We start from the raw sequence: 130,456 nt of genomic DNA, 5'->3' as shown, positions 1-130,456 counted from the left end.
CTCCCCTGGCGCAACTTGAGGCTGTTTCCTCTCATCCTATCGCTGATGAAGCTTCTTTTGTTCGTTATTTATAAACCTAATAATATATGTCCTTTCCAGTGAAAATGCATAGCCATACACGGACCCACAGAACTATTAGACATTATGTGCTGCATAAATGAAATTATTTTCTTAAAATATTGTACAGGTATTTTGCAGAAGTTTAAAAGACAACAGTTTAAAAGACAGACAGGGTAGACTTTTGTCTTAGATTGCTAAAGTCATCTCACCTTACTGACAGATGGCTTAATTTGAAATGGCTTGCTGATCTATTATCAAGACATGAGCACAGCTTCTGAAACAAAATATTTCAGGAGCCTTATAATGCACGGGCCAGGTGTGCCTACAGTGAGCTTTAAAGAATGAAGAATGGAACTGATATTGAACTGATTTATTTTTGTCACAAAAATACTTAGAACAATGTATACTACTGGCAGTTTTAAATACAGCGGCTCCAGAGGTGGAGAAGCAGTTATTTCTGTAAATCCATCTGCGTGTTTGGCCCTGTGGCCCTGCAGTCACATCAAATATGGTAAGATGGAATGGTGTCAAGCACTTCCGAAACCTGTATGCTCATTTCAGAGCAATTAAAATATCTACTCCAGCAAGAAGAGGAGGAGAAAAGAGGGCAAAAATCAGACTTTGCACATCCCAAAGTGCTGTCTCAATTTGAAACACACAAATGAAGTCAGCTTTGAATGAACGATGGAGGAATTTGTGGGGGTGGCCCCTGAGCTTCTGGATCCTTCAGGACAACTTCAGTACTTCAGAGTTCTGCCCAGATGTTTTTACTTACGGCTTCTGCCTGATGCCTTCATGTCAGAGGGTTATTTCTTAGGGAGCAAATCTGGTGACTACGTTATCTTTGAGATCACCTAGTACTCCTCTAAAATCTGGGCAGCACCAGCTGCTTCTGTGAAGTGCTAAGTCCTCTTTTCCTCACGTGCAATGGTGAAGTTGTCCTTTTCCCTTTTTTTCAGCATCATGAGATCAGAATATTCACTGAAAAATGTCTTACTTTTCCTCGTCTTTGAAAGAAGGAGGCGGGAAGAATATTTAGTAAACATGGATTAGGGAGGTATTTTAAATAAGTGGAAATTATTTTTCATAATACAGAGTGCTTTCAATAATCCCATACAGCCTGTCCTAAAGGGTGGAAACACTGTATACTTTCTTATTACTCACCCTAATGATTTTCCACACAATTAGCTGTTACTGAAGTATCCTTTTTTTTCTGTAGATGATTCTAATTCAGTTCATAACTCCCTTTTTCCCTGTCTGCAGCTAACTGATGCCATCTAATAGCTGACCCTGTGGAAATAATAGCGAATTTTCCTGCAGGATTCAGACACCTGCTAACAGACGCTTATGAAAGAGGATTCCTTTATTTGTGAAGGGACTTGTAGCACACTGTCTGTTTAAACAGAGTAAGATGATTGGTTTCATTTCCACTGGAGAATAATAATTTTAATGTATAAATAGCCTGAACATTCTGCAGCTTGCAGAAATTACTCAGATATTACTTGCTCTTCTAGTCAATGAGAAACAGGCTCTTCAGCAGCAAATAGAAAACCAGTTCAAATGCAAAGGAAACAGAATTTAATAAGAACACATTATTTTGAATAATATATATACATACATTTTTAAACTGTTAACTGCCTGACAGATCAGTTTCTATGTTTGTAAATTAAAAGATAATGTTACATTACAAGAGTTAAAAGAATGACTTTATTTTAAACCCCAAATGTATTTTGCAGTCTGACATATTGCATTTATTACTTTTCATGCCAATATGGAGACCTTCTCTTGTAAAAGTCAACGCCAGTGAAAAACTCCCATGCACATTTTTTTTGCCATTTTTTTAACAAAACAAGCGTGGGAGGCATCTTGGGCCTGATTCCTCCCTGTGCCTCCCACCCATTATTTTAATAAAATATATAGGTTTCATAGTGCAATTCTTAAGCTGTCCCTTTGTCTTTTGTATTCACAAATAAGGGAAAAAAAAAGTAAGGAATGAAAAAAATCTTCATATTTTTAAAGAAACTATTAATTAAAAAAAGAAAAAAAAAAATTTAAAAATGGGCAATTTGGAGCACCTGAAGGAAAGGGACTGTCAGTTTGAAGAGAAATTGCTATTTCAAGAAAAGCTGGCATAAGCCTTTGCCATTCTTGGAGTTGTTGGTGTTTCTTTTCAATATATAATAAAGAAAAAGAAGTCACTTTTGTATGTTCAGATGCTTTGATTTCATGTTCCCATGTGGTCATATACATCTAGAAAAAAACAGATATGATAACAGTTGTCTACAATGCTGCCTTTCTTTTCTTTAAAAAACAGTGGTGCAAACACATAAACAAACCAGAGGTTCTAAACACAGAAGTAAAATGGTTCTTCAGCTTGAATGAGCTCTGGGGACATTTGTAACATTTGGGGACATATTTGTAACACACTGATATTTGACTGAATTTTTAGTATCCATAAGATCACGAGTTTTGAAGAGATAGGACTAGTGGCAAGACAGGTCTGAACCATAATTAATATAATGGCTAATGTAGCACCCCACATATTGCTGCTTTTTCAGTACAGGTATTTCAAGTTGCTCATACATTATCAACAGTAATGCACTTGAGCCCTGCCATAGGGTAGTAGTAGCGGTGGGCTGAGTCAGTGTAGCCCGCGGTACAAACCCTGTGCTGAAATGCCTGGCAAGGGTTCGCATCCTCATTGCTCCTCAGCAGCTGGCAGGGCAGAAATTTGTGAATGGTTAATGCTTGACCTGAGAGAAACAGTGTGTATGAGAGGAGAGGGGGATGGTGTAAATTTATCTCCATTTGAAGTGAAAATGAAACCTAAGTTACCAACAGTTTCAGAAGAGTTGTGAGCTGTCAGTGCTTATGTATAAAAGCTGGCTAAACTTCTTGCTCATTAGCTTTTGCAGCCGTTTTTGGATTTCTTTCATATGTGGAAGAGAGTCTGTTGTCCAGTTTGTCACAGGATTTATATTTAGTTTAAAAAATGTGCAGGGGTCATAAAAAAAAAAAGACCCACAAAAATGGCTTAAAAGAGTGTGTTTAATGAAATAGTTGTGTGTGTGACAGTCACGTAACACCCGGTGACTGTGGAGCCCAGAGATGGAGCAGAACAGTTTCCTCAAAAACTGATTTCATCTTTTCCCTTTGATTCTTTAGGGGAGCAGGGGAGGGAAATCTGCAAAAGACTGTTGTGAACAGTGACTAATATCACCATGTGAACATAAAAGTGCAAAGCCAGCTATCATCTCAGGTAATTTTTTGACTGCAATTAGGTTATGAGTCCGTCAGACCAAACCCAAGAGAGTTTAAGAGTGTAATTACTTTCCAGCAGTATTCTTATTTTTTAAGAGCTGGGGCGCATCTAAAATTTTGTAACTATTTAGAGTGTCAGAGGCATATGTACATCTGTGGACGAATGGATAAAAAGGCTGATAAAAGCATAAGGAAAAGTGGAAGGAAAAAGCTGTTCCCAGGGTGTTAGGCATTGGCTAGTCTGCAAATTTGCTGGTACTGTCACGGGGATTTCTAATAGCAAGAGAGAGAATATCAGCTAACACTGTAGAAGTTAGATTCAAAGAGGATTTGAAAGATTCTCAGGCTGTAAATCTGAAAATGAAACAGTGTTTTTGACTATTTTTCTGTGCACATTAATTCTAATAAATTTATGAAATTACAGCAGTTCCAGTCAGAACCACTGGGAATAAGAGTAAAATGATCAGTTTGCCAACAAACCTGTTTGGCTCCCATAGCGTCCGTTCTTTTGTTTTGCACAAAGAGAAATTCCTGCCATAAGCAGAGTGCAGGCAAGTTCTGTATCATTTTTCCCATGAACATTGCTGATTACTGTACAGATGGCTGTATACCAAGTCCGTGGGATCCTTCCATAAGCAATCATTACTTTGCACTACAGGAGTCTGGAATTACTTTCCTAGTTCCGTTCCCTGTTCTGTGGTGTTTTGCTTTTTCCTTGAATGGTGAAGCATCCTGGTGCAAGTACCAGTACTGACTTAGCTGTCCTTATTTATTTACCACTCAGAGCGCTCCTTCGCGGCAGGCCAGGAATTGGAAAATTCATGAAAGTGGTCTTTCTAATCTGAGTAGTTTACCCATTATCACGTTTAACAGATTTTGTTTTATTAGTGAAAATTTTGTTCCTACGTTTCTTTTTTAAAATCTCAATATATGAAAAGAACAGCAACTGGGTTTATGCAAATGAGTCCTTTACAATTACAGAATATGTTTTGCGAAGTTTGAGTTGAAATCTGAGCTGTCACAAAGTTCAAGTTACCTTTACTTTGAATTTATTCCTGTTTTAGAGGGGTCGCGTATCAGTGAGAAAGTTGAGAAGGAAGACATGTAGGAGGAAGAATAAGAAAAGATGTACTTTATGAATGCTATTTTTTACATCTGGTTTAAAAAATCATCTTAAGGTTCAAAGTGAGTAAGTCCAAGCAGAACAAAAATGTCATTAGTAATTCATTATTGCTTTCTCACTGATCAGCTTGCTTTTACAAGCATACCTGCATGTTTGCATACATAATTTGGCCACACAGTTAAAAATGTAACCTGCACAAAATTTTTAAAAGTGTAAGTACTGAATGCTAATGCAGTCACATAAACATTGTGATTACACAGCCAACTGAGTAGTATATTGGTAAAAGTATGTATTTTCCTTTTCAACCATAAAAGCAACAGAACACATCATAGAAACACGGAAAATGTGATATAATAAGCTTGTTACCAAATGAAGTCTTGTGTGCTGTTCTTAATTTGTAAGAAAGATTGTCGATATTCACAACAGATTTATGGCAGCTATACCACAATTACAGAAACTTTACAGCGTATTCACTCTTCTTATGCCAAGAAGCACTATGAAGTAGGTGATTTGAACAAAACCAGGACTACCAGACACTAACTGCATCAGCACAAAGTGCTGTGGTCTTTCTGGTATTTAACTAACTCAGCAAAAGCGTTTCTGTGGAGTTCCCAGCCAGGGTACCGCAGAACAAGAATTCTTTTGCTCTAAATCATTAGTTAAGATACAAATTAAGACATTGCTTACTCAGGTAACTAAGCATTGTCCGTTAATATTTCAGTGACCATTTTAACAACCACTGGTTATTGATCAGCTGACCAGTTTCAACATTGCAAAAAAAAAAACCCCTAACTCTACGTGGCACATGGCCGGCAGGTCTGGAAGCCATGCTACCGATTAAACGTCTTTGATTGAAGATTTAACCTGCTCAGTGGGAAGTGCTGATGTCTCAGTGCTGTGAAACTATAGCCACCCTCTTAAAAAATTTGGGAATTTTCATTTGAAATTGTGTTTGAGGATCTTACCTTTTGTTTTTCACACTTAGACAAAACTGGCATGATGAAACAGCGGACTGGAGTCAAGGACAAGTGAGGGACTGGATAAGAAACGGTGGAGGAACTGATGTAGCTTATGCCTGTTTTCCTTCCTTACCCCTCTCACCGGCATCAAACACCAGCTACCAAAATGTAAATTGTTCTGGATGCAAAAGTATTTGTCTTTGAGCTACCACATGAGCGCACACAGGCTTTAACTTACTGTTGATGGTCTTGTTGGAGCTGCTCAGGAATATGCTGAATAACTTCATAAACCGTACTAAGCATATCCTGGCCTGGGACAAAGTCAGAGCCAGGAACAGATTGACTTGAAACCTAGAAGTAGCAAAGAGTATTCCTACTGTAAGTACAAATGGGAAAAGATTCAACAGAAATTAAATAAATGATAATGTAAGTTCTCTTTAACTTTTCCCTATCAATGGTTTGTGTGTGGATTTAACAGTTCATCTCTACTAGTTTACATTTCATTTGAGTAAGTTTTCATCACATTTATAGTAAGGCAAGCAATAGTTTTAAATTCAGTTAGGATCTTAGAAGATTTAGGATGCAGCTCCTGTGTTTAATATAGCAAGTATTTTATATTAGTGTACCACAAGTCAAGGAAGGAACATTTAATAAAGAGAGAAGCAGGAGAACAGATAGTAAAAAAGGAGAAAATATTCAGGGAAAGGGTTCAGCATAAAACTCCCAGCAGCATATCAAAGAGAGGAAACTGCAAGGAATTTCCATAAATGAAGTAATAATGAATTTGTTCAATACGTTAAGTACACAAATCTGCTCTTATGTCAACTCAACACCCAGACTCCCCATCCATGAGGAATTCTCAGTCTTCCTGCCTCTAACCAACCTCCAGTTCTTCATTATCTCCACTTTCTTATTTTTCCCTTTTTCTGCTATCTACAATGAATTAGTGGATCAAATGCTGACTTTATCTGCAATGCCATAAATCTGAGTAACTGAACATGAACCAGTGGAGTTTCTCCTGTTTCTTGAAATTTTACTGGAAATGAGAATAGATTTCATTGCTCGTACATCCATTTTGTTGTCCTTGTCACCTCTCTCTCCCTCATGACCTACTAAGGCCCCAATTCTGCACGAATGTCACTTTGTGATATGATCATCCTAAAGGATATCATAGTGTGCCTACGGCTGTGATTATTTAGGGCCTGATCTCTGTACTTAATAAGCCTCCTATGGTCACAAACTTTCACAGATACAGTTCTGCTCCTCTGTTTTCTAAAAGCCTATTATCTCTGCTGTTGTAAAAGCCTGTCCTCTCCGCTAACTTTTATGATAGCACTCTAGCCCTAGAAATGTCTATTTCAATCATCTGACCCCAGCAGAGAAAAGGGTTTATTAATCTATGACTGGTTTTTGCTAATATATTAGGTATTATGAGAACTACTCATAATAACAAAATAGGTGTGACTGTTGATGGGACCCTGTGTGATCATGTTTTAAGAGCTCTCCCCTACCTGACCATATGGATGCTCTCCAAGGGTACCAGACTATATTGCCAGAAATTTTCCCTAGCAAAGGGAAAGTGCTTCGTCTACTTCCTCCCAGTTTCAGTCTGTTGTCCCTAAATTTTGTGGCCCTCTTTCTCACTTTTCCTTTGTCCTTTTGCACCACATCAGAATGATCTCCAACTGCTATACAGTAATGTCAGCAAAGCCACAATCCAGAGAAGTAGCATATGTAGTAGGATTTTTTCTGCTAGCAAAATTCATGTGCTTAAGTCTTCCCCCTGCAATACACAAAGCTAACAAAATAATTCTTATGAAATACAGGTGAGATTTAGTTTGCATATTTTTACAATCTGAATCTGAATCTGAATTCTCTCAGTGCCAGGAGGCACACAGGGTGCGAACATCGTTCTTCCACTTCGATCGGTCCGCGGCTGCGTGCTCTGGAGTCCCAAGGGCCACAGCGCAGTCTTCTGTTGTTTTTTTCCTCAAGACATGACCGATCCAGTTCCATCTCCTCCTCCTCACTTCATTACTGATTTTCTCCATCTCCGCCATTTCGGTTTTTTTGAAAGTTGATGCTCGTCGTTTCTGCAACTTTTTTTTTTTTTCCGGGAGGAGGTAGTTGGCCTCCTGCCCAACCCCCATGACTTGGAGGGCCAGTGGTTTTTCTGTCAGGGTGGCCTTCCCTTAGGCTGCGTTGGTTCGCGGCACCTTCTTCAATTTTATCCGGTGCACCCCCCAGAGAGGGATCCCCTATCCACCACCCAGGGGATGCGCCTTCTAGCTGTGCAGCCCCAGCCGAAGGATATTTTTACAATGAAAACTTTAAATACCCTCCTGAGGCTTTTCTGCACTGCTGAAGTTGTATGTTGCGTGAGCAGCAATATTAGGGCCAAGGGAGAAAATGGCATCACAAGAATTTGCTTGTGTGACAGAAGGGGTTCAGTGCTACCCATCTACCCAATACTACTAATATTCTTTTAATATAGGATAACTGAACTGAGATTGTTCCCTTTAGAACTTGGTTAGTTCCTTACTGCACCATGTTAATACAAGTACTGAACTAGTAACATAGTAAAGAAAGAGTAAGCACTGGGTAAACAACAGCGATGAATATTGTGTCATAGAGACATCTGTGAAAAGCAACAGGAGCAAACTGACAGAAGGATTCTAGTACAGATATTTAGTACACCTTAAGAAATAATAGAAAAGAAACAATCAGATGATGATGTAAATCACATACCCTAGAACCACTGGCAAGATCAGGAATAGCGACAAATTCATATATCCCAAAATCATCCAAAGCGCTTTCATGTCCTAAAGTTAGAACAAACAAATGGAAAAAGGTATCGAGATGTAGTATGAATCTGGAAAAGACAGCTTACATAACGATGGGCAAAGTCATTTGGCCTAATTTTTAAACCATCTGAATATTGGTTGTTTGATCTGCTTTAAACCACTTCCCTGCCAAGCTCCTAAGCTGGCGTGGAGCGAGGCAGGGCAGCTGCGCAGCCGGTGTGCACAGTGCTTGGCTATCTCCAACACCTCGGACCAAGTGAGGAGCCTCTTGCTAACCTCAGTAACAGTTTTGGTAGAGCCATTGGGACTCCTCGCTGGAAAGCTAAACAGACTGATTTACTTTCATTTCCCTTAGAAAAGAGGCCCAGTCTATAAGCTCAGCACATCTACACTGTAATGAAGCAGTTCCACCTGAATCTTTTATAATGCTGAGAATAAAAAAAGGAAATATGAAAGCAATAGGTGCCACATTATTAAACCAGTTGACAGATTGTATCTGGGACTTGAGATACAACTTGTAGTTAGGGTGGGAGTCTCTTTCTCTATTGTTCAGGAGATTTGAGACTCTTGGTTGTCTCTCGGGCATCACTCCACAGCAAAGGCTGCAGCACTGGAGACAGTGCTGAGATTCTCTCCTCTGATACCACTTGCTGGGGTGAATGACCATCTATGCTCAAGTGAATTTCTTACCTTCCTAAGCTTCATGTACTTCTCTGTCCTCTCGCATGTAACAGCTTAGGGCCTGCTCATATGCTTTGGTAGAAAGGGATGGGAACAAAAGTGCTACCCTTCCAAAGGATGGCCGGTCTCCAGCCTTTCCTGCCCAGGATGACGTGGGAAGGATTGTGGAGGGAAAAGAGGCAGTGACAAAACCACATTGGGTCCTGATGACACAGAGAAAGGTAGTACAGAATGCGGTAGAGGCTAAAATATATATACTGTAATGTCACGTTAACGTCTCACGATTTTGGTACTGATTGGTGCCATGAACATTTAGAAGTGTGATCCTCCCGTGGCACATCCCCTTGCACTCCTATCCTGTAAGAACACTAAGTTATTTCATATTGGTGAGAACAGCAGAATACAGGTAATTCTAACCAGGATTAACAGCTAGAATTCAAGCCAACAGGTACCTACTGCTGTGAACGCCAGGCGTGAGCTAAACCCATGCTGACCTGTTGCCATTTTGGTTTCATCTTAAGTCAGCTAACATAGAGGTAGGTGTGCAACCCAAGTTAAAAACACACTTCCCTTCCTTTCCTTCTTTCTTTTTGTACGTGGAGATGGTAATTTTTTGCAGGAATGGATTTTGACCTTATGCTCACATTTCTTTCATTAGCATTACCTGAAAATGTCTGTGCCTTCCTGTAATCAGCCTCTGGCCTAGAAAACATAACCATGTTTTTCAGTTTGATGTGTTAAGCCAAGGAAAGAAAATTAATATGATAAAATGCAAGTATCTTGATGGAAAGGACTTCAAGACCTAAGAATGATTTATTTTGTACCTGCTCTGCAGCTTCTGCTGTATCACTGAAAAGAAGAAAAAAAGAAAAATCATTCTTTTTGCTCTGATGGTCTAAAAGAAGAGCTGGAGTGTGCTTAACTTTTACATACCTTTATGTGGCTGATATCTTTTCCATATGAATAAAAAGGCCATAGCTAGGATCAAAAATAATGAAATTCCCGTTATTACTGCAAGAGATGACAAAGATTTTCCTTTCTGGGCCAGCTTTTCCAATCCTGTGACAAAGAAGATGAGTACTGTAATTTAGTCTCTTGTTCTGTATCGTGTGCTATTATGAAACTGAAAAAATGCATCTTTTGAAATTCATCTGAAGCTAGTAAACCTGCATAGAGATATAAACTAGATATAGAAAATTTGGATTCTTGGGAATTGGTAATATTTTTTTTTCCCCAAAAATCTCCTGAACTGGAAAAGCAATGATACACATAAGAGAAATGAGTCCAGAACAGATTGGTACCTAGAGCTAAATGAAGGTCAGTAAACGTAATCCATGAATTACGGCATCACAAAAAGTAGATGAATATTCTAATTTTAGGCATAGAGACACCAAACTACCAAGAAATTAGGTGACAATTAGGTGAGCAGTTCGTGCTAGATGGCAGGGAAATCCTCCTAGCTGTAGGTCCTGTAGAGTAGGAGGGGATAACTGAACTGTTGTATTTTTTCTAAAGATTTTCAGATCACTGACAGTCTGGTTGTTTATCAAATCCCATCAGAAGCCAATAAATCATGTTTGTTTGTATTCATGTCTAAATATCCAAATTATATCCAAAGTATTTCTTTCCTTTGCTCAGATCTTGTGCTGAGATATGTAATACTGATTTACTGATAAAACACAAATACAATATGTATATAATTACATACACAAAACCATGTTGAAAACATTTGCATAGAATTTGCAAAGACAGCAATGTGAAAGTTAGGAAATGCCAGACATAGTTGCTTGTGCACCCTTAATTTCCTCCTTTCGCTCTGAATTGTGCAGAATTCATGTAATTAAAGGCTGTGTCACAATCCATAGAGGTAAATTAATGCTGCATATTTATCAGTGCCAGCTTTATGAGTACAATTCAAATGTGTATTATTTAGCTGGATGTGTTTCCAGTACATCTATGAACTCCTGTGCAGACTGACAGAGTTACTTACATCTACTTACACCTGCATGTAATTCACTGGCATTGTGCTGGCTGTGCGTGCAGCGGTTATCACAAAAATGAAATATGTAGATTTCAAATCAGATGAATCCTGAACATACGGGAAAATAAATCACTGCCATTTCACCAAATTTCTTTCATACTCCTTCAATGTACTACTCTCCTCAGAAAAAAAAAAAAAAACAAATGAAATGCTGGAGAATCAGCTGAGTCTTTAAAAATGTTCTTTAAAATGAAGAATTTCAAATTTAGACTCCATAAATCTTATCTCCACAGGCATACCGGTGCAGAAAACAAAGATGTGCTCTTTAAGTGCACTTAACACACTCAAGTTGACTCAACTTGAGCACTGAGCAATGACTTGTGTACATAATGAGATACATCCTCTTATTTTAAAATCCAACTACTCTTGGCTAAAACTGGGTAACAGCTTAGTGCAATGATTAATATAATTGTAACTTATTGATATAATTGTTTTCTTGATTAATTTTAGCATTAATTAGGCAGCTGTTTATAGCGCCATATAGGTGAGTTTCAGTCCCTTAGAGGGGGAAGTTGTCTAAGGTCTTCTGAAACATCGAAGTTCCTGTTGCTGCTGAAAACGGGGTTTCCAGTATCTTGAGATGCACGGTCCAGGCTCTGTATTTAGGATTATGGGGACAGGGAGAAGGGATATGGAATAATATGGATAGTCTTTGCTTAGTGTGCTTAATCAGTTCCAACCAGAATCTAGCCTGAGCAGGATCTGCGAGGTTTAGCATTGTGTGTGAATTCATACCTCTTCGAGTCAATCAGTGCTGCACTGCAAAGTGTAGGCTTGACATCTGGATTTATTGCTATCTGAATAAATACTCATCAAGAAGAAAATGGCAATATGGGGGGAAACTGATATTTTTAAATTTGCAAATACACAGGACAAAATGTTTTAAAAAGCTTTATTTAGGCAAAATATTTGTAATTAGGAAATGTATGCTTTTAAGTGCAACTAAACATGAAGCTGTGGAGTTTTCCCTTCTTTTCAGCCTTTGAAAGGAAATCTCAGCTGTATTTCTTAACACTTATTGATAAATGCTCACATATATATCATAGCCTACATGAACTTCCTGGAGAAACGTCATGTTTTTTGTTACTGACACAGAGCTCTGGTTGCATTTTCTTTCACCACTAACCACAATGTTTAGTTTTAAAGTGCAGTATTAGCTTTGTAAAATTGCAATCCATCTTCCTCTCAGCATACTGAAAGCCATGGATTTGTGATGAATCCGTAAGTCAGCCTGAATGATGGACATCTGCTCTCCTCGTTTATCTGACTAACAAATGGCTGAGCTCTTTGTTCTGCACAACCAATATTGCTTTGTTAAATTTTCTAAAAGGCAATCTATTCTATCTTGTTGAACACTAATAGCATACACTTCTTATCTGAAAATACTTATATCAATCTGTATCAATAAGAGATAACAGACTTCCTCAATATCTTGGTCTTCGCTGCGTGCTTCTGGAGGTTTTCTCAAAAAACTGCTTTGTTGCTGTTTAACGCAATCTGATACAGGAACTGAGGTTATAATGTATGAGGAATTAAGGTGTGCCTTCAGCAGAACCTAGCAGTCAATCCATAGACTCATAAATATGACAGTGAAATAATTTTTATGAACAAATTGTAATAAAGCCATTCATCATTACAGCTTGCATTATTATCATACACTAAACTAAGGTTCTTATAATACCTAACCACACTGGAAAAATATCAAAAAGACTTTCATTGCTGTGAGTCTGTGCCTGGTTATTTTAGTCACTGATGTATGCTTGAAATTTTCCCATGTACTGGTCAGCTGGTGGCCTCCGGGCTCACAGCTCCTCAAAGCTGTGGGACAGTGAGCCTTGGACAAAATCTGCCCTTGTGAGGAAAGGCCTGCCTTGGCATTCAGCAGATTTCTGCTTCATTCTCTCCATTTGTCTTTATCATTTTTAGAGGCAAAAAGAAAGAAACAGAGTAAGAGACATATAATTCTGCCACGTTACTTGGTCCTGATGAGGTTTGTCTACCAAGGAAGTTTTTCTACTCAAGGGATAAAGTTCCAAATGGCCAAATATATTGTAGTGTCAAACCCACAAAACTTCAGCATCTTAGTGGGTCTTGTCCCAAGCCGTGTCACGCTGCGAGTAGAACCCGGATCCCGCTGAATGGCCAAAATCCCCTTTACTACATTGTTAGCAAGACCTCACTTCTGATATATATTCTCTCTCTAAGAATTATTTCCTTTTTCTGGGGTTGACACAGCTCAGACATTACAGTTACAGCAATGAATTAATGTTCTTACCTACAGAAGTAACGACGACTGTGAAGTGAGTTTCATCTCGTTTTCCAGTCACGTTGTTGAAAGCACGGCACATGTAATCTATTGTCTTCTGGGCCACTTTATCAGATACAACTTCCAGGTGGGGTCCATATTTGATTACATGAGTGGTATTGTCAGCCCTTTGAATCCACGAATAAGTATTTGGTGGATTTGAATCTGCTGAGCAGTCGAACAGTATAACTTCCCCCATGTCAATTGTAAACACCGCCCCTATATTCAGACCTTTATCTGATTTAACTCTAAGTCCATAAGGTCCATCTGCATTGAAAAAAAAAGAAAACACAGTGGAAAAATTAAAATCAAAGTATATAATTAAACTTTAAATAGAAGCATATCTCTAAACTTAGAATTTTTAAGTTAGACTAGCCTTTAGAGTGGCTGGCATTGGATTCAATCATTTCAATTAAAAGGCTTTCAGTTCAATAATTTGATCCGTACTAAGTTTACTTCAGACTACACCCACTTAATACTGATCTAATCACTGTTTAGGGAAAGCACAGGTCTATGCATCATTCAGTATGATAAAAAGAATGAAAACTGAAAACAGCTGGAAAAGCCATGAAGTAAAGGAGCAGGACTTCTTCAGGGGCATATTTGACCCTTTCTACTTAAATGCCAAACTTACTGGCGTAAGTAATTAATTTCTCTGCACATTTAAAAGTGAACGAATTAGCCTTAATATATATAAACATTCACTGTAATACTTTGCTGTATAATAATTTTTTGGGGAACTGTCCTACAGGTATAACATAGAGTGGGCTGTGCCTTAGATAACTTCAGAAAAAGTTTTACATAAATGACTGCTGAAATAAACTTTAACCTTCCCCCCACTTTAGTAGGCTTCGACAATTTCAACATTTATGTTTCTTTCAAGAGTAAGTCCTTGTGCTGAAAGAAAGCTGTGTTTCTGAATATAATTAGAAGAGGCATATATGGTCCAATAGTCATGTGTTCATTATTCAGAAAATTGAGCAGCGAAGTATTTTTAGGGTAATCTTCATAGGAAAATGGGAAGGGAAACAATATATTTAAATATGATAAGAGTATTTCCCATGCTATTTTTAATAGATCATTTCAGATCACGGGGTTTTTATGTCTTTACATGTTAAAATCTATTTTTACAGGGATCTAAGTATAGAAATTAATGTAGAGAATATAATAATCAAAATGTGCCCTATTACATTACTTTTTCCAGTGAAAAGAACTAATCATTTTAATGTTGCTAATTCCCTAAGGGCTTACATGCATAATCAAAAATGCACAGACCTAATATGGAAAGAAGCCAAAAGAAGAAAATATGCAGAATGAGCGGGAGACCTCTTTTTGGTAGGATCCCTGAAGTTCAGTAAAGCTGCTGACAAGTGCCTCACACAGAATGGCATAGCAAAAAGACAGGTAAGTCAATATTATGCCCATTATAGACAGTGCAATCAAGTAATATTTCCACCTTCCTATGGTTGTCTGGAAGCATTAAGATAACGTATAAGATAATGTTTGAATGTGAAATTCCCTGCTACATAAAGTGGCACAGTGGCACGTTCCAGACTCTTATTTCTCATCAGGAAATTCAGGCTGACATTAGACCTTCCTCTAACATGCACACTTCTTTTTATCGTCTGTCTTTTTTATGAGACTGATTTATTCTTCAAGAACACATAGGCACGCAGCACAAAACAGGCCATTTTGTATGTGGCTCCGGGTTTTCTTCTCTATTTGTGAAGGCTTAGACAAGAGAATGTAGACTATCACACCATGGCCTCTGTTTAGTCCACTTTTAACCAAATGTCCATATTTCACAATGTAAACTTGTCAAACTTTTTATTTTCTCTACTTATTTCTTAGTGGTAAGCTTCTTGCAGTCTCATTTTAAGGAAGGCCCAACATCACGCATAGTATTTACTTCCTTTTTTTCAGATGGGAAAGGAGAGGAATATATATATATTATACTGAACTTTAATTTTTTTATAAATGAAAGTAAAACCCCTCACACACTATTTATGGGCAGGAATACACTTTTTTACTTTTCAGAGCAATTCAGTGGTTCCTCCTATCCAATCCTTCTTTCTTAGAATAATTAGCTTTTATTTTCACTGATAATATAACCTTTGACATATGTAAACAGAGATTAATGGTAGGAATAGCTGACTGGTCTCTGTGCCCCCTCACTATAGTGGGAGATTTGCCACAGTCTGCAAAAGACTCAGAATTGAGTTCTGCTGTTTTATCAGTATCATAACAGTGCAGCATAGATAGGTAACACTAACAATATTACTACACTTTTGTATGAAAGCTGCAAATCGAAAGAAACCATTATAAAAACACTGACACACACTGGCTGGGGAAGTATGTTTGAAAAAAACCAAAGAAAGGTTTTCTGAAGGAACAGTCAAATCTTGGCAAGGTCTGAAAAATGGCATTCTTTGACGAAGTCAACACAAGCATCGGGTAACCCTTCTGCTTCGCCTGGATCAGTCTGTTGCCTCTCCTGGGCATCGCGTACAGCATCAAGATCCCTAAACACTGGGTAGCTGAGGCATAGACACAGCTTCAAGGATGATTCTGAAAAGCAGGTAATTAACCCTTTCCTCTCTAGGACTAAATATATGCTAGCTTTGGGAAGTCCCAAGGAAGGAAATCCCACTTTGTTAAATTCAACTCCAGCAGCACAGTACAACAGTTTCTGCTGCAGCCTCCATGACAGCAGCTTCTTCCAGTCTTGAAATAATTTGTTTCTGGGTCACACTACTGCAATGGCCATGTTCTGGGGTGCATTATCATCATAGCTAATGGAGAAGCAGCATAATATTAATGAGAAATGAAGAACAAAACACTTTTGGTTCTCAGTAAAAACCACAGTGACAGCCTTCATTGATCCCTCAGCTCTACTTCTCCTTTCCAGTATCGTTCTCAACTGAAATCTGCCTCTTGTCTCAGTAAAGCCAGTTAACTAAATGACTTGTAAAATAATAAATCATCTGTTCTGAGTAACAATTTACTGCTCTGTGGGAATATTTCCAATTGCTCCTATCACCACGAGACTGTTACAGTTTCCAAGCAGATGGCAGGTATTTACTGTGAGTGACCTTTTTTTTATCACCCCCCGTAACTCCCCCGCAGCAATGACATATGGCACATAGAGATCCCGGGGCCTGTTCCGGATTGTTATTGACAACTGGGAGCTGGGAGACAAACTGCCCCTCCAGGCAGAGGTTGGACCGAATTATGTAACTATTCATATAGCTCAGGAAGTAAGATCCCAACTCCCATCACTAACTTGGATACAGATAGTAGCGCAACAATTGCAGTCTTTCAGCATTGCATTCTTTTCTCTTAATATTTTTTTTCAAATTTGAAATTACGCATGAAGCAAAACCTCAGTTCTGATGAAATAAAAAGTACATTCCGAAAATGAAAATATTTATAACAATATTTCCACATGTGGAGAAAAACTGAATCTCAAAGTTTTTCATATATACAGATCTTTCGAGCTGTATATCGCAATCACTCAAACAACAAAAGGTTCCAGAAATGTGGACACCGAAGTAACTTTGAGATTTTAAAGTTCTGCTAAACAATGGGTCAAAAATAGGTTGCCAGTTTAGAACTTGGAAAGATTTTTCAAATTTGCTGGAAAATACGTGTAGCTGAGTGCGGGAGAAGGGAGGAAGCAGTACCAGAACTGGGACTGGAGGGCACACACCGTGTCAGTGCAAGTGTCCCAGACACCCCTCAGTGCGAGAAGTGCTCCGGAGCCAGTCCTGTGCGCAACAGGTCGGGAGCGTGAATGCCGAAGGGGCTGTGCCACAAGCGAACAGAGCAGTCTGAAAGGTAGCAAGAGTGGCAGATATTTTTCTAGCCTGACCTGATTTTATTGCATTGTAAGAAGGCTGTCAGGTTGTGCTGGATACAGCATCCCCAGGTTTTGTGTAGGTATTCTTTGAAGAGAGAGGTGTATAAGGTCCATTCATAGCTCATTAAAGTGAGAAAAGCAGTAGAGACAGCGCAGTCATACACGTGCAGCTCTCATTCTTACTACTTTAAGCGCTTAAGTGAGCTGAGATTGTGACTGTACAAAAGCAGGCACTTAAAAATGTGCTACCTTGAGGAAAGAATATGATGATTTTTTTGTTATTACGGTAACGATAAGTTAAAAATCCACCAGTGCTGGTTATTTCCTTGTAGAGCATTTTATCATGATTCTTCTGTCTAATGTGAATGGAAGCTCAGTTCACATCTGCCCTGTTTAGGACTCTTTGCAGCAGCTCCTTCATCTTCATGTCTGCATTGCTGTAAATTTGATAAGCTGCACCTAAGGGATCAGCTCTCGTCTAACAATGTCCTTGTTAGTCTTCACTAATTTAGGCAGTCTTTTTCTCTTCTCCTGGTGCAGTTCAGCGACCCCCACACACGCTTTACATGCAAGACACCCCCTCATCCGATTCTTCCAAGTTATAATTAAAAATAAATAAGTAGCAGAATGGATAATCAGAGAAGAAAGGAGGAGGAGGAAAATAGGACATAGTAAGAGGTGTAGGTTCTGAATATGCTGGTAGTGCAATCATAACAAGTCTAGGGCATGGGCTGTCTACCAGCTGCCAGATTACAGAGCCCAGCAAAAGCAAGAGCGAGCACCAGCCCTTGGCTGGACAGGAATCCAGTTCCAGTGCTTGCACTGTGCCATTCACACAGTGCCATTGGGTAAACTGGTTATATCTGAACAGGGCTGGTGGTAAGGTAGGTACTGACCCGTCTGATTTCAGCTCTCCTCTGAGAAGGACAGTTCAATCCCTGAGGACATGAGGGTTAGAGCCTAGCAAAACTCTTTCCAGCCAGATCATTTATACAAAGGTAATTATGAATATTTCATATACTCACAATATATGGTTGGTGCAATTATCTCACTTTCCATTGCACTGACAGGGTTAGATACCAGACAGCTGTAATTCCCAATGTCTTCTTTTACAACAGGAACGATTAGAAGCGTTGCATTGTTTGAAGAAAAGGTGTAATTAGGGCCGGCAGGGAGAGGCTTCCCATTTTTCATCCACTGGTAAACTACCCTTGTACCTTTTTCCACAGTACATTTTAATGTAATATTCCCTACATACTCCACTACCCCTGAAGATGGTTCAGTATGTACAATTGGCTTTGTGACAGTAACTGTAAAATAAAGAGATATGGAGAGTTATAAAAGTGACGAGCCAGTATATTACAGTCTTCATTGTCAAGAAGATACAAATAGCAGTCATCATCCTCTCTGGAAAGTACTCGGTTTTCAAATTTTATTTATTAAATGTGGTTAAAGGTTGAAAAAAGAAGTCCATATTCTCAGCTGGTGACTGTAAGAATCATTCTAGTACTTAAATAAAACTAGACTGTTTATATTACTGGTAATACGACAAAGGCTGCAGTCAGGTACACCATAGCCTCCAGCTCCTGCCTCATAAGCAATCCCACAGAAATGAAAAGAGTGCAAAGCACGACATTGCCCACAGTGTGCGACTTCCCCAGTATGGCTGCCTGCGGCTTTGCTGACACTGGGCACCACTGAAATATGCTGTCAACTCAGTCGTGAGGATGACTGCAAACTGGGATGGGTGTGGGAGTTAAATGGCAGCTACAACCTTATCATGCTCCTACGTCATTCATTTCTTTATTCCAAGCCCAAGAGTTACAGGGCTCCCTCCATAAAATCCATAAATTACAGTTGCTTCTTGTCATTCTTTCAGATCATTATTTTCTAATTCCCTTTTTTTCTATCCCCGCTACAAGGAGTAAAGAACAAAGAGGGAACTTCGGTATTTTAGGAGTTCAGATCTGGGCTTCTTTTACAGACACAAGGTCACCGGCAAAAGTCAATGACTCCTCTTTGATAGTGACAGAAGGTAAAAGATGGTAGGCCCAAGTAGACAGCTCATCTACCAAAAGAGAGAATAAAGGGTCAGTCAGCTCTTCTCTGTGTGACTGGCTGTACAGCATAGGCAATGTGAACAACAACTAAATCTTCCAATAAAAAAACTGGAAACAGTGGGATAAGACACTGGAATAAGATTCTACAGGTGGGGTCGAATTTTGCCCCCTCAAATCCCATTGTGGTCTTTCCTTTTTTAGGGACACCTTGCCACAGTCCTCTAGCTTGCAGGCAGAATAAAATCCTGAGTTGGCAAATGGTTGCAGATTTCCTCGGGGAAGAGTTTCTCAGGGAAAAATACTATTTGAAAGTTAATGCATCCTCATGACTGACAGCACAGCAGAACCTTATGAAACATTATTTCATAGAAGTTGGTCTAATTTAATATTAATTATTGGTTTCTATAGTCCTTCAATTTTTTACTTATGATCCTGAAACATTAGTCAATATATTAATTTTGTTTAAAGATGACATGTTGCAGCGTTCCCTCCAGCAGCAGTAGAAAATAACATAACTTAGTTGTTAGTATTTCTTCATGTATGGTTAGATTAAATTATATTTTATTGTAACTGGATACTAAGAACCAGTACTTCAAAACTACTGTAATTTTGTTTTTCAAAATGAAGATACTATATTTTACTAACTTACCATCAACAGCTACTTGAATCTTTTGGCTGGCAGCTATTGTCCCATTTCCACGGACGTTGACTTTTACAATATAATTGCCCTCATCACTGATATGCAATGGATTGATCATCAAAGATGCATTCGGTGGTATTAGGGTAAACTTGTGCTGGTATTCCAAGTCTGGAACTACTGTTTGATTTACAGAGCCAAGCAAGTATTTTGGATTACTTTGAGGCCTCTCAAAAAGCCAAATTATCTGGATTTCAGAAGCTGTAGCATTGAAATTGTAGTCAACAGTAAGATGGAGTGGTTGCCCCTCAATACCATGGATGGTATGAGACGGTACTGTCAACTTTAAGGCAGAACAAATACCTGCATAAAAATAAAAGAACAAATAAACAAACCCAAAACACAAATGGAAACCCTGGAAAACTCAAATGAGAAATTCTGACAGAGAAAAAACTCCCAAGGTTAGAGCTTACACTTTTTTGTATGGTTATAACTCAGATTTCAGGTAAGAGAGGGGCAAACACTCATTGACCTTGGTGAAGCTGGATCTAGCTACAGAGCTCCAGCTTTAAAATATATGAAAAGCCAAAGGAAGGATATTTGTGATTTCTGGGCAGAGGATCTTGTATTGTTGAAAGTTAGACAAAAATGAGAAAATATGCATTTACCTTAATATTTTAAGTATTTTCCCTTTAAAATATACCCAATTTCTAGGTCTTATACTGTCCAACAGTCTTGGATTGCAAACTAAATTTTTAGGATTTTTTTTTCTGGGTTGGTTTAGGTAGGGAGAAATTTCTTAGTGTTACTTTGCCAGTTATACTGAGAAACTAACTGAAAATCTAACAAGCAGCACTTCCATGAATTTGTCTGATTAAAATTATATATCGCTATTATCGCTGACTGCTCTGTACACGTAAGACTAAATTCAAGAAACATTACTAAGCTTCCAAAAGTCAAGTATTCCAATTTTAGGAAAGAGCAGAATTAAGGTTCGTTGTTGGTATGCACAAAAGCAAAATTTTCAGCCACATGATTAATCCTGTTCTCCAAGAATCCTGCCTCCGCTAGGTACAAAAAGGCCACTCCTCAGTTAATCATTGGCTTTCCCATATATTATTCTTGAATAATTTTTCATTATGTCAGCCTGAGACAGATTTATAGAACATTATTCAAACTTTACTCTTAGGACCGTTTCCACGTGAACTTTTCCACAGCGCTCACAAGTACAGCAATGGTGTAAAGTGTTGACATTAATGAATTGATTTCACAGCACCGTTATAACTGATACAAGTTTACAGATGAGGAATTTAAGCCCAGAGAAAATTAACAGCAAAAATAACCACTCATTTTGGATGATCAATTTGAAATATTAAGGACTGTATTTTTCAATATATATATGTATACACAGATTTTAGTGTGTTCAAGATGCAACTCCTATTGACTTGAGTTGCAGGTTTAATTGCTCAGCTTTGAGTGCTCAATATTGCTGAAAAGCACACTGCAAGTGCTAGGTCAAAACCCTAGGAAAAAAGCAACCTCTTATTAGTAAGAATATGTAAAAAACGTGATTTGAGTAATCTGTCTACCACTGCTGAAGAGCACACTGGAAACTGAGAGAGACAATGCACGGCCCAGGGCAACATGCAATGCTTTCACCAGGCACCATCTATTCTTCTCCTGCTACTGAACATCTTCAGTTGGACCAGATGATCCTCGAGGTCCTTTCCAACCTGGTATTCTGTGATTCTGTGATTCCTGACACGCTTCCCAATACCTGTAACAAAAAAGTAACTCCCCAGCTGAAGTACATATACCCTCTACCTGGAAAGGGGGGACAGAGGGAGCTATGTGTGAAAAATATGTGACTGTGCTATTAAAGATTAATATAATGTAGAGATAACCTTGTTTCTTAAATTTCCTACCTTCATAGCATTTGTCTTTATGACAAAAAGAAATTGTTAAAGGTTCATTTGTGTCTAATTTCCTAGGTTATATAGCAGGAAAAGATAAAAATATCAATTCGGGAGCATAATATAGTATCTGTATCTGTCTTTGGGGTTAGAATCTTCAAATTCCACTGCACAGCTGTTTGCCACTTGAGCTAATTGCAAAGAAGACTGTTGCTGGGGATGAGGGTAGGGACACAAAAAGGGGGTGAGGGTAACAGATGCAGCATGGCAGTATGTAATGCCAGTAATTAACGTTAGAGGTACTCCGGAAGGGCGTGAAAAGTGGCAGAGCAGAGGTGGTGTGGGAGGGGACTGGCTCATGGGTAGCCAGCACTGTTGTCCATGCTGCTGAAGGCGCCCACAAAACCATCTGTGAGATGCTAACTGTATTTCAGGAAAAACCCCTATTGCTACGAAATCTCTGGTCGTATTCTGTCCATTCAGGAACTAGTGAGTTTCATAGTCAATACAAAGCCAGCTACAAAGTATACCCAAAAAAACGTAATTTTGTGGCTGGCTTCACTTTTCATAAAGCTGAGCAATACTATACTCAACTAGAGAAGCCAGCTTGCAGTGTTTCTGAAGGTATGGCAGGGAAACCAAAGGAAAACATGGCAGAACACTATAGGGGCAATGTGTATAAAGACTGCGAAATCCTTTGACAGAAAGACTGGCAAAGCCACCTTTCTTAGGGGCTAAAGAGGAAGCGGGCAGAGGACTTCAGGTTGCATGGACGCTGATGTGGAAAGGACGGCTGGGGGACAGCTGAGGTGGGAGGAGAATGGGACAAAAAAGGAGGAAGAGTGTAGAAACATATGGAGAGGCTTAAGTGGAGGATACACAGGACAGAGATGTTCACATGCTTAACTTTTTCTAGATCAAAACCCTGAAATGGCTGAAGCACATCAAAGTGAAGCCTCCTCCCCTACCTCTTTTTAATAATATTTGTGGCATGTTGTTCTTTCACTGTTTGTTCTTCCACTGTTCTAATGCTGCACAACTCTTAGAGACTTGCTAGACTCTGGTTAATGGGAGATTAGTTTTGTTGGTTGTTGTAACATTTCTCAGAGGCGAATTTCCTCCCTGCAAACCTTACAATACAAATCGGATTTAAACTGCTGTTGCCCATTTGAAAAAAAGAGCGTAATTCCTCAGTAAAATCCTTCACAAAATATGTAATGTTGGAAATATAGTTCATATAACCCATCAAATACATTTCAATTTTTAAACCTTGAATGAAATCAAAACCATCTGTCAAACACTGGGAGATAATGTGAATGATCAATTAGAAGATATGTCCATATCCTTCCTCATTCTTTAGGCATGACATTGCTCAATTTTTGAGTTTATTTAGCTGTCAATAAGTGATTGTGCTGTAGGACAAGAAGCCTGTAACAGCTGCAGTGTAATCATAAAACACGTATAACAAATAATATTTCTCAAAGATCTGTTTGTGCAGAAAATTACCAAAAACCAAGCAGGCCTAGTGAGCACTAGGATAACTGGGACCACCAGCGTAGAAGGTACCACCATAACACAGCAAGATCTAGAGAATTGTGGCTGGAAAACTTAATTTCTTCTCAGTTACAAAATGTGGGAATAGAAACTGTAAAGTAACTTTGTTCCATTTGATTCATGGGGAAAAGTGGCTGCATGTAACAGGTGGGAAAGACATTTTGATCTGCAGTTAAAGAAATTCTTTTAGCAAAGACCAGAGGTGGTGAGGGCAGAAACCTGCTTTTCCCCTGGAGTCTGTTCAGGAGTGACTTTGGGCGACTGCAATTTTTGCTGCTCCCTCCGGGTCTGCTGGGCTGATTTCGTGGAGTGCCATCAGCATGCGGGAGCTCTTCCGTGGCCGGCAGGGCGACGGGCAAGGCAGGCTGAGGCTCAGAGAAGTTACTAGATAATGGTGCTCTCCTGAAGGCAAGGGTTTTACAGGCGCAAGGCTAGGAGACTTCTGGCTTTAAGAGAGATCAAACTTTTTGCAGCCTGCAATATTCTTCATCAAAACGGTTATCTTATCTTCTTCACCAAAAGGGTTATTTCTTCACCAAAAGGGCAGTCAAGCACTGGAACAGGCTGCCCAGGGAAGTGGTTGAGTCCCCATCCCTGGATGTATTTAAAAGACGAGTAGACGTGGCACTTAGGGACACAGTTTAGTGGTGGATTTGGCAGTGCTAGGTTAACGGTTGGACTCAATGATCTTAAGGGTCTTTTCCAACCTAAGTGGTTCTATGATTCTATTCTATTAAACTAATTTTGATTTTTAATTAAAACTGAAGACTGTTATGACTAAATTAATTAATTTAATTAATTAATGTTAATAGTGAAATCAAGCCAACGTGCCAAACTCTTAACTTCATTCTCATCGGGCACAAATTCCATACAATTTAAGGCTATCTCTATAGGTTTCTAAATATAATACACATTTTTCCAAGACAATGGAATTCCAAAAACTAGTTTTTGTATCATGATCATAAGGGTTGTACCAAAATGACCTCCATTTGGAGCTCAGTGATCTGTGCTTTGCTTCCATCTCACTTTGCTATCGCCAGTATTAGCAAGCACAACAGTATCATTGTTGACATAAAACACGGGCTGCAGCTTTAGTTGAAATAAAAAACTATGACATAACTTTTGAGTTTACGGCATAAACTGAAACCTGCTTAGCAAGGTTTTATCATTCTCTGAATTTAACATGCACATCTCCTAGTCCCAGTGAGTTTGGATTCTCAACTGCTTTTCACCAGAGTGTTCATTTAGCTCTTCAGCTCTCCCAAAACCCCAAACTTGGTGTAAAATGTCACTAGATCAGTGATAATAGTTTTTACACTTTTTGTAAATATGTCCATTTATGAAAAAGAAAAAACCAAGCAGATATAATGGACCAGGGAATCTGCAACTCCGATACCCCCATTTATATGAGGAGAGACTCGGGCATACTCTTCCCCAGTTTGGGATTTTTGCCCAAGAACAAGTGCCACTGAGCTTCGTTATTAGACTCAAATTTAGCTTCTGAGGTCAATGTCTTTGGTGGGCTTTGGGTCATGTGCCCAATGCAGCCGATTCTTGTCGTGATACAACGTACAAGCTGCACGTTTCCCGCACTAGGAAATGTGTATGTCTGAGTAAGGGTATACGATCAGGCTTCCTGGTGAACAACCGCGTACGCTAAAGCACTCTGCTTGCGTACCGGTATCTCTTGCAGGATTTTAATAAAAAATGTCCAATAAAGTTGTAATGTAGATAAAGTTTATATTCACTGTGGTTTTTATCAACAAGGGTTTTCATTTTTAAAGCAGAAATCCAATAATCTTCATATAAAACTGCAATTGTTATGAAGCCAAAACCCTTGATGAAGTATTTAGCTCAAAATCAAGGAAACGAGGTGACTGTATATGAAGTTCACAAAGAAGATAAAAGAAAAATCGTCCTTACACATGAATGAGCAGAGGATGCACTACATTTGTAATATTATATATTCCCTCTGTTGATATTGACAAAACCAATTAAATACAGAAGAAGTGAACTACAAGAGTTTGTAGAAATATAAGTTTATCTAACATTTGATCACAGGATATTCCTGTCAAAGTGCACAGAGCATCTATTTTTATCAAGTGCATGGATAACAAATGTATGCTTATGAAAACTGCACCCAGATACCAAACAAATGTACTATTAATGGGAAGACATTCTTTACTTGATTGAAAGCTTAATTTAGTTTTAATACCAAGTACATTTAAGTATTACATGTAAATTTTCCCTATTAATGATAAGGCATCATAATGAACTGAAAAATAATGCATCAGCAGTGTCTCAACATAATACATTTTTAAAGAGATGTGTAACAGCTTCTGTACAAACTTTGGTTCAGAACCTGTCCAGCCTTACTTGTTAAAAAGAATGCATAATATATTAATTAATAAAATCTGACAATATATATGTAATCAATGCCCGTGTTTTATACACAGATTATGTATAGCACTAATTTTTGTCAGTTGCTAAAAGTTTATAGCTTCACTCATAAAAGAAAGTGACACTATCTGATTAAAAGCTTTTAGGCTACTTTCTTGAAATAAAAACATCTGACAATACAACAGAAATATCTTTGAATTTAGCAGTATAAAACCAACCCACATTTCCACAGTGACAATCAAATATAATTCATACTGTTTCTTACCTACAAGCAGAAAATATATTTTGCACTGTAAGTCCCAAAAGAAGTTGGCTAAAGGGCTCCATGAAAGCATCCTGTCCCACACAAATCCCACCTTTTTCTCAGCGCTAAGCCAGGGCTTGGACCTGCAGCTGCTGGTTTATTTGCTAGGGAAATCAGCAATGAGTTAACAGGCCCTATCCTGTCCCCTGCCTTATGTGATTTGAATATGTGTATACAAAGAACAAAGGGAGTGGAGCACCTGTTAGATGAGCACCCATCTTCATTGCCTCTGACTTTATCGTTACCCTTCCCTGGCAGTCACAGCAAATATCACATAGAATGTAATAAACGCGGCACAGAATAAAGTACATTCAATTAATAAAAATAAGTGAATGCACCCAATGTAGAGGTTATATAGGTATTAACATCCTTTAGCTACAGTTTCATAAAAAATATCATGCTACTAGATGGTTCTGCTTATTTCAAAGTAGTGTTCCGAAGATTTTTTTTCAGATCTTTTCCATTGACAGCCTCTCCTTTTCTGATATAAAAAATATTAAGAGCACGAGCCTTGCTTAAATTTTTTTCTAGCACTTTCGAGCCCATAACTTTTCTGTATTTTCTCCCTTAACACAAGCATAACTTGGCAAAGATTTTGTTCCCTTTCTCTAAACAACATGTAGTCTGAAGTGTCCATCAGGCATCTTCTAACAAAGAATCCTGTGGCTAGAGTGCACAGCTTACTACAGTCGTTGAGTTAGCTGCCGATTACTGTTTATTCTGCGTTAACGTACATTGGTTTAATTACTATTACTATAGATATTAATGTATGACTTGGATTTTGTCCAAGGCTGTCACTCACTGTACAAATCCAATCAGCAGCAAACCAGGCAACCCTCCTACAGTTGCATGTGCAGTAACAGTTCTCAACAGCAAATATTTGCATCGACAGGGATGGTTTATCCATAGAAAAACAGACTAAGTTTTCGCTATACAGCTATACAGCACTTCAGCAGACTGTTATGGATTAACAAATGCTAGGTTAGACTGTATCCTGCCTTGTGCAGGAGGGACTGGTAGCAACGAATAGCCTCCCCCTCACTGCAGGGGTCCTGCAAGGTGCTAAGCCCCCACCAGAAGGGCTGAACACTCATTTTTTATTTAAGGGAGGTGAAAATACCTTCCAGAATTCTTAGCAGCTCTGTATAACCAGATGTAAGAAACATGAGGGTTATTTCAGGTTAACAAAAACGTAAGTACAGTGGTCCCACCAGAAATAAAGTTACCACCTGACATGAGCCGGTAGATGAAGAGGGTATTTTGCATATTCCCAAAGGCTTCCCAGGTCCACTGTCCTGCCCCTCCTGAATGCTGCTGTTTATAACCTGCTTAATCCACTTAACTGTAGGCTAGACATATCAAATTGCAACCTTTTATAAAACTCAAGTCAGAAATTATTATCTACTTGGTTTCAACATGTAATAAGATATTGGTCACAGGTTCCAATTAATTTCTAACTGAAATGAATGGGAGCTTTCACATTGGGATAAAGTCTGTGTTGGTGTTTTAAATGCCCTATGTGGGCAAAGAAAATTAAGAAAAAGAAGAATAGATTAGCAAAGTTATGCTTTTCAAGTATGTCCCCTTAGTTCCAGCATTTGGATATGCTCTTGACGTCATTAATATGCTGCACTTTTTTACACTGAGTAACTTACACAAACAAAGTGGATGCTAAAAAAGTACATTATTTTTTCTACAGAATCTAGCTTGTGCTGGTTGTTAAGTGGCATTTAGACTTAATCAAACCTCACTCTTTTTAATAAAGCAACTACATTAAAGCAACTTTATTTGCAGCACTAACATTCTGAATACTTTCCATATTTCTGCGAATTTTAGTTATTTTATTACTAACAAGTAACTTTGTTATGTGCTAAACTTGTTAAGAGGTTTTCCACAAAAATAACCATGGATTATACTCCCAATGGTAGCCAGAAGTAATGAATTCTTGCTAAAGAATTCAGGGAGGGGATGACTGGTCCCGACTTTCCCTTCACCACTGCATTGGTTCAAATGGAGAGCAGCACGCCCACTTTCACCTCTCATACCCTGCGACAAGTTATCAGCCAGTTGGGGGCTAAATAATAACGGGATTAGGAAACGTGTGCTAAGCTATGTGCAGGCTCCAATAATTCCAGAAGGAAAGACAACCTTTTCTGCAGGTATTACTATGCTGCAGAGGATGTGTTGGTAGCCACATTATTGAATGTCATCTCCAGTTAAGCAAAGATTATAGGATAAATTCTTCCTTTTTTTTGTATTGATATAGAATCACAGAATGCTTTGGGATGGAAGGGACCTTTAAAGGTCATCTAGTCCATCCCCCCTACAATTGCCAGGGACATCTTCAACTAGATCAGGTTGCTCAGAGCCCCATCCAGCCTGGCCTTGAATGTTTCCAAGGATGGGCCATCTACCACCTCTCTGGGCAACCTGTTCCAGTGTTTCACCACCCTCACTGTAAAAAATTTCTTCCTTATATCCAGTCTGAATCTACCCTCTTTTAGTTTAAAATCATTACCCCTTGTGTTATCACTACTGGCCCTGCTAAAAAGGCCCTCTCCATCTTTCTTATAAGCCCCCTTTAAGTACTGAAAGGCTGCAATAAGGTCACCCTGCAGCCTTCTCTTCTCCAGGCTGAACAGCCCCAGCTCTCTCAGCCTTTCTTCACAGGAGAGGTGTTCCATCCCTCTGATCATTTTTGTGGCCCTCCTCTGGACCCTTTCCAACAGGTCCATGTCCTTCCTGTGCTGAGGACCCCAGAGCTGGAGGCAGTGCTGCAGGTGGGGTCTCACCAGAGCAGAGCAGAGGGGCAGAATCACCTCCCTCGACCTGCTGGCCACGCTTCTTGTGATGCAGCCCAGGATACGGTTGGCTTTCTGGGCTGCAAGCGCACATTGCTGGGCCATGTCCAGCTTTTCATCTATCAGTACCTTGTCAGCTTTCTTTTTAGTTGAGATCTATACAACCGAGTTATAGAGACGCACAAGCCTGTTTTGGTGATGCAAAACTGCATCATCCGTGAACAGGCACAACGCTCTTCGGCATAACGCCTGAAATAACCCCAGGCAAACAGAACACGGTCAGTATTCAAAGTGTATTTTCTAGCTGGTCTGTCTCTTTAGACAGAGACTCGTTCAGTCGTCTCGGATAACTGCTTTCAAAGCCTAAACAAGCAAACCTCAATGTTCAAATACCCTATAAACATCCCCCAAACCCCAAGGAAACCCTCGGCCTGCTGGGCCACTCGAGGCGTTCGTGAACGTAAACCCAACGAGGAGGCCAAGGCAGAGCACGGGTTTTGGTGACACGAGTTCAGCCGCGCTTTCAGACAGCCGGCTGCCAGACTTCGAGCTCCCTCCACTGCTCCGGAGGGCTGCCAGGGCCGCACCGGCGCCGCCCTTCTGCCGCCCGGAGCCTTTCCCCTCCGCGGCCCAGTTCCGCCTCCCCGTGCGGAGGCGCCTCCCGCAGCCACCGCGGCTCCCGGCTCCCCGCTCCGCGGGCACGGCAGCGGGCCCGACCCGCGCCTCCTCTCGGCGCCCGCGGCCCGGCCGCCCCCGCGCCCCGCAGACAGCGGCCGCCTCAGAGCTGCCGCGGCGGAAGGAGCCACCCCACCCCGCTGCCTTCTCGGGTGCCCGCCCTCCCGGCCGTGCTGACGGGGGTTGTAGTTGGCCGCCGCCGCCCGAGGACTACCGGTCCCAGGGAGCAGCGGGCGGGCTCTGTCAGGTGGCGTCCAACATGGCTTCCCCGTGCCCGCCGGGGCCGGGGCCCGCGGCCGCGCGGGGCTGCTGAGCGCTGTCGGGGCGGCGGCGGCGGTGCCACCATGCAGAAGATCAAGTCGCTGATGACCCGCCAGGTGAGCGGCTGGCGTCGGGAGGGCAGCGCGGGCTCTCCCCGGGGCCGCCGTGCCTGGACCCGGTGGCGAGGGGGGGGCCGGGGCAGGCGTGTGCGGCCGTGCCCGGGCACCCTGGTGGGCCTCGGGGGCGCGGGCATGGCCCTCCGACCTGCTCCTGGGGAGGGGGCAGGCGTGGTGTGCATGAGCTCTTGGTACGCCTGCATCCAGCTTTTTTTTCCTCTTTAATCAAGCAATGGGAGCATGCGCTCACGTAGCTTGTGCGATAACAGACAGACTGGCGCTAAAGGTGACACGACTGGTCTGCGGCAGTTGCCTTTTGTCACGTATGATTTTGGGGCGCTGGGCCGCGGTGCCGTAACGTGGCTTGGTCCGACAGCAGACGCTTGTGGTGGGAAGGGAGGCGAGGCTGGGGAGGTGCCGGGGCAGTACCCGGGTGGGCACACGGTGGATGTGTGCCAGGGCACCTCGTGTGTGTCTGCCAGCCCGCTTCACCGTGTGCCACTTGTCTCTAGGGTTGTGTAGATCTAGTCTACGTTTGGACCAGTATTTCTAAGGTTGCGAGCCTTTTTAAAGGAGTGTTTTTAGAAGAGCATTCAAGTCATTCACGTATACGAAATACCTCTAAAATGAGGCCTGTTTGCCCATATGTCTAAATTTGAGAACTTAAAAAATCACTTGAGTCACCCACCACGTCAGATATTCTAGGTAGTTATAGAAAATGATGGGGAAGTCAGGAACTGAACTTTTGTTTTTTTTTTTTTCTAAACTGTGTCCTCAGAGTTGTGATACTTAACATGGGAGACAGGGCTTAAAAATGGAGATCAGCATGGAAGCTGAATATCCAAAATAATGTTCTGCTCGCCTTCAGTATAGGGGTAAACAATCAGTTTTCAGCTTGACTAAGAGGAGCTGTGGGAAGCCTGCCCAGTGTGGAAATGTTGTGGTCTGAAAATGATGCGACTTATGCAATTTTCAGCCTTTGGGAAGGATTAAGTTCCATTTAGCATCTGATAAGTGAAACTTTTTACTGCTTCTGAAGATAAGCTGCTAGTAGTGCAGATTTTTGAGAGAATGCGTGGAAGATTTCATGTGAAGTATGAGAAGCTGCAGCAGTTGCTTTGGTTGTTTGTTACCTTGAATTCTCGATGCATAGAGGTGAGTCACCTTTGGTGGTGGTAATTGGAAAGGGAGGATGTTTTGAAATTATGTGCAAGGAAATCTGAGAATCAAAACCAAAATGAAGAGATTTTCCATCCTAGGAAAACAAAACAATTGTAAAATGTAGTAGTTACCACAAAGGTGATGAACTTTTAAAACACTTTATCAGTTTCAAAGGATAAATACAAACTTTTGTCATCATAAACTCACATAGTAATTGCATAGGTCCTTTTGTTTCAAAGAAAGTGTAGGTACCCAGGGCCTGAAAGGGGCTTGGAAACAGTACTGTTAGCATCTACCACAAGAGTAGGAGAGAAGTCTGCTTGAAACTTGTGGCTCAAGTGAACACCCTGAAGTCTCAAGGGAAGCTGGAGTCAGAACCATATCTGAAACCTGAATGTTTAGATTCACCTCTGCCTAGGAGCTGGCAGAAAATGCGCTAAGCAGCATGTTCTGTGGTATTGCTTCATAAAATTGTGAATGTGTGGATGTTCAGCAAGCACATACTCAGCTGGTTAATTGATGCTTCCTGTACAAAGCTTCAGTCTACTAGAGTATATTCTATTTATGTGGCTATATGTGTTTTAAAGAGTAATAATTATATAAAACAGCTAATGTGGATTATGCATCTTTTTCAGTTTAGTTCTGCATAAGGAAAGCCAGTCCTAATAGTGTTACATGGTAAATAGACAAATATGCTGCCAAGCAAAAATAATATAATTTTGGTACAGAGTAGGTGGCACTTAACTTGAATTTGATTATTTGATTCCATTAAACCATTAAATTAGTGGAATGAAGTATGGTATGTTTTTTGGACACATACTTTTTAAAATTTAAAATAACATCTGGAAGTTGAGAGGAGGATATAAGTGAACTTTATGAAGGGAATGTTAGTGAACTGTACTGAAAAGGTACATATTGCAGCATAAAGTTGGAAATACTTAGATGTTTGAGGAGCATAATCTATACACCAATGGTCTTGCTTAAATGTTTGTAGAATAAGGTCTTAGCCTTCCAGCCTTATGTCAGTGTAATTTATTAAAGGATTTGTAGGTATATATTTAACACTAGCTAAGACTTGTGAAGTTTGATTGCAAGATACATAAAGTAAACAATCTTAACTGACTATTAAAATTCTTTTAAAGGGTCTGAGAAGTCCTCAGGAGAGTGTTCATGACCTCAGTCCTATTGAAAGCTTTCGGATTCCTAGTAAGGTAAGATACACAGTCCCTCCACCCCCACCCCCTTCATTTTTAGTTTTTCATTTTGTAGTTAGATGACACTTTGTTGTTTCTTTTTTTTTTTTTTTTTTTAACACCAGGTTTGCTGTTGTTCTTTTTGACAGTTTTGTTTCTTGCTGAAAATCTTTTAAAATATTTTTATGAAAGAATTAAGAGCTGTGAGGCAAAACAGTACACGGGCTCAGAATGAACTTGCATTAAACTTTCTTTCTTGGAACTTTTGAGTTGTCACTGGATGCTGATCTTAATATTATCTAGGTTTCCTGCTGGAATGAAGAAAAAAAAAAAACAAGAAGGAAAAAGAAAAGTGTCTTTTTTTTTTTTTTTTTTTCACTTTGGAAAGTAGATGCTAGATGGGTAGCCTGTATAGTTCTAGTCTTTTCATCGTTTTGGTGCCATAAGTATATTTCGTAGTTTCATGGGTTTAATCTTCAGCATATATAATTAACTTCATGTTCTACTTTAAATGTTATAGCCTTAGAATAATAATAGTTTTTTGGCTTTTTTTGGATCTCACTACTTCAATGATGGAGCTCACTCTTGTCTCACAAATCATGCTAAATAATCTGCATGTGAGGGAACAACTGTCACAATATTTGACTGTTCCTTAAACCCTGTTGATCTGAGTGGATGACTCACAAGACTTGCTGTGGATGCTGTTTATTATTTGCTCCTAATTTGGACTTTGATTTAACGAATGAGATATTTAAGTTATTGACTTGAATTTGGATGCCTTATTTTACAGTAGTTTAAAAAAACCCCCAAAACCCCATTGTGTTTCTTTGTCTCTATATAAGTGCTGTGTAATATGTTACTTGTACTGAGGCAGACCAGAAAATCAGTGTTACTGTATTTTTAAAAAAATCAAGTAACAATCTCTGAATTGGTACATAATACTCTGTTAAACAGTGGCCAATATATTGATTTCAGAGAGCGAAAGTATTCAGTTGCAGTGATGTTGAAAGAACTGTCTCATCTCCATGGCTTAGATTTCAAAATTGCAGATTTCTGCCACCCACTGAGCATCAAGTTTCAAACTGTCTTTTTTGCCAAGTTGACTATCCAGGTAAAAGTAGATGTAGGGTATCTTGGCTGGATTTCCATTCTATAATAGTTAGATGTTATGTGTCTGGTAAGCCTAAACCTTGTATCAATAACAATGGGAAAACAAATACCTCTCAATAATTTGTATTTTTTTCATACATTTATGTCAAGCATTTGTAATGTGAGAACATTATCTGCAACTGTTCTGCAAACGGAATCTGATTGCAGTTATGAATTCTGTGCCTGAAAAGCCAAGATTGCATCAGTGTTAGAACTTTTCACCTGATTACTTTTTTTAAAGTTGATAAAATTAGAGTATTATTCCCTTCTGTGCCACAGCATAAAACTTTTATATTTTTCAGTCTTTCAATATGTTTTTTTCCTTCCAAAATGTTTTAGGTGAGTAGTTCTCAAAATAACTACTATATTCAGAATATACATTGTATATTCAGAATATAGATTCTGAGTTGCTTACATTAACTCTTACCTTGTCAACAAGCTGTATTGAGTCTCTGACACTCATAAATTTGCCTGGTTATCTGATTATCTGGACAATGCTCTTAGTCATATGGTTTAGTTTTAGGTAGTCCTGCAAGTAGCAGGGAGTTGGACTCGATGATCCTTATGGGTCCCTTCCAACTTGAGATATTCTATGATTCTAAGAGAATGTTGAATAAAACTACTGAGTTTTGATCAGTTTAACTTCTGACTACGGTCCCAAGCCATTTGTCATGGTAACTTTACTTCTGGCCCTTTTCTTTTAGAGGAAGGATTTATATTATAATGCCTCCTTAACTTTGCTGAAACCTTTATTGTAGGATTTTACTTTTCAAATGATGAGACATCGGATGAGGCACTGTAATGTCTCCTGTCACTGTAAGCATAGATTCAGATACCCTTTCTTGAAAAGAGGAATTTTGGGGGATGGGGACACACACACACGTGTGTTGTCTGGGTTTGTGAGTAACCGCTAAGGTGATTAGGTTTCAGTACTGCACGGAAGTTGAAAATCATTGAGCTTTTGGATATTGGTATTTGTTTTGAACTGAAGCTATATTCAATGCCATGGCAACGTACTGATGTCACAAATCAGAAGTGCGTTATAATTACAGGATCAAGCAGCTTTGCTGGATAATTGAGGCTAATGCCTCTCAATAATTATTTTATAATAATGGACAAGTTTGGCAAAGGGAATCCACTTTTGAATGCAAAAGTAAAGGCTAAAGAAAAGGTGCAGATTTTTAAAGGCAATGAGTAAAAGTGTAACTTCATACTGTTGCAGGCTGCTATTTGAGAGCATATGTTGTTCTCTGCTGCCACATCTTAGTAACTGGTTTTGTTTATGTCTGGAATAACAAAAATCTCAAGCTCACCAGCCAAATACTGTTTTGATGATAGAACGGTTATGTTGCTGCACTTTTATCATCGTACTTCCACGTTCCAAGTGGTATCTCCAGATTGATACAGGTAAAGTGTTAAAAGCTGAGTTAAAGCTGTAGAGAGGCATACAGAATGAAAGGCTGCAGAGCCAGCATGAATTACTGGAAAGAGCACAAGCCATTGATAGATAATGCTAACTCCAGGGACAAAGCCATGTTTTTGAAATGGGGGACTGTCGTGCTAGTTTGGAGGTCAAATGAGAACTATGGAGCACAGAAGAAGAATATGTTGACATTGGATCCCCTGAGGGGAAAAGCAGCACAATTAATTTGGTTCTTGATATCTGAAAGTTGTTGGTTTGCTGACTGGTGGCTTGCTGGCAAACATGTTGAAGTGATGACTGTGCTCCTCAATTTTTTATTTTTTATTTTTAAAAAATGAAATGTTTTGGTACCTGAATATTTTACTGAACACCTCCGAGTGTATGTACTCACATTACCCAGTACTCAAATAAGTTCTGCAACTGTCTTGAAAAATGCTTTACTTTCTGTTGTAATACAGACTCATACCACCAACTTGGTCACACAGAGAAATAAGTGTATAGTAGTTTAAATCTGTGATATAGTCTGTCAATATGGCAAATCTGAACTGCAAGGCTGGATTTCTAGAAGAGAAAGTTGTCTGCAGAGAGATTTCATATCTTTTTTGATTGAGATACCTTATTTCATCTGTGTGCCCTGATTGCCCTGGGAGCTGTAATTCGTTTTGAACCATTCTGTTATTGTCAGCTTTGTTGTTTCCCAAGCTGGTAACAGTTTTGTTTAGTAGATTCTGTCACAAAAGGGTGAGATAGCTATTTTGTACACTTGAATTCAAGTGTGTAGGGTTAATAATGAGTTGACTTTGAATTAGCTCATGTTTATCTTGATGATAATCAGTTCATATGCAATATACAAATATTAGCTGACTTTGTGGCTTATGGTGGTAAACAACACTGAAAGTTTATTTTTTAATGCTTTTCCTATAGACACAGAAGTGTGGCTTTCTTAGTCTGTGTGGGTTTCTATTTCCCCAACAGTAGCTGAGTGCTTTTCAGGGGTGCATTAAGCAGTGGCGTGACTAATATCTGTTCTGTGGATCAGGCTTTGTTGTTCTTTCCACCAGGAGAATTATTTTCACAATGTAACATTTGTTTTGGTGGAGTCAGGGCTTTTTAATAAGTACTGTCTATACATACTGAAGAAGGAAAGCTCAAAAGAAGGTTCTGGGCATTTCATGTGAAAGGTAAGGGAGTACCACAGACTTCCCTGTGGGACTGCCTTCCCTAGCTGTGGATTAGCTGGGGTGGAAAAAAAAAGGAAAAAAAACCAAGTTTTGAGGTGAGTTTATAGATACAGTTATATATACATTGAGACATATATAATATATAAACATATCTTTTTATATAGATAAAACTAAAAGATTGTGTGTGTATATATGTAAAAAATACTTTATACATTTAGTTCATGGTGGTAGTATGTTGCAATGTACCTGCTGATTGAAGCTCTTGAGCAGGGCTCTCATCCTGGTATTTAGGATTAGCTTTTAACACAGGTGTTATCCAAGCTCAGAATGGAGGGATATAAATTGACAGTGTGATCATTGGTGTGTTTTTGGCTCATGACAAAGGGAGGGAGGCTGTGTCCAAATGAGTACAGCGCATGGCCCCTGGCACGCTGTGTGTAGAGGTGCATAGGCTATCACTGACCTTCAGCTTCTAATTAGATTAGAAACTTTTTAGTTTTGTGTTTTTTTTTTCCTCTGAGTAGTATCCATTAACTTTTTTCAGTCTCTTCACTTCCCAAGTCTTTCAGTTGATAGTGGCTGGAGTGCAGAAGGTGTTTGTTTCAACCCTGTACCAGTAATGCTTCATTCAACAGAGCAATATCGGTTTTGGTGTTACAGGCAGTATAGAATACAAGGAGAGTGGGAGTGTGATGCACTGGGAAATAGCTGGGTAAGTCATCTAAAACTTGCTGAACTGCATTTCAGATGAGTCTGTGATGAAATGACTCTTCTGAAATATATTTCAAGGAATTGCCATAGGCTCCTAGACCTGTAAACTTCTATTTCAATAGAACAGGGAGGCAAAATCATGTGAGAAGTGTGTGGAAGCGTGTGTTTTATTTAGCAATGGCTTCTTCAAGTATGCAAAGCTGTCAGACAGGTTTTCCTTTTTTTCCCCTTTTTTCCCCTTTTTTCTTTGTCTCCCCAGAAACTCTTTCACTGATCTATTTAGGTGGCATTATGAAAGAGAGACCTGCTGCTTAGGGTTGCGCTAATTGCAACCTGAAAGGAAGTACGTTTTACAGGATAAATTGTCTTTCCATGAAAGTATGATTTAAAAAAAAAAAAATTGCATATGTGACTCCACAAGTGATGCAAGTTTTATGTAGGAGGTGAAGTCTCTTGCTGAACAAAACTTTGGAAAAATGAGTAGCCCATGGAACAGCATCTTAGATGGCTGTGTTGGCCCGTTATTGCTTGGAGAGTTCCTACTGCTGGATGTGCGCGTTAACCTGGGCAGGTGGATTGAAATGAATACTGTGTGGTCCACCGTGTCAGTGTGCTGCTCTTCCTGATCTCCTATGTATATAATTAATTCAGTTTAGCAATGGCGAAGTTCTCTGCATGATTATCATCATATGATTCCTTCTGTCCCAATTTTTTATAGGTTTTTCTATTCAGAATAGCACTTGGAATTGCTGAATTTACATAAAATTCACATAAAATTTACCAACAAGCATGTTTTAATGTTGACTTTTTTTTTTTAAAGGCAGATATTTAAGTGGCAATAGTTAGGAAAGTTTTGAGGTGGAAAAGTGCCCTGAGGGATTTAATAGAGCTTCTCTCTCTACCTCTGCTAAGTGTGTGAGTACTAGCTCCACAGTGCAAAATCTGGTCTTCCCTGAGGCCCCTGAAACTATGGGCTTCATATGTATATAGTAAATTTTTTTTTGTATCTCCGATTGAAGGGATGAGGAAAATTGAATATCAGCAAATAAACTTTAGCCAAGGACGTTTGCTTCCTTCAGTGGTGAGTGAATAGATTGGCCTTGAGCATGTTAGTTATTTGAAATGTAGTGGAGCATGATGCACTGGAAGCTGCAGTTTATCATGGCATAGTCTGGTGGCAGATAGTGTAATTTATATGGGAGCTTAAGTTTATCCTGGAGAGTTGTTGAGTTGTTGTCACTAGACTGCTTTTCTTGACAGAATGAACAAGATAAAGAAAAACCCTGTCCGTTTAATAAATATTTTCCTAGGTAGTGTTTTGGCAAGAAACACTAAGATGAATGATGTTTCTGAGACAGGCTAAAATGGTTTCTTAGTAATTTTCCTAGCCACATCAACTTTATTTTTGTGCTGAAAACACAACAGAAAAACCTTTTTGTCTTCTACAAAGACAGAAAGGTCATTGATTAGGTTTCATTGAAATGCTCATATTAAAAACAACCCTCCCAATTTATTATCACATGGCTCTAAATCCAGAATATGTCTCCACAATGGCTTCTTAATACATCTTCAGGGGATGTCAGTCACATTGACCTATGGCATTGACATATCATTTCACCAATATGACAAGATATCAGTAGTCTAGGAATTCAAATGATCCTAAACATTTCTTCTTGGGTTTTCTTCTTTTTTCTTTTAACAACCAACCATGCAGGAACTTGTAGCCAAATATCAGATGATAAATTAGATGATTTGCAATGGTTTGGTGGACAAATGAAGCCGACCCTGTTGCCTGTCTTGGGTAATTTTTAATTTTAGTTTTATATAGCTAAAACTCAATGTACTGTAAGATGTAAGCTAATTTATAGAGGGATGTACAGCATAAAGCTGCCATTTGTTAGGGAGTCCAGAGGGAAATAATTTTTTGTTTGTTTGTTTTAAAGGGCAGGAATACATATGGTATTCATTCTCAATAGTTTAAATTATGATAGATCCGTTGCTTTATAAATTAAATTATTGCAAGAGCAGTATGCCATTGAATCTGAATGTGTGCATCCTCTGCCAATCCAAGCACCCTCATGTGATGGAAACTTCAAACCCATAGATTAAGAAATTGGAAGAGACTGTAAAGGGACTATTTTTCAAGAATCTTTTCATTCTCATCCCTCATAACCTGCCCTCCTCTCCTCTGTTTCTCATGCTCTTAGTGAAGCTGAAATGTGAGGTGGAAAGGTGTCACCGCTGGGTGAATTGCGTGGCTGGAGCTGGAGGGACAGGTCTGCCTGCGCAGAGGCCTGCCTGGCTCCTTGGTGCCGGTGTGGTGCCACGGGCTCTCCGCTGCCGGTGTGGTGCCATGGGCTCTCCGCTGCCGGTGTGGTGCCACGGGCTCTCCGGTGCCGGCTCCCCGTCGTGCTGGTACCATCCGCAGGCAATGCTGCGTAGCCCTTGCCTTTGTCCGAGCAAGGTGCTGCTGTGGCTTGTGGCGTTGCGGACTTGTGCTCGCAAAGAGCGGGACCGTGCTCAAAATCTGTTTTAAACAGTTTGTCTAAAGAATAGCATCGTTTTGCTTCGTTATTGTTAATTACTGTTGTTATATTGTTATTTACGTGTATTATTTCCTTATTTTTCTCACGTCTGTCGGTGCACTCCCTTCGTCCATGCCTTCCCTGGCACAGCCTCCTGCCGGGTGCCCGTGTGGCGGGGGCAGGGTGCTCCCTCACCCCGTGCTGCAAGGCAAGGCAGGCTTCTCCATCCCGCCGCACGCCAGCCAGCCGCCGCCGGGACGCGCCGGCGGCAGCGACTGCACCAGGCGCTGTCAGACGGCCCGTCTGTGGGGATCCGAGGCCCCTGGGCCCTCACGGGAGAGGAAGAAGGCGGCTCCTCGGTGGCTTTTCTCCGGGTTACCCTCTGCCCCAGCTCCGCTCCGAGCCGCCTTCCAGCCGCGGCTTCGCCCGCGCTCCAGCGGGTGGCGCCCGAGCACCGCGCGGCGGCCGGGGGCCGGGGCCGGGGCCGAGCGGCCTGCGGCGGGGCGGCGTCCCGGCCGGCCTCTCCTTTGGCCTCCGTTGGGCCCGCTCGTGTCACCGAGGGGCTGCTGCCGCTCGGGGACACGAAATCCGGTTGAAATCCGGTTTTCTCTCTATCGGAGCCATTGCTTCCCCCTCCCCCCCTTTTTTTTTAAAATTTTTTCTTCTTCCTTCCAGAGGTATTTTAGAGGAGCAGCGGCTCCTTCTGATGCTCTTCCAAACCCTTCACTTGTCAGCCCTTGGCTGTCTCTCATTGTGTAGAGAAACAGCACCTTGCGTGGTATTTAAAATGTCACCTTGCCTCATAAGGTGTACGAATTGACCTTATTTCAGTGGATGTTCAAAATAAGCAAGTTAGTCGTTGTTCAGTCAATTAGTCTAAAATCTAAAATCTGATGCCTCAAGCTGGCAAAATAAGCCCTTGAGCTCGTGGTGATGAAGATACCGGCACCTTGTCGCATTGTAACAGCTTGGCGTTGTTGGGAGGCTTGGGATCTTTATGGGACACTTAAGTCTGCTGGATCGCTTCACCAGGGTTAAATTCCAATACCGAGCAATTTGATCCATTTTAGCTTGATTTTTGCTGAAAGAATATCCTGGCACTTCTCCCTTTTGAGTCTCTTGATAAAGGATTTTCATTCCTTTGGTGGGAACAGCCTCCGGGAGAGGGCTAGTATTAGCTGAAATGTCCAGTAGAGGAGGGGAAGAGGAGGCTCAGGCTCAGGCCTCGGTTTGTTGCGACTGCTGGAAGCAGCTGCCTTGTTGAGAAGCCCTTCCAGAGGAGGCAGTGACAGCAAGGAAGGGGATGCTCACCTCTTGAATATTAGCTTCCAGAAAGCTGACAGCACATCTCTGCGAGGACCACCCTGCTAGTTGGAGAAAAATCTGAAATCTGTTGATTTTGTGCAAAGAAGGTAGATTCTGGTTTTGCCTGTAAAAAATTCAAGTGTTGAACGGCATGACTTTCATTAAAGTGAATTCTGAGGGCTGAACTGAAAACTTATACATTTGTAGTGGCACTGTCTACCTTATGTTTACAAAGATGGTTCTTCTGGTTTAAAAAATTCAGGTTTTATTTGTTACGTTTTTGTGGGTTTTTTTGCTTCTGCCTGCCAATTTATTTTTGGTTTATTATGAGAATTTCTAAACTTTCAGGAGGAAAAAACCATGGACCAAACATGCATTTGTGCCATAAATGTATTGATGAAGAAGTGTTTAAGTGATCTGCAACACTGAAGTCTGCATATTGTTCTTTGAAAAGTTTTAAGTATCTTGCAGTTTGTAATGGGAAGAACAAGCCACAATGTACTGATCTTTCTTTTCTTTGCCATTGCTTCTTGTACTAATGTTGTAAATGGCTTTTGAAAAGTATTTGTTTTGGTAAAACATTGTTCTTGTTAGGATGTGATAATACATCATGGAAATCCTTTTTTGTTTTGTGAAGGAGGACCTCAGAGAACTACGTGAAGAACCAACTGATCCTCAAGCTCAGCAAGAAATAATTAACAGCATTGAAGAAGTTTATTTTTCCAATGATTCCTTTGATATTGTGAAGTATGAGTTAGAGGTAAGTTGTCTTCTTAAAAGAAAAGACAGTAATATAACAAAAATGAAGGTCAAAAGTATCCTTGTTTCAATGAGCTATTTTTTGTTTTGTTTCTCATATCTTGCATTAATGCAAAACTGTACCCTCCCACCTCATCTTGCATTTGTGTTGAGCTTCTAGCATATCGTCTTGATATGGAGTCTCTTTTTTAACATGGTAGAATTAGTATCAGTTGTGCTAACAGGCGCTTCATAATTTAAACTATTGTGAAAAAGACAAAATAGTTGGAGGGGAAAAAAAAATCCGTTCTATATTGTGGGTATTTTTTCGGCAAACTGACTGAGACACAATAATTTCAATGATTAGGGGGGTTGTGTGTATACATATGTGGCTTAAAATAAGGTAACTTTGAGGTAATTATGATATTATATTATGTGATTATGATAATACATTGTTTATCTTAACAGTCATCTATTTCAGTATCCATCATTTGAAATAATGGATTAATTCTACAAATTAGATTGCAGAAGCAATAATCACATTTCTTTAATGGAATTGATTGGTTAGTTAACACTATATGTGTATTTAAGGTCCTTTTAATTTCTCACTGAATTTAATTTGTTGCTTACATGCAGAGGCTTCCTCCAGTACTTAGTCTTCAAGAACTGGAAGAGTACAGAGACAAATTAAAACAACAGCAAGCTGCTGTGAGTAAAGTTGTTTCCTCTGTACCCTCAGGCAATTTGTTGTATTTTCTATAAGTCTAGCCAGAAGCGTAACTGAAAAAATTTTGATTTCTTAAACACATTAGATATTAAGCATTTTTTCTTTTAATATTGTGTTGTGTGCTTTTATAGTCAAAAATCATATCAGTAAATAACAAAATCGTATGAAATCATGGAAGTAAATCTTGGTGATGAGTATTGTAACAAGGAGCAGATGTGCTAACTGTTTAGAAACTCAATTTTCTGAATGTTCAGCTTTTCCAATGTATTGCAAGAAAAGTAATGTTCAACGTAGCACTGAATGGTGTGCTAATATCTCTTTTTCTGAGGGATTTCTGGCAACGTAAAACATAAAATGTTTTAAAAACTCTTTCCTTAGAGTTCCTGTTTTCTCTTATTTTTCATTTGCCAATTTATTAATCATCCGCAAGGGTTTCTAGTGAATACTGGTACAGAGTTATTATGTAATAAAACAAATGAAATGTAACAATGAGTAATAACTATAATTTACGGGGGGAAATCAGAGTTGCAGCTTCTGAAACGTACTTGTTACATTTCAGGCTTTTTAAATTATTGATTCATTGCTCTTTTAAAGATGAATAATATGGTACAGGGAATGAATGTATTAACTGTGACATTTGGAGAGTATCTGCAAGTAAAATAACAGTAATAATCCTAATTCATGTCTTTAAATCAATGAAATGTACAGAAGGAGAATATGGAATTGTTAACAATACATAGAGAACAAGTTCCTTCTGCCTAAGACTGCTTTTTCCAGAATAAACCTGTGAAATTTTGTGAAGTATTAGTGACAAGTTGAGCAAATGAATGTTCCGTATTTCTCACCAAGAGGTATAAGGAAAGAAGTTGAAAGTGGGTGGCGGTTTTTGGTTTTGTGTTGTTTTGTTTTTCTTTAAAGTTTAAGAGGACATCTGGTGGTGACCTAGTTTTGCAAGGAAATACACTCAAGGCTGAGAGACAACTTCATTGAGATATGCTGGATAATCCTAATACCTGTTATCAATGTCTTGGCCATTCTGCCTGGATGGTGGGAACCGGCTGCAGCTAGGGGAGTTGGTTTCAGTGCACGGCTGCTGCTGAAACATGAACTGGAAGGTGCATACAGCTAAAGAATAATAGGGGTGAGAACAGGGCATGAGGTTTCCAGGGAATATGGCCCGTGTGTGTCTTTCTTCTAGAAAAACAAAACCAAAAACTTTCAAAGCCAAAACTTTTGACAAGAAACACGTGTCCAATTCTTCCCCACCATCCCCCCAGTCAGGATTAGGGCTTTCTTGTGTCTTCCTTAACCTAGTCTAAATATGATTCTGCTATAGGAAGGAATTGTTGCTTGGATTTGTTGTCCTCCTTGGGCATGTTCCAAGTTGCTAAAATTTCTTGTACGCTGTATATCGTGTCCTTGTGTCATATTTCCAGCTGGAGTGTGAGAGACTTATTTTTTTCTTCTCCTGTCTCAATTATTGTCCATGTCAAAGATCTCCGAGAGCAAAACAAAGCAAAACTGCTTTAGCTGCTTGCAGTAGAATATTGGCACATCTTCTCTCCTTGCTCTCAAAACGTAACTGGAACAGCTGTCATAATGATTCTCTAAAGGTGTTTTTTTCCTACCCATTTTTCTGTAGTAGGGGAATGTAATATTCTTCTTTTTAAGGTATCTAAGAAAGTTGCAGACTTGATTCTTGAAAAACAGCCTGCATATGTTCAGGTAAGACAACATTAACTTTTTCAGAGTAAACCGCTCCATTTTGTGCTGTTACAATGCTGCTCTTGTTTCATTAGGGATTAAATCTAGTAATTTGTTAGTAGAGATGCTAGTGCCTGGTTGGAACTAGCTGTCTATGTATGCCAAACCTGTATCTGTAGAGTGAAAAGAACCAAGGGCGTATTGAGCTGGAGGCCCTTAGGATGATAAAGGCTTTGGCATATGACCACTTTAAGAAGGCTTTCTGAAAACATGAATTCACAGGCTTGATTAATACCTGTAGTGGACTTGAACAGGAGCTTCTTTAGTGCGTGTGTTTAGTAATGGCTTCAGATCTTTTTCCGTAAGAGAAAACAGCAATGACCTTTCTTAAGAGCACTTAACCAGAAACCTGCCGCTAATCTCAGGCAGTTGCGAGAAGAAAGCATCTAAGAGAAGACTGGGCTGGAAATAGAGCCTCAACATGTCAAAGATCTCTGAGAGCAAAACAAAGCAAAACTGCTTTAGCTGCTTGCAGTAGAATATTGGCACATCTTCTCTCCTTGCTCCCAAAACGTAACTGGAACAGCTGTCATAATGATTCTCTAAAGGTGTTTTTTTCCTACCCATTTATTTTTAATCATGCCCCTATACATTTGGTCAGCTCTGCCTGATTTTAACTGATCTTTCCAGGAAATGACAGTGAGAATTCTGCAAAGTGGGAACTTCGGATTGTTATCAAAGTAGTCTGAGAATTATCCTGTGGTCGATAATTCTGTGTGTGTACAGCACCTTGCATGAGCATTGTCAAACCAGTGATTATGGCAATTCTCATTTTGGTCAAGAAGCTGGAGAGAGTGTGGGACGGCAATGATAGCTGCGTTTGGTGGTGGAGGTCTCTTTTTTTTTTTTTTCCCCTTTCTTCTCCTCTCTCCTCTCTCCTCTCTCCTCTCTCCTCTCTCCTCTCTCCTCTCTCCTCTCTCCTCTCTCCTCTCTCCTCTCTCCTCTCTCCTCTCTCCTCTCTCCTCTCTCCTCTCTCCTCTCTCCTCTCTCCTCTCTCCTCTCTCCTCTCTCCTCTCTCCTCTCTCCTCTCTCTCCTCTCCTCTCCTCTCCTCTCCTCTCCTCTCCTTCCTCGTTAACCTTCTTCCAGTTACATCCCTCCTTTCCTTGCATCCTGCTGGTCAGCTGATACACTGTTGCTGCAGACTAGGGCTTATACCTCCTGGGTGTTAACCCAGGATAGATGTCTTGGAGCTGGAATTATTTTCCTCTTTCATCCAGAGGGCACAACTTCCTTTTCTGCTCGCTTACGCTCGTGGCCTACGCATTCAGCCTTAGTGACCTTGTGAGTGTCCCATCTGTGCTCTGGCATTTTGCTGGGTAGAAGGAGGAGTGCTGCTGTTTAAAGGAAAATGGGGGGCTGAGCATTGCTTGCGTCATCTCCTGCAATAGCTGGTGGAAGAAAAAGCCGTAAGGGTAATATTATTTCAGTTTTAGTTAAAGGGGTCAAGTGGGAGGTTATTGCAGAAGGAGGCTGGGTAAGTGCTACAGTGGTCAAGTCTTCATAAGATAGCGTAGAGGGGGACAGAAAGAGTAATTGTACGGTATCAAATCGTTCTGGTGTAGTTTTGCTGTTGTGCATGTTTGGAATTGATGTTGAGTGAGTGCTGCTTCTTCTGAATCCAGCAGCTTCACTTTGAAAACCCCCTCTCAGTGCATAATAGTACTGTGGAGAATGTGCTTCTTGCATTTTGCAGTGTCATGTTGATATTCTTATCCCAGCAACATCTTAGTGAGGTGCACATGTTTTATACCAAGAAGTTCTTTCAGATGTTCCAAGGGGACAGTTAAAAATCCATCATGCTAGTCAGAATCTTTTAAAAACATTTCTCAAATGCATATTTGCCTGATTAAGTCAATAATCCTTCAGTGTTACTTACGGGCACAGGCTTGCACAATTATTCTTGTCAGTAGGCTTACTTATCAGAGATTTCTGGTGGGCATTGTAGGACTTACTTTCCCACTACAGGCACTACTGTGGGCTGAGAGGGGCATGGCACAGACACAAGGCAAGGGATTTACTGTTTTCCCTTCTTAGAAGGAAGGGCATTCTTTAGGAACAACCAATGGGTGGAAGATTGTCTTCGAGAAGAGAAAAAATGTATTTAGCCCTAAATGCTGGACGGCAGACTCCCTCTCTGGAGACCATTAGGCTGCACTCTCTCCTGGTGCCTCTCCATCCAGTCACGTTCAAAGGAGAGATTTTACAGAATCTTTGCAAGAGGCGAGACTGGAATGGAGTCGCTCCTTATTGTATGCGTTTCCTCATGAAAAAGGGAACAATGGCCTTTTGAATAGCTCTGACATTTGCAAAGTATGTTTTTAGTGAGAAGTAGCTACTGAGGAAAGTAACCTTTGAATTTGGTTCCTTAAGATATTATGCATATCAGCAACTAAGCTGTCATTTATCGAAAACCAACGTTGGTAACATAAAGGAGGGACTGGTTTTGGTGAAAGATGCAGCCCAGTGATTTGTCAGAATTACTTGTATCTTTGGAGACTGACCAGGAGCTGGTCTTAAAGTGAACTAAACTTTAAACCTGTTTTTACTTGTCATATCATTAGAATTAGATTAGTTTTCAAAGTGAAAATCTCCCTTCTCCCCATGGAAAGCACTTGATGTATTTTGAAATGATGAGCAGTATTTAAAAAAAAAAGTTTGGGTTTTTTTTTTTTCTTTAGTGTGGGAACAGTGTTCACTTTTCTTCAGTGCTGTTCCTAACAAAAGAAATCCTAACAGTTATATTGAAATTTTAATTTTTTTTAAAGGAGTTGAGATTATGCTAGACACTTCACGAAGTCAAAATCAAGCTAAATTCAGGTCACCTGTGCTGAAGAGTTTTCAGCTGAAATTCAACAGGATACAATTAACATTCATTATGAAGTGACATGTATTCAATTGATGGAATACAAGTGCTTCTAAACAAGAAAATGCTGTGTGAAACATGATTTTTTTTTGTTTTGTTTTGTTTTGCTGCTCTCTGGCATATTAAACCCTGTGCTTCTGTCCCTGAAGCTTTGATCATTCTGCTGTGGTGCATTAATGGTATGGAGATTCTAGGCTGAATGTGCAGTAGGTAGATGTAGAGGGTCCCACTGCAATGAAAATGGATTTCAAGTGTCTTTCTTCAGAAGAGAATTGTATTTTAAAAGATAGTTTATGTTAATGTTATGTTCCAGTGCTCAGCATATTTAAAATGATGAAATAAATAACAGATAAAGTAACTCTACAAAGCCATTATGACATCTCAGGGGAAACTTACTAATCACTAGCCTTCGCTGGTGTGTAGCATGACTTTAACTTGTATATTTATTTAACCTATGTTTCTCTGTAGGAACTTGAACGTGTTACATCATTGCAGACTGGCCTTCAGCTAGCAGCTGTTATTTGCACAAATGGAAGAAGGTATCTTGCTTAAATAATGGCAGAGATTGAAAGGGGGAAAAAGTATTTAAGAAGAAATCTGTAAACCCAGAAAGTTTGCTTGCTGATATTTCCTGTTTATGTGCTGAATGGAATTAGCAATAGTAGTTAAAAGATACTGGAAAAAATACCAGCTGCTTTCTCTCTTGCAGCTCTCACTTTTTCAATTGGGAGTTGTCTTTAAAACAGGAACCTTTTGAGATACACCACTGATCCACAGACAAGTTCTGCAGAAGGAAAACATACCTTCTTAGTAGTCTGTTGGTATCATCTCAATTTCTGGGTTTCCCTAACAATGCTGACAGACTTATTTTCTAGCATGTATTTTGATGGACATGTTAGAATTTATTAGAAATAAGTTTTATTTTACATGTCAAAGAATATGTTCATTTTTAACTTTTGCAGACACCTGAATATAGCAAAGGAAGGCTTCACACAAACTAGTTTGGGGCTTCTTGCAAATCAAAGGAAACGACAGCTGCTTATTGGACTGCTAAAGTCTCTGAGAACAATAAAAACACTGGTATGTACAGTTGTTTTTGTTCAGTAGCAAAATATTTTTCTTCATTTCTGTGTAGTTATCACTTTTTTTTTCTATTTCTTTTTAGCAAAGAACTGATGTGCGTTTGAGTGAGATGTTGGAGGTAGGTCCCTGCCAGACTATTATAATTTGAAGCTATTCTAAGTCTACTTTTGTCAGTCATCTTAATTTTGCCCCTTCTTTCCTTCCTCTTGCAAACAGGCTATGAATGTGTGCATCTGGTGAAATTATATTTTTATTCTTTTTTTAAATGTTGTGAGAAATACTTCATATCTAATTAAATAGCCCCTGTGCTGGGGAGGGGGGAATGTTTTCTGTCAAAGGCTCAATCCTGCCTTTAGATCTGGGCACTGAGGCTTGAGTTAGTTCAGTGAGAGTGCTGTGGAGTCTTCTCTCCCCTCCCTACCCTCAACTTACACTTCTTCACTGGCCTTAGCTTGATATTTGGAAGAAAAAAAAGCTGAGATTTAGCCGATTGTTGATATCCTGGGTCTGGATAAAGTACTTCTACTGGTATATTACTGTACAAATTTATATATGGGTTCCCTACTTAGTATTTTATTTGTAAGTGTAGTAGCTTCTCTCCTTATTCATTGGGTTGGCTTTTTAATAGTCAGTTGTAGAAAACATTGCAGCATGCAGGCCATGACACTGAAAATTCTACTGATACAGTATATATACTGCCTAAAAATGCAGTAGATAGATACTGCACAGAGCAAAAATAAGATCTTGTCTTAAGGTGATTGTTTGAAAGACAGCTTCAGGATTTTATTGACAACTATATTTTAATCATGTAATGTAAAAATTTTGGCTTGCTAGTTTGCCAAATATTTACAGCTAATACTGGATGGAACGTCATTATGGTAATCCCTAGTTACTAAATTTGGAAATGGAGTCTTAATAATTGTAACTCTTAAGATTCTTTGAGTTTAATTCCATCTTGGGTAATAACACCTTATCTCAGCACGCTTTCTTATTCTTTACTAAGCAAGAATGTATTAATTTACAGGCTGCATGAATATTGCCTTCTGCTTAGTAAGCCTTGTACAATGATTAGTTTTTCATTTCTGTGCTGTATTTTGTTGCACAGGAAATCAGCTCTTCACTGTCTACTCGTAGGAGTTGTCTTGAGACAGAGGTGTGGGCGTTGCATTCACACCCAGACCCTAATGTCTGATTATCATAATTTGCAAGTGATTTTTAAAGATTGAGGGCTGCAACTGCCCTTTCTGGCTAAGTGCAGTTACAGAGCTGTGCTCAGGTCTGCTCCCAATAAGGTATCCCAGATATTGGCCAATCTATTGTCTTTACTCCAAGAAGAAGTTAGTAGCTTGGAATATGCATGAGAGCTATTAGTAGCCATTCCCAGAGGAACATCTAGATAGGGTTCCCAACTGAAAAAAGACCAGACATGAAGCTATAATAACTTACAGGGGTGAGCTGCATCTGGAATATATTAGTGATATATGTTATGCAAGCAGGCTTTCTGATTTGAGCTCTGTCAGACTTAATGGAGCAAGTACCAGGTTTCCAATGGAGAAGGATGCAAAGAACTGTAAATGCAGCAATCGTTTTAGACCAATGTACTGTTCTGTTTTCATCTAATGGATAATATGTGTGGTTTTTTTTGTGTTTTTAGCTAAACTTGATCTGCATTAGAATGCTGCTGTTAAAACCAATTTCATTTCAGAAACTTCTTTACGATAATAGCCGAATATAAATTGCCCTTGCGTTTTTACTCTTCAATAATGACTTTGAAATTCCAGTAACAGCTTTGCATTTGAGCTCTCTGAAGCACGTAATATAACAGATGTAATTAGGACAAAAAAGGAAAGCTCTTAGTTATTAAAGAGGGTTTTCCTTCCTCCAAGAGCCTTTCTGGCCTCATACCTAATAGGCCACAAAAATAGTAGTTATACCCAAGGCACTGCCCATGTTCTGTTGGCAAGATCCTGGGGTTTTACATTTTTGTGTGCATGTTTTTGTTTTGGTTTTGTGCTGGCATCTTCATGTACTTCCTGATTGATCTGTCTACCTACTGGGTATTCTTCTTATAAATTAGGACAGTAGTTCCATATTTTTTTTCTAAGGTATGTTCTTTTTGTCCTGGGGCCTTGTGCGAGCCGGTTGTCTTGAAATTAATTTCTAATTAGTTATAGAATGTGTCAAATTAAATAGTGTTTATTTGGGTATAATGTTGGAGTGTCTTCCTTGTGTCTTTTTAGGTTTTGTAAAATATGGCAACAACCTGCCAGTGCCTGAACTTACCTCTTTCCTTGCTCATGAATAGATCATATTGTATTAACAAAGGTTTGAAAGTTAACTGGGAAGATGTTAGTTGTTTTGTAATAAAAGCTTTCTGATGTGTTTTGTATGAATGCATAAGGAAACAAAACAGCAAGTCATTTGTATAAGGTAATGTAATACATAGTGTTTTCAGATGTTGCTAACATGTTGTCTGTTTTAATTCTAAACTGCTTGCACATTAAGTTCTGCAGTAGACTCTCACTCATTTCCTTTAACTTTACTGTATAGATGTAAGAGGCAAAATATTTTGTTTTTAATGTTTATACATAAGCAAGCAAGCAAAAATGGGTGTTACAGTGTTTGCTTCAAAAGCCAAATTAGCTTTCCATCGTATTTTATCCTAAGGAAGAGGACTATCCAGGAGCTATTCAGCTGTGCTTGGAATGCCAGAAAGCTGCCAGTACTTTCAAACACTACAGTTGTATAAGGTAAGGTGACATTGTGCAGATTTCAGCTTCTGTATGATTTCATTTGTAAATGGTATAAAACAGTGATCATAAATTCTCATTCTCTAAAGCAGCTTTGATTGAAATTTAATTTTCTGCTTAGAAAAGTAAAATTGAGGCATAAGCATATAAATAAAAGCATAAGCGTTCTCAGTAGTTTCACTCCTCCCTGTACCACTACTAACCAGTCTTCACAATCATCACACTATATAATCTATGTTTGGAGTACATCATTGTTTTGTAACTGTTGTAGTATGTTGGTAGGTAAAGTTTCGACTAAGACTGAATTATAACTGTGCTACAACATGCAGCCTAGAGATACCTGAGCTAATTTTTTTAATAAGCAAGTTTATATTCTGGAATTAATTTACCTACAGCAAGATGGCTTGTGGAGGATAACTTACCCTGATTCTTGTCAATGAAATTAGCAAGTCCAGAACCAGAACTAATTCGAATATCTGCAGTTCCTAGCTTAGAAAGACTTGATGTTTCTATTGCTTTTCAGAAAGGAAAAAAAAAAAAAAGAATTGGGTAAACGTTAAGTTCAAAGTCATAATAGATAGGGCAATAAAGGAGTAAAATGAAGTGAATTTTGATGTTTCATCCACTAAAATGATCACTAGATTAATTAGATTTTCTTTTTGTGTTAAAGTTAGAATTTTAAACTTGTGGGTAAAATTCTGACATTGATTGATCTCCTGTCAGAATGCTCTCTGACCTAGAAGGGCCAAAATCTATGAAAACACATGCTTTGCCTCCCTCTGTCCTCTAAATGTGTGGTTTGTTGCAACTGCAGAGTAGTTACCTGTAATCCTCTATGTCAGTTTAGGATCTGCTTTTGAGGTGTAGTTGTTGCAGGATCTGAAGATGCACCAAAAAAGTATATAAAGTTAGAAAGTGTAGCTGGAAATAAGCTCCTCTTTGTTCTGAAGTCAGATTTTAAAGCTGCTTTTTGCTTTCTTTTTAGTTCCGTAAAAGTTGTGTGTGTATATAAATTCACTGTACAGCCAACATTTGCCTACATATATTAAAATTTTGAATCCCTTCCTTATATAGTAGTGAATGAAAACTATTCTTATTTATTTGAATGAGGAAAAGTGACTGATTTCCCTCAGTCCTTGACAATTTAGTTGTTGAGAAGCAAGATGACTCCTGAACAACTTTTGCTCTGCTTGACTCTACCTTCTGTAGAGAGATGGGTCTTGCAGTCTCATCGATACTGTTCAGTAAGCTCTCCTTACTATTTGTTGCTCTTTCAGATGCTCTGTGGCTCGAAACATTAATCTGATTTATTCTGCGTATCTCCTGCATTTTTTTTCTTTTGGAGAAATTAGCAACATTTATTCAGCTTGAAAAGGCAGCTTGAATTCTTAGAATCTTACCATGCTCATCTGGAAAACCTTGCTCTTTCGAGATTTAGGTTAAATTACACAGTTTCTTTGACTTAAATTCTGTTTTGTGTGAAAATATGAAAGTTTCTGTTTAATGTTGATTCACTTCAAGCTTTTATTGCAGCTTCAAAGTTTATCTCCACTACACTATGCCCAGTGTAGCAAAATTTGGAACTTAAACTAACAGTTCATGTTTTTGCCATTTGGAATATTTAACTGCAAAAGTCATACTGTTTTAAATCTGATAGCATACTGACAGGATACGTGACAAATAGCTGTGTGGATTTACTTTGTTGTTGCACTCAAAAGGATATCCTTGCATCCAAGAAGACCATTTCTTGAAAGAAAGGATGATGACAGAAAAAATCATCACTGCTGCTTTATCTGAGAGAGTTTTTTGAGCTTGTTTTTGTTTGCATTGTGAGAGCAGGACATTTTAGCTGTAAATCCCAGCCCCAGTGCATACATTTCAGTCTCTGCGCACTGTTTTACTTGAAGAAGTCTGAGAGAATATGTATTGTATGGAATAATGTCTTACTAGTAGGGGATTGGGCTAAATGGATGAATGGGTTTTTTGCATTTCTGTTTAGGGCTGCAGCAAAAACCAGCTAGTCAAGAAAACAGACACGTGCTAGCATTTATAACGTGCTTATATCAGGCGTCACCTTTGTATCTTACCATGAAGTTTTTACGGTATCCCTTTGGTTGTCTGCTGTCCATATGACAAGAATCAGCGCCTTCCTTTGTGTGATCATTCTTCACATTTTTCTTGCTAGGTGGTGGTAGGAGTTGGGTGTAGCTCTTAAACAGCAGGGGATTTAAACCTTTCTGTGAAGTGTATAATTTTTTTTATTTTGGTGTATACATAATCTGAAGAGGCAAGCACTTCGGCTTCCCTGCTAAGACTTCTTTGGTTTTAAGAGGGGTTGCTTATTCTCCTTTGAAATAATAGGCTGGATGTCTATTATTTTTGTTTTCCATTGTCTTCTTCCTAGGGAATGCTTGCATTATGTGATTCATTTTTGTTTAAAAACATAAATTAAAGTCTTTTGCCTTCTGCTTGTTGATAAGTTCTGAAGTGAGTAGACTCCCTTGAAAAACCTGTAGGAAAATGTAGTGTCATAATAGGATGACTCTTGTCTGTTGCATTTGGGTCAAAATGTTACTTCTGTTACGTTGCAGTAATGTGCCTTCTAAAAATGCACTAATTTAGATTTGTATGGATGGGGATGCAAAAAAAAAAAAGACTTCTAACACATTTTTTTATGAATGAAATGAATGCCTTGAATTGAATTCTCAATTATGGTAAATGAGCTTTCATAATAATCATGTAGTCATTATGTCCAAGCACTACCTTTGTAATTCTGGCCTAGAAAATACATACAGATTTAGCTGGACACTTGTAACCTTTCTTTGGAGGGTTGTATCCAGGTTATCTAACAGAACGAAAAAGGAAGGGGTGATGGGCGTGTCATTTAAGTGGAGCGAACTAGGTAAGGAAGCTAGAATCTATCTTTTGATAGTTAATGTAGGCCCCTTAAGAGAAGATTCAGAGTACAGAAGTAAGTTGTCTAAAATCAGGTATGGTGATTATTCCATGAAAACTCTGTGCTTTCCGTGCTCGAAGCATGCTACTGCATATGACCATTTCTTGGTTGCTTCGACCCTTCCAAACAAAAACATAGTAGTTGTATTTTGTGTCTTATTTTTCTGTCTGGTCTTCTGAAATTTTTAAAGTTGATTGTTGGAAAGGAGCAGTTGTGCTTTTCTTTGTCCTAAATAGTTTCTCTTATGGTTAACTATTTTTGTTAATCTTTCCATACCAAATATAGCTCAGAGAAGTGAAATGGTGGTCTTAAAAAGATTTTCTGAGAGTTGTGTAAGCTTAAGTTCTTTTTTTTCCTATAATGTTTCTGTAAGGGTTTCCTGAGCAACAAATAAAAGTTACTGTACCATAGTTTGCAAAGCCTTGACAGCCCTGACCTTTGTGGATATGTTCTACTGTAGACCACAGTGCCAAATCAAAACATGTAGAGCATGAGTTTCTTGGGGGTTAGGAGTGTCTTTGAATGCTTGGCTAAATCCTAGCAGGATGGGGTCTTATCTGGGCCCTCCTTAACACTGTTGCATTATAAACCTAGGATACTGTGCTGCTGCAACAGATATTTTAATTTGAAGTGTTAGGACTACTGCAAATGCTTGCAGTAAGTGCCTTTCAGTCATAATAGTAGTGTGGTGATGCTAGTCTGACACAGTAACAGCAGGTTAATGATTTATGATAAATTACTATATTGTGGCTCAGTAGCAGGCAAATATGGTTTTTTTGGAAACAAGAAACTTGGTATGAAATGTTAATATGGTCAGTAGTTTTATTTTAAACTTTTTTTTGCTTTCACTGATAGTGAGTTGAATTCAAAACTGCAAGACACCTTGGAACAAATAGAGGTAAGAATTAATATATTGATGTTTAGTATATGTTAGTACTTAACCTCTAGGTATTTTCTAATACGTTATTAGCAATTACAGAACATGCACATTTCCTTCAAATACTGTCTTTGGAATGCTATAGTCATTGCTATTCATGTAGACTTTTCTGCTGCAGTCAACCTAAATGCTCTACAATGTGTTATCAAACTTATGAGCCCAGCTCACTAATTGTGCCCACTTTAAGTGGTAAAGCAGTCAAATAAAATAGGCACATAACATTGGAAGTACTGAAGCAAAGGTATGCTCTCCGTATGATGATGTATGGTGGTTTTCAGTCCATGAACTGCTGTGAATTCTTTAGACTACTCCTGAATAGTTGTGGAAAGTAAATTAGCAGCATGCCAATAGGTTCGGATAAGCTACACAAGCGATGACACTTTCACTTGAAATTTTAAAGGTCAGCAAACTGGAAACCGCTGGATAGGGCCAGTGATAAGCCGTAGGAAGTAAGAATGGCTGGGAAAGATGTGACTAGACAGATCAATTTAAGTTGGTAGATAGTATCGCAAAAGCAAATGAACATAAAATGATAAATGTCTTGCTGGAAATTGGTGACAAAAGAAAAGATAATGAACAATAGGAATTCTTTTAACTCCATGTGGTGGGTTGACCCTGGCTGAACACCAGGTGGTCACCAAAGTCGCTCTATCGCTCCCCCATCCTCAACTGGACAGGGGAGACAAAAATATAAGGAAGAGCTCGTGGGTTGAGATAAGGGCAGGGAGATCACTCACCAATTACCGTCACGGACAAAACAGACTTAACTTGGGGAAATTAGTTTAATTTATTACCAGTCAGATCAGAGGAGGATAATGAGAAATCAATCCAAATCTTAAAAACACTTTTCCCCCACCCCTCCCTTCTTCCCAGGCTCAACTTCACTCCCAATTTTCTCTACCTCCTCCCCACCAGCAGCACAGGGGGACGGGGAATGGAGGTTGCGGTCAGTTCATCACACGTTGTCTCTGCCACTCCTTCCTCCTCAGGGGAGGACTCCTCACCCTCTTCCCCTGCTCCAGCGTGGGGTCCCTCCCACAGGAGTCAGTCCTCCATGAACTTCTCCAACGTGAGTCCTTTCCATGGGCTGCAGTTCTTCACGAACTGCTCCAGCGTGGGTCCCTTCCATGGGGTGCAGATCTTCAGGAAGAGACTGCTCCAGTGTGGGTCCCCCGTGGGGTTACAGGTCCTGCCAGCAAACCTGCTCCAGCATGGGCTCCTCTGTCCACGGTTCCACAGGTTCTGCCAGGAGTCTGCTCCAGCACGGCCTTCCCACGGGGTCACAGCCTCCTTCGGGCATCCACCTGCTCTGGTGTGGGGTCCTCCATAGGCTGCAGGTGGCTATCTGCTCCATCGTTAACCTCCATGGGCTGCAGGGGGACAGCCTGCCTCACCATGGTCTTCACCATGGGCTGCAGGAGAACCTCTGTTCCATTGCCTGGAGCGCCTCGTCCCCTCCTTCTTCTGTGGCCTTGGTGTCTGCAAAGTTGTTCCTCTCACATGTTCGCACTCCTACCTCTGGCTGCAATTGCTGTTGCATATGTTTTTTTCTCCCTCTTCTTAAATATGTTATCCCAGAGGCGCTCCCACCGTTGCTGATGGGCTCAGCCTTGGCCAGCGGCGGGTCTGTCTTGGAGCCGGCTGGCATCGGCTCTGTTGGACAGAGGGGAAGCTTCTAGCAGCTTTTCACAGAAGCCACCCCTGTAGGCCCCTCGCTACCAACACCTTGCCACGCAAACCCAATGCGCTCCATTGCTAGGTAATTTTGAGCTGGAACTTGGCAAGCTTTTTCTAAGAAGTCTAGTAATGTACATCTGTATAATGGACATGTAGTGCACGTAATGCATACACGTGTAATGCATAGCAGGAAACTAAATTAGCTATCGCAGCAGCTCTCTATGCTTCTGGTTATGTGCCCTTCAGAAAGTCAGATTAGTGCATGTACTATCGTACCTCATTATGTAATTCCCTGTACAATTAGAACTTTGTTAAACTTCCTTCATTTATGCCTTTGTACTTTTGTTTTCTTGCAAAGCTTTTTTTGTTTTTTTACTCTTTCACTGATATATGCTCTATTCAGAGCATGTCTGGTTCGAAAGACCTAATGAAATGGCTGTTTTCATCTCACTCTCACGTAGGACAGTCATTAAACTCATCTCTCTCTCTTTTTTTTTTTTTTTTTTAAGATCACTCAGCTTGCGTTCCTATTGCTTTCATTTACTTGCCATTTATTCCTTGTGAGCAAACATTGATGTTGCTTAAAAGGAGGCTTGCATCTTTACTTCCTTCCAGTAACACTTTTGCAGAGCAAATTCTGCTTGTACTAAAATCTGGTAAAATGTGCCATGTTGGTTGGTGAAAGCAATTTACAGCTAGCCAAATAATCATATTCAAGATTTTTATTTATTACTTGTGAATTTATAGAAATATCTTATTTTCCTCCTGTGAAAGTATCTTATTTTCTACTGGGATTATGTCTATGCATATGGGGAGAAATGTAAGTTATCCTGGGGTTCATAGAGTGTTCCTGTGAAATACATTCTCTAATTAATATAGAATAATATTTTACTAATTAATATTTTAATAATGAGTTCTCTCAATAGTTGAGTGCCTCTCCTTATGTCCATTCCCGCCCCCCCCCCCTGTAATTTAGGTTTTAACATTGACCTTACTTTTATACTATATTACAAATAAAATGCAAGGTGGCATATAGTGGAAGGAACCATTGAAAACTGTAGCTGAAAAGATTAATGTGCTCTGTGTTTAAGAGCTCTGTTCATGGGCAGTTTGATGTGCCTGTTTCTCTCTTTGTAGAGCTGTTCTGCATGAAATAAGAGAAGGAAAAATATTTTTTTTTAAATTGGTATATGGCTGAAATTCAAATTGCTGAGTAACCTTTTAAAGAAGTTCTGAATCTTTAAGTTACTTGTCCTTTTACCATTTTGCTTAGGAAAAAAATGCAGGTTTTGATTGTACTCTAGTCTCCTTTTTTATGTTTAAAGAAAATATTGATCTGCTTAAAAAACCCAGCAAAATAAAACACATCCCCCCTCCCCTGACAGCAACAAAAACCTTTCACCAGATCTCTAGGTTTAAGATCCATAAATATTTTGTGGCTAATGAACTAATTAATGAAAATTTTCCAGTGGAGTAAGTAAAAGTACATAGGGACTAAACAACCATCTCCTGTGGTTTCTGTTTGCAAGAGCAAGACTACATTGCAAGATCCTGAAATAATAAGAATTGAAATGGCTTTAGTGACTAGCAAGGAGAGAAAATATCTGCTAGCTGTATATGTTGTTATATGTTATTGATTCCTGTTTTCTTTTCTTGCATTGTTGATTAAAAATAACTAGAGTTAGGCTGTGTATCTCTGAACATATGGCAGCATCTAAGTGAGAATTATGTTATTAAGCTACATGGGCAAATTCTTGGAAGCTTTATTAGTCAGTCATTAAGTATATGATCCTGTTTTAGTTTTTTTTCACTCAGTGCACATAATAGATGAACTTCATTTATCGCAGAGCTTTTCAGTATGCTCAGACACAGCTCTGATGGCAGAACTAGTAATTGTGTACGTCTGCTTTCTTTTTTTTCTCCTATGGTACTGATCATTGTGCTGGTATAGTGCTCCATAAATGACTTATTTCACAATGAACTTGTAAGTGAGATAATGTTAATTCCATTTAATAGATGGCAGTCAGAGGGTTAAGAAGTCTATAATTGAGTTGCTTGAGCTGAATCACCTGTGGAGCATTTTCATTTTTTTTTCCCCAGATACAGGTTTTTCTTAGGAGTGGGAGTAGACCAAGTTAGAAATCCCAGCTCTGCCGTGCTGGGGTGCTAGACCTTCTCGAAGTAAATATCACTTTGAATTTGACTTCAGTGAAGTAGCGTACTTTTCACTGTGCTTGTTCTTGGAAATGGTGGAACTGTTTGGCTGACAGAAATTTCAGACTGAAGTACTACTGTAGGCTGCAAGAAGTAACATTTGAGCACCTCAGAGTAGTCCAGTAATATACAGTCTTGGCTATTTTACAAGCATAATTATCAGATTGTTTAAATAAACATCTTTTCCTCACTTGCTATTGTTTAAGTAATTTATTACTTGGCCTGTTTTTACTTAGTGTTTAATACATTTTTTTCCTTCATTTATATAGGAACAATTGGATGTAGCACTCTCCAAAATATGCAAGAACTTTGATATCAGTCATTATACAAAGGTTCAACAGGCTTACAGGCTGCTTGGAAAAACACAGGTTAGTACTCATCTTCTGAGTAAGTCACAAAGAACAGTGGTGTAACAGTGTGAAGCTTTGAGTGCTGTGATGGAAATTTATTTTCTTAATTGTGGTTTAACCCCAGCTGGCAACTAAGCACCACCCAGCTGCTCACTCCCTTCCCCTGGTGGGATGGGGGTGAGAATTGGAAAGGTAAAAGTGAGAAAACTCACGGGTTGAGATAAAGACAGTTTAATAGGTAAAGCAAAAGCCATGCACACAAGCAAAGCAAAACAAGGAATTCATTCCCTACTTCCCATCGGCAGGCAGGTGTTCAGCCATCTCCAGGACAGCAGGGCTCCATCACGTGTAACGGTTACTTGGGAAGACAAACACCATCACTCCAAACATCCCCCCCTTCCTTCTTCTTCCCCCAGCTTTATATGCTGAGCATGACGTCATACAGTATGGGATATCCCTTTGGTCAGTTGGGGTCAGCTGTTCCAGCTGCGTTCCCTTCCGACTTCTTGTGCACCCCCAGCCTCCTCGCTGGTGGGGTGGGGTGAGAAGCAGAAAAGGCCTTGACTCTGTGTAAGCACTGCTTGGCAGTAATTAAAACATCCCTGTGTTATCAACACTGTTTCCAGCACAAATCCAAAACATAGCCCAATACTAGCTTCTGTGAAGAAAATTAATTCTGTCCCAGCCAAAACCAGCACACTAATGCTGATGAACCTTGCTGAGTATACAAAGGCTTTTATAATGCTCAGATAACAATACTTGCTAAAGGTAAACTGTCTATTATTGTAACATGTAGCTTTTTGGACATGGTATAACTGTAACAGTTCTGTATTTCAGCTCTGTTTATAATGGTATTTGCATTATTAATTGTATTTGGGGCCAGTGATTGGTCAGTGATGGAAGACTGCAACTTAAAATCACAGAGAAGCCTGATTAGACTTTTCCTTTGTTAGTGCATTGTATGCAATTTCTTTGTTTACTGAACAAAAGTAGATATAATGCATTCACTGCTCCAGAGTCTAATGCATGATATGTTGAGAAAGGCAGATTTTTTTGTTCGAGAGGAATGAAGTTTCTGAACAAAACAAGTGTTACTTGTTACTGCACAGTTTTGCCTGCTCTGTTCTCATGATAGAATGACTTGGTTTTGACATTCTTTTTATTGCTATTAAAGTATGTATTTTGAACTTGTCCTGAAAAGAATTTAATTGCATCATTATTGAAATATCTCCTATTTGACCCCTCCTCATTAAACAAAATGACAAGAACCTTCAGTGTCTTCAGTACTTTTCATGTTTTCATTTGTCATTCTGTTTTCTTTGACTAATTCAAGTTAGGACTAGCTGTAGAAGATGGGTTATTTGCAATAGGAGCGAAGCAGAACTGCTTGTTCATTTCTTATGGGAGTAATTGAGTTCTCAGCTCTTGTCAGTAGCTGAGAATGTCAAATAGCAAATAGTGAAACTGACTGTTTTCAAATCTGCAGGATCTGAGAACTTCATTCTGGCTCATCAAATAATTTTTTAATCAATTCTTACATACCATATATACCGATTATTAGCATATCTTGAAACAGTGAGAAAATTCAGTGTCTGAAATGGGCTAATGTTATCTACAGTTTATTAACAAAGGACCAGAGAAACAGCCTGACCCAAAACTCAAGCATGATTATGGCAAAACTTGTATGCTATATAGTCATCAGTGTTTAGTACATGTACTGGTATTTTTTTCTGAAAAAAGTAAGTTTTGTTAAAAAAAGTTACTTTATTTTTATTGCAAAGAGGGTTTTTGTAAGAGATTTATTGATGTGATGTGCATGCCTTTCTGTAACACTTAATCCTACTTTATATTCTTCAAGGAAGAACTCAGTTTGTCAAGTAGATGGATTGAAGACTTTGTAATTGTGGTTTTAATTTTATTAATTGCAAAGGAAATATTTTTATTTTAGTTGGAAGTGTTTCCAGTGGGAAAAATAGCACTGATCTGAACTCATTTCTTTTTGACACATTTATCAATGATTGGGAGGGTAAATGAATGAATGAGTAAATTCTGTAATTAAATATATTCTATACATGTGAAATTAATATTTGCTAGTGATAATGTCAAAAAACTGGTGAGTTATAGAGGGAAGATAGCAGGGGAAACTGATTTTACTGGTAATACCTGAACTCTTCTGTGTTACCGTATTGTAATATTGCCAAGACCTATGTTAGGTATTTTTGAAACAAAGATTGGAGGCCATGCTTACAATCTCCTGTGTTCAGTACTGAAAAAGACTACACTAAAAGACTATGGCATATGACAAATTGAATTTTAATACTTGATTTTGTGTTATTCCTTTTCTTTCAGACAGCAATGGACCAGTTACATATGCACTTCACTCAAGCCATTCACAACACTGTGTTTCAAGTAGTCCTTGGATATGTGGAGCTGTGTGCAGGAAACACAGATACCAAGTTTCAGAAGTTACAGTACAAAGACCTCTGTACAGTATGTAGTTCTTGCATATATGTTTATTTTTTAATCTGAATTTTTCCACTGATGAAAGTGTACCTTATGTAAGTAGGGAGTCGGTTATTAAAATAACCCTGCAGCTACTATAGTTTCTTAATGCAACTTATAGGCTAATTGAGAGATTGGTTATTCACAACTTAATGCTGGTTTTAGTTGCACTAAATCTTAGCACTTTGGAGTTAGTGTACACACCATCTAAATGTAAAGAAGTAAATCATAGGATACAAACAGGAGATCGAGATTTCAAAATTCCCATGTCTTCAGTGTAATATGCTAGTTACTGGAATCACTATTAGCTTTGAACTTTATTTCAGTGCATTTCGGCAGTATTCACAATTTCTGTAATATTGCATTTCAGTAAGGATTCTTGTAAAGGTGTTAACTTAATGGAGTCTTCCCTTTACTCCTAACTTTCTATCAGATTCATTGCACTTTTGGTATCAAGATAAGGGACAGCTGTAATATTGAGATACAAAAGCCTGATGTTAGGCAGGTCATAGACTGGACATAACTGTATTTCCCTCTAGTATAGATTTTAGATGCAGTTTCTTGCGTGTTGTCGTGGTTCAAGCCTGCTCGGCAACCAAGCACCACCCAACCACTCTCTCACCCTCCCCCCTGCCCAGTGGGATGGGGGAAAGAATCGGAAGAGCAAAAGTTAGAAAACACGTGGGTTGAGATAAGACCAGTTTAATAATTGAAATACTACTACTACTACTGATAATATTGTAATGAAAAGGAAAACAACAGAGAGAGAGAGAAAAACAAAACAAGGAAAAACAAGTGATGCGACCGCTCACCACCCGCTGACCGATGCCCAGCCCATCCCCGAGCAGCGATCACTGCCCCCCAGCCAACTTCCCCCACTTTATATGCTGAGCATGACGTCACACGGTATGGAATCGCCCTTTGGCCAGTTGGGGTCAGCTGTCCTGGCTGTGCCCCTTCCCAGCTTCTTGTGCACCGGGCAGAGCATGGGAAGCTGAAAAAGTCCTTGACCAGTGTAAGCACTACTTAGCAACAACCAAAACATCAGTGTGCTGTCAACATTATTCTCTTACTAAATCCAAAACACAGCACTATGCCAGCTACTAGGAAGAAAATTAACTCTATCCCAGCTGAAACCAGGACATGTTTTTTTTTATATTCTTGGTATATTTTGTTTATTTTTTTTAAATGTTATTAGACTGAATTACTCTCTTGAGTAGTATTTTTAGTTCACTCTTTAATTCTTCCACTTGTGATCTTACTGTTACACCCTGAGAAGTTTTTTTAAACTTCGGTGGTGGGGAGAGAGAGTGTGTGATATTTTAGGTGGTTGTAATATTGATTTAAAACTTGAAATTTTGTCTCTATCTTGGAAGTTCTTAATTTGTTTCAGTCACAGACTAAGCCCTCATCATACTTCTTCAACTCAAGGACCCACCCCATCAGTTGCGATTTATTAAATCAAAGTACAGTCACAAGGAGATTAAAGTTCATATTCTGATCCACTTTCTGCTCTTTCACTTCTCAGATCTCCTGGGATTGTGTAGCTTCAACTAGTAAGCAACACATCTACACTGAAAACCATTTGGTTGTGAAGAGGTGCCCCTTTGACTTAAAAGTCTTACATAATCTAAGACCCTTCATATGAGTGAAAGTGGATTATGAAAAATTAATTTTTTAGGAGTAAGTGACATAAGTATTAATGAACAGAATGAGTAAGGTTCCAGATAGGTTGTATTTGCACTTCACTGAGATGAACTCTAGTTGAAGAAAGCCAGCAAACCCTGATCTCTGTTCTCCAGACTGCAACCCTTTCATGCTTCTGCTTTAAGTCTTCAGAGAGGGTTTTCATTTTCATTTCTTAGTTTCTAATGCACTTTTCTTCTGAGTTTTTTTGCTTTATACTTCTATATGCCCTTTAGCATTATTTCTCATTCTTTGCTAATATTTATGATACTAAGCCCATTTATTTACATTTACAAACAGTGCTACTGAGCTCCTCCTTGCATCTTCTACAATACAGATTGTGTGCTGCTGTTAATCCTTATTCTCTACAGTGCAGAAGGATCTTTCAGATCACTGGAAATATTGTATTTTGTAACACAGAAAGAGTGGCTTTAACTGTGTGGTTAGAAAATTATTACCTCATTATTTCTATTTGGTTTTACTTCTGCAGCACCCTCATGAGATAATGCTTTAGTTATGTGAGCCTGCAATAGCTGGAATCTGTCAGTCTGTATAAAGGAAGGTACCTAAACTTTAGGACTATAATGTGCTATGAATTCTGCAGTAATTTCCTTGAAATTTATTGATTTTTTAAAAAAATTTTTCATTACTCTCTTTGTAACAATTAGGTATTTAGGGACAGGCTGCAGATGGGAAATTTTGGTCTCTGTTACAAACCGTGCTGTTCAGCATTGGTTGTTACCTGTTGCAGTGCATTTGTGAAAATCAGAGCGCTGAATAAGCTGGGCTATCATAGCAATTCCATTTCTAACTTCTCATGGAAAAAATACCGACAGATTTTCATCTCGTGTGTTCAGTTGTCAGGGAATAAATTGTTTAAGACTAAAATATGAGCCTTCTTTCTCAATCTCTGGTTCCAGTGAGAACCCTCTTCAACCTGTCTACACTGTTAAGCCAGGATGCTCATAACGTATAAGTGGTTATGGAGTGCTTACTGTAATTAAACAATGGAAGTCATACAAAATTGAAGTCTTCCTTTTTGAGCAGTTCTCCTGTTGTGTGTTTCTAAAAATCTTTCTAAATGAACTCATTTAGCTCATTTCCATTTTACATGGGTAGTGAGGGACTATGGTGGGGGTTTTGTCTTTGTTTTAATTTTTTTTGTTTGTTTGTTTCTTTTCTGGAAGTCAGATAATGGATTTTATAATAATGTGGGTTTTTTAAAAGAATAATGTTTTCAATAATTCTTAGCCATTTACATAAGTTATGTGCCTGTGCACTCTGCATCACTATTTCCTTGTTAAGCATTTCTTTTCCTAGCGATATGCCATGCTCTAACTCTTTCTCCTTTTGAATACTACTGGAGCAGGGGACAGTAAGGCTGCTTCATCTTGAAGTTTTGATTTTCTTTATTCTAGTATAAGTTCAAAAAAATTCAGTTGTTTATTTCCTTAGTCTAGATGGAATTATCTTGGTATTTAGAAAGTGATCCTTTCTTCCTGGCCACCTGGAAGCCAATATGTCTTCAAGTATAGTGATCTGCACAACCAAAGTTCAGATTTTACAGCTACTAAAAGCCCTGAAATAGAGTAAAAGTAACATTTTTCTGATGAGTTGGCCAAGAAAATTGCTGGAACAGCTGTTGAAATGGCAGGGCAACTTACTGTTTAAATGATAAACTTACTACCCTATTTTGTTCCATCATGAGCAAAGGTCTTTAGTATCTGAGATTAAAGTGTCTCAATAATGCAGGCAGTAATGTATATCAACTCTCCAATTAAAGGGTGTTTTAGGAAAAAGGTATTCTCACTTGTTACTTTTTTTTATGCACCAAGAACTTGACTTTTTTTGTTGGTGTGTCCAGAATGCCTAATTTATATCCTTTGGGCAGCTCTGGTTTGATAGGGAACAGAACCAAATAATAATTCATTTAAAAAGTAGCCAAGCAAATGGAAAAGACATAATGATTAATATGAGGCCTCCAGATACTTTTGCTAGTGACATCTATTAATGTTAATGAACAGGTTTTGTGAGTCCTTAATCATAAGCAGAGTGTAGGAGTATATGGCTTGGATGGTATGTCCTATTGCCAGGAACATTATTTAAGCTTAGAAAGCAAGAGAACATGATTAAATAGAAAGTAAAGACATGTAGTTTTTAATTTTTTTTTTTACCTGAAATAGGAGGGGCGTAAGTGATGCATCTGAATTTGTGAAGGAATCTGTCCAGTCTAATGTTTAGTATCCAACAAACATAATATTCAAGCTTATCAAGGTTTTGTTGCAATTCATTGCTCAGGAAGGATGCTCAGTGTTTAGAAAGCCACGGTTACATCAGTGGATGAGGATGCAATTCAGAGGGAATTGATTGCTTTGATTAAGGGTTTGCTCTCTGTAGAATCCATGGTTGATTATTCTGGTGGCTATGTCGCCATCACTGTTGCAGAAGCTGTTAGTATTTTTTAAGACTTCTATTGTAACTGTAATGCCAAAGCTTTTATATCATCTTGGATATACATTTTTGGGTTAGCACGCAGCACCTGCATGGTAAAAGCTCACTAGCCTTGCGGAAGTCGACTGTGGACACTGAAGTAACAGTGGGGAAGTATGAACTGTTTTCTACGACAGTGTTAGTTTGAAGTGCTAATTTCCAGACTTCTCTGAGGACCTTTAAATAATAATGTAATGTAAACCGCATTTGTGCAGCTGGACTCTGCCCTTGTTTATAAGTTGTGAGACTGTGCTTCTTCACAGCAAGTGAGACAAGGATAACTTACCATTGCCACTCAAACAAGCAATATATTTTACACTCTTTTCTTTACCTAGCAAGACCCCTTCTCAAATTCATCCCTTTACCTGACAGTCTCATCTTAGATATCTGTACTGCGTATCTATCTCTCTGATAAAGTTGATACTCTTCACCTAATGAAGATCTGAAATCACAATGGCTCTTTGGAGCAGAGTGGATTGGGGAGGTAGGACAGCTGCCATCTAAGTTTGTTTGTTTATTTTTAAACTACTTCTTTATACAGCATTCAATCTAATGGGATATCAGCCAGGATGGCTTCTATGTACTACTGAAGTACAAGTATCTATATCATTGAACTGACACAGTGTCTGCACGTCACAGGGTTGGCTGCATCCCTCTTTGATGGTGAGATGGTGCTGACCATTAGACTGTGTGCCTTTACTTTTGTACACATGTATACATGTATATACTTGCTGTTCCATAAATGTAAGAGGTGGTTAATAAATGGACCAATTGAAATAAAAAGGCACTAACAAATAAACCTGGCAGTTTTAGACAGCGTTTCATTAGCTGACTAAAATCAGGCATTCGTCAGCTCTCAAATACTTTTGCAGAGGAAACTGATATACGTCAAGCACCTCAGCTGTATGAATATGGAGGGTTGTGTATGGTTTGTTTTGCCTCTGCAAAAAATGAACACAATTGTTAAGTTTCACAGTATTATTTTATTTTTCTGTAGCATATTACATCAGACAGCTACATCCCATGCCTTGCTGATCTCTGCAAAGCCCTCTGGGAAGTCATGCTGAGTTACTACCGAACGATGCAGTGGCATGAGAATCATGACCAAGATGAGGCAGCAGCTGTGTCTTCTGGTAAGAAACTGTTCTGGAAACAAAACTTTTGATATTTGGAAGTAACTTTTCTTATGTTCAAGTTGTTAATTTGTGTGTTGGTACATTTGTGTTCTTACCTTCAGCATTATTGCTTATGGTATGCAGTAAGGACTTAAATACTCACTGGATTTTTGTAGTCTTCAGTGTAAGGTTCATTTTTTAATGAATATGTGCCATTATTACAGATATAAACAGTTTTATTTTAAACAGTGCTTATTGTTGAGTTGGAAGTCAACTGTGGTAGATGACTAAAAAAATCTAAGGATTTTTCCCTTTAATATAGGACCAATGTGAAATTTTAGATTTTTTGATTGTTGTTGAATGTTGAAATTTTCACTGCATATTAAGTTTAGTAGATTGGGGTACTGGATCGTCTACTAGGAAAGGTGACCAAAGCAACAGGGAATGATTATGTTGTAAATCTGTCATGATTTTCAGGAAATCCAGTTTCCTGATTGTTGTATGTTACCTATACTAGTGAATCCATCATAAGATATGGTCACAATTTCCTCGATACCCTTACAGGAAAAGGCAAATGTTTCAGCTAAAGTATAATTTTGGCTTTCTTTTCTTGTTGTTCCAATTCGTGATTTTTAGGACAGAAGTACAAAACCTTCATCTATTGTCTGTCTGAGTCTTCCTAAGTACGTTTTGCTGGACGTATTCTAAATTAATATAAAATGTCTGAAGGCAGACTTTGTTTCCCCAATAACCCAAGATGCTTTGTTTGGCAGAGGGCAGAGTGTGAAATTTACAATATTAAGATCAATGCAAAACTCCTATTTATTTGTATCAGATAGGATTACTCTTTTCTTTCTGAAAAGGAGGCTCCTGTCAAAGGACAAGGACTGTAGGATTGCTGCTAAAGTTATTCTTCCTTGCCTGATTTGCATAAGACTTGTATCCTTTACGTTAGATGATAAGAAGAAAGGGGGAAAAAATTGGAAGTAGAAGTAAAGAACAGATCTTGGAACGCGGTGCTTCCTACAGTGTATTTGAAACCCATCATTTCTTTCAAAAGTCAGATTTATTACAGATTTTAAATGTTAAAAAAGAATGAAATTTATGCTAATTAACATTGTCTTCCTACTTTAAATTTGAAAAATTAATGAAAATATTTTCTTCAGAGTGTCCTTCCCATATTGTGTAGAATCTTAAAAACATTTAGAAAAAAAAATAATTGTGGATTTGTTGAGACTGTTATTTCAGATTAAAGTTTTTATATCAGAATTAAAATTCAGAGTTGAAATATTTAATTTTGAGATGTACCATGTGAAGAAGGATTCTGAAGTTTTGAATTAATTGCCCATTCTCAATAATATTTACTTTTAAATTTAAAATAACTTCAGATAATTACATTTCCTTCTCACGTTTTCATTTTGTTGTGATCTTTGCATGTGTAAAATAAAGCAGGTTATCATAAAGAGTTTATTGCATGGAAACATTATCACAATAGACTACTTCTCAGCTCCAGATGTAATTTTAAAAGTAGTTCCCCTTAGTGTGATTACTTGTGATATCCTGAAGAAAGAAAAACATTTGCACTGCAAAACCTTTTAAAGAAACCATTGAGCCTAATAAAGTGGTATATTCAGTCACATGAGTAAATGCATTGCTTTTTAAATGCGTGCCAGAGCGTTTTGGTATGTTTACTACTAATCCACTAAATCTTCTGTCACTCATTTTTTAAGTTTCTGGAGATGTTGTGGCTTAACTGAAATGGACAGCTAGAATATATTTGAGCTACTGAATCACTTTTTCAAACACCTCAGCAATGATAAAGCACACAAAAGAGAATTTCACAAGTATAATTTAATTTCAGAGGGACTATAAATACCTACCAAACATCTGTTTTTTCTAGAAGTCATTGCTCATGCTGTAGTAATTATTAAACCTGTACATGGAAGTCTCATTCCATATTTATCGATTTAATAGCTGTGATGTGTGCTATAGCCAAAGAATAAAATTCCTGTAGAAAGGGCAGGTATGTCAGAAGGAACCATGGAGGCTGTTCAGGAGATTATGCTAAAATTTTTCCCTCAGTTAAATCCCATAGACTGCTCCTTCTGTTGCTCCAGCCTTAACTGGTGTGTGTGTATCTGACTTTTATCATTTTGAGAACTCAAAGCTGTCCCCCAGTATTTTTCTCTTGTTGTGCAAGTTAATGTCAGCTGTCTTACAAAGTACCTTAAACGGGTCAAGGGCTTCTTGATTTTAGGGCACAAACCCGGCTGTAGAAGTGAGAAGCTGGACTTAGAAGACAAGAATTATATAGCTCTTTCTATTTTAATAGTGAAGCTTATCCAAAAGAAGTCCTGCATGGATTACGGAAAAGAGGTTGCACTTCATCTAGGTCGTGTGTCACATATTTGTGATTATTAATGCCTGTTACAGATGTTAAAATGTACTTTGCATAACTTGTAAATAATTGCCCTTCTGCATTTCTGAGGAAAGAGAAGTCTCTGCTTTATATCTTTAAATATTCTGCTTATTTGTGTTCCAAAAATTAGTCTAGTTTGAGACTGAAGAACAAAATGGAATAGAAAATACTTTTACAACAGGATTTTTTTTGCTTGGAACGTTTATAGGAGAGAGTCTTTTTTTATTTTTTTTTGCTAGACTTGAGTTTAGAATTTGCAGTTGTTCTTTCAGTTATAGTGTGGGCTGGTCTTTGGGGATTACTTTTTTTGAGATCAATTAAAAAAACTCTTTCTTGGAATAAACTAAATGGAAACAGATCATTACCTCTAGATACAAATGCAATCCTAAAAATTTTTAACGCATGAGACATATTTTAGTACCTTTCATGAAATAGGAAATACTAATGAGATTTAGTTTGCTGAAGTGTTATAACAGAGTAGCAGTAAATCATAGCGAAATGTATGGTATTGATAGTTCTATGAATCATCAATTAATATCAATCACTTAACTAATTGCTCTAATATACCATTGGAAAGATAGAATTAAGTGTTCATACATAGGACTTGTTTAATCATACTGAAGATAAAATTAGTGAACTAAAAGTATGAACTCCATAGCATGAAATGGGTTCTATGTCATATTTAATGACCTGCTGCTTATTCTGTGATTTTGTTGTTCATATAGTAAACAGCAAATTGCTGTAATATGGGTTTTCATCCCTGAAAATAAATTGCTTACTGGAAAATTTTCTGTTGCACTGTCAGTCATGGTCAAAGCATTGTTTGTGTTTGTAGTATAGAATGGAAGATAAAATGAGTTTTAAAGGGACCTGTGCAGGTCGTTTTGTCTTCCTTGCTCAAAGCAAAGTGAACTTCAAAGTCTCATTGGTTTGTGCGAGGCCCTGTCTGGTTCAGCTGGATTTTCACATGTCATAAAATTTACTGTGATGTTAATGTAATTCACATATATTCCCGAGACACTAATTTAACAGAATAACTGAAACTGAGCAGTAAAATGATCACTATAGCATTTAAACTCCTGATTTCACAAGTGTAATCCCAATTATAAAAGTTGGTAACAACTCTAATAGCTTAATAGATTCAATGAAATGCAAGAAGAAAATGTTGCAAGAAGTAAATAGAATATCAACCATTTTAATTTTCAAAACATTCCATTTATAATACTGTGTAAATTCTGTGCAAGATCTGCTTGGTATTCAAAGAATGAAGCTAGAGGACAGTGATTTGATTGATTTCTTTTTTTTTCTTTTTTTTTTTTCTTTCCCCTCTGCTTAGTGAGGATTGAACAAAAACCTTTTGTTATGACTGAAGGCTGCCTTTATGAATTTTGGAGAAATGCTGAGAAACCTGAAAAATTACTGTATTTAAATTAAGCTTTTAGTAGAAGAACTCCTGGATGCTTCTGATTCTCATTTTTATGTGAAATTATGAATATTTATGTATTCTGCTACCTGTTCCAAATCCTTCAAAGCAAGAAGTGTAAATGCTTTGTCCAATCCTTGATTTTCAAGGAAATTATCCTAAATTTGTACGTTTGCATGTGTGAAATTAGCTGCAGTACAGTTCATTAGAAGACTGGATACAAGACCTCTTAGCATGACTGGCCATAAACCAGGAGCACCGGGAGATTGCCAGAGAGAATATTGCATGGATTTTTATTGAACAATAGCATCCGTATGACTCTGTCCAACCATTCCTTCATAAATGACAGTTTGTGAGGACCAGGACTATGGTCTTAATCTTGAGAACAGGTCAAAGATACTGACTCGTTTAGCCTTGGCTTCGCTCTGCAGAAGTATAGAAGAGAGGAGGTTGCAGAAACTTCTAAAGAGCGTGCTGTGACTAAGATAGCTGGTTTTGTTTACTCATATAGTCAGAGAAAGGATAAATCTGTTTAGTGTTTCTCTAGTTGGATTATTCTTTCTGTTTATGTTTTGTTTAATCTTCCATGATAAATCACTTTTCAAAATGCGTTTGTCAGAATTATTGCTTTCATGAGAAGAGGAGCGTATTTAGGTACAGTTACTAAATTATAATTTACGTGTACAGTAGCTATTTGTTTTATGATTTTTCTTTCATAAGGAAAATTTTCTTTGAGTGCCCTGCAACAGTAGATGTAATGTGGAATTATGTTTGAGTCTTGTTTTCACATCAAGCAGGCTTTTATCTTCTCATTTTGAGTAATTAGGGTAAATTCTCAGTCTGCCTGCAAAAGCAGTCTCAAAGACTTTAAATAGGAAAGAGTTGAACACAGCTTTGCAGCCTTGGAAGAAATGAAAATCTATCCTTAATATAAGTCCAAATTCCAGAATATATTTTGTTATGATTCGAATTGTGAGGAGGAGTTATTCAATTGAAAGTACCAGAGCTTTTACATTCTGCCTGCCTGTACTATTGTACTGGTTCTGTATTCTTGCGGTCTGGCCTCATGTGCAGACTAATTTTAACTTAACTGGCTTGAAGGTTCTTCTGGGTAGTGTTCATATGTTCACTATCATAATCCCTAGCTTTCAGATGAAATTCCCTCAGTGTTTGATAAACATCATAGTTTAATAATGTGTCCAGACATACCAAATAGCTCCACTTGAAAGAAATTAAGCAAGGCCAGTATCCTTCTCAGTAACCATATTCCCCACAGTTGCTTAATTTAAATGGAGCTACAGATGTTGAAGGCTTCATATTTTTGTTCTTCCTATTATGCTTATATATTATATGAGCATTCATATAATAGGTAATATATTATATATATTTAGAATGAATTTTATTTTTTTTATTTACAAGGGAAATGCAAATAGTTCTTATTCTAAGAATCATAGAATCGTTAAGGTTGGAAAAGACCCTTAAGATCATCGAGTCCAACCGTTAACCTATCACTGCCAAGTCAAGAAACGTACTTTGAAAAAGTTCAAACCAGAAAACAGGTGGTTGATGGGGAGAAGGAAGATGCGTATCATGCTCTTCTACTTACAGAGTCTGGCCTAGGACTGGGAGTATGAGACACTGGTAAGGGCTAATTAGGATTAGTGGTTGTTACAGAAGGAAATTCTGCTCACTTAACAGTGAGCACCAGATGATCTGAAGAAAATACGGTCAGAACATGATCAGACTCTGCTGTGGTCTTTTGTATTTTAGTTTAATTGAATTGTCAGTATCTGACACCAGTCATCACCATTCTTGTTCAGTGGATGACTTTCTTTCCTGCTCTTAAATATGCAGTAGCCCAGACGATGCTGCAGAGGTCCGTTCTACCCACATCTGAAAAGGTTGGTTGAAGTCTTGTATCCGGCCTCCCATTCTTTACTGGGCTCATTAGTAAGGTGCTCGCAGTATGTACGCGATATTCACCTAGACTGCATGGTCTGGATTCAGGGCAAGGCTTGACATGGAAAGAGCACTTTTGTTGTTGACAAAAAATTTCTTAGTGCTGGCAAATGGAGGGCAGATGTAGGTTCTTTATGGTTCTGGACTCTTCTTCAGTAGACAGCAAAATTAGACATGAAAAATTGCTGCTCTCTTTGAGGAAAGTGAAATTAAGCCAGGAGGCTTTCTGGAAAAAAACTATGAAGCCTAGTAATGAAGAACTGCACAGGTCAGTCAGGAGTAGCTCTCACTGTGGTCCTGGTAGCATGTTACTATCTAAGGAACACTGTTGTGACAGGGATTCGGTATGCAGGTGGCGTTCTTGTCTTTGCTAGTTTTGAACGACTGCGTAAAATCCTGTCCCTGCGTTAATGAGATCAGCTCATGAATGAAAAGCTGCTGGAGCTGCACCTGAGCTGTCTGGCAACATCGCGCAGTTTAACAGCTGAATGTGCTTCACAGCCTTAGTGCTGTCTCCCTGGGTGGAAGCTGCGTGTAATCCCACTGAGGTAGTTCAGTCCGTGGCCTTGGATCACTTCCAAAATTCTTGCTGAGGCTAGAAATAATCCCCCCCTCTTACATGTTCCACAAGTTAGGGCTGGCCAAGGCACTACTTCCAGTTGTTGAGGAGCTGTTAAATGTTCTACTCTTTCCTTTACCTTCCTGTTTGCATTATAGCAGTGATGCATCTACCTGGTCATGAAGTCCAGTTAAAAAAAGAGTCCATCTTTCAGGAATGCAATCTAAGTCAATGACATTAGGTGTGCCCTAGTCTGTTAGACATGTCCTGTTGCTCTCCAGGTAGGCCCAAATTATAGATAGGGATTGTCTTTCCCATGATATCATAAGAAACTTTCTTCCCTGCCACCCCAGTTCTCTCTCTGTGTTCCCGTAGGATCTGGGCTTTGTGCTGCCTGTTCCTGTGAAGCTTAGGTGGCAGGGATGAGACTGCCTGATGCACGTGCAAAATGATAGCTTGGGGCTGGGTGGAGGTTTTTGAGAGGAAATGCTGAAATCAGGGAAAGAAGTTGGGAGTCTGTGTGTGGAGGCAGAGAGATGAGACCAGATAGGCCAGGAACAAGGGACTGAATAGTCTTCTCAAGTACTGAAAACTAGTTGGATGTTGCAGAAAAGATGGAAAGACAGGTCTGAGCTTCGTGGCAATGCTGGGGTACTACAGGAAATCTTAAGTCTTCTGTGTTTGTAACCTCTTGAATGATGGGGTAGAAGGAGGGCTGTACGCTTTGTAATATCCCAGTGTAATATTTTATGTGAATTTTTATCTTTCATGTCAAATCACTAAATAGTTTGGGCTTTAAAGGACATGCATAGTTTTTCTCCTTGTCAGGAACAGCAGAGTTTTCTTATCATGGGGAAAGTTTGTATGTATAGTCTGGCTGAGACAGAGCTTTCCTGTGGTTAGTCATAGGCTGTGAAGCAAACTGCATGATACTGTGCCATCACAGACTGCAAGCGTAACCACAACTGTATGCTCACAAACTACATATAAAATATTACCTTCTCTTTTTTTAAAATGGAAATAAAATATATTTTCTCCATGGGGAGAGAGAGGACCACATACAGGAGAAGTTTACCATGCATTACAGTGCTTTTTTTGGAAAGTGATCCAGTGCTGTGGGATTGAAGGTTTTAGAAGTAAATAAAATAATTTGGAAGAATGAAAGACACCTGATTATATGATTGACATTATCTCATGCATAAACATAGATTGGGGGTGGGGGTGGGAGAAAAGAGCATGCTATATTGTTTGCATAGTTCATGGAAAAAGTTTCAGTATTTTTCCTCAGAGTTGCAGACAGAATTTACTGGGGCAGAAAGTTAAAAATCTTGCTTCTGAAATTTTTAACTTCATGATTCTTGTCTACAAAGATAGAATATCTTAGAGAATCTTGTTATAGAGAATAAGCAGTATTCACTTCAGTATTTAACTTCATCTTTTGTATTTGAAATATCAGTATCTGTTACTCTCATCTCTTTTTTTTTATTTTTATTGAATGGGGCATCTTGCTTACATAAAATCAATCAGAAGTTCTCTGGGTCTGCATTAGCATATAATATTTATATGTGCTTTATTCATTTCCTTTCAAAAGTTTAGAGCAATGGAGCTCTTCTGGAGTTTGCATAATGGGTAATATGATAATGACTAAGGCAGAAGTTTCGTTATGGGTAGAAAACTAGAATACATTTCAAGGCTTTTGGAAATATCTGCAACACTTTTCACCTTCAGTTTCAGATGGCAGCAATGTGATTGGAACTGAAGAGAACAGTTTTGACCGCAGCTATGTAAAAAAGAAATTGGAACATGGGCTTTCACGAATATGGCAGGTATGTTTTCTGATTTTTTTTTTTTCCCCTAAATATTTATCTCCCCCCACCCCAGTATTAATAACAGTTATATTTTACTGATGATCTTAAAGAAATCTCTCCAGGGTTTTTTTTTAAGTGATTTGTTTTGAGCTAAATAGATCAAAACCATGGAAATAAAATTTCCGTGACTCGATTACTACTTGGTCGTTATGCTTACAAACTCAGTCAAGACACCAAAACATACTAACATGACTTTCAGCCTGATTCCAGTTCTCCCAACCTGTGTCCACAATCTATTTTCTTCTCATGTGCTTATCTCTGTTAGCACAGTCATGTTGCTTTATGTTGCTGGTATAACCATAGCTATGGAGAACCTGAAGTCTTGCAAACCTGCCTGGTTTCACAGTGTTCCTGGTCTGACTGCTGGATCAGTTTGATGTGCAGTGAGACCCCAAATGTATGATGAAAAAGCTGTAAATCTTTTACGTGGCTGAATTGTAATCCAAAGCTCTGTTTTTGCAGTGACAATAAAGCATCTAGGATTGACCTTGTGTTATAGAGTGTTAAAGAAACTGATTATAATATTATTTTAGAAAGTCAATGAGAAATCATTCATGTTACAGAAAATGGAGTTCTACTCTAAATCTCAAAACCAAGTTATAACTGCAAACAAACCGGAAAGTGCTAATGAACCAGGCATCTGAGCCTTCACCTTTTTGTCTTTAGTGTATTAAGTATACAGAAACTTGTTTGTGTTTTGTAGGATGTTCAACTGAAAGTGAAAACATATCTTCTGGGAACAGATCTGTCTAACTTCAAATATGACGACTTCATATTTGTACTTGATGTTATCAGCAGGTATACTGACATGGTCATAAGACCACTTAATACATGTGCACAAACTTGAACTCTGATAAGACAGCACAGTTAATTAAGGCTGATATTTACATTCTGATGCCAACTTTGTTCATATCTACTGATATTTTAAAGAGCACTTCTTTATGTGGGAGTTTATGAGGATGTACTTGGTAGAGGTAGCGTAAATCGCTTTGCTGCTCAAGTAGTGCTTAAGTGCGATATGATTTCAGTATTGTCCACCTTTAAGATTTCAGATGTGCAGATCTGACAATTTTGATGTTTCTAAAAGCTTTTAAAGGGACTCTCAGTTAAGAGCAGTAAAATACTGTGGTACTGCTAACCTGTACAGTATTATATCCTTCTGTTTTGGTAATAAAATGATGGATTCAGACTGTGAGCTGTACAGCTTGCCCTGCGAAATGGGATCTCAAAAAGACATTTATTTTGCTTATGGCTCTTTGTCTCTATGTGTATGGGACATTATGATAGGATTTGGAGGGAAATGAGACATGGACTTTTATAAAATGAGTGAAGTGTTTGCAACTTAACATTGGTGCTCTGCTTTTATGGAGATACATGTATGCTCATGGTAATGATTGGCGCTTGTAATTCAGGTTGGAACAGCAGTATTAATAAATCGATAAATATTTCTAAACTTTGTTTTATTGTTACAGGCTGATGCAAGTTGGAGAAGAATTTTGTGGCAGTAAGTCTGAAGTTTTGCAAGAATCTATCAGAAAACAAAGTGTTAACTATTTCAAAACATACCACAGGTGAGATGCATATGTGCAGTGGATGAATCTAATGGCATTTATTTTTGGTTGGTTTAACTTTAAATGCTTTCCAGACGAATTCCACGGCATAACGTTCCTGCATTGAGGTTGACAGTGGAATATGTTTCATGATGAGAATAGGGCTCTGAACCCTGGAGAAAGGGAGACGGTGGAGAAGCCTTTGCTTCCACTATGGTTGTGGAAAACTCTAGTTCTGCAGCAGGCAAACCAGATAAAGATGAACACTTTTTAATGTAGCATTTCTGTAGTTTTTCAGGCTACCTCTTAAGCTGTCTCCTGGGATCCTCAGGATGAATGCCTCTGAAGTCTGTACTTCCCAGCAAAATCACTACTCCTTTTTCTATGCCATTACGTAAAAAGAGCTGATCATGCGTGGCTATGAAATGTTTTTTTCAATATGCAATTTTGTCTTATATCAAATGAGATGTTTAGAATGAAGTCCATCCTTTTGAGTCATGTTTTCTTAGTTTTTTCATTGGCAGTATCTGATTATGTTTCAGTCAACTCTGCTGTCATATCTGAGGCCAGTCATATCTGCTGTCATGTGCAGGCAGTCTCTGGCCTCAGATATGATATATGGCTATGACAGCTTCAGGACTTGTCTGTCTGTTTGTTTTAATTGTCTTGATTGCCCAAATGTTTTGGTTTGGATGATTGACAACTCTCTCATTCTAGTTATCTTGCATTTATCTTCTTTCTGGGTGTAAAAAGCTAGGAAGATATGAGAAGAAATACAATGTTCCTTGCTCTAAGAAACTCTTACTTTCCCAGTCTTGATCTGTTATCCTCTGTTGTGTGGGAGCTGTCGTACAACTAATACATCCGAACCTATTTGGTCTGAGACTTTTTGCCTAAAATCCGTAAAGTATGAAAATTATGACAAGAGAACATGAGACAGTGTCTAAATTCAGAAGCTGAGAACGTGGTTTGGAATTTCTTCCAGCTTTTGTAGTTTGTAACTAGGATTTCTTTCTGGACATTTGATGAAGATGTCAGTTCCAGTTGTCTGAAAAGCTTGAGCCTTAATCAGATACACATTATGTCTTGTCAGGAGACGAGTTGATTCAGATGCCATACCACCTATATTTATTTATTGAAAGCATTTCTGAACCCTGAACTGAATTTTGTGAACTGATTTGGAAACTGAGCTTGCAGCTCTAGGTTCAGAAGAGCTGTTTTGGTCTATGTAACTGTCTTTTACTACACTGATTTACCACATAATACCTTATTTGGTTAAGTAAATGGTTTTGCTTATGTTTAAAGGCCCTGTTTATCAGCTTAGGGAATCGGAGACTGATTTTCTGAATTATCTTTGAGTAAAATAAAGGTTAAGGAACATTGATGAAATATGTATAGAAATAAACATTTTTTGAAATAACTTGTGTTTTTTATTAAGGTAATGTTTGTTGTAATTCTTGTGAAAATAAAAGGAAATACTTATTCATATGATTCAAATTATGTGAACCTTTTAATATTTTTTACGTGTTTTATGCTGTGTGGGTATTGTCAAGATTAATTGGCTGATGTTTTCATCCTCAGAAGGAAAAATATAAAAACCCTCTCTCCCAGCTATATCCCTCGGGTTGATTTATATAAAAGCTTTAAGCATCTTGCCTTTTCAGATCAAGCTAATACGGCTTTCACTCCCCTTGCATATTTAATTTGGGGGGGGGGGGGGAAGCTAGTGCTTTTAAGGATTCATTAGTACATAAAAGCTACATAGAGCTGAAATGCTCAGAGCCCAGGAGTAATCAGTTCTTTGAATGTGTAATTTGACATATGTGGCCTCCTGGGCAGTGTGGTGTTTTAGAGAACTGCCAACATAGAGAAAGCATTCAAAGGAACTGGTCACGTCATTCAAAAAGTGTAGAAGAGCAATGTAATACTAGAGCATACATGAAGCCTTTTTTGGGTAAAAGTTGATTATTTTGAAAATTAGAATGGGGTTTTAGCAGAGAACATCAGTAAGGCAATCTTTGGAATACAATTTTCTTTTTGTTCTGATACGTTTGTAAAAAGGTGTGTCTGATCACTAAAGCTTGTCAGAGAATGAATGCATCAGACCTTCCATGTGTGCTGCTTTCTAGACTTGTATGCTGGTGAAAATGAAGAGCATTTGTTCAAGAACTTTGTCAGTGCCTGGATTTCAGCTTTGAAATGATACAAAAACTGCTTCTGTGTGGCTTCTAAATGTTTGGTTTTCTATGACTCTTTCTCCTTAGTCTTCCTCTCAAAGAATTTTAATCTGTAACGTTGATTTTCACAGCATCTCTGTCTGTTGTTTCTGTTAGCTTTACTGTAAGAAGATCTGCAAGCTACAGGTACTCAGTGCCTCGAAAATAGCGCTTGAAGTCTATTTGCATTTAACTGGTGAATTTAAATAGACACAGCAAATTGTAGTCATAATTCAACACATTGCTCATCTCGTTGAGGCAAGAAAATTTTAATTGTAGTGGTGATTATAGTTTGTTATTGAAACAGTGGTATTTCTAGAATATTTTACTGCCTAATTAGAAACCAGTGCATAATTTACCAACTGCTACTTGTTAAGCAAAACAATATACCACAGATTAAGAAGAAAAGATACAGCAACGTGACCTCAATAAGCACTCATTGATGTCTTTTCCTATATGAGTTCCTGCCCATGTGGCAAAAAGATTTTCTTTATCAAAGGTATTTCTGCTTATGGCTGAACGGAGGCTTTTCTAATGAGTAAAAACATAACAGAAACAATGCAGAGATGTAATGGCTTGATTACATTTCCCTAACACGTTTTCTATATTAGTACCAAGGTAACGTTAAGCTATGAAGAAAAATACAGTTTAGGAGATTAATAGCCATTTAACTTTTTTCTTCTCTGAAGAGTTGAGATGGCTGTAGAACATTAATTCTTTCCACTTCCCTTTGCTACCTGTTGGCTTCAGTGTGTTTGAAAGAAGCATCTGTCTTGTGTGGGCTCACAGAAGCTGTTGTACTGCTAATAGAGTGTTTGTATATATTATATTGCTTTCTACAGTTTACATAGAGGAAAAAAGGTCCAGTATTACTGCATAATCATAGATGTTCCTCTATACTTTCGAATGGTTTTGACAAAAAAATTTGTTCCCAAATGTTGGAGATTGACATTCTTTGAGAATTTCTCCAGAGGTGTCATAAAATATACAGTGTTAGTAGCCGCAGCTTTTTTGAGGTCTGTCAGTTGAAAGAAGAAGTTAAATATCTGTTTTCAGGTGTGACTTTTTATACATTTTTTGAAGATGTCTTTCACTGCATAAGTTAAATAATTGTCTACTTCCTGATTTACTCTTGCTGCCAATTAAGAGTATTCATTTGTTGTATTTCAGAACCCGTCTTGAAGAATTAAGAATGTTTTTGGAGAATGAGACCTGGGAACTTTGTCCTGTTAAATCAAGCTTTAGTATTCTGCAGCTTCATGTACGTTTGATGAATAACACATACAAATGTATTAATACTTTAATAGCTAAGAGTCCAGGTGTTCTGAGAAGCAGTAAGATCCATGAACTACATGCAAATGTTTTTAATAGCTGCTAAAAACCTGTAAATGTCACTTCATGATATTGGAAACTTAAGATTCAAATGTTTTTAAAAAGTAGTGTTCCTGTTTCAGGCAGGTAGAGGTTTACAGAAGATGCTAGAGTTGTAAGCATAACGTTAGCCTTTATTTTTCATGTTTTAATGTGCTGTTAATATGTCAGTTTTCCATCTCTAAATTATTTATCAGAGAGTAAGATGCTAAAAGATGAGTGCCTAAAAGTAGTCACATGAGCACTCGCTAGCTTGTACCAATTTTTGGCATCTGTTTCTGGAAACATAGGTCATACTGGCTCATTTGGAAAGGAAAAAAAAAAGTTAATTCTTCTGTGGTGAAGTTCAACTGAAAGCAAGTAATTGGTCTGCTCACCTGCTGTCCTAAAGTGATTTTTGTAAAGTTTAGCACGTGGTAGGTGAATTTAACCTGTTTTGCCAAATGAAACGTGGGCGCCTATGATTAAAGCTATCACTAAAGTGCAAAATTGGATATAGCTGAGCAATCTCAAGCAAAAGATAATTTTGCAGCTTCTGTAGAGTTAACTGTAAAAGCAAGCAAGAGTCTACTGCGGCAGTAATAGCGTGGAGGGAGAAGGAAGCAGCATCCAGTAGCAATAGAAATAACGTTTTTAATAGAGAAATGGGATTATAAATTCATACATACTGCTCAAGGGACTGGAGCAGCAGAAAATGTCAGAAAGTAACCGATTCATTTAAGCAAACAGAAATCTAACATTTCAGTCCTTTTAGCTGCATATGTTTTGATTTTTAAACCTTTAGATAAATGATAATGTACATTTTGCCATTCATGAAGATCAATAGCTAGAGTTTAACAGATAAAAATGATATGTCAACTGAGATAAGGCAACTTTTTTTAGAAAAAAAAGTCTAAAATTATACCTTATGTGTCCTACTCAGTCCGTATATTTGCAAAAGTCTGTGCATTCACCAAGTCATCAGAAACTTCATGTGCAATGGGTTTGAAAATTAATAAATTTTGAAGAGAACTTTTTAAAAATAAAATATTAAGAAAAAAATTCAGCTTTAGTAAATTACTAGGTAACTTGTCTGAAGAAAACTACATTTTTGGATAGAATTTAGATCTTGTTTTATCTCCTAATTTCTGTGAAATAAAAAACCCACTTAATTTTCACCTAGTTTTAGACAGAGAATACTTTCGGAATGCAGGATATGTATTGCATGTCATAGCCAAAAATGCTAAAATTAGAAAGAAGAGCAGTATAAGATTGACAATTTCAAAGTTAACTTGAGCCAGCATGAAAATCATGCTTAAATAAGCAGCAAGCTTTGGCTAGAAGTTTTCATATCAGGTTAATTGTCCACAAGTTTGTCGTTTATGCTCTGTTTTTAAGGAACTGGAGTCATAATATTACTGAAACTGTCTTATTGGTGATTAAAATTGTACTTTATTCTATCAATAGGAATTTAAGTTCATGGAGCAGTCGCGTTCTCCATCTGTGTCACCTAGTAAGCAGCCTGCTTCAGCAATTTCGGCAACAGTAACATTATTTGAACAGTACTGTAACGGTGGAAACCCATTTGAAATTCAGGCCGACAGCAAAGATGATGAGACAGAAGACGTGTTAGCTTCCAACGGGGTATGGAATGTTTGGGGGGAAAAAAAGAAAGAAAAGCAAATCTTGTTCTAAGTAAATGACAATTTATTTTGTGTATCAACAATGGCAAAATGTCCTAGTACAAGGATCAGTTAACTGCAGTACTGTGTAAAATCTCAAGGCACTTTAGTCCTTTGATTAGGTAGGATGCTTTGCAGCCGGAAACAGTGCCAGAAAACCAGGCATCCTGTTTAAGGTTCAGTTTGTTTTGCCATGGATCAATACTTTCTTCCACTGAAGTCAAGTGTTCCTGAAGGCTAGCAAGACATGCTCCACTTAAATTAGTATTTTTCCAGGGGTTTATATTAGATTTCTTTGTTGAAGTAATTTTGTAATTTTAGGACTGGCTTTCTGGCTTCTTAGGAAAGAATCATTTTGGGTTGCTCCTTCTGTTGTATTTGTTCACACCTACGTGATTTGCCATGGATCATCTGATGCTCGTTAGGCAGTTTTTAATTGTAATTTAAATGCTCAGGACACTGGCTTTATGGTGGGATCTACTATAAAACTGAAAAATAACTTTGTGGGTTTTTTTGTTTTTTGGTTTTTTTGGGTTTTTTTTTCAGAATTCTGTCAATATTTAGCAGTGGTCAAATATGTTTTAATGTAAAACTTTGTACCGTTCTTTTAAATGCTACATTAACATATTTTTGTTAGAGCTTTTGCTCTTGTTTATCCCTTTGATAAAAATGTTTTCTTGGAATTTTTTTTTTTTTTTTGTGATAAGGTTGGATTTATGTTTTTTGTGTAAGGTTAGTTAATCCAGTGATCACACTGATGGCTTTCTGGTTTTCAGCTTTGTCTTTCTTGCTTTCCCTGTGGAACTTCAGTTGCAAAAGCAGCTTGATCTGTATCTCGCACACCTGAGAGTGATGCTGCGGTGTCTTTCCTTCTGTGGGCCATGCTGCAGTCTCTTTTCTACTGTGTCACTTGAAGAGAAAATACAGTCTGTTGGCATAAAACATTGTTGCATTGTGCTTAAACGAAGCTACTTGGAGGGCCAGTTTCCTGGTAGTAGTTCTTCCCCTGTCAAGTAATGCAGCAGAACACGTGTCCTGCCTTTTCATATCAGTAAACTGAGAAGAGTTGCATGGTTATCACTGTTAGACTTATCCGTAGACTCCAAATGAGAATGTTAAGTAAAGATGAATGCACTGCAGGGCATGCTGAAAACTGCAGAATTCCATGGTATTTTGTTGAAACGCACTCTGAGACAGAGCTTTTGGGGAATCTGGGCAGCCATTTGGTAGATATTTGCTAAAATGATCCTTAGTGAAATAAGGATTAATGATGATACAATAGTACTTTTGAGATTTTCAAAATGGAAGCTCCCTCTACTGAAGAGTTCATTTCAGACTTTTGTATATGTTTGTGAGTAGTTTTGCTTTTTTAAAAGATTTTTCTGAAGAAAAAGGACTAGAAAATTAACTTAACTTTTGGGTTTTTGTTTGTTTGTTTGTTTTTTCCCCAAGACAGCTTTCTTCTGAAGGTTTGACTCTATAACAAATGTATAGAGCCATCATGACCTGCACTGTGAGTGCAGAAATACATCTCAAATATTACAGGATATTTTTTGCCACCATTTGCATGTAGAATAATTAGGAAAGTGTGAAACTGTTTTCCAAAGATGATATTAACTGGAGCTCCTGAAACTGGATAACATCTCAAGAACAAAAAAGAATAATTGTTGGAATGTGATTTCAATCTCCTCTGATTCCTTGCAGGTTACTGCTAGCAAATGAGTGCATACACTGTCCCCATATTTTTGTGCAGTGACTTGTAAGCAGCTTACACTTGTAGAAGGCTAGAATTGTCTTCATTTCTTGATGGTGGATATCTTGAGGAATTTTTCTTTCTATCTGCACGCTTGTATGAGATATGAAAACTTTGCACACAAGTTAAAACAGAGCTGCTTCGTTCTTCCCAGTTTAAACATTTTACCCTTCAAAATCTGTTTCTCCTAGCTCAAGTAAAATTTCAATGACATCAACTTGCTCTGCACTAAGCTTTTGCTTCTATAATCATGAAATCATTTGATGAAAAAATTAGGTAGCCAATGCTGATGAACATGTTGGAGATACTGTTTTTTTGGCTTTTGCCAGTCTGAAGCATTGTACTGCTGCCAAGCAGACTGCTATCAGTAATACCCTCTTCTGTCTTCAGTTACATATTATTTTCCCCTTTTCTCCAATGATAAACCTATTCAGAGAAGTAATAGAGCTTAAAAGAAAAAAAAAAAAAAAAAAAAAAAAAAGCTTTAGCTTTCTGTACAAATACAAACTCTGCATGCAGTCATAGTTACACAGGAATTGTCATATTATGTGAGACCAATGGTGGTTCTGTTACAGCATGCAGCTTCTGGTAGTGGTTAGCACAGACACTGCGGGCTCATGAGAGGTAATCGGTCCTGCAAGTCTTACCAGGACACTTGGTAACCTGCATGAGTTACAAAATGTAAATGTGTGGGATGGTTTTCCTCTATTTGTTCCAGAATTCTCTTGAGAAAAAGGCAGAGAGTCTACCCCTACCCCAGAACCACGTTCTTTATTGTAATGGGGTAATATCGTTATCCAGGAAGTTATCTGGTATCTTTGTTGCCTTATTACCGCAGGGAGTCGATGAATTCGACCATCTAATCATCCTGGGTAAAAATGTCTTTTTATTCTGAATTTGTCTCTAGCCACTGGAAAAGTCTCTCTATGTAAAGGTTACTGTTTTCATACTGGTTGTTCGCTGCTGTGTATTTTTTGAAGGTGTGTGAGGCTCAATCCCAGCCACAGCTGAAGTTACTTAAGAGTAAGCATTAGTTCATTAGTAAAGGGTTGCCTCATGCTTTGCACATAGGTGCTGCTATTGCTGCAGGCACCGTGGCGGAGATGGGGTTCTAGTAAATCACTGTCAGGACGCCGTCTGCCTTCTCTGGTGGGGAAGAGAGCGGGTGCCTCAGAGGTTCAGCAGTGGCAGGCTGTGGTCTTGGCAAAACAGGCTAGAGGGAGTCGTGATCCCGTGAATTATCAGTAGGATGATGTGTTACACGTGTAGCAAAGTCCATGGTGTGGTTTCCCTGTCTCTAATTTTGAACAGTGTCCCATTTGGTAGGCTTGCACACTGTCAGGGACTTTCAAGGCTGGCTGCACTGTCCTCTTTTTCAAAGCTGTGTGCCAATTTAGTGTTCTTATTAATTAAACCTTAATACGTTTTAAAGTGATAAAATCTGATTTTTTGCCTGGTGAAGAACTATAATGAATTTTGGTTTTGCTTTGACAATAGAGGGACAGAATGTTCTGCGCGGAAAAAGTGAAATACCAATGATATGATTTATTATGCATTTTTCTTGTGAAACATAGGTTAGATTTACAGTCATTCATATTATAAAATAGGGTTTTTTTTAACCTTAAATGTAGTGGTATTTGGAGAACTTAGGAATAATGTATAGAACTAATTTTTTTTTTTTTTTTAACTAAAATGTAAAGTTAAGTTTGAGTTTGGTCAATGTAATTTAAAATTGATTATGGAGGATGATGCTTTTCATTTTTCTTCCCTCCTTGTGGAAATCAGCTGTGGTGAATATTTCCTTTGTTTGACATGTTTCTAGCAACACTGTATATAAACAGGTTTATTCCATATGATAACTTGAGTTTAATGCATTGGAAAATGGGAACTAACTGCTTTTAATATTGAAAGATGTTAAGTAAATCTGAAGAATCATACTGAGAATGCAGATGAGGGTGTTCAGCAATCCTAAGAAGGCACTTACTTGGTTTTCATCGGTGTATTTGGCTGTTAACTCAGTCACTGGCAGGATAAAATCCTTTCCAAAATCTTTGTGAGCCAGGGAAGTATTATGCATATTTACATAGAGAACTGAGGCACAGGACAAGTTAATTAACTTGTCAGTAGTTGCACAGGAGATCTAACCTGGCTGGTATTAGAACCAAGGTTTCTTGTGACCTAAGTGAGTATACTCTCCAGGTGACCATCCTACCTTCCCTTTTCACATTTTTCATCTCCTCTCTCCATTACCAGCTGTTCCAAAGTGCTGACACATAGAAAGAACTCTTATTTTAAAAAAAAAAAAAAGTTATGCCTATTTGGTTATCCTTAACATAGAAACAGAAATAACTTGCTTAGGTAATGTGGGATAAAATTCCTACAAAGGCTTTATGTTTCAGTTTCTTGACTGACCAGTTAATGTGGAGGCATGTTTAGCACTTAAAACTGAAAATATTTCAGATGGAGGTTGCAAAATTTTGTTTCCAGAGAATGGAGACATGTTTCCAGATATTTGAAGAAATGGCATGACAAGGACATAAGCAATTGATTTACTTGTCAAGTGATCTGTAGGATGGTAAGAACTATGAGGATTTCTTTTGGTAATTTTAAAGTCTTTGTAACTGCTCAGTTGTTGCAGTTCTGGACAACTGAAAACGGACCTCTGGATCCAGTCACCTCAGCTTTATATCTTGAGCTTCAGTGAGGTGCTTTATGTCCCTTTTCTGTAGCTTCCTAAAATATCTTTGTTGCGATACAGTTAACTTACAGTTTTGTAACACACTTCAACTTTGATGAATCTTACCACTGTCCTATGGGTTTGTTTGGGCTGATTGCCTAAACACTTGTGAACTGATTATTGCTCCAAGATATCCTTTTAGCACTTTAAAATTTTATTGCAGACTGTGCATATTCAAAATGGATTTATAAGGTCTCTTCAGGTTGAGGTCACTATTTAATAGTTATGAGTTACTTACTGCATACTGTAAAATGCAGATATTTTAATCTCATTAAATAACTTCTCCAGCTCATTAATAGCATTGGGTTGAGAAGACTTAATAAGGTATTTTTCCATGTAAAAAAAAAAAAAAATTCTCAAAATTCTCTTAATCTATGATGTTAAGACAGTTAATATGTCAACTGTCAGATTCCTATATCAATATTAATTGTAGTTAACAATTTCTAGTCAATTTATCATTTTACTATCACTGGGTTTTAATTGAATTGGGATGTCATTTATTATATATTAATGTATAATAAGTGGTGGTAATTCTGCATGCTAATGTTCTAGCCAAGTTAGGTAAACTATGACTCTCTTTGTCCTTAATCGAGACTGAACTCTGCTCATTTTTGAAGTAAACTGAGCTGCTTTATTATAGCTTTCCTTTGTCGGAAATGTTCATGAGGCAGAAGTTTTGCCTGTGAATACTAGTGATCAGAATATTTCTTTTCAGTCTGTCTCATACTACATTCTTTTTTCTATCTGAGCTGTTTTTGCTTTGAATTGTTTGTACTGTGGGCTTCCTGCTTTTATAATATACTGCTTTCATAGTCCTAGGCTTTAAAAACCTCCATAATTTGGGGCTAGGGCCAGTAATTGCCATGCATGGCTGAAAAAATGTATTTCTTAGTCCATTTTGGATGATTGAGAGACTGGCATTACCTTAGTGTATCTTTCTTGGTTTTCCCTTCTGAAAAGTGGTCGTATCCTTTAAAACCCTGCCATTTCTTAAGGATCCTGGAACCAGACTGTCTTTGTCATCTGTGTCATTGATTCCTTGGATAAAATGGCTTCAGAGCAGTGTACACGTTAAGGAAAAGTCAAAAGGAAAAGTATTGTGGTCTCTCTTCAAGTGCAAGTGCGTTCTGGAGCCTGATGGATATGCTTAATGCTGTGATAGTTGTGTAGGTATTCAGGAAAAAAAGTTATATCACAGAGCATCAAGTATTTGTTTTCCTTTAATCTTTTCTGGGTTAAGCAACTCATCTTGTGAAAAAATGTATTTCATTGCTTATGAAGTGTCTAAAGCACCTATACTACAGAGCAACCTAGAACACCTGAAAAAGAATTTGACATTAAATACTGCTTTGAATTGGAGTAAGAAAGGATTGCTAATTTCAGGGTTGGTTTTTTTTGTTTGTTTGGTTGGTTTTTTAATCCCAATTGTACACTTTTAACATGTATGTGTGGCTTCATAATTATAAAAAGCATTTATTATCTGTGTTTGTGAATAGTATTTCTCCGCATAACTCATACTCCAGCAAAAATAATACATGTCTACCATGGAAATCCTATATCATATTATATATGCTGTAGCCTGTGTTGCTCATTTTTTCCAGGCATCACTTGTTAGGCTCAAACCTTCCATCCTTGAATTGAAAGCAATTCTCTTGCGATCTTTGAAATGCAATTCAACAATTGAACAGGCTGAAACAGTTTCAAAAAATTAAAAATGCAGCTGAGTGTTTGGAGGCAGTAGTTGTCTGTAACTACTTAAGCTTCTTATTTTTCAAAAGATGCAATTAACATCAAATGTTCCTCAGTATAAGAAGGCACATCTCAAGGCAGGTGTTCATGGTTAATTTATCTACGCATTCACATTTTTCATAGAGTTATTCTGGAATAATTTATGGCATTTGTGACAAATGAAGCAAATTGTGCATGAGGGTTTCTTCCATCAAAGAGGAATTTTTTCACTGATAATTAGATAAATATTTCAAATATCAGGATCTTGTGCCTTTAACTAGATAAAGGATGCTGTGTGTTTCAAAACAAAACCATGAACCATCGCACACAACTAAGTCCAAGCATGCCCCAAACACCTAATGAAGTTTTCTGAGAAAGCAAGAGGAAAATAAAAAAGAAAATGCTTTTAATCTAGCCCCTGTGGATTTATGCCACTGATACAGTTCAGTTATATCATTAGAGTATTTCTTAGAATAATATAGTGCTCTGTGTTTTGGGTTTTTTTTGTGGTTTTTATTTTCCTCTATGAGGAGAGGTATATCAATTTGGGTTGCAGAATCCTGTTTCTTGCTTGCTCTGCAGTTTTTGTTTGTTCCATGTACAGTGCAAAGTTTATACATATAGAACATACAGATATATACAAAGTTATTCTTCTGGCTGTTGATGTAGATAGAACAGCATGCAGCTGAAGGAAACAAGTGCAGAAAAATTAGTGAGAAAAAAAATTACATGGTAATAGTAGCCATGAGAAATACTTATGTTTTTGTACTAGCATTTAACTGCTTATTTTTTTCTTTAAATGTTTGTGCTTAGTCCAAATTGTATTGGTCTCTAACAGGTTAAGTGGTTGAAGGACTCTAGTAGAAGTGTCTGTTGGAGTGTACTAAAATTAGTTTTACAAAAAACTGCCAAGTTGGTTTTGTGGTGGTGTTTTTTTTTAAATGAATGTGTACAATATAAATAAGTATTTTTGTGAAGCAATAGTTTGGTCCTTCTTGCATTAATAATTAAGGATTGTGTGGTGCAAGGTTTTTTTTTGGCTTATTGCCACTGTATGGATACATTTTGAGGTTTTATTACTGTCCTTTCAGATTGTAAAGCAAATAATAAAACCTCAGATATGTGGGTACTTGATACAGCAACAAGAAAGCAAAAAAAATTATCAGTAGCTGGGAGAAATAGGATGATGCAAATATTTACTCTTAATCAACATCTGAGAATAGACGTTTGTTTAGAAATGCACTTACAAATGGCTTTGTATAATTTGACTGCTGCATTTTTAATGAACATTGTCAGCAGCCTTTCAGCCAGCAAAGTTATTTGTATCCTGATGAGATAAAAGCCAAGAAGTGACCAAAATGCTACATTAAATGAGTGACAGTATTATAAGGAAAATAATGGCAGTCAATTTATTCTTTTTTTTTTTTTTTTTTTTAACAGTATGAATCAGATGAGCAAGAAAAAAGTGCATACCAAGAGTATGATAGTGACAGTGATGTACCTGAAGAGCTGAAAAGAGATTATGTGGATGAGCAGACAGGAGATGCCCCTGTGAAAAGGTAAGGAGACTGTGTGAGTCTTTGGTCTCATTTACATGCTTTTCATCTCAGTACTCTAATTAGTTAGTTTTCTGTTTAATCTATACGACAATGGAATAATAATCAAATAATCTTTATGCTACCTGCACAGTTAGAAAGGCTCAGCACTTAAATCTCCGGAAGGGGAAAGAACATTAAACTGCTCATCATTATTGCAGAAAGAAACTCTGGAAAGCAAGATTTTGAAGGAGGATAAAGGCTCTCTGAAGCAGGTGGTGGAAAACTGATAAGCAAGTGTTAGATGTTAACTGAAGGTTCTTCTACAGCTGCTGTTGTGCATACGTGTAATTTCTGTTGTGTCAAAAGCAGTTGTTTGCATACAAATGGCTTGAGGCTTGGGCTTCTGCTTTTGCAGAACAAAAGTAAACTTTTACAGATTGAAAAAGAATTAAATTCTTCAATAGTGTGAAGGCAATCATTTGGAATTTTAAATTCTCTTTTTCTTTAAGAATATACATATATACACACACACACAGAGACATGAATATACATATTATATTTTGATGAAAATAAATATATGTATATAAATATTTTTATATATTCATATAAACAAAAGCCAACTCTGTAGCCTTTAAAAGGGTCTGAAATACAAATTTCTGTCTAGGATGCTGTACTACTTAGATGTCCGTTCAGACTTTGTGAAGCAGGCTAACATTATTTGTATGTAGAGGACTGCAGGAGAACTAGAAAGTCATCACTTGGGTGAAAGCAGAGTAATGTTTTTCTACAAAATATATCTTTTAGGATAAAATATTGTTAGCATGATTTCATAAGATAACCTCACGTAAGCTACTTAATTTCAAAGAAGTGATGGAGATAATGATAAAAATTACTGAACTGGGACAAACCACAGTTAATGTCCCTAGCTTTGTACTGTGACATTGAAGCATTCTGAGTTTTTGGAAGAATATTGTTTTGAGGTATGGCAGCTGGCAGGAGGTTTCTCTTATAGAATCATAGAATATCTCAAGTTGGAAGGCATCCATAGGGATCATCAAGTCCAACTCCTTGCTTTTTGCAGGACTACAATTTATGAAAAATTCAATCTCTCTTTTGTTTCATCTTCCTCAAAATTGTTTCCATTTCCAGATAGTATTTTTCAGCTGTATCTTACTAGTCTGCTCTGTTTTGTTGTGACTTGCATTGTTTTCATTTTCTTTACTTCATAAACTATGAACTTGAGTCAGAGTGGTTAAAATGATTGTTGAGGCCAGGCAGAGGCCTGCAGAGCTCAAGCCTTGGACTACAACTCAGAAACTCCTTTCTCTAGCACAATTTTATGTAATTTTATGTAAATTAGGCCAGGCTTCTCTCTTTAAATGTTAGAATCCTAACCCAGTTATGCTTTTGCATAAATAAAATACTGTGCTGGAAGACATACTGTCATGTGAAAGAAGGGGGAGGAAGGATTTCTTTCCTACTAAATTTTATTTGCATGTCCTTGAATATAATAAGCAGTCACATTTGGTGTATTTTGTTTTGTTTTCTTTAAAGTGTTTCTCGAGAAACTCTGAGGAGCAGAAAGAGATCAGATTATAACCTCAATAAAGTGAATGCACCTATCCTAACAAACACTACGCTGAATGTAATAAGGCTTGTTGGTACGTAGAAAAATTTTAGGGTTTTATATGTGTTTTTTATTTTAATGCAAACCTATGGATTATAGCAAATATATTAAATGAATTTTAAGGCTTTTAAAAATATACCTGGTTGGGCTCTATTTCCAGTCTTTGTTAATAAAATAGAAATAAAGCACTAACCCAAAATATTTTTAATTAAGTAAACAAATTTCATTATATGTTGTGAGTTATTTTTACTTTGACGATTATCTGCATGCATATGTTGATTTTAACCAATAATGGTGGTTTATTTGTCTAAAATATTGAATGCGTAAAAACAGTGGAGATAGAAAGGAAATAGATAGATGTTTTATGTTGCTAATGTGTCTTAGTGGATTAAATGCTTCATTTTAAAGTAGTATAGCTACAAAAGTAAGAACTTAAAGATTAGGGGGTTTTTGCCCTTTCATTACTGAAATTCTCACACCCAGAATAACTACTTTTACTACATGGTAGACAACTAGAAGAAAAGTGCCCTCCCATACTGGTAATTTCAGTAATTGGAATGCAACCTAGTAATCCCCAGGGAGTTTAGGGAATCTCTGTCCTTGGAGGTGATCAAGACACGACTGGACAAGCCTCTGAGCAACCTCATCTCCTTAGACCTGCTCTGAGCAGGAGGTTGCAGTAGATGACCTCTGGAGGTCCTTTCTAGCCAAAAGTTTTCTATGAAAACACTCCCCTTCAGTTCTAGCTGTAATGGGATTGACTTTTTGTGATTGTGACTTCCATTTGATTACCTAGATAATTGTATGATAGCAGTTTTCTGCTACTGACTTTCATTTTTATTTATAGAGAATGGGAAGTAACTACCTAAATTTATCAGGTTAGGCAGAAGAGAGAGGAATTCTGTATGTGTTGTATTAATGAAGTTTGTCTTCAATGTTTATGTGCTGGAAATGATTGTGGTACTTCAGAGCAAGCTTTTAAAGAGACTACTCTGACACCTGGTTCGTACCTTTTTCTGTCTTAGAGGGCAGTGTATAAATCAGAAGTTAATTTTCGAAACCTTTTTTGCAGTTTTTTTTTCTTCTTGGAGTATCTACAGTATAGACCAGAAATAAGAATTGAGATTATTCTGTCAGAACTTCTCTGGTATTGATCTGTGAGTTAGGTTGGAGATACTTGTTTGCTACCTTTTAGAATGAGGTTTTGCTGTAAGAAAAGTTAGGATTGAATCTAGAAATCACACATGGCACTTTCATGCAAACCACCTGGTTTTACCACAGCCTCTGCCCCTGCCCCTGTGCCCTACCACAGTGTAAGAGTAGGTGGAGCTGTAGTTCTAGTTTTCCAGTTTTACATAAAGAGTCTTTATATTTGTGGATTCTGGCCATAACCCCAAACTTTAGCATTATTTGCAAAGCTCACGTATATGCTTTTTCCCCCTTCTGGCACTACATTTAATTTTCAATATTTCTGCTATTGGGAGTGTTTTATATTGTCTCTGTAATGACTGATAATAACATTATTTGGAACATGGAACTGGAAGGGGACCTCCTGCAGCCCGTGCTACAGGAAGACATGTCATTCAGTACTGACTGTAAATATGCTTGTTTTGAGCTCCAGCTTAAGAATACTTCTGTTTTGTTCCCACCACTCTATCTAATAGGAATTCTATTCTAGAAGCTTATCAACTTCATGGTTAAAAAAAAAAAAAAATCCACCTATTTTCTGCCCACTTGATCTTACACCAAAATAAACTTTTAAGTTTAACAGATTGTCTTGTTATTTGATGCATACCGCCCTGCTGTTTTTACAGAAAGCAATCCTATTTCTTCGGTCTTTCATTTGCTAAACTAAATGTGCCACGCTTTTTCGTATCTTCTGTATTTATCCACCAGAAGCTTAAGTCCCCTACTTTCTTACCAGTTCTTTTTCTGCTTTTGTTATAGATTTATCAAAATCATGTGCAATACTGTAGATGAAATCTCACTGCATTGTGCCACTGTTTTATCGCAGCATTCTGGTCACATACTGCCTCCCTTTTGCACCTCTTTGGATTCTCACAGCTTCCTTATACTGGCAGTTCAGTCCATCTGTAATAAGCTTGTACAGCCACCAGGTCCTTCACTTTCCCAGTTTTTGAGCTGCTAGTTTATAGCAGAAAGATGCATGTTTTTAATTAATTGGTCCCTAAATGCATGGCTTTACGTTTTGTACTACTGAATTTCATCCAATTTTTATTACAGTAGTCATCAAGGTCCTCCAGTTCCTCCTGTACATTATGTCAATCCTGTTCTGTTTTGATGGTGCCTCCTTATTTTTTTCCATTATCACACTCTTATTTTTGTGCCAGAGTCATTAATGAAAATATTAAAGAAGAGGCCAGTTGCTGGGAACTCCACTAGTAGCTTTTCCAGATACCTCCCTTTTCTACACACTCCATTCTGTCTTCTCTTTTATTAAGCCCTTACTCATTTGAAAAACTTTAGCTTCAGTTGTTTACTGTGCAATATTGTTAAATTAATACTTTCACTAAATCTTAATTTTGCCTCTTGTCTTTCTGCTTCTGTCACTTCCGTACTTTATTCAAAACTTGATCTGAAGTCCTGCATCCTACAAATTAAAGCAGTGGATCAGTAGTTGCTTGGATGACTATTTTCCCTCTGCTCAAATATGTTTTTATTTTCTGTTTTCCAGTCGTAGCGGTACAGCCCATGCCTTGACTGCGTATTGCACATACAGGTTATTACACTGATTACCAGACTGGTGATTTCACGGCCATTTTTATTTATGTCCTGATTCCTTTGCTTCTGTAGCTTGACTGTTTTAAAGTCTTTTCCAGCTCATTCTCAGTGTGACCGAAAGCGGCCAGTTCAGTTACATTAGTCACCCTGTCCCCCTTCTCTTCATTTTTCTCACTTTCAGTATCATTGTCCCCAATGAAAACCAAGGCAAATATTCATTCTTGCTTTTGGGCTGTCTTGTTTGTCTACAGTTTCTGTCCTGTCACGTCCCACTGGTTTCGTTTGCTTTTGTTAGTTTTCTGTAATTGGAAAACTCTGATTTTTACCATCTTTGGAAAATTTAGTTTTGGAAAGACTTTTGGTACTTTTAACTCTTAATGTAACTTCATGAGTGAATAGGTCTGGTTTTTCGCCTTTGTCCTTGTCCTAGTCATTCTTTCCTTCTAGTTTCTTTGCAGTTTCTCATGTTTCTAATATGCAATGACCCCGCCTCACTTTCACCTTAGTTTGTATTTTTTTGGAGGAATGCCTACCATTTGATATCATAAATGAAACAGGTTTTTTTGCACCATGTTTCTGTTAGACGTAAACTGCATATTACACCTCTGCCACAGAAGTTGAAAATGCCTTCATCTTTTGTCATGACTTTTGGCCTTAGCGTACAGTTATTTCATTCGCTTCTTCCAGACAGCATCCCCAAGAGCATCAGAGACATTTCTTTTAACTATGGGTTAATGGCTTCCAAAACAAGAAACAACTAAGATACCACCATTTAGCCAGACTATCTGATTTATTAGTTTTTCTTCCCTTCTTGTCTCCCCTCTTGTCATTTGAATCATCCCTATAAAACATGAAGATAAGCATGTTGTTGCTGGGCAGATTTGGCTGAGCGTGACACTAGGTTGTAGGAGATCCAGGTTTGATCCAGTTCCCTGGATTATCTCCCTGCAGACAGGAATGCTGTGGAGCGTTGCCTATCTTTTACCAGCAGTCTCTGCTAATGCCATGTAGGGCTCCAGCTTGTCTTGCACTGTCTCAGATTATTGGCTAGGAAGATGCCATGGTACTTAACACTAATTTCAAGGAGTATATCTGAGATGGTTGTCTAGGATCCCTTCATTATCAATGGAGAACCGTACATAAGTCCAGAAGATGATTGAGTTTGTTGGCTGTCCTGGATGTCTTTGCCTGCATGTCATCGCATAGATATCTTAGCACTTTTCTTCTGGAGCTGCTTGCCCTCTGCACAGGAGATTGAGGCAACCAGTGTGGGCAAAGGGTCTAGCTTTTAGATAAAGCTGGACAAAGTGAATCGCATGTGCAAGACCAGTGCTGTGGAGCCTCAAATAATAAGCAAGGGCCTAATGTAGTACAGGGGACACTATAGATATGTCCCATCTACAGAAAGCCTGTACTCTGCAAAGTTCTGTTCCGTGAAAATAAGGCTCTGTTTTAAGAGACATTTGTTTTGGTAGCAGTAATGTGAGTACTTAAGCAGTTTTTGTCCCTGCTACATTTTGTCACTAATATTCCTGCCTCCTGTGCATTGCATCAGCATGACTTTTGGCAGATCTAGATCAGCTCCCTGACCTTAGTTAAAAGCAATTCATAAAGGAAACTAGGTTTAAAAAGGGAAGTCTGGAGTGAGATAAAGATGCGTGTGGTGGGTCGACCCTGGCTGCACACCAGGTGCCCACCAAAGCTGCTCTATCACTCCCCCTCCTCAACTGGACAGGGCAGAGAAAATATAACAAAAGGCTCATGGGTCAAGGTAAGGAGAGGCAAGATCACTCACCAATTACTGTCACAGGCAAAACAGACTTAACTTGGGGAAATTAGTTTAATTTATTACCAATCAGATCAGAGGAAGGTAATGAGAAATCAAACCAAATCTTAAAAACACCTTCTCCCCACCCCTCCCTTCTTCCCAGGCTCCACTTCACTCCCAATTTTCTCTACCTCCTCCCCACCAGCAGCACAGGGGGACGGGGAATGGAGGTTGCGGTCAGTTCATCACACGTTGTCTCTGCCGCTCCTTCCTCCTCAGGGGAGGACTCCTCACCCTCTTCCCCTGCTCCAGCGTGGGGTCCTGCCACAGGAGTCAGTCCTCCATGAACTTCTCCAACATGAGTCCTTTCCATGGGCTGCAGTTCTTCACGAACTGCTCCAGCATGGGTCCCTTCCATGGGGTGCAGATCTTCAGGAAGAGACTGCTCCAGTGTGGGTCCCCCATGGGGTCACAAGCCCTGCCAGCAAACCTGCTCCAGCATGGGCTCCTCTCTCCACGGTTCCACAGGTTCTGCCAGGAGCCTGCTCCAGCATGTCCTTCCCATGGGGTCACAGCCTCCTTCAGGCTTCCACCTGCTGCAGTGTGGGGTCCTCCATAGGCTGCAGGTGGCTATCTGCTCCAGTGTTAACCTCCATGGGCTGCAGGGGGACAGCCTGCCTCACCATGGTCTTCACCATGGGCTGCAGGAGAACCTCTGTTCCATTGCCTGGAGCACCTTCTCCCCTCCTTCTTCTCTGGCCTTGGTGTCTGTAGAGTTGTTCCTCTCACATGTTCTCACTCCTACCTCTGGCTGCAATTGCTGTTGCATATGTTTTTTTCTCCCTCTTCTTAAATACATTATCCCAGAGGCGCTACCGCCGTTGCTGATGGGCTCAGCCTTGGCCAGCGGCGGGTCTGTCTTGGAGCCGGCTGGCATGGGCTCTGTTGGACAGAGGGGAAGCTTCTAGCAGCTTCTCACAGAAGCCACCCCTGTAGGCCCCTCGCTACAAAACCTTGCCATGCAAACCCAATCAAGTAACAGAAATTGTTGCCTCACTTTTTAGGAAGGGATGTCATGCAAGTAGTAGTACTCACTGAATGGGTGTAACAGTGCTCTAACCCGTTTTGAACTATTTCTGTGTGCTGTATGCTTTGTATGGAGGCTAGGTAAATAAAACAAAATGTAGCTTAAACTACATAATGAGTTTCTATGTACAGCTGAAGTGAGAGCTGCTATAACTTCGTTTAATTTGAATTTCAGGTGAACGCTTCAATTTATCTGGTTTTCTCTCAAGTTTATAAGCCAGATTATTATTTCTCTGTTCCCAGTGTAAAGTGACCATTAGATTAATTTATAAGGTTAGTTTTTTCCTGTCAAGCCATTGCGTGTTGACTTAAAATGTAAAGGAAGAATGAACCTGTGTTAAATCTGTATGGAATATTTTGACCTAGGTTCTATACATCAACAAGAACAATTAATGACTATTCCATTATATATATTGCTTGGGTGATTTCTTATTTTAATATTATTCTGACTTACGAAATACCCATTAAACCGTTTCGTAGGTCGGGGGTTTTTTAATGCTTTTTTTTTGCCTCATTTTTGTTTCTGCTGTGAATGGTTTTTGGGAAGAAATTCTTAGGTTTTTTTTTTTTTTTGGTTTAAAACCCATTAACTTTTAAGAAAATAATAATGATGATGGCAAATCTCACAGCACAAGTCTTGTAGCTGAAGTAAGTGATTGGTCACATACCATAGAACCTCATGGGACTTAAAAAAAAAAAAAAAAAAAAGCAAACAAATTATAGGAGTCTTTCAAAATGATATAATTACAATGGGCTTTTCACTTTTTCCTTCAAAGTGGCATTTTAGCTCTTAATGTGTGTTGTAGGAAGCTGCATATTTGGAATTGTGAGGCTCTCTAGGAAATCATTTTACTAATGACCATAGATATACTACAATTCAAATACGTATTATTCAAGAGGTTGTGTATTTATTTACCTTTTTGGTGTTAGTGATAAGTTTTATATAGATTAGTCTGACAGAGAGTACTCTCTACCTACTGTTCTTAAGGACAAAAGAAGTGTTGGAAATAATACTTAGCAATAAAATAAATAAATAATAAAAATAAAATAAATAAAACATGGCAAACGTTCAGCAGTTTAGCTACTAATGGAGAGCCTCTAGAAAGTCAAGCTACTTTGAGCTGTTGAAACTCTAAGCGGCGTTTTCAAGTATTTCTGGAAGTTTCTAGCACAGCATGGGTTAGTGCTGTTTGGAAATGTTCCCATACAGCCTTTTCACCCAAACCAGGCGCTTTAGTGCAACTTGGTAACAATGTATAGAAGTTAAAAGTTGGCGTCCCAGAGAGCAACTAGGAGGAAATGTTCTTGGAACACTTGTTGTGTCGAGATGCTGAGTGATGTAGTAATAGAGAAATGTTCTTGGCATCAGAAGATTTTTATAGGGACAATACTTGGGCAGTGTACAGTGTATAGCCTTTGGAAAAGCATAAGATACTGCCTGAGAGATTACCTTGAATATTCATGCTAACTGCACAGATATTTGGAAATCAACTCTCCAGAATGTGCCACATCACTTTTCAATAGGGTATGGGTTGCAGGCAAGTTTAAAAATGTATTTATCACAGAGTAAGTGGAAAAAGTCAGCCTGTGGCAATACAGAATATTCAGATAGCACATATGGAGGTGACAGCTGCTTTGATTAGGGTACCATCCTTTCCCAAATATCTGAAAATTTCCACATTGGGCTGTGCTAGAATTAGCTGCATTTGGTTTTCCCTTTTGGAAGACACAGAATTTTTTAAGTTTGCTTTTCAGTTTGTTCATAATGCTGTAGATTAAAACATTGATAATTAGCCCAATTAACAATTGGGCTAAACAGCCAAATATTAAGTATTGCAACCTGTGTCAAATCTCCAAAAATAACAAAATGTATGCTTGCGTGTGTTAGCAAACTGGGACACAGATGCATAGTATTCAAGCAGGGAGTCTAAGCTGGACAGAAACCTGGAAAGTAGCAATGTCAGGTTATTGCTTGATTCTTACCATACTGCGATATCATCTTACCATGTATGTAGGTGTACCATGTATTTGTCAAATTAATGTTATCTTTCCTGACCTATACCAGTAGTTGCTTAAGAAAATTCAAATAACTCCTCCTGATACTAACAGCTAATTTTGTTTCTTTGTTACTCAGTTTCTCTGCATAAAACAACATTTTCTGTATCAATTAGTAAATTACTTTGCTGCGCACAGCATTAACTTGAAAAACAGTGTTGCTGACTATGGGAAAAAGAAATTATTTTAGCACCCTCGTGTAATTTTTTCCATCCTGTCACATCAAAACATGTCTGGAATGTGACAATTTGTTAAATGATCTGCTATATCCTACATGCTGGGTGGACTGCATTTGCGTTTTGGTTCAAAAATTGCTGTCTGTTACTATAATAACCCAAAGTTTACTATATATTCTTTATGTTTTTAAGATGCTAATAGGGCAAGCAGTATGTCAGTTTTGAGCTAGCCAGCATGAAATGTAAGGTATCTGCAATATTGAGGTTTTCGTTAAGTACACTTCTTGTATGACTCTCTAAAAAGAGCCATTCCCTGTGCTGAAAAACAAAATAACTAAAAACTGTAGGCCCTGTAAACTAGACCTGTAGTGAAAAATCTATTTCCGAGTCCAAATCTGCTGGTCGGTTTGACTCAGCTAACATATGGATGAAAGTCCTGAGGTTTTTATAAATTTTTAAAATTTTTATTTTCCCAAGTCAAATGTGCAACAACAGAGAACAGGAAGGAAGAGAAGGAATTAGTCTTCTCCCTGGATGTGCCAGGGTCCTGGTGTCCTCCTTTTCTGTCAGTCTGTCCCTCTAGAAATATCTCTACCACACATCTTAAAACTATTTGGGTTTCTTACCCAAGGATAAAAAGGAAGGAGAGCAGGAAATGCTATGTTGCTGATGTGAAACACATTATATATAGAGTTGTTGGATGAAATCCAATCTTGGGCATATCATCTTTATACTGTGCTTTTCATTGCTTGAAAAATATCCATATGTGCATATATAAACACACACTAATGCATAAAATCTTCAGTGGCTCTCTATATCATTTGCTGGAGACTACTTTAGGGGATTATTATTTTTTGGCTAAGTGAAGCTGAAACTTGTAGAGGATCCAGAAGGTTGTATATTTTGAATTTGGTACCAGAAAGCCAAGAATGGTTCAAGACATTTTGATATGGATTAACATCCACATTTGGAGAAGTCTTGGGGCATTTGTGGTGTCTTAGTCATCATATTTAACTTTGTATTTAAACATCCCAATCTCTAAAATATTACTAAGTTGTTCTTAATCAATATTTAAGGCTAAATAGTAAACTTTGTAAAGCCAGTTTCGAGTTTGTCAAGTTCAGTGCTGTCTTTGTAGCACTTATGCTGAGGAAACTGATCTTCTGTATTTCATTTTTAAGGGAAATACATGCAGATGATGAATATTCTGAAACCAATTGCATTTGATGTGATCCACTTCATGTCCCAGCTCTTCGATTACTATCTGTATGCAGTCTATACGTTTTTTGGCCGAAATGACACGGTAGGTAGAAATATTGTTCATTTCCAAGTATCACTGTACACACAGAATGAGAATACAGAAGAGATCTCTTTACTTAAAATACTCCCTAACATGTAATCCCCAGAAAAATCAGTGGCAACGGAATGGGTTTGAATGCAGGAGTATGAAAAGGCTGATTAGATCAGCAATATGGGGAATAAGCACTGAGAGTGTCATTATCACTGGGTCATGAATCCTATTATGTTTTGAATAGAATTTGTACTCTTTTTTTTCCAGCAGTATTTTGAAAGGGAGGAAAGGCAACGTGAAATACCTAAAAGTCATGTCAGAAAGTAGGGAGAGAAGGAACAGTCTGCAGAAGGAGGGTGGTGGTTTGGAGCCTAGAGAGTATGAGTTGATTTAATTTTCCTATATCTGTTTCTCTAAATTAGATAAGAATAGCAAAAGGAAGAGGAGAAGGGGGCCATGAAAGTTAAGTAGTAACTCAGGTTTAAGAGGTTTGAAATACACTTTTTCAGATCTAGTATTCTTCTGTCAAGCTAATTGCATTAATGAAAACAGGGGTTTTTTGAGTGATCTTGTAGTTGAAATAAATGCTTGTTGGCAATGTCTGTACATAACGTAGATCAACTTTCAGCAGAATTGTCTTAAAGCATTTATGAAAAGCTGCGTGTAAAAACAATTTTCTCTTCTCTTGGCCCCTAAATTACTCCACAAGTAATAATATCATGGGGTTCCAAATTCATCATCATCTGTTGGCAAATTGTAATGGATTTTCAGACTCAACATATGGTTCTAAATGATTTTGAGCTGTTCTCTTTGGCAGGACAAATGAATTTGCAATTTGTTTGTGTTTAGAAGATGCATGTTTTTTTGTTTCTCGCTTTTTGGTTTTTTTGTTAAGATAATTGATTTCCATTGGCTTCGTCAGCTGCTCTGGTATTCACATTACGTTGCATTTATTTTTTTGCACCTCCCATTTTGTGTTTTTAAAGCTCATACCGAGTTCTTCACTCTCTATTTCTAACAGAGAACAGCACAGTGCTAGGCAGGTAAAGATTATAGCAGATGGGTGGTAAAATTGTGATGTTTTTGTAGCGTGCCTAATTTTTGTTTTGACAGATGATTTTTCATGGGAAACATAATGCTTACAAAGGGTCTATGAATGTAATAAACCCTCTTGTAATGCTGCTTAAATGTCCTCACTCCCCATAGTGTTTAGAAACCTTTAGAAAGTAGAGATGGGTGATGGTATGTGATTTAGACCACTGAGAGTGTTCCTGTTTTATTTTTATTTACAAAATAGCATCAAATGGGATTCTTAAAAGTATGCTGGTAATGTAACTCCCTTAAGCGGTTGAAATTCCGTGTGAATATTGTGCTTATGTTGTATGTGTTGCGTTAGTACACACGTAAGGAGAGTAATGAATTGTACAGAATTCGTTGCCAGTTCAGTGAAAACCAAGGATTTAAAATATACGTGTTGAGTTCTATGTCCGGTCACGATGCTAAGTCACTGCTCTTTCCAGACCTCTTTAGAATGATTATCCTATGTAGTCAGTATTTGGCTTTCTTCACTGCCAAATGTTGCACACCATTGTAAGCAGAATTGCTCTTTCAAAACCTTTTTAATTTGTGGGATGCAAGTTAAGGCTGCCTTTCCTCCTTATCTCAAATTATGGAGCAACCTAACATGAAATCAAAAGGAATTGCCTATATTTAATGTTTACTCACTAAAGTGTAAGACATTCATGAACATGCCACAGAATAGTCTTCCTTAGCAGATTAATTTGAGGCGAGTTTTAATTTTTTTGACAAGACCTAATAATTTGTAAAACAATGGCCATTCTTATGGAAAACACTTTTTTTTAACTCTGAAAGGTTATGTAGAATTGGTGATGAGTAAAATTATTCTGTAAATTGTCTTAATGTTCTGCTTACTACATCATCAATTTGTGGCATGTAAATATCTACCACTTTGCATATAGCAATAGCAAAAACTTCCATGAAGCAAAGCAGTTATACTGATGAGTGACATGTTCTGCGTGAAGTCATGAAGTTCTGTCCTTGCAGAACCCCCCTTTTTTGTTTGCTTTCGGTTGTTTTTTTTTTTTTTTTTTCTTCTTCGTTTTTTGGGGGGGTTTCGTCCCATACATATGGATGCACAATTCTGACTTTAGGCTGTAACTGGTTGCCTGATAAATCTGGAGTTCTTGATATGTAGTGTTTTATAGAAATTTAAGTTTGTTTTTACATCCCTTTTCATTCAGATAGGTTTCAAATGTGAAATTGCCATTTTTTAGAGCAAAATATATCATTATAGAATAAGTAAGTGAAAGTTAGTGATAGCTATTGAAAGTTAGTAATTGAAAAGCAGAAAGAGAAAGAATTAGTGGCAGATTGTGTGATGTGTAGTTTTGATGGTGCAGGTGCAAATTTCTTAACATGAAATTTAATGGCTGAAACTTGTAAATACATTTTTTTAAATTTTTTTTTTTTTTTTTTTTCTTCCTTTAAGCAGGGTGTTTTTTCTGTTCTTACCTTAACAGGGAAAATAGCCTGTTTTGAATTTGCAGTCCTTATGGCCATGTCTTGAAAAACTACTATATGATGCTAAGGAAGAAAAAAAAGAGAATTAAGGGTGTGTTTCTTAAAGGGGAAAAGTTATTTTCTTTTTCACTCATATACCTGCAAAATCAAAGGCAGTTCCGAACTGATATTTCTACAGTAACAATGTGAAGAAAAATACAAATTATTTTTATAGAAAAGCTTACTTCAACTGCAGAAAAACAAAGGCGTAAGCACTTCTTTTTGTCAAACATGGACACTAGGACAGTGATTTGTCTCCTAGATCAGGTTCTAAATTTCAGCAGAGTGTACTTCCAGTGGGAATTCAGCTCAGATGTAAATTTTGATTGAATATATAGGAGGATTGGGACAGATGGATGTCATAAGTCAGAAATGTTAGATACAGTAAATGGAGACCTAAATTATACCTTTTTGTATTTAAAAGGAGCAGATGGGATGACATGAACACTTCCTTCCCTCATTTAGTGCGTTGAAGGGATGTCTAATAGTACAGTGCTCTAAATGTTGTTCAGTAAATTGCCTTTTGGTGCGAATCACATACCAGAACTGTATTCAAATACTTCCAGATTCTTGATATAAATGTGTGTTTCTTAGCTGTCTCATTTCCACTTCCTTTGTTGTGTTAGTTTGTTCTTTGGTTTTTTTAATTGGAAGTAGAAGAGAAGTAGTTACATGAATTATGCATGTCGAATCAGACCCTCAGCTGGTATAATTCATTGCATTTACCAGGAAATCAGTGTAGGTATATTGATTTGTCCCAGCTGAACATCTGCCCCATAATACTTCTGAGCCATGAACATGAAGATGGCACATTTCTCAGGTAGATCTTTATAAGCATTAAGTAATAATGACTGTTTTATAAACATCAATGGGTATAATTTTACATATGCAAGTTAGGTATTTAATAAGGAATTACAAGAAATTTTACAGCTGGTGAGAGCAGTCAAGACCATTTGGCTTGGGTGTGGTGTGCATGCAGGTCTCAGTGGGGGCATCGTGGTGCACCATTCTGGGCTCATCACCCACATGAGAAAATCTGGAGTCCTGCACCCAAATGCAGTATTATAACAATAAAGGATACTGGTTGTTTATTGGTATGAATGGGGCGCTGTCATCTTCATGAAAGGTACTCGGGTCATTTTTCACTCCAGTGCAGTGTTGAGTGCTGTGACCTCTGTTGATTTTCTTTACATTTTGTATGCTTGTGATTATGTGCTAAAAATTTAATGTAAGTAAATTGTAGCTAGTGTTTACAAACTAAAGTTTTGCTGTATCATTATAAAGTTTAAACCAATGGGTTTTCCTTTCCCAACTTAAATAGAATGTATTTCTTTCAGTTCGAATCAACGGGACTGGGCCTCAGTAGCAGCAGATTACGCACCACACTGAACAGAATCCAGGAGAGTCTGATTGATCTGGTAAGTACCTGGATTTTGTTAATGCTCAGTGGAGTAGAGGTCTGTGTAGGAAATTTAGGAACTGTATTTCATCGTGGCTTTCTAATTTTTGCCTCTCTTCATATTCAGTGTCTGTAATGACAAAGTCTTAGATTCATGGTGTACCATGATGTAGATACCATTATTGTATGAAATCACTTGCTTCTGATATACAACAAAACTAGTTTAATAGATTTTGCTAGATATAACAACAAAATTATGTATTTAAATCTTATAATGTATTATGGTTCATTTAATAAAAAGAGACATTCCAGTATTATCCTTATTAACTGAGACATTTTATATAAAAAAAAACCCGCACAATAGGTGACTCATTTTTCTTCAGTAAAAGAACAGCAAAACAGTAAGCCCTCCTGAAGATCATTCACCTTACAAAATAATAGTAGTAGTACACGAAGTCCTTAGTTAAGTCATTTCTGAATTGTCGGGAACTTTCCCTGATGTATTTTATAGATTATATCCCATCGGCCACTTCATGAGTTATTTTCAAAATGTGAAAAGTAAGTATGGTGCTTATGTCGTTCGGGTACGAGATTACTGTCCTTCATATCACATTACAAAGGGTAAACAGGAGACTTCAGGTAGATTTTGTGGATTCAACTGAGCAGCAGAGTTAAGAAGAAAAAGAAATATAAAGAAATATTGCTAAGAACTATGCAAAAATGGAAATTTGTAGGGTTTTTTTCCCACCTAAATGTAAAACCCTTGAAACATTATGAAGACATTTCTTAAGAGTATCATAAATGGCTTGGATAGTAATTAATACCATGGATGCTGCAGGAAGGATTTATTTTTTAAGGCTTCTTCCTTAGAAAGAAGTGGAAGACAGATGCTCTACTATGACTTTCACAAGGATTTGGCACTCCGCAGAATTGTACTTTATGCCTTTTTAATTCCTTGAAGTATTATATAAAATCCTAAACTGTTCTTTCAGAGAAGCTTCTTAAAAGGGTTTTGGGGCCATTTCTTACAGAGCCAGTAGAGGGAGCATAAGATAACTAATAACCGCAGGCCTCTCTAAAACAGAAAAAGGCTAGTCATATTCGTATTCATCTCAAAGGCAATGTGTTCAAAAAGAAAAATTAATTCTAGGAAGATCTTGCAAACGAATCAGTTAAAGATTATGGAAAAATGGCAAGTTATGGAATTAATTTTTTAAACTTACTCTGTAGTCACAGTTCCTGACAGTGCTTTACAGTCTTGAATTTTTTTTTTAATCGGTGAAAATAATTTTTAAAAAATCATTTCTAGGAGTAAATTGGAAAAATAACGGGACTTATTTTTCTTCCTCAGTCATTTAACAGTGCTGTTACAGATAACGTTGGCATCAATTGAAATTAATAGCTATGTTCCAGGTAGGATTTTAAAGGAGGAAATAATCCTAGCTAACTACTATTAACTTGAAGGCATTCCATGAGGTTTATTAATATCTTATGAACTTATGCTGGTCTTATGTTATAAATGGAAATTTTTCACTTTGATTCATGAGGAAGAAAAAGTCTTCTGGGTATTTTTATTGTTTGCTTATTTTTAAGAGTTTATGAAAGTTGAGATTAATCTTTATTGTGTCATAAAATGAGTATTTCTCATGATTGTATGGACTGTTCTGGACTCCTCTCAAGATTCTCCTCTTATTTTAGATTATTGTAAATTGCTTTCTGAAAATACTCATGTTTGTGTTGCAGGGTTCAGTCCCATGGCCTGTTGGGAATTTTGGTTTTTTGTATTGTCTTCTGTTCGTGGTAACTTTATTAAGGACTATCATTTCTGTCGCATTTCAGTTCCTGAGGGCAGCATCTTTCAATATTTTATTTTGATAAAGGTAGTCTGTATCTGATAGGTCTGAATCTGTGGCCAAGGCTCTGCCAGAATTGCATGTAGATCGGAATAGTTCCTCTAATCTGTCAGTGCCTGTGAAGGTTGAGCTCTGTGATCTATGTCAAGACCCTTTAGTAATTTAGACTGGATCATTCCTAGCTTTCCTCTTGGACTTTGTCCATTACTTTTTTGAGATACCAAGTGGATGAAGGCCTATTTATTCTATATTTATTGTCAGGAGAAAGAGGAATAGTTGGAGGGTTTAGAGGCAGCTCCAGCTCCTCCAGCTTTTTGTAGACTTTCTGTAGTTCCTGTTTGGGACTGAATTAGTGCACTCTAATTTACATCTGATACCTTTTAGGGTACTACTTTTATTATTCTGCTGAATTTTAAGCTTCCTTTTTGAAGGAGAAAGCAAAGTGGAAGGGGCAAAGTAAAGCAAAGCTGCTCTAACGTACTTTCTCGCATCTTTGTAGCATCTTCTGTATGAAGATTGGAGGCATTCCCAATAGGACATTACGGAGCTGCTCTAAGTTTATACTTCCCTATTATTACAGTGCAAGAAGTGTGTGCTCTTTTAATATATACTGTACTTAGAGTATACTCGCCATACTTGAGAGAGTACGATCCTGGTTTTGAATTGGACCACCGAGAGACAGAGAGTTGGGTTTCTGACTCACGGCCACTGAGCAAAAAAGGCTGCAGCAATTTAAAGCGCTTCCTCTCCTCTTCCCTGCATCCCTCCTCATGCATCACATACCCCCCGCTTCTGCTGGAGGGTCCTTGTCCCCTCTAAGCAGTACTCGGCTATAGCTGAATCCCTTCTCCTCTGTTTTGTAATCTAATACTTCATAGTAAAGCCAACTGTACTTTATAAACTGCAGCAAGTCCACCTGCAGTTTAGATTAATGTTTTAGGCTGTGAACAGGAAATAACTGAGATACGAACGTGTGTTCGGTCGTGTTAACTTCACCACAGGGCAATAACATGACACCTCAGCTGTGATACATATTATTGCATGTCCGTATGCTGCTCCTGCACCGATATAATAATAAACATTGTAGTAAACAAAAAAAGGCAAACAATAACCACCAAACCTCACCACTTCAGTTGGAAGTAAAAGTGCCCCTCCTCCTCATATTTATTATTATACAAAAACATGTTTGTAATTTGGATGTTTTTTAGTTTGGATGTTTTGTATGATGTAATCAAAATGACAATGATGAAGGGACTTAAAACTCTTTACAAGATGGAGCAAGCATGTTCTTTAGGTGCTACTGCTTTAAATATGCTTCCTATTTAAAACTGTTATACCAATAATGAAGTTTTGTCCAGCTATGGCTTTTAATCTCTGCACTACTAATATTGATACTGGTTTAAGTATGGTCTGAAATTTCTTTTCATCTAGAAATGAAGTAGGTTTAGTTACAAAATAAATAAAAGGGGCCTACCGATAAGCAAAACTGTCTTTATTTGCTTTCTTATAGTAAGTTATGTGGAAGTGTGCTGGGAGCTTACAGTGATTGAGTAACCAGTTTTCTGTGTCTGAGCTACTTGTCTTTGCCTTAAGGAAATACTTGTCGCCTAACTCAAAAGTATAAAAAATATAAGCACTTTGAGTATTTTTTTTAAAGTAGATTAGGGTGCAGTTTCATTTCTGAGAGGTAAGAGAACAATATGACTTTCAAAAATTTGTTTGGCTACGTTGTACTGAACTTCATACGTGTATCTTAACTTCATATTCAGGCCTTTCCACAGCTAGCACAAAATAGCTTCAGTACAGAGTTCTGCTGTGCAGCATCTTCAGAGCTAATAATTTGGATCCTCCAGAAATAGCACTCTACAAGCTGTGTTTCATTCATACCAGCAGGATGTATTAAAGGGACACACGCAGAAGGAGCAGAGTGAAAGGGAGAGGAAGAAGTGCTATTGTTTCAGCCTCGCTTATAATGCTAAGGTGTGGTTTTGATTAGGTCAAGCACGTCAAAATGAGTGCCTGTTTCTGAGCTGCGTACGTCTCCTCACTGACAGTTCCCCTGAGTGGGATATGTAGAGATATCTACACACGTTCGGCCCTTGTGTTTGTCATTTCTAACAGGAATGTGTTTTTTGCAATAGTAATGATGTTCATATTAGTCCACTCAGACCAGTAAGCCCCCCAGGCAGGCATCAATCAGATGGATGTGAACTACGATAACTGGGGATTCGGAAGGGAAATTTCAACTTCTGATTCCTTGCTTTATCTGTCTCTAAGCAGCTTCCTTATCTTCACAGAATGTAACTTAGTCATGGTACTGCCATTACCTAGATGTTGTTTGTGAATGTCCTGTGTATGCAAATAGCTGCCTTGAGTGATACTGCTGCTTCCAAAAGTGAGATTTTTGGGGCAAAAAACCATGGAATACTCATAAATATTTCATTGCAAACTGGCTTGCTCAGGTGAAACTGAGATTTAGAATGAAGTTTGTTAGAGTTACTGTGCCTTACAGCAGTAGAAAATAAATCACTGTGGTAAAGTATATAAGCATTGCAATGCAATGTATAGAAGAGTAGATGCAAGGAATCACTGGTATAAAGAAGTATTGGTTAACATATTTTAGATTTTGTCTCTAGCTTTTGGGCTCTTTCCCCATAAAGTATATATCTTTTGGCAGTGACAGTAGGTTAGAGATTGATGGTGCAGAGATGGAAAATGTAGATTTTTCAGCTGTACAAATAAGATAAGGAATAATGGGAGGAACAATTTTTTTCTTCATGCCTGACTTTCCAATCCATTTTGGCTTTGACCCTTTGATGCTGTGGAATGGTACAGTTCAGTTACACTAGTCCCAGTTCTGGAAACAAACCAGTTTTACTTAAAATGTCACAGCACAGTCCTGCATTATTTAGCATGGAAATGTACCCTGTTACGTCCTGGTTTGGCATATCGATGGCAAGCTCTGGAGAGTCCGGGCTGTGGAATTTGTTACTTGACATGGCAGTGCCTAGCACAGGATGCTGCTCCTAAAAGACATAGCTAAGCTCCTCGCTGAAATGGTAGCTGTGAGCTGTGATTCTTGATGAGGTTTTGTTTGGCCAAAGATAATTTCTGCAACTTTAATAATCCTTGCTTGGTCTTCCGCTCCTTCAAAGAAAAAAAAAAGCCTGAAGAAAAAAAAAAAAGAAAGAAAAGACAATTCATAGGTTCTTTTCTTCCTCTCTTTGAAAAGATTTGTACAACATACATAATGACAATGTTTAAGGTGTTGTGTGAATTGCTTGTCAAGGGAAGAGAACTCGGTGTATACAAAAGAGAGTTCTGACATGACAAGCACTTTGAAAATATGCTAGGACTTCTGCAGCTGTTTTGCTTCCTTACATTATTCATTTAGAGCTCTTTATACAACTTTTTTTTGGTGGTTTTTTTTTTTTTTTGGACTGTGTTACCCAAGTAGACTGGAATGATTTACTGAAGTTTTCTAGCTTATTTCTTGGAATAAATTTTCTGGGGTTTGGCAATTGCTTTGTCTCTTTTGAGCAGTCACTGAGCCATCTCATTTTAGTCACTGCAGAGACTTCTTGCTGGGCACCCAAAACTTGGGCTGATTCCTAGTCCCAGAGGAGTGCAGGTGTCCACAGGGTCGCAGCTGAGCACCTAGGAGCTGGCAGCAGCTCCTTCTGAAAGTCTTTCTTTGGATAAGAAAAATGTCGCAGTAAAAATGCGTGCGACCGGACCAGACTGGCTTACATGTTTTTGTAAGGTAGTGGTTCTGGTTCCCAAGGGTGAGGCAGTGGGCGTGCTTTTCTGCAGACGCTCATTTGATACTTATTTTTTAACGTATAGCTAATGACTCATTTTCTCAGTTGTCTATCAGCACATAGTGATTCCTAATAGAGGGGTTGTTGCATTAGGTTAGACAAGATAGTAAATAAACTTGCTAACTTTTGGTAATTTTTTATGCAAAAAGTCTGCCATTTAACTTTGAACACTAAGAAATAAATGAAATGCAAAGATCCCAGAAGTTTCTACGCAAATTTTATTGAAGTCCGTTACTGAAGTCAGTGGGACTGACGCAGCTGAGGCTTGGGACATGCTTGTTTTGTGACAAAAAGCACAGAGGAGCCACGCTCTTGAAGTCGGAAACCTCATGCCTACCACAAGGCAACGCTGATCAGCTCAGCCCTGGGGTCGGCGCGAAGTGCGTGCATTCCAAGTGTTGGCAAGCTTGGGGATCCCTTGCATGGCACTTCATAATGCTGTAAAGGTATCGCTTGCCTGCAAAGGATTGTAAATAAATAGAAAATCAATAGCATGGTTTCTCAAGATGGTTTGTTGTTTAGTTTTTAATGACCTGCTCTCTTCAAGTGTGTTGAGTGGTGATCATTGTAGTAGCTTGTATTGTTTACATTTGATTTAGTTTCCTAAGGGCTGAGTCAAGATTACCTGCTTTGTAAGCTTTGTGCCCCTCAGCAAGAAAATACTAATCTTTCAACTTAAAATGTAGTAGGAGTATTGAAAAGTACCATTTTTAAACCTTAACACATTTACATCATATTCAAAAAGCACTGTTACCCTTGAATGCAATGTGCTTTTACAATTGGCTTTACCTGTTATTTTCAGCATCAAGTTTCAAGAACTATTCGAATGTATAAGTGAGGCAACGAGAATTGAGAAAGTGAGTGAGACAGTGAGAGTAAGTGAGACAGTGAGCCACAGAGCTAGGGGAAGGAGTATCAGTGGTAAAGATTTAAGCATCTTTGTTTCTCACTTACTTAAGAAACCAAAGAGAATTGGTTGGTGGGCTGTGGGTTTGGTTTTTTAATCATGTGTAAATGTTTCAAAGCTTCTCATTTTTTGTTTTGGTTTGTTTGTTTGTTTGTTTTTTAAGAATAACATGAAGTGAAAAAGAAAAAAAGAATGCAGATTAAGAGTGGATTTTGATAGATAATCAATGGTCTCTTTGGCTCAGTTAATATTTTTAAAGAATTGACCATTATGCCTAGATGATTAGATGTTATTGCCTGTGTGCACTATACTTGTGGATGTGCTAGGCAGGTATCTTCAGAGCTGCCTGAAAGAGTTTACATGAGTTTTAGCAAATATCCAGGCCCTTTGCCTTGCTTATCCATTCTGATAGACTCAGCAGAATGCAAACTTCATGGTATTGTGAAATGTCTGGCCAGTTTAACTGCAAATTTATCTGGCTGAATGTGAACACAGAAAGAAAATCCATTTTTCAAATAACATAGTGGTGTGGCTAGCCTTTATAATCTTTCCCATGCTCAGTGCATCTGTATCTGGTAGCATTTACCATAAGCTTCTTTTAGAAGTTTTCTCTTTTGCTCATTGATCTATTTCTGAGAAATCTTTTAGCACTACAAATGATGTGTTGATGGTATTGCTCAGTCAGCAGTCTTTGTTTTTAATGTCAGAATTTCTGTGGGGATCCTTCAAGGCTCCCTGCTTTATCTGCTTTCTGCTTCTGTAACCTATTACCAATTTTTTTTTAAGAAGTCTGAAGATACTTTCCTCACTCTCTGTAGTGAGAACTCCACTTTCCCGGTCTGCACTTGGCTCCGTCTGCTGTAGCCCATGTTTATGTGTGTGTTTGACATCTTTGGGAGACGCAGAACTGAAAGAGCCTTCCTGAATTAGCAAATCCAGCTCCCTGTTGTTGCCTTAGGCTGTCACATCACCGGAGCTAACTGTCAACTAAAATCTAAGACAGTTAAAGTGGAACTTGTGATCTTTTTGTCCCTCCACACCTTAAACCATATTTAAGAGCTTGGACACTATTATCCTCCTGGTTGTCTTATATTCTTAATGTCTCTTTTGGCTTGGCTTTCATCCAAACAGTAAACATATTCTGGTGCAGCTTTGTCTATAGCAACAAAGTTTTGATCTTTCTGCTCATTCTGGATCACTTAAATTCTCACCAAGTCCTTACACATTTTGACATAATCAATCTCTGCCTATCCTGCCTTTAATTGTTGCAATATAACCGCAATGGGTCTGTCAGGTATTTTACTACCAGAATAACCTCCCTGTTGTTTTTCCCTTTTTCACCTGATCATCTGTGCAGTGCCCTTTCTCTTGGCTTTTCAGGATCTACAATGCATATTCTTCTTGTCTCAATCCTGATATTTAGAATGAGTTAGACCACCACTTAATTCCATCAGTTTTTTTCTAGTGCTCACTGCTCGCCTTTTCCTCTTAGGCAAAACTCTCTGAAAAACATGTGCACAGCAATTATTCTATTTTGTGTCACTCCTCACAGTTGTTCTCTGCTGTGAAGCCTAGAAGAAACTCCAGGTGACTGTTGTGGTCAGCTTGAGTCTATTTTTCTTCCTCCTACTCCTGATTCTTTAGTGACTTCACTGTAATTTCCTCTCAATTTATTTCCGTCTCCAATTGGGGGGGAAAAAAAAACCAAACTGCAAAGTTGCTTTGTTTTTTATCAAGTTTTTGGCTTCATCTTTGTCTAGTTTTACAGCAATCTGAGAATGATGCTGATTTGTTTTTTGAGACCAACCATAAATGTCATATTTAAGCATTGTTGTTGTCATATTGGTTGTGTGTTCATATGTTGTTTTACAGCAGACATGTTGTGCACCTGATCTTGCTTTTGAAGAAATTATTTTTACCACTACTTGTCACTGTGTTACTGCTCAAATTTATTTTCATTCCATACAAACAGGCTGATATGCTGCCGCACCTGTCTGGCGACAGAGTTTCTATCCCAGGGTCCTGGAAGGCTCTTACTTAAGAAATCAGTGCCATATTATGCCTACCTTCTTTATCTGTTCTGGGTTTTATACCACCTTTGCTTTGTAGCATTTCTGATATTTTTATAGCCTGTGTGTAAGCCGTAAACATGGTATGAGTAATTAATGTAAAGCCGTTTATGTTTTCATGTTCTGATGTGGTTTTGGCAAACAGCTAAGCTTCAGAGGATGTCCATTTATATACCTGCTTAGACTAATATGATAGCTCTGGGAATTTCTTCCTTCTGTGAGTCCTCTTCTAGCTGGAGCTTGTACTTACATTCCTCAGATGTAGAGTACTTACATTCCTCAAATGTGGAGGTGCAGTTTTTTGGTTCTTTTTTTCGTTCTCTTTTGGTTCTTTTTTGGTTCTTTTTGTTTACCCTCACCACCCACCCCGGGTTTTTTTACAAATTTGCGTTTGGTTTTTGTTTTTTTTTTTTTTTTTTTTTTTTTTTTTCATTTTTCTTTCTATTTTTTGAATTCTTTCTATTTTTCATTGTTTGCATCTTGTGTGTGTGTGTGTGTGCTTTTTCCATTTTTGGGGGGTATTTTTCATATTTTCTTTTACTTTTTTTAGTTTGTTTTCTTTTCTTTTTTCCTTTTTCCCTTTTCCCAGTTTTTCCTTTTTTGTTTTTTCCCCTTTTTCAATTTTTTCCTTGTTTCTTTTTTTTTGCATTTGTTTCTTTTTTTTTGCATTTGTTTCTTTTTTTTTGCATTTGTTTCTTTTTTTTTTGCATTTGTTTCTTTTTTTTTTGCATTTGTTTCTTTTTTCTTTTTCTGTTTTTTTTCCCTTGTTTTTTTGTTTGTTTGCTTTCTTTTTTAAATTTTGCAACAGGGCACTGGTGTAACCTGTTTCTTATTACAAATTCTTTTCCTGTGATGTGAATATTTCCTTGCTTTCTACAATCAAGATGTCTGCAGGACAGAACTTTTCATGGAATGATAACTTGTTTAAAAACATCATTTGTATTTTACCTAAGTTAGCCGCAGCTCACATAAGCAGTAAAGGCCATGCATAAGTAATATTCCCTTGATTTGTCTCCTTATTTGGTTGCTGTCAGATTGAAGATACTATCTCCAAGGGTGAGAATTCAGTCTCCCAGTAGATGGTTGGGCTAAAGCCTGTATGGGCATTAAGGTGTAGTAAGAAGTCTGTTCTCTGCCTTTTTTTTTTCCCTGAGATAGATATTGATCTACGTGATGTGATTTTTTTTTTTTTTTTTTTTTCCACCTGCTTGAACACCACACTGTTCAAATGGAAAACTCTATGGTTGTGTTTTGATTCAGACTTGATTTATATTACACCTTAGAATTGGAAACATTCCTTCATCTTATCTGTCATCTGAAACTGCTCAGCTGGAGCCATTCTTGCTGTTTTTGTGGGATTTCAATTGTTAAATTCTTTGTTTTAGGAGGTCTCTGCAGATCCCACAGGAACTCTCACAGCTGCTGAAGAGAGGAAGGAGAAGGTGCCAAGCCCGCATCTCAGTCATCTCGTAGTTTTGACATCTGGCAATTCACTGTATGGTTTGGCAGAGAGAGTGGTGGCCACGGAATCACTGTAAGTTATTTACTGTACTCTACGTTTTGTGGTCACTAGAAGCTATGGATTGTTTAAGAGATTGTGATTCCAAGCCAAAACCTTCTTGAGAGGTCAAAAATTCCTACCTCTTAATGTGATTTTAAATATGAGTGATAGAGGTAGTTTCTTAATTAAAAGTAGTGGGGTCTAACCATCTCGTCTAACCACCTGCAAGCACAAGCAATGAAATGTTACTGCAGCTGGTCCAGTAATTTGTGACAGTACAAGACCAAATCTAACAGGAAAAAAGTTTAATTTTAAAGAGGCTGATGGGAGTATTTAATCTGTATGGTTCATTTAAACCTTATATTAAGTACTCAAATGTTGATGGCTGAGACTCAAAACTGCTTAGTTCATGTTGGTTTGGCTTGGATTGCAGTGTTCTTTGCAGTGGGTGGAAGTTTACCTGTGAAGAAGAGATGATAATAAGGAAGTAATGCAAAACTTAGAGTGTTTTTTATTTGGTCAGAATAATAGTACGAGTCAGATAGGAATTATTTCCCCCCCCCCACACAAGATGACACTTAAAGATTAGAAGTTAATTTTAAAATGCATTTTAAAAACGTATCTTCAAAGGAGCTTATTTTCTTTTGCATTCATTTATGTTTGGTTAGAAATGTATTTCTTTGTTATATTATTAACAAATCCTACCCCTGAGAAGATTCACTAGTATGTAATTAGGAATGTTATTTTGGAATTCTGACATGGATTTATTAATGTTAATGTTGACTGCAGTATGGAAATTACGTGACACTTGTCCACCGACTTTACTAGACTTTGAATCAGACTTTTGCAGTGTATCCTGAGTAAAATAGAAATATGAATTGTTGATATTCAATCCTTAGTCTCTTTAATCAAGCATTTTCTTGTTTACAATCATATTTTAAAATTGCCAGAATTGAGAATACTTGTTGATATGCTGGCATGAAACTGATACGGTTTTTCTCAGGACTAAATTTTCCAAGGTTACGTACCGTTACTGCCAAATATGTCCAACTGTAGACTAAAAGTTGTACAGAGACATGCCAAATGTTGCATTCAGTTCACAGTAATTTTTCTTTGCTTTCAAAGGGTATTTTTGGCTGAGCAGTTTGAGTTTCTTCAGCCTCATCTTGATGCAGTGATGCCAGCTGCCAAGAAGCCTTTTCTTCAGCAGTTCTATTCTCAGGTCAGAATTGTGTAATTCATAGCTGATTCTTAAACAAAAGATTTGAAACTTGTACAATATGGTGGAAATACTTGTACATCATAGTTATATATTGGTCTTATTAGCCGGACATTTACTGAATTGAATTTTATTTATATTCTGTTTCAGACAGTGTCAACTGCCAGTGAACTACGTAAACCAGTTTATTGGATTGTTGCTGCTAAAGCCATTGATTATGAACAAATGCTGCTTCTCATGGCTAATGTGAAATGGGATGTGAAGGAAATCATGTCACAACACAATATATATGTAGACGCTCTTTTAAAGGTGAATACTTTCTGGGAAATGGTGTGCTAAAGTTAATATAAACATTAAATTACTGTAATACTTCACTAAAACTGTTAAAGTAGCATAGTTAGAGCAATACAGCATCCTGACAAATGGTAAGTTATTATGAGGAGGTCTGTCCAGAATTTTCATTATTCTTGCTGCTAGCGGAATTTTTTCAGTGATGATTTTTTGACTATGTGGTGGGTGAAAGTGACCACAAAAGTTTTATGGGTTTCATATCTAAGTCTTGAATGGTAGAGAAATCTGTAGTAAGCGGAGTAACATTGAGGAAAATCCAGTGGCCTGAGATAGTGGGTTTTTTTAACAAAGGCTATTTGCTGTTCTGCATCATTTTAGTGGTCATCTTTGAGATATATCGTAGGGGCTATAGGTCAAGTCAAACGAGCACCGATAATAATCATGCACTGTCTAATTGAAGTTGCTATATTTAGAAGTTAGTATTCGAAAAGGAGGGTAAAAGGGAAGTTATTCACCCAACTTCTCAGTTGCATTCAGTAGAAGAGGTTATACGATTGCTGTGTCTTATGGCATACAGAACCAGTTCTTGGCAGAATCCCTCTCTCATCCTTTTATATATGCCTATTAAAGATATGTGAACTATGTATCACAGAAAAAGTTATGCATCTGTGTTGAATGACAGATTTGATTACACCTTTGTACTTTGTAGCTGTTTCTTGCATAAAAAAAAAAAAAAATCAATGCAAAGAAGGGAGAATCTGATAGAGGATATATCATTGCACTGAGTTTGACTGAGTCTTTGTGATTACCTTTCTTTATGCTGCCATGGCTTTTTGAAATCAATTTGTACTTACAACATTTGGTCTCTGCAGTAGAACTTTTTCCTTTTCTGAGTGTGCAACTGCTGATGAATTTGCTTCAGGACAATCAGGGCTAATAGCATTTAAAACCATATCTGGCCTCTATATTATATAGCTAATAATAGTTGCTACAGAAGCTTTTAGATTACTGCTAAGCAATTCATGATTTGCTGTGGACCCTGGGATTCCAGGAGTGTCAGATGTAAGCACAGGGTTTAATGTAATAACTAACTACTTTTAGCCATGTGCATACATATGCAAAATTCTATAGTCAGTCATAGTATGTATGGAAGCAGATAAATTGGGGAAAGAGGATTGTTCAAGAAATGCATTAACATGGAGTGTTAGGCATTTTCATCGTCAGAAGAGTGAGTTGTATGCTGGTTAAAGCATGACATTGTGGTACCCTGCTTCCTCTTGCCAAATTCTTCTTTCAGAAAAATTATGTTAAACACCAATTATTTGGCCAGATACTAGGTTAAATTGGTTACTGAGATTCACTTCTCTTTTTCGTCACAATGAATTTTTGATGGGAGAAAAAAAGGGGGAAAAAAGAGGAAAAAACCACTTAGATTAACAGCCTTGGAATGAAAGTGCTTTGTTGGACAAGTGTGGTCTTAATAGGCTGCAGTACAAACTGCTTTTGCTGGTTACACAGAGCAGTTTGTTATCAGTCTGCTGTATATGTAAGTCATTTGATACTTCTTTTAAATGATAGAGGCGTTAGTGGCAGCAGACTTCTCTTTCACTTTATGTAAGTCATAAAATCATTGTAGCAGTAATTACGTTCAGTTATGACTAGTTTGTCACTCATAGTAACAGCTCAAATCCATCCAGGACATTGAAGGTGGAAACAAGTGCCTTCCCTCAACCTGAATTGTTACCTAGTGTTGCAGTATGCTCCTAAACTGTTAGATTTGGACTCTTCAGTGGGTGCTCTCAGCTCCTTTTAAAGCACTGGAGAACTATGTAATGCAAAAGGTTGAAGAATGAAAAGTGGTTATGATATTTCTGAGCTTCTCTTTGAAAGCTGATGGGACGGGTATTTAGAGGGATAAAGAGATCATCACTAGATTTTCTTCAGTGGCTGTATATTGACTTTAAAAAAGTTAAAGATGAGTTTAGGGAGTGAGGCAATGAAAACGGCATTTGAAGGATTAGCTACTTGGTTAATTTTCAGAGGCGTCAGTTTCACAGAGAACTGCACCTCTGGGGAACAGAGCAGTATTTCCTTTTTAAAAAAAAAATTACTGAGGCAATGTTGTGAATGATATACTAGAAAGTGGTATGCTTTCTACTTTACACATTAAGCTTGTCTCTATGTCCGTGCCTTTTAACCTTCTCTGTTTTGCTCTTACTTTTCAGTATTTTCTTTCATGTGCGTTTCTCATTCTTTGTTGTTGTTGTTGCTAGGGATGTATAGAGTATGATCCCTTTTATGCTAAAGGAATAATGATCTGTCATGTTTCATCAGGAATTTGAAGAATTTAACAGAAGGTTGAACGAGGTGTCCAAGAGAGTCCGTATTCCACTGCCAGTCTCCAACATCCTTTGGGAGCACTGCATACGCTTGGCCAATAGAACTCTCGTGGAAGGGTAAGTAGTCCATGAAAGTCTTGCTTTTGGGTAAATATGTCTGTAATGATAACGTCTACTTTATGGAATTAAAAGTTCTAATTTTGTACTGCACTGGTAAGCCCTTGTGCTTTTGGGGAGCCTAAAAGATATCAAGGCTTAACATAGCCCTTAGCAGTTGTTTCACAGAGTGTGGTACAGCATTAAACCTAAAGGGGATTGTCTTGTACTTAGATACTGCTGAAGAATGACATCATCTGATGTGTTTTATTGAAGCATTTGAAACAACATAGTTCTGTTTCAAAGAGACTTCTACCTGAAAATTATCATTTCCCCACAGAGCAAGGAAGAAAGATAAAGTCTAATTGTCAGCATCTTGATGGTGATGCCATTTGTCTTTGCCAGGAAGGAAGATGGAGTTGTCAACCCTAGCAGTTATCTTAGAGTAGCCATGGAGCAGGATTTTTCCAAATTCATCAGGAACAGAGAGATGCCTCAGTTGGCTTGCTAAATAGAGGCTCAAGCACCTTAGTAAGGAACTGCTACACCTTGCTCATACCCCCCTTTTAATCAGTGTCCCAGTCTTTTCAGAGTCAATATTGTAGCCTGAGTATTGTAGTCTTTTCTTCCACTGCATTTATTTTTGTGTTCTTGTCCCTTTTCTACTTATGTCTGGACTCTCATCACACCTTCTTCTGTATCATAGAATACATGCTGTCTTCCACTCTTTCTACATATGTTTCCGTAGTTCTTCCCTGGTTATCTTTGCCCTGTGTACTCCCTACTACCGATTTTACTTCTTTCCATCCCACTCTCCTGCTGTCTGCTCTAATTTAGGACCTCAACAACATCCTTCTTTTCCAAGTGTTAGCTGTCTATTAAGGCTCTTCAGCTTCCACTGCTTCCATCAAGCCATGATTTTTAAGCTCATACCTGTTTCTTTTCGTGCCGTCCTTATGCAGTCTCTTGAGAGATCAATTTCATCTTCAGGGAGACGAAATACAGCCATGACCTGCCTCTGGCTTCTCGATTCCTTCATATGGCAATTGACCTACACAACTATCTTTTCTTTTTGAAATTTTATTTTCCACTTATCATGCCTCAAATCAAAAGAAGTGGAACAAAAGCATCTGTCTTCTCCTTCGCCATCCCCCTTTCCTTTCAAGTGGATAACACCATCAGTTGCTACCAAACTCCTCTGCTTCAGCCCTTGTGCCTGTTTTGGACTTGTTTCTTTCCCTTACTTCACAATTTCACTCATCTTTTGTGACTTCAGTGTTCACGAACCACTTAATTCTTAGCTGTGAAGATTGTCACTCATACATCTTGTTCCATGCTGCAGTTTTGGTTCACACTTGTGACCTACCATGAAACTTTCACCTTTAATTTCACCTAAGCATTTCACTGACTGGTCAAAGTGGACTGGGAATACCTTGCTAATATGATTTGTCCTGTGCCCTTTCTTGGAGTGTAAAGAACACTCATTGTTATCTCCTCCCCAAAACCTGCCTGTAATTTCTCTTTCTTGCCCAGTTCTATTTTTTCTTGCGAATCTTGTAGTTTCTTTTGCCGCTGGGGAGAGGGAAGGAAGGTATTCTGAACAGCTCACTCTCTGAATACCTTCATAACTTTTTTCATCTCTGAATTCCATGAAGGTATGGAATTAAAAGCCACGAAGGAGGTGTTTCTCCTCCAGTCAGCCAGTCAACTGGAATTGCTTTCACCAGGCCGTTCACTGAGTGAAAAATTATCTCCGGTACAGTCAGCCATATCCTTCTTTAAATTTTGCCCTGCCCTCCCTCCTGGTTCTATGTTCTCTCCGGTTTCCCATCTGACTTTTTGAAGTGCTTCAGTATGTCCTATTGAGAATCATTGTCCAATCTTCTTCAGAGCTCCAGAGCACTCGTGCCTTGGTCCTCTTCTCTTTTTGCCTCTGATATTTCTGCATTCTGCAAATCGTTCCTGCATACTAACTGTAATGGTGCAATTTCTTCTTAACCTGATCTTGCTGTGTATCCAGTTTCCAGCTGCATGTTTCTGCTGCCTCCTTTGCATCAGACCTAATAATTTAGGGACTGTATAATAATTAGGATCAACTTCATGAACCAATGGAAGACTGAGCTTGCTTTAAATTTGGTATAAAGGAAGAGTGGAAACAGTGGGACAGGATTGTCGCTTGTGGCAGCAGCCTGTGGGTGGGCTGGATTAAGTCTATCAAGGCACTGTGCCCCAGACCAAAGCTTTTTTTATTCCCTGTACACACCTGAAATTGACACTGTTAAGGGCATTGCGATGTCGTTTCCTTTGATCTTGACAAATACCATTTCTTATCCATTTGAAAAACTGCAAAGATCGTTTTCTTCATTTGTTGCCTATCACCCCACTGTAATCCTTCCTGGTATTACCCTGCCCTAAGCTCATCTACTGTCTCTTCTTCTTTGACCTCAAACCTATCACTAGTTTTCTGTCAGTCTGCTCTCATTAAAACATTAACCTCTGGCAGAGATTAGCCAGTGCTGGCACCCTTTATCCTCTGGTTATTGTGGGTGTTTTTGAACAAACAGCTTTGTGCTTTTCTCTGATGCTGCCACTATTGGTTCAGCAAGCTCCTGGTAACCATTCCTAAAGCTGCTGCGTTACCTTTCAGATTTCAGTGGTCACGATCACTTGCCTAAAGCTACTGTCCAGTGTGCTGATCAACATTGATTTCATTTCGTTTGACCCACTTCTAATAAGTTGTTCAATGTAGGATTTTTAGTGGCTTGGGGGGGTGGGTTTTTTTAAGTAGTGCTGGGTACAGTGGGGTTCTGTTCTGAGTGGGGCTAAAACATATACTAATGCAAATAAAACTCTGCATCAAACATCCGAAGAGGAGTTCTTGTCTGCTTTTAACTTAAAACCATAATTTTGTTCCTCCTGAAGGTTCGAAGGACTAAGTTAAACAATTTTGAGAAGTACAATTCATTTTTATTTTCTTCTAATTTTTACTTTCCACTGTGTTTCTCTTTTCAGTTATGCCAATGTAAAGAAGTGCAGCAATGAAGGACGTGCCTTGATGCAATTGGACTTTCAACAATTCTTAATGAAACTAGAGAAGTTAACAGACATTAGGCCTATTCCAGATAAAGAATTTGTGGAGACCTACATTAAAGCATACTACCTAACAGAAAATGACATGGAACGCTGGATAAAAGAACACAGGGTAAGAGTTAAATTTTCATTCTTTTACTGTCTGTTGGGAAAATTCACCATGATGATAGAATCACGCTAACAACTCTCAATGGTCAATGCTTCTATGTGTTAAAAATGATTATACACACATATATATTTATTCATTTGTTATAATAAAATCTGTACGGGAAGCAGTATACATAAAAATGTGTGTGTGTGCATGTATACGTTCATTATATTTATTATCATATGAAATTAGCATGTGTTTGTACTGATTCAACATCTGATGACTGAGAAGGATGAATAAGCCAGTCGCATCTACCTACTGTATCAAAAAATGTAGAGAACCAGAGCGAAGTGAAGTGGAAAAGATTTGTGTGCTGTTTGGAATATGCCAAAGTGCACAACTTGATCGTCAAGAAGGACGGTTTGAAATCACCCCATGAAGTTTTACTTTGCCTTTAGCAGTAGGTTGCTTAAACTAAGGTGTAAGGCACAATGGATAAGAGTAATTGCTTTTTCTTCCTTCATTTTATAATACTGAATAAGGATCAACATTGCTCTCTGAGATAAGTCTTCATTTGTGTTTTGAAAGCGTTTGGCATGCTTTCATGGTAGCATAACCTAACAATTATAACAGGACTGCATAAGTAATAGTCGCATGTTATTGGAGCTGCCCATTGTTAAAGTGAAAAGTTTTTTTAAATGGAGCATTTTGAAATCCGTATTTTGGGATTACTTTAAATCCTACTAGAAATGGGTGAAAGAAATATGTCTTTAATATCATTTTCCTTGTTATACCTGGAGCCACAAGAGAGATTGTGAGCTGTTGTTTGGTGACCTACGTGGAAAAACTCTTGTTTAAACCTACTGGTGGAAGCTATATTTTGGATAGTGTTAAGTATAAAGGTAGTACTGGCAAATGTGGTGTTTTCACAGATGTTGAGAATTCTTGTCTTAACATTTTTGCCATTTTTTCCTCCTTTATCATGTACTGAAATTAACATTGTTTGGAGACCTTGTAGACAGAAGTATTTAGAAGCTTATTGGAAATGAGAAGTCAAAATACAAAATATCAAATTTTGTCACAGTTCGTTTAGAAAAATGTTTTTGTGTTAAAAGCTTATCCCATTTGCATATGTATTTCCCACCACACCTCCCAAAGAATGGAAAATACATTAAAAATTGTTTTAGATACATATGTATTCACAGAATTACTTTCTGTGAACTCAGTCCAACACTACTGAAATCATAAGCATTTTCCATTATAATCTGCCATGTAGCAAAATACACTTTTGTCCTCTGCCTCAACTATGAAAACTATCCAGACCTGACTTAACTACCACTTTAAGTCTCCCTTGTGTACTGACTGCTTCTATCAGTTAAAAAGTCCACAGTGTGCATGTCTGTGTTTTTTAATTTTCTATCTTTGTCTGGTGCTTTATTCTGCCATAACATGATCTGCTTTTATTTGCCAGGAATATTCCACTAAGCAGTTAACCAATCTGGTGAATGTTTGTCTGGGATCCCACATCAACAAAAAGGCAAGACAGAAGCTGCTAGCTGCTATTGACGACATAGACAGGCCTAAAAGATAACTGGAGAAAGTTACTTTCTTTGTGACTCGTACCTTTTTCTGTTTATGTGAAGCATGCAGACAAATCTCTCATGGACTAATGACAACATTCTCTTAAGAAACATTGTGCATGACTTTTCTTACCAGCATTGGAGACACTCTGAAGTGGCATAATGTTCTAAAATATGACTTTTCTAATCTGTAGAATTCTTTTCTGCTGTTTGTTTTTTTTGTTGTTTTTTGTTTGTTTGTTTGTTTTGTTATTTGCCCTTAGTAAAGGGCCACTGTGTATCATTGGTGAGCTGTATATTTTGCAAAACTGTATACTGTAAGTAAAATCAAAATCAGAGAGAAACACATTGGCTTAATATATAGTTGATGCTCTTTTTTAATAAAAGGGCTACTTGAAAATATGATTTCTTTCCTCCCTGCTTTCACCCTCAGAAATTGTGCTTTATCATGGACCAGTGTAAAATGAAAGGAAATGTACAATATTTGATCAATGTATCTTGCATGTGGATTAAGAGTGCAGATCAACTAAATACGCTCATGTTAAAGCCTCTCATCTTCATATGTATTTAAAAATGTCTGTTTATTTCTGAATTAATTTAGTTATATCAAAATAATTGACTTCAGATTAATAGATAATAATAAATGCTGTACACTAATATGATTTCTTTGTGAGACTTTATTTTCCTAATTCAACAATGCAAAATGTCATTTACAATAGAAATTAGTACTGTTCCTTTCATATCACTTCCCTTTTGTCCCTCTGCCAGTCTTCCCTGTTCTGAAGCAATAATGCCAGGGAATAGGAATAACGTTTTTTTGGCTGAAGTTTTGGATTGATACTAAGATAATCTTACTATTTCCCACTGTGCTGTAGACGCCCTGAGTGATCCTGAGCAAAGCAAAATTGCTTGGCTGCGTATTTGTCCTATAAATCAATTTGTCAGAGCATCACTGACTGCACTGAAATTTTCAGGTTTGCACTTGGTTTTCAGTATGTAAAGTTTTAGGTTTTTTTTTTTTTAATTACGTAATAAACTTTTTGCAGTGCCCTCAGACCTTTTAAAAGGAAAAATGAGCTAATAGGTAAAATAATTTACATAAGCAACAATCCAGTAATGTATACAACATGGTAAATTCTCAGTTTCAGGTTCATACTTGCCATTGGACTTTTAATGCAAACCTGAGAGAATCGGGACTTACTGAATGACAGCAGTACCTAGTGACAGAAAATTACCCTGTGGAATCATTATAATTGCTCTTTTCGGAAGTTTAATTTCCTCTTTGGAAGTGGACTGAGCATCATTGTGTGAGTTCAGTGAAAGCCTGTGTACAGTTCTAGGAAAATGATAGAATTTACATTTTAAGTATGGACTGTGTAGTATTCACCTCCCTTGTTCATCTGTATTTTAAAGGAAATAACATTTAAACCAGAAGTTAACTCTGTTCTTTATTGGCCATTTAAAACTTGTTTAGCAGCGTGTCAACGTATATGTTGAAGCTGACTCACTTTCACCCTCATTAAAAAGGTTGTTCAAAAAAAGAAAAGTGTAGTTCATTTTTAAAGTGTGGATTTTTGCGTCAGTGTATTTGCCCTGAAGTCAGATCCTGAACCAGAGCTCTTGGAAGAAATAGAAAAATGTCAGAGACGATTAGTGTAAAACCTGTTTCAATTTTCTTCTCATGGATGAAGTAAGAAATTTAAATATCTTTACCGGAGCTTTGATGAGCTGAACACATGGTTAATTTCTCCTGAACTATTTAGGCTGCTGTAATTTGATTGCTTACCAAAAGGGAGGAGTATAAGCACTGATTGGAATGCAGGGTCAAGAAAGGAGGTGAGCAATTGCATGAATCATAGTCAGGAGTAATTTTTTGTAGTGTATCTATAGTTTGACTTGTTATTTTTAAGTAAGGCCCCAAATAAAAGAATGTGTAAGATGCAGTGTTAACCTGTCCGACAACTGTTTGATGTTCATTCTTATATGACTCAGAAATGATTATATTTTCCAGGGGAACCTCCCCTTGCTGCCCAGGATTGATGCTAAAGGAGAAGCTACATAGCTTAATGGCCTACATGTGCTCTTAGATATATGGCTTAACTTTTAGGTTGCCCTCTGTGGAGTCAGGAGTGGGACTAGATGATCCTCGTGGGTCCCTCCCAACTCATGATGCTCTATATTACTTGGTCCTGAGTGGCTAGTGAAGCCAAGTTTTGGCTGAATATTGGGTCTGGTGTGAGAATTTTTTACAAACCATTGATTTTTGAGAATCTGTACATTTTCATTCTCCTGTGGAATAAGAAGACCCTGTTATACTGCTTTTACTGCAATAGAGAATATGGCTTAAAACATCCTCTATGTTTTAGAGGAGTGTTTTGGAATACTTTAATAATGGAAGATTATTTCCTTCAGCCTCCAAGGAGAATGACCAGCACTGCAAAGGTGGGCAATGCATCTGTCAGTCCCTCTTTAGCCTAATGAAGAATTTAAATCCTGTTTCTCAGACAATGAATACTCTGATATTTGCCAAACTCAGCTGGAGCATAGATGACTAGTTTTCAAGTCTCTCGTTAGGCAAAGCCTACCCCTGCCCTGATCATCATACAACTGGCTTTTCTACAGTCAGCTTCTCTCAGTTGCATCTAATGGTGATGCTGTTCTCCAAAGAAGCAGCTGCTGGGACAAAAATAGGGGGAAGCCAACAGATCAGTTGTTGTGACCCTGGTGTAAGATTCAAGTCCTTGCTTCGGTGTAGGTTTACTTATTCAAAGCAGAATGGCATTGACAGGAAAGACCATCTTGGATCAGCAGTGCTTCAGCTGATGGGATAGTGCACAGAGCAGCCTCTGGAGGTGTAAATCCAAGTGCCCGATCTGGGTAGGGACTTTAATGCTCTGTGATTTCAGATAAGTAGCTAGATTTTGAGGTAACTGACTGTTCTGGGGTCCTTTGTTGCCGCGTGGGAGAAAGTCCTCCCATGCGTAAAATAAAAGCTTGGCTTGCTTCTGATCTGTAATGGGAAAAACTAGGCCCTGGCCAGACCTGCTTAGCAACACCCTGAATGTGGGGTGTAGATTATAGCTTGTAAACATCGCTGAAAGAACAGTCTTCCTTCTTGTGTCCCTGCCCCCTTAGGGGAGAAAAAGGGACGAGTGATCCCTAGCTGTCTCAAAGCTCTCTGTGAAAGGTTTGCATCCCCTTTTAATTTTCACAGGTGTGAATGACAGGCGTAATACCAAAGATGCAAAGCTGTGGCTGTGGGTTGTGCTCTTGACTTGCCTTCCTGCCGCAGAACACACAGAATTATAAATATCCCCTTCTCTTACTGTGAAAGCTATATGTTTGGGCTCTTTCCCCTTTAAGACCTTGCTCATGGTTAGTGTTTATGAAATGTCTGTATTGCGAGCTGTACTTTGGTAATTTGAACTTTGAATAAAGCCCACGTTTAAAACAAAAAAACAACACAAACAAATAAAAAACCTCAAAAACACACACACAAAAATACCCCTTCCACCCTGATTAAATTGATAAACGGTGCTGTCTCTTACCAGAATCCTCAAAAGGCCCCATGTCAGCAGGCACCTGCTATATTATACATGATGCAAACAGAGATGGACAAAAAAATGCAGATTTATTGCGTGTGGGTCATGGTATCTATTTTATTTATAACCACTGCTTGAAACAGCATGGCATAAAGACTAAACACGGCACCACTCACTAGGACTGTGGTGCAAGTATGGAAAAAACGCAATTTGCAAACAGCAAAGTTTCCGTGCTTGCTGGCTATTTAAGGATATTTGCGAGTGTGGGTTTTTTGCAGTGCTAGAGCTGTTTTTTGGCACAGTAATTCAACACTGGGGACCACGAAAAAGAATGGCAAAGTTCAACAACAAGCAACATGTTATTGGTTTCTCTGCCATCACTTACATTAATAGTTGACACTGAAGCCTGGGTCGTGGTGCAGAGGTGTTTCCTTGTGTGTGTAACTGGTGTCCGTTGAGGACAAGGGTTATAATCTAGGTCTGAATTCAGAGCTTTGATTACGTCTGAGTTACCGCAGTGCTCCCGCTGCCGCTGACTTTGCCGCTGACGTGCGCTGTGTGGGCAGCACCGTGCGGGAGCCTGCTGAAGAGGAGCTCCAACCCAGCCCAAAACGCTGTAAGCATCAGGTTGGGTGCTGTTGGTGGAGCGTGATGCTCCTGCCCTTAAGCAGAGATCGTGGATAGCCATGCTTGCTGTCCTGGCTGCTGGGGGGTTACCTGCTCCGAAAGCACGAAACTTGTGGGTTGGAGGATGGGCAGAATCGGGCTGAAAGGCGGTGGTCTGTCAGCGTGAACATGCAGCTCGCTCCCGGACAGCGTTCTCTTGAAACATGAAACCTCAATAAATGCAGGGATTGTCATTGCCTGATGCAGTTATTAGCAGTACTAAGCACCTGTGAGTTTTCAGGACCGTTTATTTCTTCAAGTGTAGGAAAATGTCATCGATGTAAATGAGTTTGACCAGGGGCTGCTTCCTGGTCCTGAGCTGCCAACTTCTGTCTCCTCCAGAGCGGTTAGAATATTTAAGCAGCCAAATGCTCCAACCAGCTGAGCGTTCATGGGTGGTTTGTGATGTGCCGCATTTCAACTAGATAAAATTGTTGCCGTGAATAGTAACGCCTCATAGCCGTAATGTCGTTAGCCCTTCCTTTCCCCCTTGCACACACAGCCCAGCGTTCTGCTGGTGTCTCTGCTGTTCGACCGGGCACTTCCTTCTCAGAGTTTACTGAGCCTTTACACTGAGGTCTGTTTATTTTTAGAGATGTTTACTGCTGCTTTCTGTTGCTCAAAATCTCTGCGGTAAGATGCAGGGCTCTGGGCGATGCACGTGTGTTGGCCTGTATGCACTAAGAGAGCTCTTGCTGTTCGTGGCTGCCCTGGCCGGGGGGGAAGGAGCTCCCCATGGGTGGCACGTTCGGTAACACTTCAGAGATGCTGCGTATCGCAATGGCCAGCTCGCAGAACCGTCCTGAGCTTTGATTTAGGTTCTGCTCTGTCTTGGTGCCTGGTGTAGGGAAGTTTGTTTTATTTTCCTATACTTTACTCCCCTAGCTATAAAAGAAATGATGTTATATCTACCATGTTTTATAAAGTGCTATCAGGCTGTGGTTCTGCAGGCATGAGCTGTACTTTTAATGGCCATCAGTGACTTAACCTCAGGGAAGCTGAAACACGAACTAGAGAAGCTGAAACATGAACTCTTGTGGAGAAGACTACACATAAGGAAACTTGCTTCCCTATGCCTCAGGCTTTTAGGTGCTGTTCCCTTTGCGTTAGGACAGAAGCCAGTAATCTCACACATGTTCTTTCTTCTGATGCTGCGCTTCAAACCGCACCAGGCTGTGCTGTTGCCTGTGTAGCAGGGGACCCTGCTATGGACCAGAAAACATGGGTCGAGCTATGGATGGGACTCTTCTAAGATGTACCTATGCATTATGATAATTTACTACTGCTGGAAATAATAACCAGACAAATTAGATAGGGAAGACTGTGGACAAAATTAAAGAGAGATTTATCTTTTTTTTAAATGAAGGTATGAAAGGATATTAAAAATACATACACACAGGCATTCTGATGGCTGTCCTTCTATACACCACCAATAAAAGCTCATGCCCTCTGTGTGAACTGTGGGAGTAGTTAGCTACTAAGGAGGTAAGTACTCTGGAGATACCATATGGATGCAGACTGAGAGGTGGTTTATTGGGAGAGACAGACTTCCAAAGAGACACAAGCTGTAAGGAGGCAAGACACTTGCAAATAAGATCTCATCTTTATTGTGATGTTCAATGTGATTTCTAGGTAAAGAAAAATGTATTTTGGGGAGCTAATCAAGGCATTTTTCATTTAGGGCTCAAGCCTTTATCCTCCCCTTCTACATAAGAGACCTTCATTGCATCGGTTCCTCTCCCTTCCCATTTGTTTGTTCCTGGAGCCCATATTTTCCTCCCTACACATCCAGACACCTGGACTCATGGAGGGACCCTTTCCAGAGGAGGCTGACTTGGAGAAAATCTACCTGGAGGAGGCCACAGCAGCGCTGCTGGCAAAACTGTTCCTGGGAGAGGGGCCAAGGCTGCCATAGAGGCACCAGGCTCCACGTGGGACATCTCAGGCCAGGTGTAGGTATCTGCTGGCTTTATGAACCAAACATTTGCTCTTCTGCCAGCAGAACTTCTTACCTTGTGGTAAGAAGCATGGAAAATTTCGGGGATCACCTTGATTTTCTTTTCCTTGAAGCACAAGTTATTTTTCTTAAGGCAATGAGTTATGACCTAAATGTCAGAAGCAATACACAAAGGAGCTAGACCAGGAGGGACAAGGACAGTACAGATGAGATCTTGTTTGCTCACAAAAAACCTAGAACACAAAATTCTTGAGCATTTATTTTCTTTATGAATAACTTTTTTTTTGTAAAGCCCAAATCTGAGACTGTTCCAAATAAAAAATTCAGGTAAAGAGATCAGGGAAAGTTTCTTTCCCATGCTTATCCATGCTTTTTAAAATCTATCTATGCAATAATGGGAAATTATGCAATAATATCTCTAGAGATTTTTTTTTTGTAGGCAGCAAATTGTTTGATTAGCTTCAGTTGCCTGGGTGAGTGTTCAGACTCCAAGCTGGTAGGCTCTCTTTAAGATTCTGGATGATTAGTTCCCATGAACTTGTGTGCTCTTATCTCATGTCTTTAGGTTGAGACTCATTTCTGTATTAAATTTCAGTTTTCTGCATTTGAAAGGAGCGAATTGTATGAATAATTAAAACACATTCATTAACCTCTAATGAATGGTCAGGAAGGAAAAGTAAATTAAAAAAAAATGCAGAATACTGGGCTTCTTTAATATTTTATTAATATGTTCACCTTGCTTTACTTTTACAGTACAGAGTAAAATAGAGATTAAAGCATTAGCTGCCTTTATGTAAAGCTGACAGGTTAATTTTTGACATTTTCTTTCTTTTGTATTCTACAGCGCACTGCATAAACAAAACGACCCTATTCATGGTCAGTGGCAGCTTGTGGGGGGAGCCCTCTTCCTTGGCTTACTTCCAACTTAGGAGTACTGCAACAGCACTTGGGTGCCCCAGTCATGGGCCACATCATCACCCTGCTGGGCTTCAGTATGGAATAAATGGTTTATGTTGACTCAGTAGGGCTTGAATCTAAGAATAACATAGGTGGAGGGCCTTGCTTGGCTGATCTCCGTTGGCTTGTGTATAATCACAGGATGGAAAGAACAAGGCCTCACCCCCCTCGCCCCCCTTTCTGGGGCAACTCAGGAGCCTGATGCAGGTGCACCGAGTCGCCTGGTGGAGCAGCCTCTCACCCCATTTACCGCACGAGTCTGAAGAGACTAACCTCCGAGCCCATGCTGCCTGGCGTGGGCACCTCCTGCCGAGACAGTCAGATTTAGCACCGGTGTCAGTGAGGGTGGAGACATCAGCCCCTGGAGTGGAAAGCAGCATCCAGCCCCAAGGTGATGAGCTGTGCCTCCGTGGGATCTTTCTGACCTTCTGCATTGTGCCACCCATTGTGGCTGTGGTGGCCTTCCAAGGAGAGGGCTGGAAGCGGTGAGGGTGGCCAGCCAGGGGGGGATTGCAGGGCACTGGGCAAAAATGCAGGCTGGGTGACAAGGACCCAGGGACTGGTGACCAGAGAAGACATGGCTGCCAAGAGAAAGGCATCTTCTGGTTTGTTTTGCTTCCGTTCCCACGCTGTTGAAGCAGGGGAGCAGCCTGAGGGAC

The 130,456-nt window shown here is 38.3% G+C and overlaps 2 protein-coding genes across 6 annotated transcripts; one reads left to right on the top strand and one right to left on the bottom strand.

Annotated features, from left to right (window-relative positions):
* Nucleotides 1-3,557: 3,557 nt before the first annotated feature.
* HEPACAM2 (HEPACAM family member 2) lies at nt 3,558-25,992 on the bottom strand (the record flags this gene model as incomplete). Its single annotated transcript, XM_082320405.1, has 10 exons — nt 3,558-3,594; nt 5,642-5,754; nt 8,152-8,225; nt 9,553-9,590; nt 9,713-9,737; nt 9,822-9,947; nt 13,205-13,501; nt 18,119-18,403; nt 19,803-20,153; nt 25,923-25,992. 10 exons carry the CDS (start codon nt 25,990-25,992, stop codon nt 3,558-3,560), a joined length of 1,416 nt encoding a protein of 471 aa, XP_082176531.1.
* Nucleotides 25,993-29,598: 3,606 nt separating this feature from the next.
* Nucleotides 29,599-129,763, top strand: VPS50 (VPS50 subunit of EARP/GARPII complex). Of its 5 annotated transcripts, none has more exons than XM_082320354.1 (28): nt 29,599-29,814; nt 32,118-32,186; nt 41,100-41,222; nt 41,837-41,908; nt 43,599-43,652; nt 47,024-47,094; nt 47,518-47,635; nt 47,721-47,756; nt 50,306-50,388; nt 54,200-54,242; nt 58,442-58,540; nt 60,872-61,012; nt 66,198-66,333; nt 74,404-74,501; nt 75,247-75,341; nt 76,016-76,114; nt 79,480-79,570; nt 81,127-81,303; nt 89,000-89,118; nt 90,652-90,758; nt 99,733-99,854; nt 103,760-103,840; nt 113,857-114,005; nt 115,098-115,194; nt 115,342-115,500; nt 117,817-117,938; nt 120,930-121,119; nt 122,567-123,993. In XM_082320354.1, exons 1-28 carry the CDS (start codon nt 29,782-29,784, stop codon nt 122,684-122,686), a joined length of 2,904 nt encoding a protein of 967 aa, XP_082176480.1. In that variant the 5' UTR covers nt 29,599-29,781; the 3' UTR covers nt 122,687-123,993. The 5 variants fall into 5 exon arrangements, 4 of the variants coding, with proteins under 4 accessions (XP_082176480.1, XP_082176481.1, XP_082176482.1 ...); XM_082320356.1 differs by lacking the exon at nt 122,567-123,993 and adding an exon at nt 129,685-129,763 and having other exon boundaries at nt 29,600-29,814; XM_082320355.1 differs by lacking the exon at nt 43,599-43,652 and having other exon boundaries at nt 122,567-123,995.
* Nucleotides 129,764-130,456: the final 693 nt, after the last annotated feature.

Source organism: Platalea leucorodia (assembly GCF_965183815.1).
Source record: "Platalea leucorodia genome assembly, chromosome: 1".
Taxonomy (NCBI): domain Eukaryota; kingdom Metazoa; phylum Chordata; class Aves; order Pelecaniformes; family Threskiornithidae; genus Platalea; species Platalea leucorodia.
Note: the sequence above shows the minus strand (reverse complement) of the source record. Positions and strands in the feature narration are given on the sequence as shown.

Excerpts from the sequence above, each read along its gene's own strand:
- VPS50 (XM_082320354.1), top strand. The coding sequence starts at position 29,782 with ATGCAGAAGATCAAGTCGCTGATGACCCGCCAG. Across the intron at positions 47,636-47,720 it reads TGAGAACAATAAAAACACTG|CAAAGAACTGATGTGCGTTT; the intron begins GTATGTACAGTT and ends ATTTCTTTTTAG. Across the intron at positions 74,502-75,246 it reads GGCTTTCACGAATATGGCAG|GATGTTCAACTGAAAGTGAA; the intron begins GTATGTTTTCTG and ends TGTGTTTTGTAG.